Below are 144,179 nucleotides of genomic sequence, written 5' to 3' on the forward strand. Positions count from 1 at the left end.
ATATATAATGTGCTTATGTGTGTGTTAGAGGCATCAAGACCATTTGTTGGAACCTAACCTGTGAAATTCGCCACACCCCCATGATAAACACACATGTGCCCTTCTGCAATTGTATTGGAACCCTACTGGAATCAATGTTTCCAGTCAGTGTTCAGCCAGGGGAATGTAGTAGCTACCAATTTCACAGGGGGGGGAGATGTTCTGCACTGACTAGTCATCCCCCCACCCTGCTGCTGTAAGTCATCTTCCCTGTGTGTCTGGCCATCTGCCACAAAGGGACTCAAGTGAAATGTCCATAAGAATGCATGGGAAGATACACTAGTCAGACTAAATTAGTGCACTGCTGCTCTGTAAAACATTGCTATTGCATAGGACTATTTAAAGGTAGAAACCCAGTTTGATAAGCCCCATTATTTCCCATGCACAAGGACATAATTAATAACAATGAAACCGTGACACTATGGGGCCCATTTACTTAGCTCGAGTGAAGGAATAGAGGAAAAAAACTTCGAATTTCGAATGGTTTTTTTGGCTACTTCGACCATCGAATGGGCTACTTCGACTTCGAATCGAACGATTCAAAGTAAAAATCGTTGGACTATTCGACCATTCGATAGTCGAAGTACTGTCTCTTTAAAAAAAACTTCGACCCCCTACTTCGGCAAGTAAAACCTACCGAGGCCAATGATAGCCTATGGGGAAGGTCCCCATAGGCTTCCAACAATTTTCTGATTGAAGGAAAATCCTTCGATTGATGGATTAAAATCCTTCGAATCGTTCGTTTCGAAGGATTTAATCGGTCGTAGGAAATGCGCTAAATCCTTCGACTTCGATATTCGAAGTCAAAGGATTTCAATTCGGCAGTCGAATATCGAGGGTTAATTAACCCTCGATATTCGACTGCCGAATTGAAATCCTTCAACCATAAGTAAATTTGCCCCTTAGTAATGAATATGGTAAGCAATGCATCAGGACAGCAAAACCACTGGCACCTAGGCTGCACATATTCATTGTTGTGTTAGGACTGGGGAACACATGGTTATTAGCTTTATCTTAAAGAATTGCCTAATGCAACTGCTTAAAAGGTTCCCAATGTGAAATTAAATATGGCTTTTCGACATGATTTGAAAGATATATGAAAATAATGATTTGATGTTTCTTATTTAGCCCTGAGGACTTTAGATCTGTAGATAATAAAGACCATGAAAGAATGTGGCTTTTTTATTTCTTATCCTCAGATTTGCTTTCATCTCCATTACAATTAGCATTAGGATATGATCAGTCTGGGCACTCTAAAGGTGGCTATACACAGGCCAATAAAAGCTGCCGATTCAGTCCTTCTGGATCAATTCAGCAGGTTATTGGCCTGTGTATGGAGCCCTCAAACAAGCCTGTGTGATGGATATGTCAGATCCTTGGGCACTTGGGATCAGCCCTATGTTGCTCATCTCAAGGTGGGTGTATTGGGGAAAGATCCAATCCTTTGTTGACCTCACCAAAAAAGCAGCTGTGAGGCAAGTTGAGAAACTCGACTGCAAGTTACCAGGGGAGGCAAAAAGAGCGAAATACTGATTTTTATATCTATGTACTAGCGATGCTGCCTCCTTAGCCCTGCTCCAACGCTCTAAAAGGTAAGCACTGGATATGGGGGAAGGGATAGGCCTCCTCAGAGCAGCCAGAACCCTGAAATGACCCTGAGCAGATGTTTCAATATCTGACCAGCTTAAGACTAATGGAACATTGGACTGTGCTCAAAAAGCTCCTTTTAGCCTGTCACTGATTCCCAACCCAGTGCTTACAGGGAGACCAAAAACAAGGAGTTAACACTCAACTACAAGTTATGAAGTAGTTGTGCATCTCACAGTGGCCACATTCTGTTGGTAAAAAATGTATGCTCTGTCTATCAGATAGAAAGCACCATATAAAGTTTTTAAATCCTTTATTACTAAAAAAGGATGAAGTATGACGGTAGCAATACTTTAGGTGACCATAGTGTGACTTTGCCAATGCAGAAAACTTGATATGGTGCTGTCTAACCTATAGTAACTCATTAATGAGCAATTTCGTTATATGATGGAAAGTCCCCTTGTCTGGAAAGGCACCGGCCATTCCATATAATAGATTCCATACCTGCAAAACAATAACAATATTCTTTAGATTTATTATATTTAATATGTAAGTGTAGAAGCCATTTTATTGCAGTATTACCTGCCCATGTGTTTTTGGCTCACCCGCCGTACAGTTCTGCTCCTTTGACAATATCAGCAGTGAGATAAGAGTTTTGACAACAGCTGCTAGCATATTTATTTTGTTTTTTTTGTTAAATGGAACTTTGCGGCTATGACCTTGAGTGGGTGTGGTCAAGAGGGAGTGATCAAAAAGTAGTCATGCCCTAAATAAAAATCTGTACAATTAAAATATCCCTGGATTTTACTTCTGGGGCAGGAGGGGAGATGCCCATGTGCCCCCCAATGAAGCACAGTTAAATAGCAGGTGCAGTGCACCAAGTGAGACTCATTTACTCCTTGTCTATGGCAGGTGTGAAGTACAAAGACAAGAGGTCCTCTGCACTCACCCATTATGAATATTCTAAGGACATTAAGGAGGTTATTTATTACAGCTTGAATTTTTTTGGTCGGACTTTTAAAAGGGAAAGCTCACATTTTTCGAGGAAAAACAACTTAAACTTTTCTAGATTTCTTACATCCCGAAGCTGCTAAAAGTCCAAATCCGAAAATACTCCATCTCAAAGCTTTCGAGGTCCTGTAGAAGTCAATAGCAGATGTCCCTTTAACAATTTGAACATGTCGTGGTCTGTGCTGGGTTTTGTATAATTCCAAAAATTTGGGTCTTTCAGGCGATAACTAAAAAATCAAGCGAATCCCAATAATTCATACTATTCAAGGTTTTTTTCACAATTTTATCGAGACTTTTCCCAAACTGAATAAAAAAGATAAAATCGCAGACGGGAGTTTGGTCAGTTTGCTTTTGTTAAAATTATGAGAAAAATTAGATTTTTAGTAAATAACTCCCTAAATGTCATAAGTATTGCATCTTTGTACAGGTATGGGATCTGTTTTTCAGAAAGCACCAAATTATGGAAAGGCCATCTCCAATAGACACCATTTTATCCAAACAATCCAACTTTTTCAAATGTATTTATTTTTTCTCTGTAATAATAAAACAGTACCTGTACTTGATCCAAATATAATTAAGATATAATGAATCCTTTTTAGAAACAAAACCAGCCTATTGGGTTTATTTAATGTATCCATGATTTTCTAGATGAAGATCCAAACTACATTAAGATCCCTTATCTGGAAAACCCCAGGTCCAGGTCCCCAGCAATATGCATAGCAGGCAAACTAAAATACATTTTTGTAAATAAGATCTAGTATACAGGATCTAGTATTCCGTAATTTGGATCTCCATACCTTCAGCTATCCCATTGAACTCCATTGTTATATACCGTGAGACGAGTCAGAAATGGTGAAAATGGCCACAGCATTTATTAACATTTCATCAAATAAATAGGACCTTTCCAGCCTCACCCCAAGGCAATATTCAAAGCCAGAATTCCATAAGGGGTCGCTACTATGCTCTGCTGCTCCTCACTGGAGATCAGCACTGTGTCATTATATCCACCACTGAGTATTAGGCTGCCTCTTCCCCTGACATCACTTCCCTGTCTTTCTCTGCCTCCAGCCTGGCATTTCCCTGTCTTAACTCATTCCTACTCACCCACTCACAGCTACATCTGATATTGCCAGTCTTTAGATATAAACCAGTGTAATTTGGTTGCTGGTCATTCGGATCCCTTGTCATGCGGCCCCTGCGCTTATAGCTCCAGGGATTTCCTTTCTGGATAATGGGTTTCTGGACAATGGATCCCATACCTGTATTATCAAACAAATCATGCTAAATTTATAACTTGGTGACATTTATTTCCCAATTATTTAGGTCTGAGGTTGTTCTGTTTATAAATAAGGATGGGAGAAAAATATTAGCAGGAAGGAAGTTTCATGAAATGTGATATATACACCGGAGCTGCTGTTTCAGTGTCAGTTGTAGGACCTGGAAGATACTATTGGTGATACAATAAAAGGGGTAAGCTCCCAACTGCAAAAATTGAGTGTGTGCAGATACTTGAATATTTTGCTATTGCTAAGGAATCTAGCCAGGTCAACGGAGGGCCAGCATCACCAGTGAATTGCAGGGGTGAGTTGGATAAATGACATAAACTTTTTTTTATTCAAAACAGGAGGGTTGATTTACCAATTAATGTTACTAATGTAAGTACAGGTATCGGACCTGTTATCCAAAATGCTCAGGGCCTGGCATTTTCGCATAAAGGATCTTTCCATAATTTGGATCTTTATACCTTAAGTCCACTAGAAAATCATATAAACATTACATAAACCCAATAGGCTGGATTATTGTTATCTTATTTGGAATCAAGTACAAGCTACTGTTTTATTATTATAGAGAAAAGGGGAAATGATTTTTAAAATTTGGATTATTTGGATAAAAGTAGAGTCTATGGGAGATGGCCTTTTCGTAATACAGAAATTTCTGGATAACGGGTTTCCGGATAACGGATCCCATACCTGTAGTAACATCTGATTTGCTTCCCTGGTCTAGCTTCTTCAATGAATGCACTTGCCCAGGATACATTCTTCTAAGCAGAGAGTCACCTTCTCTTTCCACTTTCCCAGCATTCCCTGTAGTGCCCTACGCAAGCACATGCTCATTAATGAATGTCTCTGCCAATTTCTGTTCTGTGAATGCATTCAGCTTCATTAGATGCAGGGAGTGCCTGGGAACAGCAATTAAGATGGTACTCAGATGACACTACCTCTGGATGGTGGAGTGCTCAGGGATGCAGATTAAAGATTATAGTCCCTAGGGGGTACCTAACAGATTGGCACCCCCTCCAGTGATTTTATCTTTACTTCTCCTTGAAGGAAATTGGGTCCTCATAATGACATGGGCGTGATTTCTTAAATAATATCAATATATTTATTATTAACTGCTTTAACGTTAACTTTGAGTTAACTTTTAGGGGCATATTTATTAAGGGTCGAAGTGAAAATTCAAATTTAAAATTTTGAAATTCGAATTTTCGAGGTTTTTTTTGTGAAATTCGACTAGGGAATGATTCAAATTCAATTCGAGTTTTCAAAAAAATTTGAATTCGATTTTCGAAATTGTACTGGCACTTTAAGAATTTGAATTTGACTATTCACCACCTTAAACCTGCCGAACTGCTGTTTTAGCCTATGGGGGATGTCCTGGGATCAATTTGGAGTTGTTTGTAGCCTTCCTGAAAATCACAGTTTTTTTTGGAGAAAAAACTCAAAACTAATTCGATTCAAATTCAATTCGAGTTTGCGGGTCTATCCCATTCATCCGAGTTTGAAAAATTCGAATTTGTAAATAAATTGCAGTTGGTTGAATTTTGGTCAAATTTCGAGTTCATGGGAGTTTTAAAAAACAATTTGCCATTAGTTTTAATTTTTTATTATTTGTGGTTTTTGAGTTATTTAGCTTTTTATTCAGAAGCTCTCCAATTTGCATTTTCCGCAATCTGGTTGCTAGGGTCCAGATTACCATAGTAACCATACATCAACTTGAATAAGTGGCTGGAATATGAATCGGAGAGGCCTGAATAGAAAGAGGAGTAATAAAAAGTAGCAATAACAATACATTTGTAGACTTACTGAGCATTTGTTTTTAGATCGAGTTAGTGACCCCTATTTGAAAGCTGGAAAGGGTCAGAAGAATAAGGCAAATAATTAAAAAAAAAATAATGAAGGCTGATTGAAAAGTTGCTTAGAATTAGCTATTCTATTACATACTAAAAGTTAATTTAAAGGTGAACCACCCCTTTAATTTATAAAAAGTCTGTGTCCCATGTAGCTTTCTTTGATAGCTCAAGAACTACAGTAGATGAGAGCAGCAAGTCCACATTTTCTTGTATCTGTTACCTGGCAAAATTCATTTAAACATTAAATAAACCCAATGGGATTGTTTTGCCACCAATATGAAATCATGCAGCTTTGTTATTAAGTACAAGGCTGTTTTATTATTACAGGTATGGGATCCATTACCCGGAAACCCATTATCTAGAATTGCGGCAAAGTCGTCTCCCATACACTCAATTATAATCAAATAATTCAAATTTTGAAAAATGATTTCCCTTTTCTCTGTAATAATAAAACAGTAGCTTGTACTTGATCCAAACTAAGATATAATTAATTCTTATTGGAAGGAAAATCAGCCTATTGGGTTTATTTAATATTTACATGATTTTCTAGTAGATTTAAGGTATGAAGATCCAAATTATAGAAAGATCCATTATCCGGAAAACCCCAGGTCCCAAGCATTCTGGATAACAGGTCCCATACCTGTACAGAGAAAAGTGAACTCTATGGGAAATCAATTATAGAGTACTGGTTTGACTCCATCAACATAAACTTAAAAAATGGAAAAGGACTGCAAAATGACTAAATGTTTACAACACATCAAAAGATAAAGCCCCTGTTTCACAACATAATTCATTGTGAATACACATTTTAGATTCATTTTAGGGGTGTGCAATCCTTTTCTATTTAGGGGGCCCTAAACTAATTCAGCTGTGAGGCCCAGCAACTTAGTTATGCCACTGTTTGCAGCTGGTGTAATGAATAAGTTCACTTCCACATTTCTGAATTTTAAGTGTCTTAGTAGATTTATTGAGTGCTGCTGCTAGCTATTGGTAAATTAACCCAAATGTCTAGTAACAACTAGGCTATATATATATATATATATATATATATATATATATATATATATATATATATATAGTGAATAAAGCACCCTTTGTTAAAAGATGTAGGCTATGACCCTATAAAAGCACGAGGCCTCATTTTTACACAAGGTAGTGCTTTTTTATTATAATACACAAGCTTAAGTGAGTAACATGACAATTACATTTACAGCTCGCTAAAAAAATGTGCTGCAGAAATGTTTTTATATATGTCCATTTACCATCAACTTTGTATGTTTTTTTTTTTCATTAGGTTCAGTTCCATGTGACAATAGGACATTCAGCTTGATCGCTGTACATTGATTGTCCATTTCCCAAGTGGATGCATTGGGCTCTAATTGTATATGCCATCACTTTTATTATTCTTTTTGCTAACTTCTACTATCGGACATACAATTGCTCCTAAAGCAGCAGCTAAAAGTGGAAAATCACTCATAGATGGAAAGACCTCTGTTAATGGCAAGTGCTCCGTGTTTGGAAAGTCCCAAATGAATGGAAAAGTGTTAATGAACAGATCAGTAAATGGAGCTGTAAGCAAGCATGAGAATGAGGTTGGGCAAGAAAATGGGCATAAAGGAGAAAAGGAAGAGCCCAGCGAGAATAGGAAGACGAAAGCCTTAAACCTGCTACTTGGAACCTCAGATCTAGGGGTGGCACTGATTAGCTAAACAGGCATACAGTTATTTCTGATTATGTAGATCAGGTCTGACCCAGCATTTTATAACCTATTTAGGTGCAATTGTTTGCTGACGTTATTTCTCATGTATTATTTGTGACGCTGACACTGCCCCATACCCAGCGTATTAAGCTCTAATTAGTAATATTACAATTTATATCAATTCTCTGAACAAGAATATGGATTTGAACAGAAGTCCCTTTTTGGCTTTCAAGCAGTCATGGAGATACTGGTGAATAATCTATAGCGGAAGCATTTCTGGAACCAGCAATTTGGAGGATTAAGTGGGAGGCAGAAATCACTGGAAGCAAAGTCTCCTAATCTTTTATTATGCTAAAATATCATGGCACATTTGCCTCATTTAGCCATACTGAAAGTTGCAATTATGTCTAACTGCCGTAATTATACAGAAACAAGAAGGTGGTATTTTACCCTATAGAGTCTAGTAGTGTCAGGCAGCACAGCTCACATTAGTATTGGCAAACCTATTGACCCCATGGTGTCTAGTTGTTTTAACACCCTGTACGAATTGTTGCGTGGCCTGTCTGTTCTAGCACCCTACAACCTACCAGGTTTTAGCTCAATACATATAGCAGCCATTAGCAAATCAGTCCAGAATTTTTAAGGGATACTGAACTTAAAATACTTGTTGCTCTTTTAGGAGAAACTACTGCTGCGGCATACAGAGGTGTATGTTTATATGAATCAATACGTTGATATAGAACTGTATATAAAGTTGCTGGTGTATTTTTTTCCTCTGGTTGGGTAATTTCCTGCTTCACTATAGTTACTTTTAGTACGACGTAAGAAAAAAATGAATAATAAAACCTACTTACACAGAAAACCAGGCCCCTACCAGTATATCTTTTCTTTCAACTACATGTTGCTTTGTTAACATGACATACTTACTGACTGGCTCCCATTTACTAACTGCTTCTTGTCACTAGAACAGGCACCACACATTGGATATAATTGTGAATGATTACATATGTATCAAACCTGCATTCTTTTGACTTTGTACATAGTGTAAAATAATTGAATAACCCCCTACAGCTTTTCATTTGTTTCCAAATTAATCAGCTTTTCCAATAGAATATGCATGATTATATGTATTCTATGGAACTATACACAACGGGAGAGGTAAGTATTGTCATGTTTAGTAACATGCCCAGATAACAGTAATCTGGAACAATCAGTGATCTATATACATGGAATGCAATGCAGTTTACAGCATTGTATGAAGGGGAGCCTTTCTTGCAACTTAGTAACTTCTTATTAAAACTTAAAGCTAGACAACCCAGTTGACAACTGATTATTTGATTTCAATGTATTGAATAAAATCATGGCATGCACGAAAAATCTATGCCTGCCAGCAGAGGTGTATCTTCACAGCCCTGAGTCCCCATGCAAGAAAACCTTCAACTTTGTACACATCCTGGGAGTGTTCAGCCCACAGTCCCCTGCTTGATCCACCCACCCTGCCAGTAATGTCCAAACAAACCCCCTCAATTATTATCCCACTGCCAACCAGCAAAGGTATTTCCATTTGCATGCGTCAAAACCTTATCATATGTAGTACCTACTCTTTTAGGGTTCTTGTGTTCTTTAATGGCTGAAAACACTGGATTAGATTGAAAAAACAGTGAAGTTCTAGCGCCATCTTTTAATTTGAGATATTGTTTTAGAGTAATTGCACACATTGTTATAGGTCAAAACAGGGCCAAGGTATTTTGGCACCCTAGGCAAGGACTTCAATCAGTGCCCCCACCCAGTCCTGCATTACCATTTCCCACATTCATATTGCCCCCTGTGCCAGCACCTATCATATTGCTCCATTTGTACTTGTGCCAATCGCAGTCAATCCCTCAGATTGCCCTCAAGGCCCCAATCTGTACCTGTGCCAGCATAATCCAAAACATCTAACGCCCAATCTGTACCTGTGCCAGCATAATCCAAAACATCTATCATATTGTTACCCCTAATCTGTACCTGTGCCAGCAGCAGCCAAACAATCCACAATATTTCCCCCAAATATATACTTGTGCCAACAGGAGCCAAACATCCATCATATTGCCCCCAAATATGTACCTGTGCCAGCAGCTGCCAAGAGGGAGTGCTTCTGCCAGCTGTACGAATCACGGGCAAGAGAGGGTTGGAACAGGTGGTTTATAAAATTTAAAAACTATTAACGGCCAAGCAAACCAGGGTTGAAAAAAAAAAAGAAAAAAAAATCCTCTTAAAAGTGCGCCCCCCATGATTGCACCCTAGGCAGGTGCCTACTCCTAGTTCTGGTCCTGGGTCAAAATGAAGTGTTACATAGTCCCAAGCACTCCCTGGTTATGCTTCCTTTCCAGTACATTTTTGTTGCTCAATGGGCAGAAGACAAATTGCTGAACAGGTAAATTAACTGGTACTGTATGTCCTTTAAACAAGTGCTTGATAGGATGGCTGCACTGTATATTTGGAGAGGAAGTTGGTGGTAAAGCTGAAATTTGGAGAATGAAAGCAACTCATTTGTAATTAAATTCAAGTTCAGGAATTGTTTTTATCATGCTTCCAACCCAGTGTACACCGATATAATAATAGACCCAGAAAAAGAAAAGAAGGATTTCCATGTTGGTGGAACACCAAAGGTATGTTAAAAAATTAGCACGTTAGCGACATATTAGGCACAGGGCTGCTGGCTTTAGTTGCCCTTAGTATAATGAATAGGACAAATGCTGGAGCAGACAGAGCAAGCAGCTTAACTATTTAACTCCTGTCTTGTACAGGGCTGCCCTCCTCCTGGGCAATCATTCTGTTAGTGGCTTTGCACAAAACATCTGTCATATACATATTGAGTTCTGACATAACTATGCAACTTCATCTTTAAGTAGTAGGGGGGCACATCTCTGTGGAAATTGACGTGAACAAATATTCATTTAGAACTAAATATGTATGCATTCTGAACATTAGCAATGTGGGTGTAATTTATTTGTGTTCTTTTGTCTACCTGAATAGTTTATCACAACAATTCTGCAAAAACAAAAACCATACGATCCTGTCATCCCAGATATTCTTAAGCAGTGTAAGAAAGCAAATTGAATTCACATGTTTAAATGGGGTTTATGTTGTATTTTTCGTAAATGAAAATGATTCCTTTCTCACTGTTATTAAGTAGTTTTGCAGATGCTAGCTGGCTTGGCAGAGTACAAGATTCAATGCTGCCCTCCAGTGGGGAAACTCTCATAAATAATGATTTCACCAAAAAAGGATTTTTCGAAGTCAGACAGGCATGGATGTACACTTGTTTAAAAAACATCATAATGTCCTTTTGATCTTATTAATTTTTGTCTTTTAATTAGGGATGCACTGCATCCACTATTTTGGATTTGGCCAAACCCCTGAATCCTCCGTGAAAGATTCGGCCGAATACTGAATCCAAATCCTAATTTGCATAGGGGTGGGAAGGGGAAAACATTTTTTACTTCCTTATTTTGTGACAAAAAGTCACAAGATTTCCCTCCCAGACACTAATTTGCATATGCAAATTTGGATTTGGTTTAGAAAAAGGCCGAATCCCGAACCGAATCCTGGATTTGGTGCATCCCTACTTTTAATACTCGTGTTGAGCTTTTAGCAACGTTTGTGATATTTACCCTCTTTCAATGTATTTACATCTTGACCTGTGCTATAACTTGTATTGTCTTGTATTAACCATTGATCCATTTCTGTTTTTGTTCTAAACACATCATTTTGAATGTCAATGTAACAATGATGTGTTCTCTTCTGGCATGAATGGGGTTAAAGGAAAAGCATGAGCTCATGTGTCCTTACAAAATCAGATCAATAAAGAAATCTGCGACATGTTTGATACTGTCTCTATGTGGAGAGTAGATTTGTCTTAAACATAATCTTCATTTTGACTTGGATTTTACAGATTTAAAAAGGTGTGGACACAAATACACTTTTTAATCTGTCTTTTATAGGAGAATTGCAGCTTCTGTAACTGTTATTTCCTGCACCACTGGCAGACCACCTTAGCGGAGGTCCATTGTGCAGAAATTGCGTTTAAAGGGTTGTTAACCCTGATATTCCCAGACAATTATATTTTTTTGTATTTTTTTAAGTTCTCTTTTTATGCAGCAGCTCTCCGGTTTGCTATTACAGCAATTTAGTTGCTATGGTCCAAATTACCCAGGCAACCATGCCTTGATTTGAATAAGAACAGAAATATGAATAGGAGAGGACCTGAATAGAAATATAAGTAATAAAAAGTATCAATAACTATAAATATTTAGCCTCACAGAACATTCATTTTTTTAGATGGGGTCAGTTACTGAAAGCTGGAAAGAGTTAAAGCAGAATTATTTAAAAATTATAAAATATAAATAATGAAGAAAAGTTGCTTGGAATTGGCCAATCCAGCACTGGACAAAAGTCTAGTACTGGGCTTAGTCCATAAAGTGGACACAATATTTCAGAGATCTTGAGCTAATTCACATCTTTACTAGTGATGGGCGAATTTATTCGCCAGGCGCGAATTCGCGGCGAATTTGCGCGATTCGCGAAACGCCCGCGAAAATTCGCCGAAAAAAATTCGCCGGCGTCAAATTTTTTTTTCAAAAAACGGACGCCGGCGTCAAAAACGGGCGCCGGCGTCGAAAAAAAGGGGGGCCGGCGTCAAAAACGAGACGCCGGCGCCGTTTCGCGAATTTTTCGCTGTTTCGCGAATTTCGCCCATCACTAATCTTTACTTACCGCTGATATCTCTCTGCTAAGGAAAAGAATCTCATATTTAAATGAAAACATGTTCACGTAATAGACAAAATGATTTTAATTCCAAAATTGCCAATTTAAAAATACAAATATTTATTTATTTTATTTTTCAATATATTTTAAAGGAGAAGTAAAGGCGCTTTTTACTTGGGGGTGCCAAAAGTTAGGCATCCCCAAGTGATTGTATTTACTTACCTCCCACTCCTATCAGCAGAAAACTGCACCTGCCCAGGGTTATTACAATGAGGACCACAGAGGGATCGGCCTCTGCCTTCTTCTTGCTTCTTGCGGCTGTGCATGCGCAGTAGAGCGAAATGCCGAACTTGAACAAAAAAAAGCCAGCTATTTGTTCTACTGAGAATACTGCTGCCCTGGGAGAGCACTTAAAAGCAACACTGCTATGATTAGATATTAATTTTTGGACTACAAATCACACAACATGTTTCAGGCCTGACATGCACACTTGAGAAAGGGCACATAAGGCCCGAAACATGTGTGATTTTTAGTCCAGAAATGAAAGTCTAATAAGAGCAATATTGCTTTTGAGTGCTCTCCTTAATCACTATGGGGCAAAAATTACTACGATTCGTAGTTGCGCCAGCGTCCGCTTCGCCACACTTCGCCAGGCAAATTTTCACCAGCGCTACGCAAATTCACTAAAATCCGAAGTTGCGCTCAAGGGAAGCGTAATGTTGCAAAGTTGCGCTAGCGTTAATTCGCCAAGCAAAGCGAAGTTACAATAGTGATCATTAATTTGCATACGGCGCCAAATTGAAGTTACAATGGAGGTATATGTAGCAGCACTACACAAACCTGGGAAACCTTCAAAACAGCAAATAAAACTTTTATTTTGCCCTACACATGTACCCACTGTATAGTTAAGGTGCCATGAGTTAGGAAATGTATGGGGGAAGGAGGGTAGCCCCAAAAAACTTTTTTCGATCTTTTTCAGCCTATCACCCATAAAAAAAGAAAAAACGCCAGTGTTTTTTGGGACTTAGAAAATTTTTAAACTTTTTTTGAAGCAATCCCTATCTGCTCTATTGCACTTTGCCTGGTCTGAGGTGGCAAAGGAAGCCTGGCGTAAAAGGTAGCGTTCCGAAAAATGCGCGCGTCAGTGAATTTGCGTAGTTACGTCTGTTACGCAAATTCGCCAGGCGTAAGGGTGCGAAGTAACACTAGCGAATTTACGCCAGCGTCCGTTAGTGAATCAGCGAATTAACGCTAGCGTTAGGCGCTCCGTCCTTTAGTGAATTTGCCCCCAAATTGGAAGTAAGTATATATATATAATCACTTGGGGGTGCTTAACTTTTGGCACCCCCAATTAAATCTACCTTTTCTTCTCCTTTAAAGCATTTTAAGTATTGCCTTTTAAGATATTATAAAAAAGGGCAATTGTATGTTTCTAATCCTCTTAAAGTATCTCCAATTCCAGGTTTCTCTGAAATGGGAAGACATTGCAGATAAACGACTGGCAAAGTATTCACTGCTTGTTTTGGGGGGGAATCCACAACTTCTGAATCAGTTTTGTTCCATAACACTCCCCAGATATGGATTCCATATATAAATATACCGTCATACGGTGGATCTCTTATCTAAAAACAAAAAGGATAAATAAGCTGTGAGTGTTGGAGGAATGATTGGAAGGTTGGAGGTGAATTAATCGGTATCTTGGAGCGTGCTAATCAAGTAGGATTTTCAGTATAATACGTTTGGCAAAGATTTGCTTTGAAAATGTTGTTTCTAGCTATGTGTGTTTATGATTATTGAGGGGCAAGGAGCACATTGAGGTCAACATGAATAAAAAGCTTCCAGGGCTCATTTACTGTTACACCTTAGCAGTTTTGTCGATGTTAGAGTGAAAAAGGTATTGAATGTTTTAGCAAAATCTAAATATGTCCCTTAACACTTGCCTCCTCATAGAGGCTGATCAGACCAGCTTGGCATTAGCAGTAATTCAATCATCTATTCTATCTCATCTAATCTATCTAATCTATTCTGATGCTATGAAATCAGCAGAGTACTATATATTGTTTGTAATTCTGTGTACAATGTGGTACCCTTTAAAAACTGTTCTCACTACAGATATTAGTTACATTTGTCTGTATTTCCGTTATCTTATCCTGTCCACTTTTGAATATTTTTCCTATGTTTACTGACACTGATTAATTCGGAAGTATTAACATAAATACTTAAGTACATGACTGCCAGTTAAGTGCAGGCATATTGCAACATAATGGGAAGATTGTTGTGTTGGATGGTATATATACAGAATTAAGTTACTCTTCTAAAGCTTCATATTATGTCATTAAGTTTACTCACAGACAATGAATTTTAAATATATATACAGACATATATACAAACACGCACTCTAATGTCTCTACATTTTAATCATAGGAAGTTCCAGGGGAGCTGTTTGATATGGCTGAAAGATACCGGCAATTAAAGATAAAGAAGGATAGCGAAAGAGACCTAATACCCCGCAAGGGATGCTGGCGAGAAAACTTTTGATTTCAGAGTATGAATATCACTCTTACTAAAGAAGAGGTTTTTCTAAGCAACTGATTAAACATTTTGAATGGTTTTGAAGTTATTTGTAAATGTTCCTACAATTAAGCTGTCATATAAGCTGTTTTCAGTAGCTATTCCATTTGCAAATACAGTTGAACCTTGATTTTACATTTCCCAGGGTTCCACATCAAAACGGGTAAATTCAGGGAAAATACTAAATCCACAAACTATTTTCTTTCAGTCATCCTTTTTGTCCCTGAGATGCAAATCAGCTGCAGCAGCTTTAGGTACCTCTCATTTCACATTGACCTCATTCCCAAATGAAGCTCCAATCTGACACCATTGTATTTGCTTGCTAGGTAACACTAGTAATGCACATGGCTCCTGTGTCCAGCCGTAGGATGCAGGCGATTGGTGACCATATCTTTGAAAGCTCTAAATAGAAGTTTGCATTGCAACTTTATATGCTAAGATTATCCAGCTGATTCACACATTATTCCATGTAACGTTAACAATTATACCTGTCTTATTGTTTCATTGTAATGATGTAACTGGATACATTATCTAGTAGAGGGAGTGATGAGTCTAAAGCAACTGGATTTTCTGAGTAATCTTGAAAGCATTTCACCTCTGTTCAACCGAGTGGCTTTTTAAATCCTTATGGTTAATAAGAGTCACCACCATCCAATCTCAGTGGTTCCAGTGAAATTATTCAGGAAGGTATAAACTAAAACGGAGAGTTGGGAAAGTGTGATCCAGTCACAATTGGGCAATGAATCTCATTGAATCAGGAGTTTTTCAAATTATTTGAATGAATGTGTGAAATGTGAAACAGCCGGGGTAAGGGTGTTAAAGCAGCATTGTATGTTGCTAACAAGGGTCTGATAAGAAATGGTTGTCCCGGTTTGTGACATAAATGGCCTCTTTCACTTCACTTTCAAACCTTGTGTCTCTTCAGTCTAAAATATGTGCATTTCCCTTTTCTTTTAGATATAGATAGACTGCTTGTCCTGATATGTTAGCTTAACTGAGTGGTGGACCTTTTGGATGTAAGACTCATTTTGGCAGTTTCTTCTCTCCTACAGAAGCATGCAGTTTGCATCAAACTCTCAGACCCAAATGTATACAGGTCTGGACTGGGAGCCAAAATAGGCCCTGGTATTTCAAGTAAACAGAGTAGGTATGCCCGCTGGTGCTGTGGAATATCCACTGTTTGATTGCTGCTACTTGTGACAGTGATAAAATATCTAATAGCCTTTCCAGACTATTTCCCATTTGACTTGGGGTAGACTGGCACCTGCTGCTAGCTTTTGGAAACCGTCTGTTCTTATTTATGTGAATAGTAGTGGTGTTCTGCTTGTTGCTATCTATTGTAAGAATAAATTCAGTGTTATACTAATATAAACTTACACTCAGCTTAGGTGATTCAAAAATATTTCTGAATATGTCAACTGCATTGTATTGTAGTATAAAACACTTATAGAAAGATTTCTTCTTAATAAAGTCTTACATAAAAGTTGATACCCCCCTTATCCTATTAAAGTACAGTTATACATAACTGTGTTAAAGTTTTAAAGGGAAATTGACTTTGTTCTTTTATTTGAGTTACCAATCAGTAACTTTAATTTGCAATATTGTTACTTTCTGTAATTGCTGCGTAGAGTAAAATGTCACAGTGATTTTAGCTGGAAGAGTCAGAATTGTTCTTGCACGTTGCCTATTAAAAGTTATGTATCAGAACCCGGTTATAAAGCTCTTTTTTTGGGGGAATATGTTAGATATATATCTTTCATAAATGTCTCAGAATATTAAATGAAGATATTTATCAAAACTGAACTTCTGTATTTGTACCTGCAATAACTGAAAAGTTAAACAGTAATTTGCACATTTTTTAAAGTAATTTTGGCCATGCTATGCATACATTTGTGTCTCATTCTGTCTTGTCTTTGTGGCAGAGAAATTGGATCAGAAAACATTTGACTGATTGGACTGGGATTCTATTAGAGAATTGTAGTCTTTTGGGCACCTCCACATTTGGTACAAAGTCACCATGTAAGACTCTGCTATGATCAGTAGCAAGTTACCAGATAAACTTCATAGGATATTACATATATTCCAAGCAGGTCCACAGGCTGGACTGTAACCTTGTTGGTACCATCAGTCTCAGCATGGCACCATTAAGTAATGACTATGTTCTCCCAGTGAAATATGTTGCTGGTAAATATATGCACACGCATTCCAGAATTGCTCTAAATTACCACACAATATCAAAATAATTTATTGTATAAAGGAACAGTCATCTTTATTAAAGCCGGTAATACACACGATTTAATTGGACAATAAGACACTGATGACTGATATATTATGGTCCTTATGGGACTGTTTCATAAGAATCCGACAGCTCTTCCATCCCATGGTATATTTTATCTCAAAACTAAAGCCCTTTTGGCCATATATCCAAGATTAAGAAAAAAAATTAGATCCTACTTGTTATACAATTTTAAACGAGTATCTCTGTACATTCAATGATGGTCCAAGCAGTGCGGGAGTTTGACTTGCACAAATTTCTCAACACACACAGTCGCTAAAGAAGCTTAGAGCCAAGCAAACCATGCATTGGCACAGGTGTAGCAAAGGACACTTAATGGGCTGATTTTTTATTAATCAAGGGTTCAAGGTGACTGAGAATAGTGCGTAACTGTGCTAAATTGTTACGTAAATGCCCAAAATGGTAACTTTCGTGTAGAGGAGGGAAGCAAAACAGGTGAGTGGGCAACCCCTGTCCTATAAGTCAATATTCCTCAACCCCAATGGGCCATCAGTGACTGTATAGACATTTGGTAAATACATATTTTGTGAATTGAAGATGTCTTAAGTAAAATACATTGTGGGAATAATCATATACAGGTATGGGACCTGTTATCCCAGAATGCTCAGGGCCTGGGGTCTTCCAGCATAATGGATCTTTCCGTAATTTGGATCTTCATACCTGAGGTCTACTAGAAAATCATGTAAACATTAAATAAACCCAATAGGCTGGTTTTGCTTGCAATAAGGATTACTTATATCTTAGTTTGGATCAAGTACAAGACATTATTTTATTATTACAGAAAAAAGGTAAATAATTATTTAAACATTTTGATAAAATGGAGTCCATGGGAGACATCCAATTCCATGGAGCTTTTTGATAACAGGTTTCTGGATCCCATAACTGTACAATCTACAATTGTCACAGACTCACTGAAGGGGAATGCTTCTATGTGTTAGGATTTTGGCTGTTAGATGTCTTGAAATGCCCACAAAGGACCATGTTCTTAGTATCACACGTAGCAGTTAAGATCAGTTACAGCCATCAATTACAGTCCTAGATATGGGTTCTAAAGTGCTTCTTGCTTTTGTTGGCAAATATATGAATGCTATTGTATATACTGGTTTACAAAAAGCAAAGCTTGTTCACAATGGCATTCAAAAATTAGCCACAAGTGGTAAGAGAGGTTTCTAAGATCTTAAAAGTTTCAGAACAGTTCTGGCATTCCTCTTCCATGGTAGCTATAATATTTAAAATTCAATATCTTTATTAACATTCCTTATCTTGACAACTGATGTAAGGCAGGGGCAGAAACAGCAACACCTCTTAAAGACACTTGAGGCAGATTTATGGGCAAATCAAATGCCAAAAAACATGCACCTTTCTGAACTCACATTTTTTGCAATTTATTGCTTTTGCTTGATCCCATACGGTTTCTTTTTTTTATTATAGTAATTCAGTTAAAGATATTCCTTAAATAGGTAGGTACCATCTATACATTTTACAAATGACCCACGTCTAGATTCAGCTCCTGGTATTAAGATGTTTTCCTTGACACTAGTGATGGCCGAATAAATTCATTCGGCCATAGATTCACGGCTTCGCCGTCTGCAAATGTTTTCGCAAAAACCAGCCAAAATTTGCAGGCGAAAAATACACAGCAAAATACAATCGTCGCATGTCAACAATTGTTGATCACTGTTAAATTGTCGCCCCGTCATACCGTATATTACTCTCGTGTAATAAGCCGGACCCGTGTATAAAGCCGAGGTACCTAATTTTACCTAAGCCAAACTGGAAAAATTTAATTGAACACGCTCGTGTATAAGCCTGGGGCTGATATTGAAAATCAATCGTGTACCATGCACCCACTGAATAACAATGAAAGGTAGGCCTGCCCCACAGTTTAAAAAAAAAAACAATTGTTAACGGCAACACCAGTCCACAGTAAAAATAAACTTATAACTCAAACCAGGGGCAGAGAGATGGAGAGATTGCAGCAACTACATCATGAGGCTCCTTCTGGGCGGCGCCCAACAGTGTGCAAGGACACAGGCTAAATGTTTACCAGTCCGCAGCTAAGAGCTTTTGAATTCCCTCTGCTTATTTTGGTCACAACTCTTTGTCTAGAGAATATGGCCTGGATGGGGGAAAGGGGGTCCAATAATCTCCATTATTATAAATAAGCCGTGTTTTAGGCCAGTTGGTGGCTTGTGCCATGCTTGTGTTCTCTGCTAGGGCAGAAGATAATCATTTATCGAATACCGGGGCTAGCAGTGGGTGCTGGGATAATTTAACCCACTCGAGTCTGTTTCGTGTCTGGTTGGGGGTGAGTTCCGTAACACTTTATATACAAAAGGGCCCGGTCCTGCTAACCCCGTCGGTTGTCCACTTGAATATTGGTCAGGGACTCCCTGTGACTGACTGTTCCACGATCAGCCTGCCCGGAGCAGGTCCAGGAGCTCCGGGGGCGCGTCCTCCTGCCTCGGCGTCTGCTTTGCCCGCAAAAATGGCGGCGCCCATAGTGGCCGGCCGACGTGGGTAGCGGCGCAGCTCGGAGCTCCTGACCTGCTCCGGGCCGGCGATCCCGTGACAGTCAGGTCACAGAGTCCCTGATGCGCTATGGAGAGGGCGGTTGTTGGGGCCCGCAGAAGGAGCCCTCCGTATCCGTGAGGCGATTGGCTACAGTATCCGGTGGAAAGGGATTGGCTACAGTATGTGCGTATGACCCGGTATACAAGCGGGTCGAGTTTTTCAGCACATTTTGGGTGCTGAAAAAACTCGGCTTATACGCGAGGTATATAACGTAATTACTTTGACACCTATTGAACTTCAATGAGTTTGCAACAAATTTTTCCGGTGGAAGAACGGACAGATTCGCCCATCACTACTTGATTACACAAAACGTTTAAAGTAATGTTTCAAATGGGTTGGACACCAATATGCTGGTTGCTTTTCCCGAAAAATATTAGTCCTTTCTCCTCTCAACCGCTGGTTTAGCGTAGGGACCTTTGAAAGCTTGTGCCGCTCACTTCCACTTTTGCCAAAGCCAACAATAAGATGTTTCCATTTCATCTAATGTTTAATTCATCGTCAGGTAAATGTGGAATATTATTTCCATACAACCATGAACGTTTGTGGCGTTTGCCGCTCCTTGGTTTCCCGACACTCCATGAAGTTGTCCCACCTGAACAGGCTTGTTCCTCCACCTCTGCAAACAGGAGGAATAGCATTTGCCTGCTAGTACATATTCCACACTCCTTGGCCTTTTCCCTCACAGCCACAGGCTCTTTAGTTTCTGGCCGCAATACTTTCTTTCTTTCAGCAGAGCAGGGTAACTTTTACATTCTCGTCACGTCATCTAATACACTATGTCACCCTAGGCTATCCTCAATTTATGTGAGCAGCAGCCTTTCAAACAGTGACTTTTTTTTCAAGATCCAGGTGGTTTATTAATTGATGACAATAAGTTACTGCTGAAAAGTATCAATTTTAATGGCAGCAGTTCAGAGTCCTGCAACCTGAATCGCTGGAGCACTGCCAAGAACCTGAACCAACACCAACAAGAGAGGAATACTAAAGGTATGTTCCTCTAGTTTGGAGGGGTCACACAATGGTGCCCCCAGTTGCTTCAATGATTCAGGGAGTGATTGGCTGATAGCTGGAGGGACAATTCTAACTACACATGTCAGAGGATAATGGCAAAACCAGAGCATTTTCAACACTTGCTTGCATAAAAGCATGAGGCAGGACCCCTCATTACACAGTGAATATTTTATTTGCCTTTATGAAATGAATTATATTGAAGGCGGCCCTCCTGCTGTTTGTGAAAACATCGTCGTTTCTTTGTTTTTCCCGAACTGAAATAATATAAGACCTTGGTCGTTTACTTACTGCATTTATCATTGGGATTCCTTAATGGCAAAGTGTGCAAAAAAAGAGAAATATTATGGGGAACAATGAAATGTTATATTATGTAACATACATGAAATTACGTTTGGGATCTTGGAGCTATATTGACAAGATCATAGCTGTCAGCTTATTTTGAACAGCTTAAAGTAATATTAGCAGCAGGAGACGCAGGTTAAGGCTTGGGGTGGAGTTTGGGGCTGCCATGCTACAAATTCTGCTGTCTAGACACTTTGTGTGGAAGAGCTAGACATCCGCCCTTCATTAACAGCCAAGGACCACTGACAGGAAAACGAATCTGGTTGCAGCTTCACATATAATGACCACATCTATTAGGTAAAGGGTTTTATTTCATTTTTTCTACACATTTTTTTCTGGAGCACTGTTCAGTTTTTAAGATGGGGGCACAGTATAACTAGAAGATGTAAATGACACAGTATGGCTGCCTTCTAAACTGTAACATTTTAGAAAAACACGTAAAAATGAAAATAGGAAGCAATGGAAAATTTATATCATTATATCTGCTGTCTATCTGAACATTTAAAAAAGTGAAAATATGGTTTGGAAAGTCCATAACCCCTTAAGACTAGATTTGGCTAAAAGATATCAAGCCTGCCACCCGACGTCAAGGTAAGGCCTCACTGAGCAGGTCCCTAACTCACTCTAACACCATCTTATTATTTCGTGATTATACTATCTGCTGTGCTAACCTGACTTCTATGTGACATTATGGTCCAGGGGAAGGCAAAAAAACCCAACGGCAACAAATCCACTAGTTTGTTTCCTGTCCAGGGAAAAAAATTCCTCCTATGTATTTTCCTGGAAACAAAATCCTTTCTATTTATTCTGGAACCGACTTCTGCCTCCATCTAATTATGTCCTTGTATTCACTAATTTTATATTACAATTAATCCTACTGTAAACTCTATATTGTTTATGTTTTATTTGATCATATCTTCATCTTATGGCTTCTTCTAACTTTTATTACTGGCCCTGTTCTTATGGCTTCTTTCTTAAAATCCTTTAATTATTTATTTATTGTTTTCTTTCTTCTAATCATTATTGACATTTTCACATTTAAAAAGTATGGTTCTAGAATCATATCTTACTTTCAACTCCTACTACGTATTTCCTTAGTTATTTGACGAAGTTTATTCTCACCTTGTCCCCTAAATGAAATATTATTATATTCTATATTAAACTTCATCCCTTTTTTTTATTTTTTATACATGCTATCCTTTTCTTATTAATCTTCTACAATTTTTGCTCCTCTTTTCTTTAGTATTTTAATTTTCTAATAACTTGGGGTGTTTCCCTCCTATCGTATACTGTTATTACCATACAATCCTTAAATTATTATGTCATATTCCAATATTTTAATTTTTATTTTTATTTTCGTATGACTTATCAGTTTATTTGCTGTTTGTGATCGTTTTTTTAATTGATCTATTTCCTACTAGCTTCACTTTATTAATTTGCTACTTTTAATATTTTGATATTAATTTTAAATGTATTTCCAACCGCATTGTATGCTACTTATTTTATCTTCTTCTTTTAGCTGTCCCCTGTACTTATATATTCTTGATTATTTTAATGATTGTTTGGTCTCAAATCTATCTGTTCACGATTTTGAATTTATTATTTGCATTTTTCCTTTTTGTTTATCTTACTAATTTTATTTCCATGCCCTATCTTATCTAGCTTATTTTTAAGTATACTATAACTCAAGCACTAAACATTTCTACTATTCAACCTTTAATGTCTAGTGATTTTAATACTATCTGTTTTATAAGAGCCTTTAGTTATACTCATTTAGCCAAAACTAATATTAACCAAAAGGATCCCCCGCTCTTTGAAATATTTTTTAAAATACTTACCCACCATTTAAAAATTACTTACATCAGCTCTTACAATTTTATAATAGGGTTAGAGAGGGTAGCCTCAGTCAGTCCATACAGAGATCAACCTGATGGTAGGCAGGAATCCACTTAGCCAATGTCGTCTTGGCTGCCTTAGAGCCACATCTGGGTCCATGCGGAATAAATAAACAGTGCATCCGTCTTCCGGGACTGTCTGAGTAGCTGCTAAGTAAGACGTGATAGCTCGAACCACATCGAGGTTGTGTAGCTTGCACTCTGCCGGATTCTTGGGAGTTGGACACAAGGAAGGGACCACAATGTCCTGGTTAAGGTGAAATTCAGAAACGACCTTAGGGAGAAAGTCCGGAGTAGGTCTGAGAACCACATTGTCCGCGTGTATGATGGTGAATGGTGACCTGCACGACAAAGCAGCAAGTTCCGAAACCCTCCTGGCGGAAGTGATGGCCAATAGGAAGACCACCTTTTCAGTAAGTGTGGACAAAGGAAGGTTGTCAATAGGTTCGTAAGGATCCTCCTGTAGGATGGAAAGGACGAGGTTAAGGTCCCATGGTGGTACCGGATAACGATACGGAGGATGCAGACGAGTCGCTCCCTGAATGAACGTCTTGATGTTACTCCTCATGGCCAGCTTTTGTTGGAGTAGAACAGACAACGCCGAGACTTGAACCTTCAATGAGCTAACTGCCAGACCCTTAGAAAGGCCATCCTGTAAGAAGGAGAGGACCTCCCTCTCCTTTGCCCTCTGAGGGTCCTTGCCCAAATGTTCGCACCAAGCGATGAATGTCTTCCACACCCTGTGGTATATCTTGGCAGAAACAGGTTTCCGTGCCCTGAGCATGGTGGGCAAGGCCGTCGAAGGAGCGCCCGCTCTTCGGAGGACTAGGGCTTCAAGAGCCACGCCGTTAAAGCCAACTGATGAGAATTCGGGTGAGGAATGGGCCCCTGAGTGAGGAGGTCCTCCCGCTGTGGAAGGTGGAAGGGAGCGTCTGCGGCCAACGCTACTATGTCCGCAAACCAAGCCCTCCTGGGCCAGTATGGTGCTACCAGGATGGTTGGAACTCCTTCCCGTTTGACCTTCTTGACGACCTTTGGCAGAAGCGCCAGTGGAGGAAAGATGTAGGCCAAGGGGAACGGCCACGGGATCACCAGAGCGTCCACTGCGTGTGCGAGTGGATCTAGACTTCGTGCCACGAATCTTTGAACCTTTCTGTTGTTCCGGGACGCCATCAGATCGATTGCAGGTAGGCCCCATTTGGCCACGAGAAGTTGAAAAACGTCCTGGTGAAGGCTCCACTCCCCCTGATCTAGGGTTTCCCTGCTCAGGTAGTCCGCCATCCAGTTGTCTATCCCAGGTATGTGGACCGCCGAGATGGCCGGTACGTTGTTCTCTGCCCACTGGAGGATGCTGTTTGCTTCCCGAAGGGCCGCCAGGCTTCTGGTGCCGCCCTGGTGGTTGATGTACGCCACTGCCGTAATGTTGTCGGACTGGACCCGAACCGCTCGGCCGTGGAGCAGGGACGTCAGATGTTCTAGAGAGTAACGAATCGCTCTCAGTTCCAGGAGATTGATGGGTAGCTGTCTCTCCTCCTGGTCCCAAAGTCCTTGGATTGTGGTTTGTTCTAGGACGCCTCCCCACCCCCTGAGGCTGGCGTCTGTTGTGAGGACTAGCCAGTGGTGGGGAGGGAAGGGTCTGCCTGTGGCGGTGCGGAGAGGCTGCAGCCACCAGCCGAGGGACAGCTTCACCTGGTGTTGGAGGACAATCGGGCGATCGAGATCGTGCCGATCCTTGCGTTGTTGACGCAGGATGGCGTGTTGGAGAGTTCTGGTATGAAACTGAGCATAGGGAATCGCAGGAAAGGATGCCACCATCGTTCCCAGGGTTTGCATAGCCGTCCGAAGGGTCACGGTAGGTGCGTGAAGGAGGGTTCTCACCCTGTGTTGTAGGGTGGTTGACTTGTCTCGCGGGAGAAGGGCTTTCCCGTTCCTGGAGTCTAGTATGAGTCCCAGGTATTCCGTCTTTTGCAGAGGAGATAGATTGGACTTCTTGAAGTTGATCAACCACCCCAAGTCGGTCAATGCCTGCAGCACCAAGGTTGTATGCTGCTGTGCAACGGCTTCGGATGGACCTTTGACGAGAAGATCGTCCAAATAAGGGATGACGGGAATTCCCTGGAGACGTAACTCCTCCAATGCTGCCGCCATCACCTTGGTGAATGTGCGAGGGGCAGACGATAGTCCGAATGGGAGTGCCACAAACTGCCAATGTTGACCGTTGACAAAGAATCTGAGGAACCGGTGGTGGGCTGGGTGAATTGGTATGTGGAGGTAGGCGTCTTTGATGTCGATGACAGACATAAACTCGCCTTCTTCCATGGACGCCAAAACGGATTGAATTGATTCCATCTTGAAGTGGAGCTTTTTTACGAAGGGATTGAGGTCCTTGAGGTCTAGGACCGGCCTGAGAGACCCGTCCTTTTTGGGTACCATAAAAAGGTTGGAATAGTATCCTCTTCCTCTGTCCGCAGGTGGCACTGGTTGAATCGTGCCGGCCTTGGCTAGGTCCTGGAGGACCGAGAGGAACAGAGTTCTGCTGTGAGTGCGAGAGGTGAGACGTGAGATGAAGAATCGGTGGGGGGGGAGTTGGGTAAAGTCTATCAATAGTCCTTGTGAGACGACCCGAAGTACCCATTGGTCCCGTATTTTTCTGTTCCACACCTCCCGAAAGGATTTGAGGCGGCCTCCTAAAGGAATCCCCTCGGGGGTGGGCACCCCTTCATGCAGAATTGGACTTGTCAGGAGTAGGCTTTGTTGGGGCTTTAGAGGATGACCAAGAAGATCTCTGCTTGTTTTGGTAGCGGGAACGAAAGCTGGAGCTGGTTTTATCCGCTTGCGGCTTTGACCGTTGGGTCTGCCGAAAGGGACGAAAAAATGGGCGTCGTTTGAAAGGTGGTCTCTTGGATCTCGTCTGTGGAAGAAGGGTGCTTTTGCCACCCGTTGCCTGGGAGATTATTTTGTCAAGTTCGGCTCCAAAAAGTAGTTTGCCCTGAAAAGGTAGGCTAACTAAGGATCTTTTTGACATAAGGTCGGCGGACCAAGTTTTTAGCCACAGGAACCTCCGGGCGGCCACAGATTGTGCTGAAGCCCGAGCCACCATCTTCGCTGCATCCATTGCTGCATCGCCAATATAAGAGGTTGCGTCCGCGATTTGGGAAAGGAGGTTGTCTGTAGTAGGCTCCTCCGATCCAATAAGCTGAGCTGCTTGTTCCACCCATACCTCCATGGCCTTAGCTACCCAAGCGATAGCGAAGATAGGTCGAAAGGCTGAACCCGATGCAGTGAAGGCTGATTTGCAAAACCCCTCAAGTCGTTTGTCTATAGGGTCTTTGAAAGCAGCAGCGTCCGCCACTGGGATAGTGGTATTTCTGGATAGTCTGGAGACAGGTGGGTCTACTGCCGGGGGTGAGGCCCAGAGTTCGGTGCACTCTTGTGGAAAGGGATAAGTCTGTGAGAATCGCCTTGAAACCTGCACTCTATGGTCCGGGTGTTTCCATTGGGCTTTGATGAGTTCGTCAAGCTGATCGTATGCTGGGAACACATAGGAGCACTTCTTGTGTCTCTTGAAGATATTTTTAGCAGGTTCCACTTCAGTCACGGTATCTTCGATATTAAGAGTACTGAGGACCGCCTGTATGAGACCTTCAACTTCCTTTTGGGTTCTAGGAGTGTCTAGATCTGGATCAATGTGTTCCAGGTCAGAGTCCTCTTCGGAAAGGGCTAGACCTTCCTCGTCAGAGGGGGTAAATTGTTCCTCTGGGGAGTCAGGGGGTGGAGGTGCAAGGCGTTTGGTGCCCGTGGGGCGATCGTCTAACTTGGAAGGTTGAGATAACCGTTCAAGTACCTTGTCTAAAGTCTCAGGGATGCGGGCTAGATGTTGGATGCCTGCAAGTGAGAGGGATAAGGCCTTAACCAATTCAGAATCAGAAGTGCTAGCCAGAGGGGGTGGCGAGGTATCTGATGGTCTACAGGCCACACACACAGAATCAGTCGAGGCCGAACTGAATTTTGTCTTACAATTTGTGCAAGCCAGAAAAGAAACCTGGGTATGTGAACGGGTATGAGCTGAGGACTTGGATGTCCTGGGCTCTTCCGTTTTGTCTGCCATAATGCTCCTTACTGTCGTGAGAATAAAAACTTTTTTTTTTTTTTTTTTTTTTTTTATTTTTATTATTAATTTAAAAGAAGGAGGCAGGGGACCCCCGCCGAAGCAGGGTAGATGGCAGCTGTTGTCTCTGTGGTATGAGAACCTGTAGAGACAAGATAGGCACAAGGAGGTAAGGAAACCTATGTCCTGGCCCATGCACTAAAAAGAACAGGCAGAGATTGAGCGAACGCATTACTTGCCTGACCGCTATGTGTAGTGGAGGTGAGTGCGTTCCGATAGGGAAGATACTCCCCCTGAGAGCAGTAAGCTAGTGAGAGCCGTCTGTGTGCAGCAGGAGCGCGAGGTGGATGAGACAAGGGACCGGAGCCGTCTGCTTCCCCTAGGTAGCGCGGGAATCCCTGCTGCGGAGAGAGGAAGGGCGGATGCGGAAGTGCGTGTCAGCGTGAGACGCAGGTTTGGGCGCGAAGGGAGATCGCGGTTATTTAGGTGCGCATAAGGCGGCGGTAGGGGGGGGAGGCCTAATCCGGTGCGTATGCAGAGAGGGTAGTTGAAGGAACATAGCAGGGAAGCAAGGTTGGAAGGGGGTAAAGGTGATAGTACTCACCATCCGATGCCAGCTAATCCAAGCCCGTTTGTAAATTCTCCCTGTACAAACACAAATAAAAATATATATGAAGGAACCACATATATCTGTATCTGTATTAGAAAATACATCCAGTAGGGTGTATAGCGCTGCTGCAGGCCTCCGAAGAGCGGGAAGCAGCGCAGGGAGAGAGGAGCAAGCCTGCAGACCTCCGTAGAGCGGGAAGGCTGTAGGGCATAGGAAAAAAAAAAGTAGAGCTGGAGAGGCACCTGAAAAGTATCAATGGCCCCTTAGTGTGGCGTGATCTTAACAAGTAGTTGTGATCAGTTGCTCCAGCCACCAAAAGTTATGTCTTCTCCTTCTGAGGACACTAAACGAAACTGGAGTTAGTAGGAGGAGGCAGGGGATGAAGCCCAGAGCAGGAGGAGGAGTCAAAGGTTTAACTGTTTAGTGTCCAATCTCCAGCTGCAGGATCTTCATCCCCATGGTGCCTGTGTCCCCCAATTTAGGCAAGAGAAATTGCCAGTCTTTAGATATAAACCAGTGTAATTTGCTTGCTGGTCATTCGGATCCCTTGTCATGCGGCCCCTGCGCTTATAGCTCCAGGGATTTCCTTTCTGGATAATATGTTTCTGGATAATGGATCCCATACCTGTATTATCAAACAAATCATGCTAAATTTATAACTTGGTGACATTTATTTCCCAATTATTTAGGTCTGAGGTTGTTCTGTTTATAAATAAGGATGGGAGAAAAATATTAGCAGAAAGGAAGTTTTATGAAATGTGATATATACACCGGAGCAGCTGTTTCAGTGTCAGTTGTAGGAACTGGAAGATACTATTGGTGATACAATAAAAGGGGTAAGCTCCCAACTGCAAAAATTGAGTGTGTGCAGATACTTGAATATTTTGCTGTTGCTAAGGAATCTAGCCAGGTCAACGGAGTGCCAGCATCACCAGTGAATTGCAGGGGTGAGTTGGATAAATGACATGAACTTTTTTTTTATTTAAAACAGGAGGGTTGATTTACCAATTAATGTTACTAATGTAAGTACAGGTATCGGACCTGTTATCCAAAATGCTCGGGACCTGGCATTTTCGCATAAAGGATCTTTCCATTATTTAGATCTTCATACCTTAAGTCCACTAGAAAATCATATAAACATTACATAAACCCAATAGGCTGGTTTTGCTTCCAGTAAGGATTATTTTCATCTTATTTGGAATCAAGTATAAGCTACTGTTTTATTATTACAGAGAAAAAAGGAAATTATTTTTTAAAATTTGGATTATTTGGATATACGTGGAGTCTATGGGAGATGGCCTTTCCGTAATACAGAAAATCGGGTTTCCGGATAACGGATCCCATACCTGTAGTAACAGTTGATTTGCTTCCCTGGTCCAGCTTCTTCAATGAATGCACTTGCCCAGGATACATTCTTCTAAGCAGAGAGTCACCTTCTCTTTCCACTTTCCCAGCATTCCCTGTAGTGCCCTACGCAAGCACATGCTCAGTAATGAATGTCTCTGCCAATTTCTGTTCTGTGAATGCATTCAGCTTCATTAGATGCAGGGAGTGCCTGGGAACAGCAATTAAGATGGTACTCAGATGACACTACCTCTGGATGGTGGAGTTCTCAGGGATGCAGATTAAAGATTATAGTCCCTAGGGGGTACCTAACAGATTGGCACCCCTACAGTGATTTACTTTACTTCTCCTTGAAGGAAATTGGGTCCTCATAATTACACGGGCATGATTTCTTAAATAATATCAATATATTTATTATTAACTGCTTTAAAGTTAACTTTGAGTTAACTTTTAGTGGCAGATGTATCAATGGTCGAAAAAAAAATTTGAAATTCGAATTTTCGAGGTTTTTTTGTGAAATTCGACTAGGGAATGATTCAAATTCAATTCGAGTTTTCAAAAAAATTTCTGAAATTATGCTGGCACTTTAAGAATTTGAATTCGACTATTCACCACCTTAAACCTGACGAACTGCTGTTTTAGCCTATGGGGGATGTCCTGGGATCAATTTGGAGTTGTTTGTAGCCTTCCTGAAAATCTATTCAAATTCGATTCGAGTTTCCAGGTCTATCTCATTCATCTGAGTTTGAAAAATTTGAATTTATTAATAAATTGCAGTTGGTCAAATTCTGGTCAAATTTCGAGTTCATGGGAGTTTAAAAAACTCTAAATTCGAACCCTTTATAAATCTGCCATTCTGAGAAAATTTGCCATTAGTTTTAATTTTTTAATATTTGTGGTTTTTGAGTTATTTAGCTTTTTATTCAGAAGCTCTCCAATTTGCATTTTCCGCAATCTGGTTGCTAGGGTCCAGATTACCATAGTAACCATACATCAAAAGAAAGAGGAGTAATAAAAAGTAGCAATAACAATACATTTGTAGACTTACTGAGCATTTGTTTTTAGATCGAGTTAGTGACCCCTATTTGAGTGCTGGAAAGAGTCAGAAGAATAAGGCAAATAAATTTAAAAAAAAAATAATGAAGGCTGATTGAAAAGTTGCTTAGAATTAGCTATTCTATTACATACTAAACGTTAATTTAAAGGTGAACCACCCCTTTAATTTATAAAAAGTCTGTGTCCCATGTAGCTTTCTTTGATAGCTCAAGAACTACAGTAGATGAGAGCAACAAGTCCACATTTTCTTGTATCTGTTACCTGCCAAAAATCATTTAAACATTAAATAAACCCAATGGGATTGTTTTGCCACCAATATGAAATCATGCAGCTTTGTTATTAAGTACAAGGCTGTTTTATTATTACAGGTATGGGATCCATTACCCGGAAACCCATTATCTAGAATTACGGCAAAGTCGTCTCCCATACACTCAATTATAATCAAATAATCCAAATTTTGAAAAATGATTTCCTTTTTCTCTGTAATAATAAAACAGTACCTTGTACTTGATCCAAACTAAGATATAATTAATCCTTATTGGAAGGAAAATCAGCCTATTTGGTTTATTTAATGTTTACATGATTTTCTAGTAGATTTAAGGTATGAAGATTTAAATTATAGAAAGATCCATTATCCGGAAAACCCCAGGTCCCGAGCATTCTGGATAACAGGTCCCATACCTTTACAGAGAAAAGTGAACTCTATGGGAAATCAATTATAGAGTACTGGTTTTACTCCATCAACATAAACTTAAAAAATGGAAAAGGACTTCAAAATGACTATGTCTTAGTAGATTTATTGAGTGCTGCTGCTAGTCATTGGCAAATGAACCCAAATGTCTAGTAACAGCTAGGCCATATATATATATATATATATATATATATATATATATATATATATATATATATAAATATATATATATATATATGTATAAATATATATATATATATATATATATAAATATATATATATATATATATATGTATAAATATATATATATATATATATATGTATATATATATATATATATATATATATATATATATATATATATATATATATATATATATATATATATATAGTGAATAAAGCAACCTTTGTTGAAAGATGTAGGCTATGACCCTATAAAAGCACGAGGCCTCATTTTTACACAAGGTAGTGCTTTTTTATTATAATACACAAGCTTAAGTGAGTAACATGGCAATTACATTTACAGCTCGCTAAAAAAATGTGCTGCAGAAATGTTTTTATATATGTTCATTTACCATCAACTTTGTATGTTTTTTTTTTCATTAGGTTCAGTTCCATGTGACAATAGGACATTCAGCTTGATCGCTGTACATTGATTGTCCATTTCCCAAGTGGATGCATTGGGCTCTAATTGTATATGCCATCACTTTTATTATTCTTTTTGCTAACTTCTACTGTCGGACATACAATGCTCCTAAAGCAGCAGCTAAAAGTGGAAAATCACTCGTAGATGGAAAGACCTCTGTTAATGGCAAGTGCTCCGTGTTTGGAAAGTCCCAAATGAATGGAAAAGTGTTAATGAACAGATCAGTAAATGGAGCTGTAAGCAAGCATGAGAATGAGGTTGGGCAAGAAAATGGGCATAAAGGAGAAAAGGAAGAGCCCAGCGAGAATAGGAAGACGAAAGCCTTAAACCTGCTACTTGGAACCTCAGATCTAGGGGTGGCACTGATTAGCTAAACAGGCATACAGTTATTTCTGATTATGTAGATCAGGTCTGACCCAGCATTTTATAACCTATTTAGGTGCAATTGTTTGCTGACGTTATTTCTCATGTATTATTTGTGACGCTGACACTGCCCCATACCCAGCGTATTGAGCTCTAATTAGTAATATTACAATTTATATCAATTCTCTGAACAAGAATATGGATTTGAACAGAAGTCCCTTTTTGGCTTTCGAGCAGTCATGGAGATACTGGTGAATAATCTATAGCGGAAGTATTTCTGGAACCAGCAATTTGGAGGATTAAGTGGGAGGCAGAAATCACTGGAAGCAAAGTCTCCTAATCTTATTTTACGCTAAAATATTATGGCACATTTACCTCATTTAGTGAAAGTTGCAATTATGTCTAATTGCCGTAATTATACAGAAACAAGAAGGTGGTATTTTACCCTACAGAGTCTAGTAGTGTCAGGCAGCACAGTTCACAATAGTAATGGCAAACCTATTGACCCCATGGTGTCTAGTTGTTTTAACACCCTGTACGAATTGTTGCGTGGCCTGTCTGTTCTAGCACCCTACAACCTACCAGGTTTTAGCTCAATACATATAGCAGCCATTAGCAAATCCGTCCAGAATTTTTAAGGGATACTGAACTTAAAATACTTGTTGCTCTTTTAGGAGAAACTACTGCTGTGGCATACAGAGGTGTATGTTTATATGAATCAATACGTTGATAGAACTGAAGAACTGTATATAAAGTTGCTGGTGTATTTTTTTCCTCTGGTTGGATAATTTCCTGCTTCACTATAGTTACTTTTAGTACGACGTGAGAAAAAAGTGAATAATAAAACCTACTTACACAGAAAACCAGGCCCTACCAGTATATCTTTTCTTTCAACTGCATGTTGCTTTGTTAACATGACATACTTACTGACTGGCTCCCATTTACTAACTGCTTCTTGTCACTAGAACAGGCACCACACATTGGATATAATTGTGAATGATTACATATGTATCAAACCTGCATTCTTTTGACTTTGTACATAGTGTAAAATAATTGAATAACCCCCTACAGCTTTTCATTTGTTTCCAAATTAATCAGCTTTTCCAATAGAATATGCGTGATTATATGTATTCTATGGAACTATACACAACGGGAGAGGTAAGTATTGTCATGTTTAGTAACATGCCCATATAACAGTAATCTGGAACAATCAGTGATCTATATACAGTACATGGAATGCAATGCAGTTTACAGCATTGTATGAAGGGGAGCCTTTCTTGCAACTTAGTAACTTCTTATTAAAACTTAAAGCTAGACAACCCAGTTGACAACTGATTATTTGATTTCAATGTATTGAATAAAATCATGGCATGCACGAAAAATCTATGCCTGCCAGCAGAGGTGTATCTTCACAGCCCTGAGTCCCCATGCAAGAAAACCTTCAACTTTGTACACATCCTGGGAGTGTTCAGCCCACAGTCCCCTGCTTGATCCACCCACCCTGCCAGTAATGTCCAAACAAACCCCCTCAATTTTTATCCCACTGCCAACCAGCAAAGGTATTTCCATTTGCATGCGTCAAAACCTTATGATATGTAGTACCTACTCTTTTAGGGTTCTTGTGTTCTTTAATGGCTGAAAACACTGGATTAGATTGAAAAAACAGTGAAGTGCTAGCGCCATCTTTTAATTTGAGATATTGTTTTAGAGTAATTGCACACATTGTTATAGGTCAAAACAGGGCCGGGCCAAGGTATTTTGGCACCCTAGGCAAGGACTTCAATCAGTGCCCCCACCCAGTCCTGCATTACCATTTTCCACATTCATATTGCCCCCTGTGCCAGCACCTATCATATTGCTCCATTTGTACTTGTGCCAATCGCAGTCAATTCCTCAGATTGCCCTCAAGCCCCCAATCTGTACCTGTGCCAGCATAATCCAAAACATCTATCATATTGTTACCCCCAATCTGTACCTGTGTCAGCAGCAGCCAAACAATCCACAATATTTCCCCCAAATATATACTTGTGCCAACAGGAGACAAAAATCCATCATATTGCCCCCAAATATGAACCTGTGCCAGCAGCTGCCAAGAGGGAGTGCTTCTGCCAGCTGTACGAATCACGGGCAAGAGAGGGTTGGAACAGGTGGTTTATAAAATTTAAAAACTATTAACGGCCAAGCAAACCAGGGTTGAAAAATATAAAAGGAAAAAAAATCCTCTTAAAAGTGCGCCCCCCATGATTGCACCCTAGGCAGGTGCCTACTCTGTCTACTCCTAGTTCTGGTCCTGGGTCAAAATGAAGTGTTACATAGTCCCAAGCACTCCCTGGTTATGCTTCCTTTCCAGTACATTTTTGTTGCTCAATGGGCAGGAGACAAATTGCTGAACAGGTAAATTAACTGGTACTGTATGTCCTTTAAACAAGTGCTTGATAGGATGGCTGCACTGTATATCTTTGGTTTCTGGGTCTCAGGACTGTTGAGTTTCAGAAGATCAGCTGGAGAGGAAGTTGGTGGTAAAGCTGAAATTTGGAGAATGAAAGCAACTCATTTGTAATTAAATTCAAGTTCAGGACTTATTTTTATCATGCTTCCAACCCAGCGTACACCGATATAATAATAGACCCAGAAAAAGAAAAGAAGGATTTCCATGTTGGTGGAACACAGAAAGTGTGTTAAAAAATGAGCACGTTAGCAACATATTAGGCACAGGGCTCCTGGCTTTAGTTGCCCTTAGTATAATGAATAGGACAAATGCTGGAGCAGACAGAGCAAGCAGCTTAACTATTTAACTCCTGTCTTGTACAGGGCTGCCCTCCTCCTGGGCAATCATTCTGTTAGTGGCTTTGCACAAAACATCTGTCATATACATATTGAGTTCTGACATAACTATGCAACTTCATCTTTAAGTAGTAGGGGGGGCACATCTCTGTGGAAATTGAGGTGAACAAATATTAATTTAGAACTAAATATGTATGCATTCCATTACGTCCTACAGGCAGCACATCAAGGGTTAATCTCCTGTGTCTCCTGGTAGGACAGGTAGTAAAATAGTTAACACAGCCTTTAAAACACCAGCAGAGCCCCTCCCACTCCATGTTTTTCCTGTCCTACCTGGGATAGGTAGAGAAGAGGATCAAGAACCAGGTCCTGAGGGACTTGCAGGCCATTCTGAAGCTACCTGAGGGTGAGCGGAGGAGGGATTTTTTATCCTTTGGCAAAGATATGCTGTCCGTTTTGATAGCTGTGGGGACAGCTAGGGGACAAGCATACGCACAGGCAGCTGGGGACTCAGTGGCGCTTAGTCACAGAGCAGCAGTGCAGAGGCCGGAGCGGAGCGGCGAAGCGCAGCTTCACTTCCGGGTTGTGACGTACGATGACGTCACTTCTGGATACACGCGTTTGGATGGCGCGAACACTGGAAGGTGAGTTTGTCTCACATTAGCAATAAGTTATATAATTTACTCTCCCCACAAACATAGCTCAGGCATTTCTTCCTAAAAAAAGGGTGGTAATAAGTTGATATCTTTATTGGCTAACTATGATTTTCTTACCTTTATACCACCTTTTTCTTGTTTCTATATACCCCTGTGATTGGCTAATATGGTACCACTTTACCTGGCTCCTACCTAGAAGCAAAAACCAGTAACTGTGGAGAAGTACCCACCCACTTATTTTAGATCTTTTCATGTTGCAGCAGCTGTTACGCCCTATGATTGGCCATAGACTTAGCGAGTGAGCACTTCGGCTGCGCCCGTAACGAAGGTAACATTTTAGGTTTAGGAAAAATATATATAATGTACTTATGTGTGTGTTAGAGGCATCAAGACCATTTGTTGGAACCTAACCTGTGAAATTCCCCACACCCCCATGATAAACACACATGTGCCCTTCTGCAATTGTATTGGAACCCTACTGGAATCAATGTTTCCAGTCAGTGTTTAGCCAGGGGAATGTAGTAACTACCGATTTCACAGGGGGGGGAGATGTTTTGCACTGACTAGTCATCCCCCCACCCTGCTGCTGTAAGTCATCTTCCCTGTGTGTCTGTCCATCTGCCACAAAGGGACTCAAGTGAAATGTCCATAAGAATGCATGGGAAGATACACTAGTCAGACTAAATGAGTGCACTGCTGCTCTGTAAAACATTGCTATTGCATAGGACTATTTAAAGGTAGAAACCCAGTTTGATAAGCCCCATTATTTCCCATGCACAAGGACATAATTAATAACAATGAAACCGTGACACTATGGGGCCCATTTACTTAGCTCGAGTGAAGGAATAGAGGAAAAAAACTTCGAATTTCGAATGTTTTTTTTGGCTACTTCGACCATCGAATGGGCTACTTCGACTCGAACGATTCGAAGTAAAAATCGTTGGACTATTCGACCATTCGATAGTCGAAGTACTGTCTATTTAAAAAAAACTTCGACCCCCTACTTCGGCAAGTAAAACCTACCGAGGCCAATGATAGCCTATGGGGAAGGTCCCCATAGGCTTCCAACAATTTTCTGATTGAAGGAAAATCCTTCGATTGATGGATTAAAATCCTTCGAATCGTTCGTTTCGAAGGATTTAATCGTTCGATCGAACAATTTTTCCTTCGATCGTACGGTCGTAGGAAATGCGCTAAATCCTTCGACTTCGATATTCGAAGTCGAAGGATTTCAATTCGGCAGTCGAATATCGAGGGTTAATTAACCCTCGATATTCGACTGCCGAATTGAAATCCTTCGACCATAAGTAAATTTGCCCCTTAGTAATGAATATGGTAAGCAATGCATCAGGACAGCAAAACCACTGGCACCTAGGCTGCACATATTCATTGTTGTATTAGGACTGGGGAACACATGGTTATTAGCTTTATCTTAAAGAATTGCCTAATGCAACTGCTTAAAAGGTTCCCAATGTGAAATTAAATATGGCTTTTCGACATGACTTGAAAGATATAAGAAAAGAATGATTTGATGTTTCTTATTTAGCCCTGAGGACTTTAGATCTGTAGCTAATAAAGACCATGAAAGAATGTGGCTTATTTTTATTTTTTTTTATTTCTTATCCTCAGATTTGCTTTCAACTCCATTACAATTAGCATTAGGATATGATCAGTCTGGACACTCTAAAGGTGGCTATACACAGGCCAATAAAAGCTGCCGATTCAGACCTTCTGGATCAAGTCAGCAGGTTATTGGCCTGTGTATGGAGCCCTCAAACAAGCCTGTGTGATGGATATGTCAGATCCTTGGGCACTTGGGATCAGCCCTATGTTGCTCATCTCAAGGTGGGTGTATTGGGGAAAGATCCACTCCTTTGTTGACCTCACCAAAAAAGGAGCCGTGAGGCAAGTTGAGAAACTCAACTGCAAGTTACCAGGGGAGGCAAAAAGAGCGAAATACTGATTTTTATATCTATGTACTAGCGATGCTGCCTCCTTAGCCCTGCTCCAACGCTCTAAAAGGTAAGCACTGGATATGGGGGAAGGGATAGGCCTCCTCAGAGCAGCCAGAACCCTGAAATGACCCTGAGCAGATGTTTCAATATCTGACCAGCTTAAGACTAATGGAACATTGGACTGTGCTCAAAAAGCTCCTTTTAGCCTGTCACTGATTCCCAACCCAGTGCTTACAGGGAGACCAAAAACAAGGAGTTAACACTCAACTACAAGTTATGAAGTAGTTGTGCATCTCACAGTGGCCACATTCTGTTGGTAAAAAATGTATGCTCTGTCTATCAGATAGAAAGCACCATATAAAGTTTTTAAATCCTTTATTACTAAAAAAGGATGAAGTATGACAGTAGCAATACTTTAGGTGACCATAGTGTGACTTTGCCAATGCAGAAAACTTGATATGGTGCTGTCTAACCTATATTAACTCATTAATGAGCAATTTCGTTATATGATGGAAAGTCCCCTTGTCTGGAAAGGCACCGGCCATTCCATATAATAGATTCCATACCTGCATAACAATAACAATTATTCTTTAGATTTATTATATTTAATATGTAAGTGTAGAAGCCATTTTATTGCAGTATTACCTGCCCATGTGTTTTTGGCTCACCCGCCGTACAGTTCTGCTCCTTTGACAATATCAGCAGTGAGATAAGAGTTTTGACAACAGCTGCTAGCATATTTATTTTGTTTTTTTTTTTGTTAAATGGAACTTTGCGGCTATGACCTTGAGTGGGTGTGGTCAAGAGGGAGTGATCAAAAAGTAGTCATGCCCTAAATAAAAATCTGTACAATTAAAATATCCCTGGATTTTACTTCTGGGGCAGGAGGGGAGATGCCCATGTGCCCCCCAATGAAGCACAGTTAAATAGCAGGTGCAGTGCACCAAGTGAGACTCATTTACTCCTTGTCTATGGCAGGTGTGAAGTACAAAGACAAGAGGTCCTCTGCACTCACCCATTATGAATATTCTAAGGACATTAAGGAGGTTATTTATTACAGCTTGAATTTTTTTGGTCGGACTTTTAAATGGGTATGCTCACATTTTTCGAGGAAAAACAACTTAAACTTTTCTAGATTTCTTACATCCCGAAGCTGCTAAAAGTCCAAATCCGAAAATACTCCATCTCAAAGCTTTCGAGGTCCTGTAGAAGTCAATAGCAGATGTCCCTTTAACAATTTGAACATGTCGTGGTCTGTGCTGGGTTTTGTATAATTCCAAAAATTTGGGTCTTTCAGGCGATAACTAAAAAATCAAGCGAATCCCAATAATTCATACTATTCGAGGTTTTTTTCACAATTTTATCGAGACTTTTCCCAAACTGAATAAAAAAGATAAAATCGCAGACGGGAGTTTGGTCAGTTTGCTTTTGTTAAAATTATGAGAAAAATTTGATTTTTAGTAAATAACTCCCTAAATGTCATAAGTATTGCATCTTTGTACAGGTATGGGATCTGTTTTTCAGAAAGCACCAAATTATGGAAAGGCCATCTCCAATAGACACCATTTTATCCAAACAATCCAACTTTTTCAAATGTATTTATTTTTTCTCTGTAATAATAAAACAGTACCTGTACTTGATCCAAATATAATTAAGATATAATGAATCCTTTTTAGAAACAAAACCAGCCTATTGGGTTTATTTAATGTATCCATGATTTTCTAGATGAAGATCCAAACTACATTAAGATCCCTTATCTGGAAAACCCCAGGTCCAGGTCCCCAGCAATATGCATAGCAGGCAAACTAAAATACATTTTTGTAAATAAGATCTAGTATACAGGATCTAGTATTCCGTAATTTGGATCTCCATACCTTCAGCTATCCCATTGAACTCCATTGTTACATACCGTGAGACGAGTCAGAAATGGTGAAAATGGCCACAGCATTTATTACATTTCATCAAATAAATAGGACCTTTCCAGCCTCACCCCAAGGCAATATTCAAAGCCAGAATTCCATAAGGGGTCGCTGCTATGCTCTGCTGCTCCTCACTGGAGATCAGCACTGTGTCATTATATCCACCACTGAGTATTAGGCTGCCTCTTCCCCTGACATCACATCCCTGTCTTTCTCCGCCTCCAGCCTGGCATTTCCCTGTCTTAACTCATTCCTACTCACCCACTCACAGCTACATCTGATATTGCCAGTCTTTAGATATAAACCAGTGTAATTTGCTTGCTGGTCATTCGGATCCCTTGTCATGCGGCCCCTGCGCTTATAGCTCCAGGGATTTCCTTTCTGGATAATGGGTTTCTGGACAATGGATCCCATACCTGTATTATCAAACAAATCATGCTAAATTTATAACTTGGTGACATTTATTTCCCAATTATTTAGGTCTGAGGTTGTTCTGTTTATAAATAAGGATGGGAGAAAAATATTAGCAGGAAGGAAGTTTCATGAAATGTGATATATACACCGGAGCTGCTGTTTCAGTGTCAGTTGTAGGACCTGGAAGATACTATTGGTGATACAATAAAAGGGGTAAGCTCCCAACTGCAAAAATTGAGTGTGTGCAGATACTTGAATATTTTGCTGTTGCTAAGGAATCTAGCCAGGTCAACGGAGGGCCAGCATCACCAGTGAATTGCAGGGGTGAGTTGGATAAATGACATAAACTTTTTTTTATTCAAAACAGGAGGGTTGATTTACCAATTAATGTTACTAATGTAAGTACAGGTATCGGACCTGTTATCCAAAATGCTCAGGGCCTGGCATTTTCGCATAAAGGATCTTTCCATAATTTGGATCTTTATACCTTAGGTCCACTAGAAAATCATATAAACATTACATAAACCCAATAGGCTGGATTATTGTTATCTTATTTGGAATCAAGTACAAGCTACTGTTTTATTATTATAGAGAAAAGGGGAAATGATTTTTAAAATTTGGATTATTTGGATAAAAGTAGAGTCTATGGGAGATGGCCTTTTCGTAATACAGAAATTTCTGGATAACGGGTTTCCGGATAACGGATCCCATACCTGTAGTAACATCTGATTTGCTTCCCTGGTCTAGCTTCTTCAATGAATGCACTTGCCCAGGATACATTCTTCTAAGCAGAGAGTCACCTTCTCTTTCCACTTTCCCAGCATTCCCTGTAGTGCCCTACGCAAGCACATGCTCAGTAATGAATGTCTCTGCCAATTTCTGTTCTGTGAATGCATTCAGCTTCATTAGATGCAGGGAGTGCCTGGGAACAGCAATTAAGATGGTACTCAGATGACACTACCTCTGGATGGTGGAGTGCTCAGGGATGCAGATTAAAGATTATAGTCCCTAGGGGGTACCTAACAGATTGGCACCCCCTCCAGTGATTTTATCTTTACTTCTCCTTGAAGGAAATTGGGTCCTCATAATGACATGGGCGTGATTTCTTAAATAATATCAATATATTTATTATTAACTGCTTTAACGTTAACTTTGAGTTAACTTTTAGGGGCATATTTATTAAGGGTCGAAGTGAAAATTCAAATTTAAAATTTTGAAATTCGAATTTTCGAGGTTTTTTTTTGTGAAATTCGACTAGGGAATGATTCAAATTCAATTCGAGTTTTCAAAAAAATTTGAATTCGATTTTCGAAATTGTACTGGCACTTTAAGAATTTGAATTTGACTATTCACCACCTTAAACCTGCCGAACTGCTGTTTTAGCCTATGGGGGATGTCCTGGGATCAATTTGGAGTTGTTTGTAGCCTTCCTGAAAATCACAGTTTTTTTTGGAGAACAAACTCAAAACTAATTCGATTCAAATTCAATTCGAGTGTGCGGGTCTATCCCATTCATCCGAGTTTGAAAAATTCGAATTTGTAAATAAATTGCAGTTGGTTGAATTTTGGTCAAATTTCGAGTTCATGGGAGTTTTAAAAAACAATTTGCCATTAGTTTTAATTTTTTATTATTTGTGGTTTTTGAGTTATTTAGCTTTTTATTCAGAAGCTCTCCAATTTGCATTTTCCGCAATCTGGTTGCTAGGGTCCAGATTACCATAGTAACCATACATCAACTTGAATAAGTGGCTGGAATATGAATCGGAGAGGCCTGAATAGAAAGAGGAGTAATAAAAAGTAGCAATAACAATACATTTGTAGACTTACTGAGCATTTGTTTTTAGATCGAGTTAGTGACCCCTATTTGAATGCTGGAAAGAGTCAGAAGAATAAGGCAAATAATTAAAAAAAAATAATGAAGGCTGATTGAAAAGTTGCTTAGAATTAGCTATTCTATTACATACTAAAAGTTAATTTAAAGGTGAACCACCCCTTTAATTTATAAAAAGTCTGTGTCCCATATAGCTTTCTTTGATAGCTCAAGAACTACAGTAGATGAGAGCAGCAAGTCCACATTTTCTTGTATCTGTTACCTGGCAAAATTCATTTAAACATTAAATAAACCCAATGGGATTGTTTTGCCACCAATATGAAATCATGCAGCTTTGTTATTAAGTACAAGGCTGTTTTATTATTACAGGTATGGGATCCATTACCCGGAAACCCATTATCTAGAATTACGGCAAAGTCGTCTCCCATACACTCAATTATAATCAAATAATCCAGATTTTGAAAAATGATTTCCTTTTTCTCTGTAATAATAAAACAGTAGCTTGTACTTGATCCAAACTAAGATATAATTAATTCTTATTGGAAGGAAAATCAGCCTATTGGGTTTACTTAATGTTTACATGATTTTCTAGTAGATTTAAGGTATGAATATCCAAATTATAGAAAGATCCATTATCCGGAAAACCCCAGGTCCCGCGCATTCTGGATAACAGGTCCCATACCTTTACAGAGAAAAGTGAACTCTATGGGAAATCAATTATAGAAAAAATGGAAAAGGACTGCAAAATGACTAAATGTTTACAACACATCAAAAAATAAAGCCCTTGTTTCACAACATAATTCATTGTGAATACACATTTTAGATTCATTTTAGGGGTGTGCAAACCTTTTCTATTTATCGGGCCCTAAACTAATTCAGCTGTGAGGCCCAGCAATTTAGTTATGCCACTGTTTGCAGCTGGTGTAATGAATAAGTTCACTTCCACATTTCTGAATTTTAAGTGTCTTAGTAGATTGATTGAGTGCTGCTGCTAGTCATTGGTAAATGAACCCAAATGTCTAGTGTATATATATATATATATATATATATATATATATATATATATATATATATATATATATATATAGTGTGAATAAAGCACCCTCTGTTGAAAGATGTAGGCTATGACCCTATAAAAGCACGAGGCCAAAGACTTATAATATCCTCATTTTTATTATAATACACAAGCTTAAGTGAGTCACATGACAGTGAGTGAGTCACTAAGCACCAGTTATAAATGATAAGCTGAATCCTTCAATATCATTATTAACAAAAAATGGCCGACTAGTGGCACTAAGACTTTTGTGGAAGCTTTGAGTAGCTACTTACTGCATTCGTCTTACACTGGCAAACTTATCCTGGTAGAAGTAATGGAAACATCTTCAGTATTTTTTTTGGACCACCTCCTTTAACATGGAACATTAAATTGTTCAGGATTATAAAGAAAAGTTGTAACAACAAAAAAACTCTAGCAATTAAAACATAAGGGAAAAACTCTTGAAATTTCATGGATCAGCCGTTACATTGAATACATCTCGCTAAAAAAATGTGCGGCAGAAATGTTTTTATATATGTCCCTTTACCATCAACTTTGTATGTTTTGTTTTTTCATTAGGTTCAGTTCCATGTGACAATAGGACATTCAGCTTGATCGCTGTACATTGATTGTCCATTTCCCAAGTGGATGCATTGGGCTCTAATTGTATATGCCATCACTTTTATTATTCTTTTTGCTAACTTCTACTGTCGGACATACAATGCTCCTAAAGCAGCAGCTAAAAGTGGAAAATCACTCGTAGATGGAAAGACCTCTGTTAATGGCAAGTGCTCCGTGTTTGGAAAGTCCCAAATGAATGGAAAAGTGTTAATGAACAGATCAGTAAATGGAGCTGTAAGCAAGCATGAGAATGAGGCTGGGCAAGAAAATGGGCATAAAGGAGAAAAGGAAGAGCCCAGCGAGAATAGGAAGACGAAAGCCTTAAACCTGCTACTTGGAACCTCAGATCTAGGGGTGCCACTGATTAGCTAAACAGGCATACAGTTATTTCTGATTATGTAGATCAGGTCTGACCCAGCATTTTATAACCTATTTAGGTGCAATTGTTTGCTGACGTTATTTCTCATGTATTATTTGTGACGCTGGCACTGCCCCATACCCAGCGTATTGAGCTCTAATTAGTAATATTACAATTTATATCAATTCTCTGAACAAGAATATGGATTTGAACGGAAGTCCCTTTTTGGCTTTCAAGCAGTCATGGAGATACTGGTGAATAATCTATAGCGGAAGTATTTCTGGAACCAGCAATTTGGAGGATTAAGTGGGAGGCAGAAATCACTAGAAGCAAAGTCTCCTAATCTTATTTTACGCTAAAATATCATGGCACATTTACCTCATTTAGCCATACTGAAAGTTGCAATTATGTCTAACTGCCGTAATTATACAGAAACAAGAAGGTGGTATTTTACCCTATAGAGTCTAGTAGTGTCAGGCAGCACAGCTCACATTAGTATTGGCAAACCTATTGACCCCATGGTGTCTAGTTGTTTTAACACCCTGTACGAATTGTTGCGTGGCCTGTCTGTTCTAGCACCCTACAACCTACCAGGTTTTAACTCAATACATATAGTAGCCATTAGCAAATCAGTCCAGAATTTTTAAGGGATACTGAACTTAAAATACTTGTTGCTCTTTTAGGAGAAACTACTGCTGTGGCATACAGAGGTGTATGTTTATATGAATCAATACGTTGATATAGAACTGTATATAAAGTTGCTGGTGTATTTTTTTCCTCTGGTTGGGTAATTTCCTGCTTCACTATAGTTACTTTTAGTACGACGTGAGAAAAAAGTGAATAATAAAACCTACTTACACAGAAAACCAGGCCCCTACCAGTATATCTTTTCTTTCAACTGCATGTTGCTTTGTTAACATGACATACTTACTGACTGGCTCCCATTTACTAACTGCTTCTTGTCACTAGAACAGGCACCACACATTGGATATAATTGTGAATGATTACATATGTATCAAACCTGCATTCTTTTGACTTTGTACATAGTGTAAAATAATTGAATAACCCCCTACAGCTTTTCATTTGTTTCCAAATTAATCAGCTTTTCCAATAGAATATGCATGATTATATGTATTCTATGGAACTATACACAACGGGAGAGGTAAGTATTGTCATGTTTAGTAACATGCCCATATAACAGTAATCTGGAACAATCAGTGATCTATATACATGGAATACAATGCAGTTTACGGCATTGTATGAAGGGGAGCCTTTCTTGCAACTTAGTAACTTCTTATTAAAACTTAAAGCTAGACAACCCAGTTGACAACTGATTATTTGATTTCAATGTATTGAATAAAATCATGGCATGCACGAAAAATCTATGCCTGCCAGCAGAGGTGTATCTTCACAGCCCTGAGTCCCCATGCAAGAAAACCTTCAACTTTGTACACATCCTGGGAGTGTTCAGCCCACAGTCCCCTGCTTGATCCACCCACCCTGCCAGTAATGTCCAAACAAACCCCCTCAATTTTTATCCCACTGCCAACCAGCAAAGGTATTTCCATTTGCATGCGTCAAAACCTTATGATATGTACTACCTACTCTTTTAGGGTTCTTGTGTTCTTTAATGGCTGAAAACACTGTGAAGTGCTTGCGCCATCTTTTAATTTGAGATATTGTTTTAGAGTAATTGCACACATTGTTATAGGTCAAAACAGGGCCGGGCCAAGGTATTTTGGCACCCTAGGCAAGGACTTCAATCAGTGCCCCCACCCAGTCCTGCATTACCATTTCCCACATTCATATTGCCCCCTGTGCCAGCACCTATCATATTGCTCCATTTGTACTTGTGCCAATCGCGGTCAATCCCTCAGATTGCCCTCAAGCCCCCAATCTGTACCTGTGCCAGCATAATCCAAAACATCTATCATATTGTTACCCCCAATCTGTACCTGTGCCAGCATAATCCAAAACATCTATCATATTGTTACCCCCAATCTGTACCTGTGCCAGCAGCAGCCAAACAATCCACAATATTTCCCCCAAATATATACTTGTGCCAACAGGAGCCAAACATCCATCATATTGCCCCCAAATATGTACCTGTGCCAGCAGCTGCCAAGAGGGAGTGCTTCTGCCCGCTGTACAAATCACGGGCAAGAGAGGGTTGGAACAGGTGGTTTATAAAATTTAAAAACTATTAACGGCCAAGCAAACCAGGGTTGAAAAAAAAATCCTCTTAAAAGTGCGCCCCCCATGATTTCACCCTAGGCAGGTGCCTACTCTGTCTACTCCTAGTTCTGGTCCTGGGTCAAAATGAAGTGTTACATAGTCCCAAGCACTCCCTGGTTATGCTTCCTTTCCAGTACATTTTTGTTGCTCAATGGGCAGAAGACAAATTGCTGAACAGGTAAATTAACTGGTACTGTATGTCCTTTAAACAAGTGCTTGATAGGATGGCTGCACTGTATATCTGGAGAGGAAGTTGGTGGTAAAGCTGAAATTTGGAGAATGAAAGCAACTCATTTGTAATTAAATTCAAGTTCAGGAATTGTTTTTATCATGCTTCCAACCCAGTGTACACCGATATAATAATAGACCCAGAAAAAGAAAAGAAGGATTTCCATGTTGGTGGAACACCAAAGGTATGTTAAAAAATTAGCACGTTAGCGACATATTAGGCACAGGGCTGCTGGCTTTAGTTGCCCTTAGTATAATGAATAGGACAAATGCTGGAGCAGACAGAGCAAGCAGCTTAACTATTTAACTCCTGTCTTGTACAGGGCTGCCCTCCTCCTGGGCAATCATTCTGTTAGTGGCTTTGCACAAAACATCTGTCATATACATATTAAGTTCTGACATAACTATGCAACTTCATCTTTAAGTAGTAGGGGGGGCACATCTCTGTGGAAATTGACGTGAACAAATATTCATTTAGAACTAAATATGTATGCATTCTGTTAGTGTGATAAATAACAGGGCCAAGATTTTCTTTACAAAAAAACGGTTGATTTTGTCATGACATAAGTTTTCCCGGTGAGAAGCACAGAAGATCATTAGACAGTGAATGTGAACATTAGCAATGTGGGTAAAATTTATTCTAATGTATTTATCTGTGTTCTTTTGTCTACCTGAATAGTTTATCACAACAATTCTGCAAAAACAAAAACCATACGATCCTGTCATCCCAGATGTTCTTAAGCAGTGTAAGAAAGCAAATTGAATTCACATGTTTAAATGGGGTTTATGTTGTATTTTTCGTAAATGAAAATGATTCCTTTCTCACTGTTATTAAGTCGTTTTGCAGATGCTAGCTGGTTGGCAGAGTACAAGATTCAATGCTGCCCTCCAGTGGGGAAACTCTCATAAATAATGATTTCACCAAAAAAGGATTTTTCGAAGTCAGACAGGCATGGATGTACACTTGTTTAAAAAAACAAAAGTCATAATGACCTTTTGATCTTATTTCTTTTTGTCTTTTAATTAGGGATGCACTGCATCCACTATTTTGGATTTGGCCAAACCCCTGAATCCTCCGTGAAAGATTCGGCCGAATACCGAATCCAAATCCTAATTTGCATAGGGGTGGGAAGGGGAAAACATTTTTTACTTCCTTATTTTGTGACAAAAAGTCACAAGATTTCCCTCCCAGACACTAATTTGCATATGCAAATTTGGATTTGGTTTAGAAAAAGGCCGAATCCCGAACCGAATCCTGGATTTGGTGCATCCCTACTTTTAATACTCATGTTGAGCTTTTAGCAACGTTTGTGATATTTACCCTCTTTCAATGTATTTACATCTTGACCTGTGCTATAACTTGTATTGTCTTGTATTAACCATTGATTCATTTCTGTTTTGTTCTAAACACATCATTTTGAATGTCAATGTAACAATGATGTGTTCTCTTCTGGCATGAATGGGGTTAAAGGAAAAGCATGAGCTCATGTGTCCTTACAAAATCAGATCAATAAAGAAATCTGCGACATGTTTGATACTGTCTCTATGTGGAGAGTAGATTTGTCTTAAACATAATCTTCATTTTGACTTGGATTTTACAGATTTAAAAAGGTGTGGACACAAATACACTTTTTAATCTGTCTTTTATAGGAGAATTGCAGCTTCTGTAACTGTTATTTCCTGCACCACTGGCAGACCACCTTAGCGGAGGTCCATTGTGCAGAAATTGCGTTTAAAGGGTTGTTAACCCTGATATTCCCAGACAATTATATTTTTTTTGTATTTTTTTTAAGTTCTCTTTTTATGCAGCAGCTCTCCAGTTTGCTATTACAGCAATTTAGTTGCTATGGTCCAAATTACCCAGGCAACCATGCCTTGATTTGAATAAGAACAGAAATATGAATAGGAGAGGACCTGAATAGAAATATGAGTAATAAAAAGTAGCAATAACTATAAATATTTAGCCTCACAGAACATTCATTTTTTTAGATGGGGTCAGTTACTTCCATTTGAAAGCTGGAAAGAGTTAAAGCAGAATTATTTAAAAATTATAAAATATAAATAATGAAGAAAAGTTGCTTGGAATTGGCCATTCTAGAACATACTAAAAGTTAACATAAAGGTAAACCACCGCTTTAATGCCTAACTCCCCCACCAAAGCTGCCCCTGACCATATCACTCAATTCGCATAGCTACTGAGACACATGTTATTGTCTGCAGAGTAACTTTTAAAATGGGGTCCAAAGAATTGCATCTGCTATTAGCAGGTGTATACACATATATCCAGCACTGGACAAAAGTCTAGTACTGGGCTTGGTCCATAATGTGGACACAATATTTCAGAGATCCTGAGCTAATTCACAGTGTCAGAGACATCTTTACTTACCGCTGATATCTCTCTGCTAAGGAAAAAGAATCTCATTTTTAAATGAAAACAGGTTCACGTAATAGACAAAAAGATTTTAATTCCAAAATTGCCAATTTAAAAATACAAATATTTATTTTATTTATTTTTCAATGTATTTTAAAGGACAAGTAAAGGTGCTTTTTACTTGGGGGTGCCAAGAGTTAGGCATCCCCAAGTGATTGTATTTACTTACCTCCCACTCCTATCAGCAGAAAACTGCACCTGCCCAGGGTTATTACAATGAGGACCACAGAGGGATCGGCCTCTGCCTTCTTCTTGCTTCTTGCGGCTGTGCATGCGCAGTAGAGCGAAATGCCGAACTTGAACAAAAAAAGCCAGCTACTTGTTCTACTGAGAATACTGCTGCCCTGGGAGAGCACTTAAAAGCAACACTGCTATGATTAGATATTAATTTCTGGACTACAAATCACACAACATGTTTCAGGCCTGACATGCACACTTGAGAAAGGGCACATAAGGCCCGAAACATGTGTGATTTTTAGTCCAGAAATGAAAGTCTAATAAGAGCAATATTGCTTTTGAGTGCTCTCCTTAATCACTATGGGGCAAAAATTACTAAGATTCGTAGTTGCGCCAGCGTCCGCTTCGCCACACTTCGCCAGGCGAATTTTCACCAGCGCTACGCAAATTCACTAAAATCCGAAGTTGCGCTCAGGGGAAGCGTAATGTTGCAAAGTTGCGCTAGCGTTAATTCGCCAAGCAAAGCGAAGTTACACTAGTGATCATTAATTTGCATACAGCGCCAAATTGAAGTTACAATGGAGGTATATGTAGCAGCACTACACAAGCCTGGGAAACCTTCAAAACAGCAAATAAAACTTTTATTTTGCCCTACACATGTACCCACTGTATAGTTAAGGTGCCATGAGTTAGGAAATGTAGGGGGGAAGGAGGGTAGCCCCAAAAAAAATTTTCGATCTTTTTCAGCCCATCACCCATAAAAAAGAAAAAACGCCAGTGTTTTTTGGGACTTAGAAAATTTTTAAACTTTTTTTGAAGCAATCCCTATCTACTCTATTGCACTTTGCCTGGTCTGAGGTGGTGAAGGAAGCCTGGCGTAAAAGGTAGCGCTCCGAAAAATGCGCGCATCAGTGAATTTGCGTAGTTACGTCTGTTACGCAAATTCGCCAGGCGTAAGGGTGCGAAGTAACACTAGCGAATTTACGCCAGCGTCCGTTAGTGAATCAGCGAATTAACGCTAGCGTTAGGCGCTTCGTCCTTTAGTGAATTTGCCCCCAAATTGGAAGTAAGTATATATATATAATCACTTGGGGGTGCTTAACTTTTGGCACCCCCAATTAAATCTACCTTTTCTTCTCCTTTAAAGCATTTTAAGTATTGCCTTTTAAGATATTATAAAAATAATATAACTTTTAAGATGCATAGTTAGTTTACACAAGTTACAGTAAAGTTCATCTTTATTGCGTCTGGGTGATCAAAATGGATGGATAGTTGCTTTCATGCCTCTAAGTGCCCAACGTGAACTAGCTATATTTTCTTTGTGTATATCTACATGGAATATTGGTTCTCTTACATAGGTTGTAGAAGAGTACACAGGGCAATTGTATGTTTCTAATCCTCTTAAAGTATCTCCAATTCCAGGTTTCTCTGAAATGGGAAGACATTGCAGGTAAATGACTGGCAAAGTATTCACTGCTTGTTTTGGGGGGGAATCCACAACTTCTGAATCAGTTTTGTTCCATAACACTCCCCAGATATGGATTCCATATATAAATATACCGTCATGCGGTGGATCTCTTATCTAAAAACAAAAAGGATAAATAAGCTGTGAGTGTTGGAGGAATGATTGGAAGGTTGGAGGTGAATTAATCGGTATCTTGGAGCGTGCTAATCAAGTAGGATTTTCAGTAAAATACGTTTGGCAAAGATTTGCTTTGAAAATGTTGTTTCTAGCTATGTGTGTTTATGATTATTGAGGGGCAAGGAGCACATTGAGGTCAACATGAATAAAAAGCTTCCAGGGCTCATTTACTGTTACACCTTAGCAGTTTTGTCGATGTTAGAGTGAAAAAGGTATTGAATGTTTTAGCAAAATCTAAATATGTCCCTTAACACTTGCCTCCTCATAGAGGCTGATCAGACCAGCTTGGCATTAGCAGTAATTCAATCATCTATTCTATCTCATCTAATCTATCTAATCTATTCTGATGCTATGAAATCAGCAGAGTACTATATATTGTTTGTAATTCTGTGTACAATGTGGTAAACTGTTCTCACTACAGATATTAGTTACATTTGTCTGTATTTCCGTTATCTTATCCTGTCCACTTTTGAATATTTTTCCTATGTTTACTGACACTGATTAATTCGGAAGTATTAACATAAATACTTAAGTACATGACTGCCAGTTAAGTGCAGGCATATTGCAACATAATGGGAAGATTGTTGTGTTGGATGGTATATATACAGAATTAAGTTACTCTTCTAAAGCTTCATATTATGTCATTAAGTTTACTCACAGACAATGAATTTTAAATATATATACAGACATATATACAAACACGCACTCTAATGTATCTACATTTTTATCATAGGAAGTTCCAGGGGAGCTGTTTGATATGGCTGAAAGATACCGGCAATTAAAGATAAAGAAGGATAGCGAAAGAGACCTAATACCCAGCAAGGGATGCTGGCGAGAAAACTTTTGATTTCAGAGTATGAATATCACTCTTACTAAAGAAGAGGTTTTTCTAAGCAACTGATTAAACATTTTGAATGGTTTTGAAGTTATTTGTAAATGTTCCTACAATTAAGCTGTCATATAAGCTGTTTTCAGTAGCTATTCCATTTGCAAATACAGTTGAACCTCGATTTTACATTTCCCAGGGTTCCACATCAAAACGGGTAAATTCAGGGAAAATACTAAATCCACAAACTATTTTCTTTCAGTCATCCTTTTTGTCCCTGAGATGCAAATCAGCTGCAGCAGCTTTAGGTACCTCTCATTTCACATTGACCTCATTCCCAAATGAAGCTCCAATCTGACACCATTGTATTTGCTTGCTAGGTAACACTAGTAATGCACATGGCTCCTGTGTCCAGCCGTAGGATGCAGGCGATTGGTGACCATATCTTTGAAAGCTCTAAATAGAAGTTTGCATTGCAACTTTATATGCTAAGATTATCCAGCTGATTCACACATTATTCCATGTAACGTTAACAATTATACCTGTCTTATTGTTTCATTGTAATGATGTAACTGGATACATTATCTAGTAGAGGGAGTGATAAGTCTAAAGCAACTGGATTTTCTGAGTAATCTTGAAAGCATTTCACCTCTGTTCAACCGAGTGGCTTTTTAAATCCTTATGGTTAATAAGAGTCACCACCATCCAATCTCAGTGGTTCCAGTGAAATTATTCAGGAAGGTGTAAACTAAAACGGAGAGTTGGGAAAGTGTGATCCAGTCACAATTGGGCAATGAATCTCATTGAATCAGGAGTTTTTCAAATTATTTGAATGTGGGTATGAAATGTGAAACAGCCGGGGTAAGGGTGTTAAAGCAGCATTGTATGTTGCTAACAAGGGTCTGATAAGAAATGGTTGTCCCGGTTTGTGACATAAATGGCCTCTTTCACTTTACTTTCAAACCATATGTCTCTGCAGTCTAAAATATATGCATTTCCCTTTTCTTTTAGATATAGATAGACTGCTTGTCCTGATATGTTAGCTTAACTGAGTGGTGGACCTTTTGGGTGTAAGACTCATTTTGGCAGTTCCTTCTCTCCTACAGAAGCATGCAGTTTGCATCAAAATCTCAGACCCAAATACTGTATATACAGGTCTGGACTGGGAGCCAAAATAGGCCCTGGTATTTCAAGTAAACAGAGGCCCAAATAGCCCTTCACTAGCCCACTAAATAGTGACTGTCTATTGGCACCTCTGGCATTTGTCAGAACCCACAGATTGCCTGCATGTATAGGTATGCCCGCTGGTGCTGTGGAATATCCACTGTTTGATTGCTGCTACTTGTGACAGTGATAAAATATCTAATAGCCTTTCAAGACTATTTCCCATTTGACTTGGGGTAGACTGGCACCTGCTGCTAGCTTTTGGAAACCGTCTGTTCTTATTTATGTGAATAGTAGTGGTGTTCTGCTTGTCGCTATCTATTGTAAGAATACATTATCAAAATCCAGTATTATACTAATATAAACTTACACTCAGCTTAGGTGATTCAAAAATATTTCTGAATATGTCAACTGCATTGTATTGTAGTATAAAACACTAAGGGCCGATTCACTAAGCTCGAGTGAAGGTTCTGAATGAAAAAAATTCGAATTTCGAAGTAATTTTTGGGTACTTCGACCATCGAACTGGTTAAATTCGTTCGAATTCGAACGAAATCGAACGAATCGAACGAAAAATCGTTCGACTATTCGACCATTCGATAGTCGAAGTACTTTCCCTTTAAAAAAAACTTCGACCCCCTACTTCGGCAGATAAAACCTACCGAAGTCAATGTTAGCCTATGGGGAAGGTCCCCATAGGCTTGCTAAACTTTTTTTGATCGAAGGATTTTCCTTCGATCGTTGGATTAAAATCCTTCGAATCGATCGAACGAACGTTTAGCGCTAAATCCTTCGACTTCGATATTCGAAGTCAAAGGATTTCAATTCGAGGGTCGAATTTCGAAGTATTTTTAACTTCGAAATTGACCCTTAGTGAATCTGCCCCTTATAGAAAGATTTCTTCTTAATAAAGTCTTACATAAAAGTTGATACCCCCCTTATCCTATTAAAGTACAGTTATACATAACTGTGTTAAAGTTTTAAAGTGAAATTGACTTTGTTCTTTTATTTGAGTTAACTTTAATTTGCAATATTGTTACTTTCTGTAATTGCTGCGTAGAGTAAAATGTCACAGTGATTTTAGCTGGAAGAGTCAGAATTGTTCTTGCACGTTGCCTATTAAAAGTTATGTATCAGAACCCGGTTATAAAGCTCTTTTTTTGGGGGGAATATGTTAGATATATATCTTTTATAAATGTCTCAGAATATTAAATGAAGATATTTATCAAAACTGAACTTCTGTATTTGTACCTGCAATAACTGAAAAGTTAAACAGTAATTTGCACATTTTTTAAAGTAATTTTGGCCATGCTATGCATACATTTGTGTCTCATTCTGTCTTGTCTTTGTGGCAGAGAAATTGGATCAGAAAACATTTGACTGATTGGACTGGGATTCTATTAGAGAATTGTAGTCTTTTGGGCACCTCCACATTTGGTACAAAGTCACCATGTAAGACTCTGCTATGATCAGTAGCAAGTTACCAGATAAACTTCATAGGATATTACATATATTCCAAGCAGGTCCACAGGCTGGACTGTAACCTTGTTGGTACCATCAGTCTCAGCATGGCACCATTAAGTAATGACTATGTTCTCCCAGTGAAATATGTTGCTGGTAAATATATGCACACGCATTCCAGAATTGCTCTAAATTACCACACAATATCAAAAATAATTTATTGTATAAAGGAACAGTCATCTTTATTAAAGCCGGTAATACACACTATTTAATTGGGCAATAAGACACTGATGACTGATATATTATGGTCCTTATGGGACTGTTTCATAAGAATCCGACAGCTCTTCCATCCCATGGTATATTTTATCTTAAAACTAAAGCCCTTTTGGCCATATATCAAAGATTAAGAAAAAAATTAGATCCTACTTGTTATACAATTCTAAACGAGTATCTCTGTACAGTCAATGATGGTCCAAGCAGTGCGGGAGTTTGACTTGCACAAATTTCTCAACACACACAGTCGCTAAAGAAGCTTAGAGCCAAGCAAACCATGCATTGGCACAGGTGTAGCAAAGGACACTTAATGGGCTGATTCTTTATTAATCAAGGGTTCAAGGTGACTGAGAATAGTGCGTAACTGTGCTAAATTGTTACGTAAATGCCCAAAATGGTAACTTTCGTGTAGAGGAGGGAAGCAAAACAGGTGAGTGGGCAACCCCTGTCCTATAAGTCAATATTCCTCAACCCCAATGGGCCATCAGTGACTGTATAGACATTTGGTAAATACATATTTAGTGAAGTGAAGATGTCTTAAGTAAAATACATTGTGGGAAAAATCATATACAGGTATGGGACCTGTTATCCAGAATGCTCAGGACCTGGGGTTTTCCAGCATAATGGATCTTTCCGTAATTTGGATCTTCATACCTTAAGTCTACTAGAAAATCATGTAAACATTAAATAAACCAATAGGCTGGTTTTGCTTGCAATAAGGATTCATTATATCTTAGTTTGGATCAAGTACAAGACATTATTTTATTATTACAGAGAAAAAGGAAATAATTATTTAAAATTTTGCTAAAATGGAGTCTAGGGGAGACATCCATTCCATAATTTAGAGCTTTTTGGATAACAGATTTCTGGATAACGGATCCCATAACTGTACAATCTACAATTGTCACAGACTCACTGAAGGGGAATGCTTCTATGTGTTAGGATTTTGGCTGTTAGATGTCTTGAAATGCCACATAGGACCATGTTCTTAGTATCACACGTAGCAGTTAAGATCAGTTACAGTCATCAATTACAGTCTAGATATGGGTTCTAAAGTGCTTCTTGCTTTTGTTGGCAATATATGAATGCTATTGTATATACTGGTTTACAAAAAGCAGAGCTTGTTCACAATGGCATTCAAAAATTAGCCACAAGTGGTAAGAGAGGTTTCTTAAGATCTTAAAAGTTTCAGAACAGTTCTGGCATTCTCTTCCATGGTAGCTATAATATTTAAAATTCAATATCTTTATTAACATTCCTTATCTTGACAACTGATGTAAGGCAGGGGCAGAACAGCAACACCTCTTAAAGACACTTGAGGCAGATTTATGGGCAAATCAATGCCAAAAAAACATGCACGTTTCTGAACTCACATTTTTTGCAATTTATTGCTTTTGCTTGATCCTCATACGGTTTCTTTTTTATTATAGTAATTCAGTTAAAGATATTCCTTAAATAGGTAGGTACCATCTATACATTTTACAAATGACCCACGTCTAGATTCAGCTCTGGTATTAAGATGTTTTCTTGACACTAGTGATGGCCGAATAAATTCATTAGGCATAGATTCACGGTTTCGCCGTCTGCAAATGTTTTCGCAAAACCAGCCAAAATTTGCAGGCGAAAAATACACAGCAAAATACAATCGTCGCATGTCAAAATTGTTGATCACGTCTAAATTGTCGCACGTCATAATTACTTTGACGCCTATTGACTTCAATGAGTTGCACAAATTTTCCGGTGGAACCGGACAGATTCGCCCATCACTACTTGATACACAAACGTTTTAAGTATCTTTTCATGGAATGGACCCAATATGCAGGTTGCTTTTCCAGAAAAATATTAGTCTTCTCTCTCAACCTGGTTTAGCAAGTAGGGACCTTTGAAAGCTGTGCCGCTCACTTCCACTTGCCAAAGCACAATAAAGATGTTTCCTTTCATCTAATGTTTAATTCATTCAGGTAATGTGGAATATTATTTCCATACACATGACGTTGTGGAGTTGCCTCCTTGGTTTCCCACACTCCAGAGTTGTCCCACCTGACAGGCTGTCCCTCCACCTCTGCAACAGGAGGAATAGCATTTGCCTGCAGTACATATTCCACATCCTGGCCTTCCCTCAACAGGCACAGGCTCTTTAGTTCTGGCCCAAATACTTCTTTCTTCCAGCAGAGCAGGGTAAACTTTTACATTCTCTCACGTCATCTTAAACACTATGTCACCCCATTATGTGAGCAGAGCAGAGCCAAACACTTTTTTTCAGATCAGGTGTTATAATTGATACAATAGTTACTGCTGAGAAATGTATCAATTAATGGAGCAGTTCAGAGTCTGCACCTGAATCGCTGAGCTGCCAGACTGAAACACCAAAGAGAGGAATACTAAAGGTATGTTCCTCTAGTTGGAGGGGTCACACAAATGGTGCACCCAGTTGCTTCCAATGATTCAGGTAGATGATTGGCTGATAGCTGGAGGGACAACTCCTACTACATGCCAGAGGATAATGGCAAAAGAGCATTTACACTTGCTTGCAGCAGGCAGGACCCCTCATTACACAGTGAATATTTTATTTGCCTTTATGAAATGAATATATGAAGGCGGCCCTCCTGCTGTTAGTGAAACATCGTGATTTATTTGTTTTTCCCACAGTAATAATATAGTCCTTGTCGTTTACTGCATTATAATTGGGATTCCTTATGGCAAAGTGTGCAAAAAAGAGAAAATAGACGTTATGGGGAAAATGAAATGTAATATTATGTAACATACATGAAATACGTTTGGATCTTTGGAGCTAATTGACAAGATCAGCTGTCAGCTTATTGAACAGATATAAGTATATTAGCAGCAGTGAGACGCAGGTAAGGACTTGGGTGGAGTTTGGGCTGCTGCTACAAAATTCTGCCTGTCTAGGACCACTTTGTGTGGAAGAGCTAGACATCCAGCCCTCATTACAGCCAGGACACTGAAGGAAAAGAATCTGGCTGCAACTCACATATAATGACACATCTATTAGGTAAAGGGTTTTATTTATTTTTTTAACATTTTTTTCTGGAGCACTGTCAGTTTTTAAGATGGGGGCACAGTATACTAGAAGATGTAAATGACACAGTTTGGCTCCTTTAAACTGTAATTTTAGAAAAACAGTAAATGAAAATAGGAAGCAATGGAAAATTATCATTATATCTGCTGTACTATCTGAACACTTTAAAAGTGAAAGAATGGTTTGGAAAGTCAATAACCCCTTAGACTAGATTTGGCTAAAAGATATCAAGCCTGCCACCACGTCAAGGTAGGCTCACTGAGCAGGTCCCTAACTACTCTAACCATCTTATTATTTCCTATTATACTATCTGCTGTGCTAACCTGACTTCTAGTAACATATGGTCCAGGGGAAGGCAAAAAACCCAACGGAAACAACTCAATAGTTTGTTTCTGTCAGGGAAAAAATCCTTCCTATTATTCCTGGAACAAAATCCTTCCTATTATTCCTGGAACAGACTTTGCTCCATCTATATGTCCTATGTATTCCACTAATTTATATTAAACAATTAATCCTACTGTAAACTCTATCATTTTATGTTTATTTGATCATATTATCTTATGGCTTCTTCTAACATTTTATTACTGGCCCTGTCTTATGGCTTCTTCTAAAATCTTTTTATTATTTATTATTGTTTTCTTTCTTTATCATATGACATTTTACATAAAAAGTATGGTTCTAGGAATAATATCTTATCTTTAAACTCTACTACGTATTCTTATATTTGACAGTTTATTCTACCTTGTCCTAAATGCAAATATTATTAAATTCTATATTTAAACTTCATCCTTTTTATTTTATCATGCTATCCTTTCTTATTAAATATTCTACCATTTGCTCCTCTTTTCTTGTATTTTAATTTCTAATATCTTGGTGTTTATCCTATCGTATAATGTGTTACCATAATACCTTATATAATGTATGTCATACCAATATTTTATTTTATATTGTGAACTGTCCTACTTAATGGTCTAATATCCCATCAAATATCGTATGACATTATCAGTTTATGCTGTTTGATCTTATTTTTAATTAATCTATTTCCTACTAGCTCACTTTATATTTGCTACTTTTATAATTGATATTATTTTAAATATATTTCCAACCCATTGTATCCTAGCTTATTTTAATCTTCTTCTTTTAGCTGTCCTCTGTACTTATATTTCTTGATTATTTTATGTTGTTTGGTCTCAATCTATCTGTTCACTTAATTTATATTTGCATCTTTTATACTTTTTGTTATCTTATATTTATTTCCATCCTATCTTATCCTAGCTTATTTTTAACCTTACTATACTCAGCACTAACATTTCTACTATTACCTTAATTCTAGTTTGATTTTATACTATCTGTTTTATAAGAGCCCTTTAGTTATATCATTTAGCCAAAACATATATAACCAAAGGATCCCAGCTCTTTGAATATTTTTAAAATACTTACCACCATTTAAAAATACTTACATCAGCTCTTACACATTTATATGAGGGTTAGAGAGGGTAGCTCAGTAAGTCCATACAGAGATACAACTGATGGTAGGCCAGACCCAATGTTTTCACCTGAAGAGCCAGTAATCCGTTGAAGGGACAGTCGAAGCTGATGGTAGTTCTGGTGATTTCACAGATGGAGATGGAAGTATAAGTGATGAAGTAGCTTTGATGGAAATGCAAGATGGACTTGATGGTAGTTCCAGAGATGGATTTGATGGTGGGACTGATGACTTTGAGTTGGCTGCTGAGCTTTATGTAGCAACGATGCATCAGGTGAAGCCGATGGTAGAGCTATAGATGGAACTGTGAATTCATACAGCAGACTGGTGGGATTATGCTGTTTCCTAGTTTGGATCTTGGACTTGGTGTATCCTCTGACACAGTTGTAGTGAGTGGGCTTATGCCTGCCAGCTGGGACTCAGATATGTGAAGTCCTGAAGATGATAGCTGTAAGGTGAGGTGCTGTCACTCTTCAAGACCTCCAAGGCACTGACTTGAATGTTCACATCAGAATTCTAGAAAAAAAAAATGAAACCGTTAATATGATCAATGATTAACTTCAATCAATAAGACCTGTGAGTGTGATGTGTTTTATTTTGTATGTGTATGTATATATATATATATATATATATATATATATATATATATATAGATAGATAGATATATATATATATATATATATATATATATATATATATATATATATATATATAGTTTTTTTTTTGTTATTTTGAATTTTAGAAAATAAAGGTGCACTCCAATCTCTGTGTTTCTCTTCTCTGTGTTTAATGTACAGAAACACTGATTCGTTGAGGGGTACTTAATATATTTATGGTTTTTGTCCAGGCCCTCTCTGAAAAATAAAGCACCAGTTTCTATAGAAACACCATGCCACCATCTTAATTGTATTTCCCCGGATCTCTAGTACAGGCTTAGCCTTTCATATGTGCAATGTAAGAAAATCGAAAAGGTGCCTTGAGAAACTTCACTATATATGTGTTGTGTACGTGAGACAAATTTTATCTCCCATTCTGACTATTTAAGTAAAACGGGTACACAGTTTTTTTTACACATTATTAACTAAGTGGCCACTGCTTTTTACTCCTTGCTTTGCAGTCAGATATAATCAATATAAAACTTTATAAATAGTCCTGGAATTTAGATAGTGATATGTGGTATTAAAAGCATTTTTTGTATAGCTTGATAAATAGGTCCAAAATAGTTAACTGTGTTTGTAGTCTTTATCATACAAAAGGTACAATAGGTAGTTCACGTCTAGAGCTCTTCCTGTTATATAGGTGCATAAAGACAGACATATTGCTGGATATCTAGTGTGCTGAACTGTTAGATAAACTAAAGAGTGTAGCTTGTAATCCATGGTTTCACAATATTTATTCAGTCATATACTTACAGGTTCTGGCTGGAAAGGTGGTTTAAGCTTTTGACTTTCTGCTTCAATCCAGTTAATGGATTTGAAAAAGGGGTGTCTCCTTATATCCCCCTTGAACCCAAGCCGCTTGTATGGCTTCTTCTTTAGGAGCTAAGGGAACAAAAACAAGTGACTTACTGCTACTAATAGAAACCAAAACTACAGTCCATATATATGCCATATATATCCTAATCAGATGCACTGGCACCCACCTTTTCCAGAAGATCTTGCAGTTCTGTACTGAGCTGTTCTGAATAGCTGGGCTGGCAATTGAGGATAAAATGGATGCATTTCTCTGCTTTACGGCCTTCATAAAAAGGTGATCTTCCAGTGGCCATTTTGCATAAGACAATCCCAAAAGCCCACCAGTCTACTGCTGAATTGTAGATGTGACACTGGACCATCTGAAATACAAAGAACAGTTAAAAAAGGTTTAAAAACTAATGTCCACAAAGATCTGTGCAGGCATAAAATTTGATGTAGTTAAAGTAGATAATGACAACAGTGTTGTATGTGTAATAATCTCTCACAATTCCTGCAGAACCCTTAAACCTTGGGGTTGCATCACTGGGCCCACTATGTCTGTATGCAAATAGTCCACAGATCTGATTTTGCTCTGCATTCCTATTCCCTAACTAGCAGAAACCCACAACCCAAAATACAGAAGCTAACATTCAGTGCTGACATTCTGAAGCAGAGAGAGGAACCCAGGATGCTGAAAGTCAAGAATATGCCTTTAGGTAGATAACAGCTGTATATATATAGAATAAATAATTGGCTTCTTCAATCTGTCAACATCAGGTTAAGATGCAGATTATTGAGCCACTGATAAACACATGGAGTGTGCACTCATTGAAATTATTGTGATATTCTGTGCATTACATATATCAGTAATAAGTCTCTCACCTCTGGGGCCATGTTGTGCAATGTCCCAATTGATCCTGAGATGGTTTTGTTGCCAAATACGTTTTCAGCAGCCAATCCAAAGTCAGCAATCTTGATGTGTCCCTTGTTGCTGAACAGAATGTTTTCTGGTTTGAAGTCTCTGTAAGGTAAAGTACAGGTGTCACTTCATAATTCTGTTTGTATGGCAGAACTTGTGTGGGTTTCACTTCTACATAGGAAACACTTTATGGACATTTTGAGGGCAAAAGAACGGCCAATTTGAGTTTTTCCAAAGGGTGTTCATAATCTATGGAATGTCTTATTGGTCAGATAGATTGCTGCTCTGTTATGGGAGGGGAGATCAATGTTACCACCTGTCTATCTGTTAAATGTCTTTTGACATTTGTACAATATTGTAATTTTAAAACATTTAAAATGCATTGCCTTTCCCTACCATATCCTATATATTACATGGGTAAATGAAAAGGTAATTTCAATTATAAGGGGTTATTCAAATTGACCTTGGACACATGTGCAACAGTACTAAGCACCACCACTAGGAATTAGGCAGCCCTGTCCTTTCCATCTTCCATAGGTGCTCCATCCAGTGGCAGGATGCAAAGTGCACCCAGTGCACCTATTTTTTTGCACATTGACCCCTGCAATGCACTTGCAATACAACAATGCCAAAAATATCAATCATTAAACATAAGATCACATTTTAAAAAGAAAACTGTTCTTACCGATGGATAATTCCTTCAGAGTGCAGAAATTGCAGGCCGCACACCATCTCAGCTGCGTAGTACCTTTGAAAAAAATGAGTAAAAAATGAGTAAAAAATGCACATAGTGGATATATATTCTTTACCTTATACCTTTAATGGACAAGAAAGACTTAATTATCGGGGGTACTAATTTTTTGCCAGGTGCTGGTAAACTGATTGTGTTGCTGCTACAATCTAGCTAAATTTTGTTGCCATACTGCACATCGTATGGCTGCTACATGAAGAAAAACCCCAGGCTGTATGTCACTTACAGTACGGAGTCCATGTCCAGATAGCCTCTGTTGTTGAGAAGATCTTGTAGGCTTCCTCCACTTGCATATTCCATCACGATAAAGGCATGCAGCTGGATAGAATGACAAAATAAAAGCATCAGTACCGGTACAGGTTGCACAACCATCTTAAAGGAAAACTAAACTCAATTAGTGACTATACACTCCCTCCATAGGCCCCTCTCCCGAACTAAAGCAACCATACTTCTGAAAGTGACCTTGCACCATGGTTAGTTACTTTAAAATACTTCTGCTTCAATTCTACACTGATCACCAACTAGAAACATGTGCCCTGGAAGCCAGGACCAGATTTGCCACCAACCCTGCTATGTAGCTCAGCTGTAATAAGACAGGTACAGAGTAGCAGAGTCATTCTCAGGAGCATGATTGCAGTGGGTTTGGAGGGGCCCTGTGTGGGGGGCCATATGGTCAATAACTGGGATTATATGCAGTAAAGAAAAAACTCACAAGGAAACTTCGGACGACTTCGGAAATAAAAAGCCATGAGGCATTACCGCAGGCGTTTTTTCATATAAGGGGAAGGCAGTTCGGGAAGATTGTCGTCCCAAAGAAGAGGCGATTAGTCGCTAGGTGACTAAATCTCCCCAAATCTGCCTTTGTGCTTCAACCCTAAGACTAAAAACATTCTCTTTGGAACCAAAAGTTGCACCCCAACATGCAAAGATTTTAAAAGGAAAGCTCAAGATTTTTTATCAAAATAAACGTACTTACAACTAACCGTTTGAAAACAACCATGTGTGCTGAGTGATGCATTATGCAAATAAAGTTCACATAAATAAGAGGGATCTTTTATCCAGAATGCTCAAAACCTGGGATTTTTGGGAATCTTTCCGTAATTTGGCTCACCATACTTTAACGCTACTAAAAAATATATGGATTGATGCAGGTTAGTTAGGATCAAGTACAATGTACTGTTTTATTATTAAAGAGAAAAAAATGATATCATTTATAAATATGTTCATTGATCCTATATCTGTACTTTGCTATATCTCCTAGTGGCTATGTGTAGGTGCCACAAGTATTAGGAATACAACAACAATAATAATGGGTAAATACAATGCCAAGATGAACTATAGAATATTTTATGGTCAGAAACATTTTTAGCTTTTTTTCATGTATTCATGTATAATGTAAGACATCCTTGGCAGTAACTAGGCCTCCTCTTCATTTGAATTCAGGTATCAATTTACTGGGCCCTGTCAGACTCACATAGGGATACTCCCTTCCCTCTAATTAAAATGTATGTCCTTTTGGGAAGAGGCCACTACATCAACACACCTCACTGCAATATGACACTTAATTGTACCTGTGTTTGGAATGCTGCATGGATGTTGCACAGGAAAGGGCATTTCCAAGCCAGCTTCATCACCTTCACTTCAGTCTCATATCTGTCTTTAAGCGCGATGTTCTCTTTCTTAAGGATTTTAATTGCCACTGGATTCTTTCTGTCGGGCAATGATGCTAACATAACCTAAAAAAGAGAAGGGATAAATTATACAAAACCACCACAATGTGCACATTTTTATATATAGACCCAGGACCACCGTGAAGGGCTAGAAATTAATCCATTCAGGAGAGGTGCCCAAAATCACAGACTACAAGAGAGGAAGGGCTTACCCAACAATGGATGGACAAGGGGCTTGTTTCACGGAATTGGAAGTAACTTATTAAGATGGATTTTTTTTACAACACGGGTCATTGTTCTACTTGGAAAGCCCATATACAAGGGTCCCAGTCACACAGAGGGCCAAGAACTCAAGCTACTTTTCCTAGATCCCTGGCATAATCAGGTTTTGCTTTGTGAAAGCCACACAATAATTATTTGATAGCTAGCAAATACACTGATTGGGATGTGCCCTACATAATTACACCTGTATAATGATAATTATCATGATATATTACTAACTGAAAGTCATGTGATCTTGTTCCCAAACCCCATCACCTTTTCTTCTGTCTGTACCTTTTAACCCCACCCGTTGAGAAAACTGTTCAATAATAATCTATAAAATTAATAAAACATTTTTTAAAAAAGGTAGTGGCAGTATGATAGTTCTAACCCCAGGGCCCTTGTTTTTAACTATTAACTGTATGGGCTATGTTTAATGGCAGATAAGTAAAACATGCATGTATTGCTCACATTGCCAAATGATCCATTGCCCAGCTCGTGATGGAAATTGTAGCTGGAAATGTCCAGTGGATCACATCTTTCTTCATCCATGTGTGGTCTCTTCCAGGCACTTTCTCCTTCTGTTAGAAAATAAATTACGTTAATAGTTTATATTGCAAATATATAATACAAATCTTATGGGTATAACATTGAGGATCTCTATATAAGAAAACAAAATTGAAAGAACAAGTGCAAATACCTCTTTTTCCCTGACTGAGGAACAGGTTGCTGTGGTATATACTATTAAAGGTCATAGTCATAACTTATTTTTTTTAATTTTTTTTATCATGATCGAAATTATGGAAAAATAAAATTAATCCTGACAACAGTTCATCCCAAGTATTCCACTTAATAGATCCCAGACAGCATTATAGACTAAGCAATTACAAATCATGCAACAAGTATGAAGGGAGACAGGCCAGAACATCCTGCCCACAAGAGCTTACAATCTAGAGGTTAGAGTACAAATTATAGAAGAGGCATGGGTTTGAGGCAGTGTTGCACACTACAAATGATTCGCTAGATACATTGCTAAACATTAGAAGGGCTGACATGGGCATTGCATTTTTTTAAGGAACAACACAGTAGTGAGACTTTGGAGGGATCAGGATTTGTTGACTACAGTGACTAAGAGGGGATAGATAGATATATAGATAGATAGATAGATCAGATCCACCCTTTAGCCTTTGAAGAAGCACCCTTTAGCCAAGTCCCCCTTAGCTCATGAAATCTCACCCAACTGACCTACAAGCTGAGTCAGTTATGGACCAGTGACAGCTTTCCCTTAGAGTGATTGTGCTCCAATGTCACTGTATCTAATACATTAAATACCATGTTACAGTCAGGCTGGGAATTTGCCTTTGCCAATGAGGTCAAAATATGATGTCCTGTGGCTAATAGCCATGGGTATAGGTAACAAGCTTGAAGAGACAGTTAGAGACAGTTACACTATGTTATGGGATAGTCTGATCCTTTTTACCTTCTGCTTCATCCCTGTCGCTGCTTCTTGGTCTTTTCCACCTTTGCTCTTCCTTCTTCTCATACAAGAGCCTCTGTCTCCTCCTCTCCCTCTTCCTCCTTCTCCTCTCCCTTGCTCGCTCTGTCTTTTGGTGGGGTCTTTTGTTGTTTGTCTCTGGGCTTTGCTCCCTCTTTCTCTTAACCCTCTCATGTGTTTCCATCCTGCTGTCCTCCTCAAGCTGAGATCTTATTTGCTTGATCATATTGATTGTAGAGTCCATCCTGGATAAGTTCTTTTCTTCTCACTGTAAAAAAAATCGCTTTGGAAGACGCTAAAATCTCCAAAATCTCTAAATGCTGGTGCAGCACCAAAGACAACCAGGCTCGTTGCAACCAACTGTTACTTTGCAAGGGATCATGGGTATATAACAGGAAGTGCGCATACCATGTGACCAACTGCCATGCTGCTGCACCTGAATGTTACAGCACATGTACACTGCAGGACGGATTTAGGGCACATAGTATTAACTATAACAAGAAAACATATTGCTTGAGAAAATGTTTATTATTTAGATATACCGTATACTGTTGGATTTGCGTTGTGGCAGTTTTACTTTAGGCGAATGGCACGTGAACACATTTGTAGCAGTTTTTGTAGCCCCATGGTATTGTCACTCAGTGTTAGGGGGACAAAATTCTAGGAATCCCCCAATAAAATGTGAAAGTGAATTACTGTAAGGAAAATTGGGAAACACTGTTTAGCCTACAAAGAGACAGACTATTTAGGAAGTTGTCGGACACATCATCTCCTGTTCTATTATAATATAGGAAAAACATTGGAAGACACCTCCTACTACTAGTATGAGACAAGGCACGTTCCCAAAGGGCTACCATCGGGGGAGGCAGTTGTAGAAGGGTCAGGTCCTGGGGCCCTATGCCTAAAACTCAGTATGTATAAAGGAGAAGGAAAGGTCTTTTTACTTGGGGGTGCCTTAAGTAAGGCACCCCCAAGTACATGAAATCCCAGGCTGGTGCACCTGATGCATCAGGAGGAAACCACACCAGTTCTGGACTCTTCCAGTGAGCACTATGGAGTGATCATTTTCCTGCTTCTTCATTTTTCAAATGTCCTGGGGCAAGCACATGCGCAGTAGAACAAAATAGCCAAATAGCCACGGCTGGTGCACCTATCAGGAGAAAACCACACCTGTTCTGGACTCTTCCAGCAAGCACTATGGAGCGATCATTTTCCTGCTTCCTCATTCTTAAAATTTCCCAGGGCAGACGCATGCGCAGTAGAACGAAATAGCCAACTTTTTCATTAAACATTTTGCTCTACTGCGTATGCGCAGCGCGAGAAGAAAGAAGAAGCCAGAAGATGATCGATCCGTGGTGCTCACTGGAAGAATCCCGGCCCAGTTTTTTCCTGATAGGAGCACCTGCCTGGGGGTTTCAGGTAAGCAAATGCGATCACTTGGGGGTGCCTAACCTTTGGCACTCCCAAGTAAAACAGGGATTTCCTTCTCCTATAAGGGCACCTATCACATAAAAATAGTTTCCCCAACTTTGCACATTTTTAGCAGACGCACTACTAAAAGTGATGGGTGAATATGTCCATTTTGCTTCGCCAAATAATTTGCGAAACATCGAAAATTAGCGAAATGCATTGAAGTCAATGGGCGACAATTTTTGACACAAGTGTCAATTTTTATACACGCGACTATTTTGTCCATATACATTAAAGTCAATGGGAGTTGATTTTTGCATGCACCAATTTTTGTTATGGTGAATTTTCCGTGGGCAAATTTTCCGTGGGTGAATTCATTCGCAAAAACGTGGGCGGCAATAAGTGGAAATTTGCAGCGAATCCATGCCTGGCAAATTTATTCGCACGAAGGATAGAGATGCATCTTTTCTGGTCCAGTCCCGGACTGCTAATGGTGGGACAGGCAGTAGTCTATGCCAAACAAAGAGGTCTGGATATGGCAGAGTTTCCTGCTAAATGTTCACAGTAAGACCCCAAGTGCTCAGGCTCCAGTGTCTCAACTGTATAAGCATTATTCTCAAGCACAGGGTCGGACTGGGCCGGCGGGTCATCGAAGAAAAACAGTATGCGCGACTGCACACATGGGCGGGGGGCCCCCAGTCCAACCCTGCTCAAGCACAAATCAGTCGGCACTCTGTATAAAGCAGGTATATTGCATCAGGCTGCTAAGTAAACAGGTCTGTTTGATTAGCAGAATGCTGCAATAAACCTGTTTAATATAGAGTGCCGACTGATTTGTGCTAAATGGGCTAAATGCCAACACTTTGACTTGGAAATTTCTGGAATTTGCAGTGTATATAATAAGGCAGCTTGTAAGCCTGGAGTGGCAATCTGTGGGTTCTGGCAAATGCCAGAGGGGCTGCTGTAATGTCCCATAGACAGTCACTATTTATTGGGCTGGTGGGAGGCTCTTGGGGACTCTGTATACTTGGAATACCAGGGCCTATTTTTTCGGCTGCGCCCGTAACCAAGGTAACATTTTAGGTTTAGGAAAAATATATATAATGTGCTTATGTGTGTGTTAGAGGCATCAAGACCATTTGTTGGAACCTAACCTGTGAAATTCCCCACACCCCCATGATAAACACACATGTGCCCTTCTGCAATTGTATTGGAACCCTACTGGAATCAATGTTTCCAGTCAGCGTTTAGCCAGGGGAATGTAGTAGCTACCAATTTCACAGGGGGGGGGAGATGTTCTGCACTGACTAGTCATCCCCCCACCCTGCTGCTGTAAGTCATCTTCCCTGTGTGTCTGTCCATCTGCCACAAAGGGACTCAAGTGAAATGTCCATAAGAATGCATGGGAAGATACACTAGTCAGACTAAATTAGTGCACTGCTGCTCTGTAAAACATTGCTATTGCATAGGACTATTTAAAGGTAGAAACCCAGTTTGATAAGCCCCATTATTTCCCATGCACAAGGACATAATTAATAACAATGAAACCGTGACACTATGGGGCCCATTTACGTAGCTCGAGTGAAGGAATAGAGGAAAAAAACTTCGAATTTCGAATGTTTTTTTTGGCTACTTTGACCATCGAATGGGCTACTTCAAATCGAACGATTCGAAGTAAAAATCGTTGGACTATTCGACCATTCGATAGTCAAAGTACTGTCTCTTTAAAAAAAACTTCAACCCCCTACTTCGGCAAGTAAAACCTACCGAAGCCAATGTTAGCCTATGGGGAAGGTCAATTTTCTGATTGAAGGAAAATCCTTGAATTGATGGATTAAAATCCTTCGAATCGTTCATTTCGAAGGATTTAATCGTTCGATCAAACAATTTTCTTTCGATCGTACGGTCGTAGGAAATGCGCTAAATCCTTCAACTTCGATATTCGAAGTTGAAGGATTTCAATTCGGCAGTCGAATATCGAGGGTTAATTAACCCTCGATATCCGACCATAAGTAAATTTGCCCCTTAGTAATGAATATGGTAAGCAATGCATCAGGACAGCAAAACCACTGGCACCTAGGCTGCACATATTCATTGTTGTATTAGGACTGGGGAACACATGGTTATTAGCTTTATCTTAAAGAATTGCCTAATGCAACTGCTTAAAAGGTTCCCAATGTGAAATTAAATATGGCTTTTCGACATGACTTGAAAGATATATGAAAATAATGATTTGATGTTTCTTATTTAGCCTTGAGGACTTAAGATCTGTAGATAATAAAGACCATGAAAGAATGTGGCTTTTTTTTTTTTTATTTCTTATCCTCAGATTTGCTTTCAACTCCATTACAATTAGCATTAGGATATGATCAGTCTGGGCACTCTAAAGGTGGCTATACACAGGCCAATAAAAGCTGCCGATTCAGTCCTTCTGGATCAAGTCAGCAGGTTATTGGCCTGTGTATGGAGCCCTCAAACAAGCCTGTGTGATGGATATGTCAGATCCTTGGGCACTTGGGATCAGCCCTATGTTGCTCATCTCAAGGTGGGTGTATTGGGGAAAGATCCACTCCTTTGTTGACCTCACCAAAAAAGGAGCTGTGAGGCAAGTTGAGAAACTCGACTGCAAGTTACCAGGGGAGGCAAAAAGAGCGAAATACTGATTTTTATATCTATGTACTAGCGATGCTGCCTCCTTAGCCCTGCTCCAACGCTCTAAAAGGTAAGCACTGGATATGGGGGAAGGGATAGGCCTCCTCAGAGCAGCCAGAACCCTGAAATGACCCTGAGCAGATGTTTCAATATCTGACCAGCTTAAGACTAATGGAACATTGGACTGTGCTCAAAAAGCTCCTTTTAGCCTGTCACTGATTCCCAACCCAGTGCTTACAGGGAGACCAAAAACAAGGAGTTAACACTCAACTACAAGTTATGAAGTAGTTGTGCATCTCACAGTGGCCACATTCTGTTGGTAAAAAATGTATGCTCTGTCTATCAGATAGAAAGCACCATATAAAGTTTTTAAATCCTTTATTACTAAAACAGGATGAAGTATGACGGTAGCAATACTTTAGGTGACCATAGTGTGACTTTGCCAATGCAGAAAACTTGATATGGTGCTGTCTAACCTATATTAACTCATTAATGAGCAATTTCGTTATATGATGGAAAGTCCCCTTGTCTGGAAAGGCACCGGCCATTCCATATAATAGATTCCATACCTGCATAACAATAACAATATTCTTTAGATTTATTATATTTAATATGTAAGTGTAGAAGCCATTTTATTGCAGTATTACCTGTCCATGTTTTTTGGCTCACCCGCCGTACAGTTCTGCTCCTTTGACAATATCAGCAGTGAGATAAGAGTTTTGACAACAGCTGCTAGCATATTTATTTTGTTTTTTTTGTTAAATGGAACGTTGCGGCTATGACCTTGAGTGGGTGTGGTCAAGAGGGAGTGATCAAAAAGTAGTCATGCCCTAAATAAAAATTTGTACAATTAAAATATCCCTGGATTTTACTTCTGGGGCAGGAGGGGAGATGCCCATGTGCCCCCCAATGAAGCACAGTTAAATAGCAGGTGCAGTGCACCAAGTGAGACTCATTTACTCCTTGTCTATGGCAGGTGTGAAGTACAAAGACAAGAGGTCATCTGCACTCACCCATTATGAATATTCTAAGGACATTAAAGAGGTTATTTATTACAGCTTGAATTTTTTTGGTCGGGCTTTTATTTTTTTTCAAAATAAATTTTTTTATTGGTTTCTCACAATCCACAGTACAGAATAAAAGGCATAATGCACACAATAGGTCACGGCAATGAAAAAGATACCATAGTAGCGTGTCTACAAACAGACCAGGTACCAGATGGACACAGTAATGTCTAGGACAATCGAAAGTTCTACAATCAGCCCTTCAAGCGAAAGACATGTGGTCAATATCAAATAAGTACCGATAAGACAGTGTAGGCAGAAAGCAGTGGAGTGGAAACCAAGGAGTATTTTTGCAAATCAAAAGCTATTGTAACAACAAAAGGAATAACAAATAGAATAGAAAGGAGAGGAAAAGATAAGAAAAGAGGAAAAGATCAAGAGGAAAGAGAGTGAAATGGAAAAGGAGAAGAAGAACTGTCCAGGATTATTCAACCGAAAAATAAGTAAACGTCCCTGTGCAAAACCAAAACCATTACCTGAGTCAGCACGGCCGAAGCCCGGGGGAAGGAGCTAGTAGGAGATACTGCATAAAAATAAAAAGAAACAATTGACAGCACAAAAAGCCACCCTAGCCCAATCTAACTTTAGGTCTGGAGAAGCCGCAGGTATCGGTCAGAATGCACGTATTGGGTCCAATAGAACCATTTTTTAGTGAAATTCCTCGTTTCCCTTTCCGAGGTGGGTCTCAGCTGCTCAAACCTATAGACTTCCATCACCTTATTACACCAGTCTTTTAGAGTTGGAGGGTCGGTTTGTTTCCAGTGTAGTGGGATTAGTGCCTTGGCGGAATCTAATAATATAGGTGTCAAAGATTTTTTGTAAGTAGACCAGGGAAGATGTGTATTGTGTACTAAAGCTACTAGGGGGTCATTTTCAATGTCAGTCCCGGTAATCTCTAAAATGATATTCCTTACGGCGATCCAGAATGGCTTCAGGACAGGGCAACTCCAGAATACATGCAACAAAGAGCCCTGATGGACCTTGCATCTCCAACAGAGAGGCGAGGCCGTCTTATAAATCAAAGCTAACTTAGTGGGGTATTTGTACCATTTTGTGTAAATTTTATAATTAAGTTCCTGCATCTTCGTACAAGTGGAGGACGTGTGCAAAAGCTGAGTAATTTTATCCCACGAGTCCATAGGTATTTCGATGGCCAGGTCATGTTCCCATTTAGCTTTAAAGTAAAGAGCTGGGCGCCGGGATAGGTCAGACATAGTCCGGTAGAGAAAGGAAATCGCTTTCGGAGGGGCCTTGTCCGTCCCCCAAGCGAGTTCTATCGCGGTAGGCTCAGGACGCGGAATGTGTGAGGGAAATATCGAAGTGATAAAGTGCCTGATCTGGCGATATTTGAACCTATCCAAATCAGAAATATCTTGAGTAGGAATGAGTTCTTCTATATGTTTCAACCGATTCCCAATATAAAAAAAGCTGGCCCCCGAGTGCAGTTGTCGCTTCCAACCCTTGTAATAATCCAGGTCTAAACCAGGTGTGAATGCTGAATTGCCAAAAACTGGGGTATGTAAAGGGGGGGTATTAATCCATTTACCAGTCTTGACCAGACCGTCCCAGGTGTCCAGAGTGTACCTAAGCTTTAGATCAGTTTTATCTCTGAATACTCTTTGGGAGTGCGGCATCCATAAGCTGGCCCACAAGGGTGTGACCATGGAATCTTGCTCAATTCTAGTCCACAATTTGGACTGTCTATGAAAGGACCAGTCCAGACATCTGGTTAAGACAGCAGCCTTATGATAGTTAATCCAATTGGGAAGACCCAATCCCCCCTGTGCTTTGCTAGCTGAGAGCTTTTGACGGGCGATCCTCGGGTTTTTGTTCGCCCAGACAAATTTACTAGTGATGTTATTTAAATTCCGAAACATCAATTTGGGGGGGGGTATGGAATCATTTGGGAAAGGTACAAAAAGCGAGGAAGAACATTCATCTTCAGTACGTTTATTCTACCTATCCAAGAGAAAAGCGGCTTAGACCAGTTGTGAAGGTCACGAGAGATAGCTTGCAGCAAGTCCTTATAGTTGTGTTCGGTAGTTTGCTTGGGGTCTGAAAATATTTTAAGGCCTAAATAGACAAAGTGAGAATAAGTAGGTTTTATCGGGAAGTTTTGTAAAATAGCCGCGAAGTCAGCAGGAGGATGGGAAATATTAAAAGCCACTGATTTTGACAGGTTTATCTTAAAATTGCTAAATTTGTTGTAGGTTTGAAGCTCTATCAGTAAATTAGGCAAGGAAATACGTGGTGTTTTGACAAAAAATAAAAGATCATCAGCGTAAGCTGCTATTTTATGCTCCCGAGAGCCAATTCGAACCCCATTTATATCTGGGTTGGCCCGTACTCTATTAAGAAAGCTTTCTAAGGCGAGAATAAAGAGCAAGGGGGCGAAAGCGGGCAACCCTGGCGTGTGCCGTTCCTAATAGTGAAAGGTTCCGACAAATCACCGTTAATCTTCAATTTGGCCGTCGGGAGAGTGTAGAGATCGGAGATCCATTTTATCATGTTAGGGCCTAGGTTAAATTCCAATAGTGTAGCACGAAGGAAATCCCAATCAACCCTATCAAACGCCTTTTCAGCGTCAGTGGATAGCAGCATTAAAGGGTGGCCAACAGTCCTAGAGTGATGCAAGACACTAAACAATTTGTTGGTGTTGTCTCTGGCCTCACGACCAGGGACAAAACCAACCTGTTCTGGGTGAATCAAAAGGGAAAGAATTTGGTTGAGCCTCATAGCGAATACTTTGGCATACAGCTTGATGTCGGTGTTGAGTAGGGAAATAGGACGAAAGTTGCCTGGGTCTAAGGGATCCTTGCCTTTTTTGTGTATCAGTGTGATGTGAGCCTCAAGGGCTTCTTTTGGAATGGTGGATTCAGTGGGTACAGAGTTGAACGCAGAGAGTAAGTAGGGAGTCAGGTAGCTTTCCATTTCCTTGTAATAAGAGATGGTAAAGCCGTCGGGACCCGGGGCTTTGCCAGATTTAGTGGTTTTCAGGGCTAAGGCAATTTCCTCCTTAGAGATCGGAGAATCTAAGAACTCACGGGTCTCATTGTCTATCACAAAAATATTAGAGCCGCGTATGTAATCCCTGCATGCTAGTAACCGTGCAGTAGGAGCAGAGCCAGGTGTTTGGGTTTGAGGTAATTGATACAGGTTTATATAGAATTGTCGAAACACTTCAGCTATATCAGCCGTAGTGGTAGCTAAGCGGCCCTGCGGGGATCTAATCTGTGTGATGTGATTGCGAAGCTGCTTTTTCTTGAGCATAGCCGCTAGCAACCTACCGCATTTATTACCATGCTCAAAGAAAAATTTTTTGTTAAACTCAATGGCTTTATTGGAATAAAGGGAGTAGTTGTCCCGGAGGTCTTTCCTCGCTAGGGTGAGGGCGTCGAAAATGTGGGCAAGTTTGGATTGCTTATGTTGCGCTTCGAGGGCATGAACTCTGGTTATTAAGTTTGTGAGTGCAGCACGACGCTCGGCCTTTTTCCTAGCACCAATTTTAATTAGCTCCCCCCTGATCACACATTTGTGCGCCATCCATAAAGTCCAGGGACTAACCCCTTCAGTGTTGTTTTCAGCGAAATAGAGTTTCAGGGATTGGCCAATATCAGTTTTGGTCTGTGGATCGCGTAAGAGGGTGTCGTTGAGTCGCCAAGTAGAGGATTTACGTGTATGTGACGAGTGCAGGAGAGTGCAAGTAATCGGGGCGTGGTCGGACCAGGAGATAACATCTATTGTAGCATCTTTAAGGAGCGGGACGTCAGAGTGACGTATGAAAATATGATCTAGCCTAGAGTAAACATTATGCACCGGGGAATAAAATGAATAATCCCTAGCAGTAGGATTGATAAGGCGCCATGTGTCTATTAATGTATGGGCTCTGAGTTGTTTTTTAAAGATTTCAATTCTTTTATGGGAGATGCAGGAACGTCCTGAGGAAGTATCCACAAGCGGTTCCATGGCCACATTAAAGTCCCCCCCGAATACAAGAGTACCCTGCTCAAATTCTGTAAGGGCCTGCAATATGTCTGCCAGAGCTTTGTGTTGTTCTGTAGGTGGAAGGTAGGCTGAAGCGAAAGTGTAAGTAACATTATTAATCACCCCTTTTACCATATTAAATCTACCCAAAGGGTCGGCTCTTGTGTCCGTAAGGGAAAAATGTAAGGAATCAGCAAGTAATATCATGGTTCCCCTAGACTTGGATGTATATGGGGAACTGGTGAAAACAGTCGAGAAGCCTCTAAATTTAAGAGCTGGGACCTGAGATTTTTTAAAATGAGTTTCTTGTACAAACATGACCTGTACCTGAAGCCTCCGCATGTCCCTCAGCAGATTATGGCGTTTGAAAGGTGAGTTTAATCCCTTAGCGTTGAGGGATCCAATACGGATTTCATCCATCATCAGCCAAGTAACGTATGGAACGCCGCGTCCCCCGGGCTCCGACCACTCTGAGACCTGCAAGGGAGGTAAAGAGTAAATTATACAGAGTAAAACAATCCTGGACAGAGGAGAGAAAAAGAGAGAAAGAAGAAAAGGATTTCTTGTAACATCCAAAAAGAGAAAACATCAACCATGCTGCAGACGTGTTGCTCCCCATTGTCACGTCTGAGATAAACCCTATGGTATACCCTCGGGGGGGCATGAGTGTGGTTGCCAGAGGTACAGGAAGTCCTGACTCCGACCCAAGCCGTATGTAACTTAAAAAAAAAAGAAATTACAGGGCCCAACTCAAAGTGGGTCTTAGTAGCAAAACTAAACATCAAAACATCAGAAGAACTCAAAACCGGAAGTGATATCAGGAAAGTTGCCCAGAGGTGTCCCTGTGGAACCTCTACTCAATGATTTGCGAGCTTTCAAAAGGGAGGAAAGAGAAGAAAAAAAAAAAAAAAAAAAAGGGGGAGAGAGAAAAGGGGGAAGGAGCAGAGACAGAAACTAATCGTCATACAATAAACAGAAAACATGAAGAAACAATGCATTAAACGGCAGGTCAAAACAAGTTGAATGGACAAAGGCAATAGTGCAGCAAAAAAAAAAAAAAAACCCCCCCCAGCATGAACATAGGCAGGCTGCCAGCCTGCCCGCCATCCCAAGTGTAAAACCAAGATATGTCAATCAGAAGTAGCATAGTCTCACACATATAAGTCCAGGGGATGAGGAAAATAAGCACGGAACCCAGGGCTTCAGAAAGATGTTACCATACGAAGAGAGGAGCGAAGGGTTCATAGTAGCCGAGGTGAGTGGTAATGATGTTCCATCATCGAAAAGCAGTTCCACGTTGAGATGAGCAGTAGAAGTACGTAACATCAAAGGGATCATTGCAGCAGCCTCCCTAAAAGGGGGGAAAGAGAGAAAAAAAAAAAAAAAAAAAAAGGGGGGGGGGAAAGGAAAGCTGGAAATCAGCAGCAGTGGCTCCAGAAAGGACAAGTATCCTCCGAATCTTCTCAACTGGTGACTAATGTGTTATAGGTGAGGCCCCAACTCCGAAGAGGAGTATCTTCGGACTGGAAAGTGACCCAAGTATAGACAGGGGATCAGTCGAAGCCCAAGTGGATGGGCAAGGCTCAGTCAGTTTTATCCGGAGTGCTCGCAGGGGTATGCCTCTGGCGCTTAGCAGATTTCTGCCAGTGAGCCAAATCCAATAGATCCAAGGGATCCCCGCTGTAAGCCAGGTCCCTCCATTCCTTAAGATCCAGCAATGGCAGGCCAATACGTTCACAGAAAGCCTCCAAATCATCAGGTTCTTTAAGGCTAAAAACCCTCTCATTCTTTCTTACAATCAAGGCAAAGGGAAAACCCCATCTGTAGACAATACCCTTGTTGCGTAGGGCTGCAGTAAGGGGTCGGAGTGCCCTTCTCTGCTGGATGGTGAGCCACGCTAAGTCCTGAAATATGGAGACGTCATAATCTTGAAATTTGAAGCTTTCAGTATTGCGCGTTTTGCGCACAATGTCCTCCTTCAGTGTGAATTTGTGAATACAGCAGATCACATCTCGGGGTTGTTCAGCTCCCAGCCTAGGGGTGCCCAGGGATCGATGTACCCGGTCTAGCTCAATAGGGGTAGCTATGTCCCTGCCCAGAATAGCATTAAAGAGCGAACATACCATTTGGCCCAGCTCAGCATTGGTTACAGTTTCTGGGATGCCGCGTATTCTCAGATTGTTGCGGCGTCCGCGATTGTCTAAGTCCTCCATGTGTTTGCGAAGCATGTAAATAAATTTTTGGTGGTCATTCACCCTTTTTGTCGTGCTGTTATGGGCCTGTTCCACCACTTCCAGCCTAGCCTCCATTTTACCAGTCGCCTCACCTATGGCCCGCAGTTCAGTTTTAAGATCCGCCATATCTGCCCTTTGCGATTCCCGCAGCGTCTTCGCCATGGCGCGCAGGTCTTCCTTAGTTGGAAGGGAGGATAAGATTGTCCGCAGGTCAGAGGGGGCCGAGGACGAGCTAAACCCGGAGCAGGCCGAGCCGGCAGGACTGGGCTTCTGGTAGGTGCACGCGCCATCTTGGGATCACGTGTTCCTGTACGGGCGCTAGATCTCCTGCCCAGAAAGGGAGACATTGTGCTTTGAGCGCTATGCGTACTGGTTTGGGAAGATTGCTCACCCTTCTTATGGTGTTTCCCCATATTTCCAGGAGTGTCCGGTAGAGAAAAAGGGCTCTGTAGTAGGCTTTGAGAAGGCTTGGGTCGGGAGCTCAGACAAAGTGCGTCCTCTCAGCACGCCATTACGCCACGCCCCTGGTCGGGCTTTTAAAAGGGAAAGCTCACATTTTTCGAGGAAAAACAACTTAAACTTTTCTAGATTTCTTACATCCCGAAGCTGCTAAAAGTCCAAATCCGAAAATACTCCATCTCAAACCTTTCGAGGTCCTGTAGAAGTCAATAGCAGATGTCCCTTTAAAAAATTTGAACATGTCGTGGTCTGTGCTGGGTTTTGTATAATTCCAAAAATTTGGGTCTTTCAGGCGATAACTAAAAAATCAAGCGAATCCCAATAATTCATACTATTCGAGGTTTTTTTCACAATTTTATCGAGACTTTTCCCAAACTGAATAAAAAAGATAAAATCGCGGACGGGAGTTTGGTCAGTTTGCTTTGTTAAAATTATGAGAAAAATTTGATTTTTAGTAAATAACTCCCTAAATGTCATAAGTATTGCATCTTTGTACAGGTATGGGATCTGTTTTTCAGAAAGCACCAAATTACGGAAAGGCCATCTCCAATAGACACCATTTTATCCAAACAATCCAACTTTTTCAAATGTATTTATTTTTTCTCTGTAATAATAAAACAGTACCTGTACTTGATCCAAATATAATTAAGATATAATGAATCCTTTTTAGAAACAAAACCAGCCTATTGGGTTTATTTAATGTATCCATGATTTTCTAGATGAAGATCCAAACTACATTAAGATCCCTTATCTGGAAAACCCCAGGTCCAGGTCCCCAGCAATATGTATAGCAGGCAAACTAAAATACATTTTTGTAAATAAGATCTAGTATACAGGATCTAGTATTCCGTAATTTGGATCTCCATACCTTCAGCTATCCCATTGAACTCCATTGTTACATACCGTGAGACGAGTCAGAAATGGCGAAAATGGCCACAGCATTTATTAACATTTCATCAAATAAATAGGACCTTTCCAGCCTCACCCCAAGGCAATATTCAAAGCCAGAATTCCATAAGGGGTCGCTGCTATGCTCTGCTGCTCCTCACTGGAGATCAGCACTGTGTCATTATATCCACCACTGAGTATTAGGCTGCCTCTTCCCCTGACATCACATCCCTGTCTTTCTCCGCCTCCAGCCTGGCATTTCCCTGCCTTAACTCATTCCTACTCACCCACTCACAGCTACATCTGATATCGCCAGTCTTTAGATATAAACCAGTGTAATTTGCTTGCTGGTCATTCGGATCCCTTGTCATGCGGCCCCTGCGCTTATAGCTCCAGGGATTTCCTTTCTGGATAATGGCTTTCTGGATAATGGATCCCATACCTGTATTATCAAACAAATCATGCTAAGTGTATAACTTGGTGACATTTATTTCCCAATTATTTAGGTCTGAGGTTGTTCTGTTTATAAATAAGGATGGGAGAAAAATATTAGCAGGAAAGAAGTTTCATGAAATGTGATATATACACCGGAGCAGCTGTTTCAGTGTCAGTTGTAGGAACTGGAAGATACTATTGGTGATACAATAAAAGGGGTAAGCTCCCAACTGCAAAAATTGAGTGTGTGCAGATACTTGAATATTTTGCTGTTGCTAAGGAATCTAGCCAGGTCAACGGAGGGCCAGCATCACCAGTGAATTGCAGGGGTGAGTTGGATAAATGACATAAACTTTTTTTATTCAAAACAGGAGGGTTGATTTACCAATTAATGTTACTAATGTAAGTACAGGTATCGGACCTGTTATCCAAAATGCTCAGGGCCTGGCATTTTCGCATAAAGGATCTTTCCATAATTTGGATCTTTATACCTTAAGTCCACTAGAAAATCATATAAACATTACATAAACCCAATAGGCTGGATTATTTTCATCTTATTTGGAATCAAGTACAAGCTACTGTTTTATTATTACAGAGAAAAGGGGAAATGATTTTTAAAATTTGGATTATTTGGATAAAAGTAGAGTCTATGGGAGATGGCCTTTTCGTAATACAGAAATTTCTGGATAACGGGTTTCCGGATAACGGATCCCATACCTGTAGTAACATCTGATTTGCTTCCCTGGTCCAGCTTCTTCAATGAATGCACTTGCCCAGGATACATTCTTCTAAGCAGAGAGTCACCTTCTCTTTCCACTTTCCCAGCATTCCCTGTAGTGCCCTACGCAAGCACATGCTCATTAATGAATGTCTCTGCCAATTTCTGTTCTGTGAATGCATTCAGCTTCATTAGATGCAGGGAGTGCCTGGGAACAGCAATTAAGATGGTACTCAGATGACACTACCTCTGGATGGTGGAGTGCTCAGGGATGCAGATTAAAGATTATAGTCCCTAGGGGGTACCTAACAGATTGGCACCCCCTCCAGTGATTTACTTTACTTCTCCTTGAAGGAAATTGGGTCCTCATAATGACACGGGCGTGATTTCTTAAATAATATCAATATATTTATTATTAACTGCTTTAAAGTTAACTTTGAGTTAACTTTTAGGGGCAGATTTATTAAGGGTCGAAGTGAAAATTCAAATTTAAAATTTTGAAATTTGAATTTTCTAGGTTCTTTTTGTGAAATTCGACTAGGGAATGATTCAAATTCAATTCGAGTTTTCAAAACAATTTGAATTCGATTTTGGAAATTGTACTGGCACTTTAAGAATTTGAATTCGACTATTCGCCACCTTAAACCTGCCAAACTGCTGTTTTAGCCTATGGGGGATGTCCTGGGATCAATTTGGAGTTGTTTGTAGCCTTCCTGAAAATCACATTTTTTTTTGGAGAAAAAACTCAAAACGAATTTGATTTGAATTCGATTCAAATTCAATTCGAGTTTGCGGGTCTATCCCATTCATCTGAGTTTGAAAAAATTCTAATTTGTAAATAAATTGCAGTTGGTCGAATTTTGGTCAAATTTCGAGTTCATGGGAGTTTTAAAAAACAATTTGCCATTAGTTTTAATTTTTTATTATTTGTGGTTTTTGAGTTATTTAGCTTTTTATTCAGAAGCTCTCCAATTTGCATTTTCCGCAATCTGGTTGCTAGGGTCCAGATTACCATAGTAACCATACATCAATTTGAATAAATGGCTGGAATATGAATAGGAGAGGCCTGAATAGAAAGAGGAGTTATAAAAAGTAACAATAACAATACATTTGTAGCCTTACTGAGCATTTGTTTTTAGATTGAGTTAGTGACCCCTATTTGAATGCTGGAAAGAGTCAGAAGAATAAGGCAAATAATTAAAAAAAAAATAATGAAGGCTGATTGAAAAGTTGCTTAGAATTAGCTATTCTATTACATACTAAAAGTTAATTTAAAGGTGAACCACCCCTTTAATTTATAAAAAGTCTGTGTCCCATGTAGCTTTCTTTGATAGCTCAAGAACTACAGTAGATGAGAGCAGCAAGTCCACATTTTCTTGTATCTGTTACCTGCCAAAAATCATTTAAACATTAAATAAATCAAATGGGATTGTTTTGCCACCAATATAAAATCATGCAGCTTTGTTATTAAGTACAAGGCTGTTTTATTATTACAGGTATGGGATCCATTACCCGGAAACCCATTATCTAGAATTACGGCAAAAAAGTCGTCTCCCATACACTCAATTATAATCAAATAATCCAAATTTTGAAAAATGATTTCCTTTTTCTCTGTAATAATAAAACAGTACCTTGTACTTGTTTCAAACTAAGATATAATTAATTCTCATTTGAAGGAAAATCAGCCTATTGGGTTTACTTAATGTTTACATGATTTTTTAGTAGATTTAAGGTATGAAGATCCAAATTATAGAAAGATCCGTTATCCAGAAAACCCCAGGTCCCGAGCATTCTGGATAACAGGTCCCATACCTTTACAGAGAAAAGTAAACTCTATGGGAAATCAATTATAGAAAAAATGGAAAAGGACTTTAAAATGACTAAATGTTTCCAACACATCAAAAAATAAAGCCCTTGTTTCACAACATAATTCATTGTGAATACACATTTTAGATTCATTTTAGGGGTGTGCAATCCTTTTCTATTTAGGGGGCCCTAAACTAATTCAGCTGTGAGGCCCAGCAACTTAGTTATGCCACTGTTTGCAGCTGGTGTAATGAATAAGTTCACTTCCACATTTCTGAATTTTAAGTGTCTTAGTAGATTTATTGAGTGCTGCTGCTAGTCATTGGTAAATGAACCCAAATGTCTAGTATATCTATATATATATATATATATATATATATATATATATATATATATATATATATATATATATATATCTATATCTATATCTATATCTATATCTATATCTATATCTATATATATATATATATATATATATATATATATATATATAGTGAATAAAGCACCCTCTGTTGAAAGATGTAGGCTATGACCCTATAAAAGCACGAGGCCAAAGACTTATAATATCCTCATTTTTATTATAATACACAAGCTTAAGTGAGTCACATGACAATTACACCACTAAGCACCAATTATAACTAAGCTGAATCCTGCAATATCATTATTAACAAAAAATGGCCGACTAGTGGCACTAAGACTTCTGTGGAAGCTTTGAGTAGCTACTTACTGCATTCGTCTTACACTGGCAAACTTACCCTGATAGAAGTAATGGAAACATCTTCAGTATTTTTTGGACCACCTCCTTTAACATGGAACATTAAATTGTCCAGGATTATAAAGAAAAGTTGTAACAACAAAAAAACTCTAGCAATTAAAACATAAGGGAAAAACTCTTGAAATTTCATGGATCAGCCGTTACATTGAATACAGCTCGCTAAAAAAATGTGCGGCAGAAATGTTGGGCAAGAAAATGGGCATAAAGGAGAAAAGGAAGAGCCCAGTGAGAATAGGAAGCCGAAAGCCTTAAACCTGCTACTTGGAACCTCAGATCTAGGGGTGGCACTGATTAGCTAAATAGGCATACAGTTATTTCTGATTATGTAGATCAGGTCTGACCCAGCATTTTATAACCTATTTAGGCGCAACTGTTTGCTGACGTTATTTCTCATGTATTATTTGTGACGCTGACACTGCCCCATACCCAGCGTATTGAGCTCTAATTAGTAATATTACAATTTATATCAATTCTCTGAACAAGAATATGGATTTGAACAGAAGTCCCTTTTTGGCTTTCAAGCAGTCATGGAGATACTGGTGAATAATCTATAGCGGAAGCATTTCTGGAACCAGCAATTTGGAGGATTAAGTGGGAGGCAGAAATCACTGGAAGCAAAGTCTCCTAATCTTTTATTATGCTAAAATATTATGGCACATTTACCTCATTTAGCCATAGTGAAAGTTGCAATTATGTCTAACTGCTGTAATTATCCAGAAACAAGAAGGTGGTATTTTACCCTACAGAGTCTAGTAGTGTCAGGCAGCACAGTTCACAATAGTAATGGCCAACCTATTGACCCCATGGTGTCTAGTTGTTTTAACACCCTGTACGAATTGTTGCGTGGCCTGTCTGTTCTAGCACCCTACAACCTACCAGGTTTTAGCTCAATACATATAGCAGCCATTAGCAAATCAGTCCAGAATTTTTAAGGGATACTGAACTTAAAATACTTGTTGCTCTTTTAGGAGAAACTACTGCTGTGGCATACAGAGGTGTATGTTTATATGAATCAATACGTTGATAGAACTGAAGAACTGTATATAAAGTTGCTGGTGTATTTTTTTCCTCTGGTTGGGTAATTTCCTGCTTCACTATAGTTACTTTTAGTACGACGTGAGAAAAAAGTGAATAATAAAACCTACTTACACAGAAAACCAGGCCCCTACCAGTATATCTTTTCTTTTAACTGCATATTGCTTTGTTAACATGACATACTTACTGACTGGCTCCCATTTACTAACTGCTTCTTGCCACTAGAACAGGCACCACACATTGGATATAATTGTGAATGATTACATATGTATCAAACCTGCATTCTTTTGACTTTGTACATAGTGTAAAATAATTGAATAACCCCCTACAGCTTTTCATTTGTTTCCAAATTAATCAGCTTTTCCAATAGAATATGCATGATTATATGTATTCTATGGAACTATACACAACAGGAAAGGTAAGTATTGTCATGTTTAGTAACATGCCCATATAACAGTAATCTGGAACAATCAGTGATCTATATACATGGAATGCAATGCAGTTTACAGCATTGTATAGAGGGGAGCCTTTCTTGAAACTTAGTAGCTTCTTATTCAAACTTAAAGCTAGACAACCCAGTTGACAACTGATTATTTGATTTCAATGTATTGAATAAAATCATGGCATGTACCAAAAATCTATGCCTGCCAGCAGAAGTGTATCTTCACAGCCCTGAGTCCTCATGCAAGAAAACCTTCAACTTTGTACACATCCTGGGAGTGTTCAGCCCACAGTCCCCTGCTTGATCCACCCACCCTGCCAGTAATGTCCAAACAAACCCCCTCAATTATTATTCCACTGCCAACCAGCAAAGGTATTTCCATTTGCATGCGTCAAAACCTTATGATATGTAGTACCTACTCTTTTAGGGTTCTTGTGTTCTTTAATGGCTAAAAACACTGGATTAGATTGAAAAAACAGTGAAGTGCTAGTGCCATCTTTTAATTTGAGATATTGTTTTAGAGTAATTGCACACATTGTTATAGGTCAAAAAAGGGCCGGGCCAAGGTATTTTGGCACCCTAGGCAAGGGCTTCAATCAGTGCCCCCACCCAGTCCTGCATTACCATTTCCCACATTCATATTGCCCCCTGTGCCAGCACCTATCATATTGCTCCATTTGTACTTGTGCCAATCACAGTCAATTCCTCAGATTGCCCTCAAGCCCCCAATCTGTACCTGTGCCAGCATAATCCAAAACATCTATCATATTGTTACCCCCAATTTGTACCTATGCCAGCAGCAGCCAAACAATCCACAATATTTCCCCCAAATATATACTTGTGCCAACAGGAGCCAAAAATCCATCATATTGCCCCCAAATATGTACCTGTGCCAGCAGCTGCCAAGAGGGAGTGCTTCTGCACGCTGTACGAATCACAGGCAAGAGAGGGTTGGAACAGGTGGTTTATAAAATTTAAAAACTATTAACGGCCAAGCAAACCAGGGTTGAAAAAAAAAAAGAAAAAAAATCCTCTTAAAAGTGCGCCCCCCATGATTGCACCCTAGGCAGGTGCCTACTCTGTCTACTCCTAGTTCTGTTCCTGGGTCAAAATGCAGTGTTACATAGTTCCAAGCACTCCCTGGTTATGCTTCCTTTCCAGTACATTTTTGTTGCTCAATGGGCAGAAGACAAATCGCTGAACAGGTAAATTAACTGGTACTGTATGTCCTTTAAACAAGTGCTTGATAGGATGGCTGCACTGTATATCTTTGGTTTCTGGGTCTCAGGACTGTTGAGCTTCAGAAGATCAGCTGGAGAGGAAGTTGGTGGTAAAGCTGAAATTTGGAGAATGAAAGCAACTCATTTGTAATTAAATTCAAGTTCAGGAATTGTTTTTATCATGCTTCCAACCCAGTGTACACCGATATAATAATAGACCCAGAAAAAGAAAAGAAGGATTTCCATGTTGGTGGAACACCGAAGGTATGTTAAAAAATGAGCACGTTAGCAACATATTAGGCACAGGGCTGCTGGCTTTAGTTGCCCTTAGTATAATGAATAGGACAAATGCTGGAGCAGACAGAGCAAGCAGCTTAACTATTTAACTCCTGTCTTGTACAGGGCTGCCCTCCTCCTGGGCAATCATTCTGTTAGTGGCTTTGCACAAAACATCTGTCATATACATATTGAGTTCTGACATAACTATGCAACTTCATCTTTAAGTAGTAGGGGGGGCACATCTCTGTGGAAATTGAGGTGAACAAATATTCATTTAGAACTAAATATGTATGCATTCTGTTAGTGTGATAAATAACAGGGCCAAGATTTTCTTTACAAAAAAACGGTTGATTTTGTCATGACATAAGTTTTCCCGGTGAGAAGCACAGAAGATCATTAGACAGTGAATGTGAACATTAGCAATGTGGGTAAAATTTATTCTAATGTATTTATCTGTGTTCTTTTGTCTACCTAAATAGTTTATCACAACAATTCTGCAAAAGCAAAAACCACACGATCCTGTCATCCCAGATGTTCTTAAGCAGTGTAAGAAAGCAAATTGAATTCACATGTTTAAATGGAGTTTATGTTGTATTTTTCGTAAATGAAAATGATTCCTTTCTCACTATTATTAAGTCGTTTTGCAGATGCTAGCTGGCTTGGCAGAGTACAAGATTCAATGCTGCCCTCCAGTGGGAAAACTCTCATAAATAATGATTTCACCAAAAAATGATTTTTTGAAGTCAGACAGGCATGGATGTACACTTGTTTAAAAGAACAAAATCATAATGTCCTTTTAATGTTATTTATTTTTGTCTTTTAATTAGGGATGCACTGCATCCACTATTTTGGATTTGTCCGAACCCCTGAATCCTCCGTGAAAGATTCAGCCGAATACCGAATCCAAATCCTAATTTGTATATGCAAATTAGGGGTGGGAAGGGGAAAACTTTTTTTATTCCCTTGTTTTGTGACAAAAAGTCACAAGATTTCCCTCCCAGACACGAATTTGCATATGCAAATTTGGATTTGGTTCAGAAAAAGGCCGAATCCTGGCCGAATCCCGAACCGAATCCTGGATTTGGTGCATCCCTACTTTTAATACTCATGTTGAGCTTTTAGCAACGTTTGTGATATTTACCCTCTTTCAATGTATTTACATCTTGACCTGTGCCATAACTTGTATTGTCTTGTATTAACCATTGATTCATTTCTGTTTTTGTTCTAAACACATCATTTTGAATGTCAATGTAACAATGATGTGTTCTCTTCTGGCATGAATGGGGTTAAAGGAAAAGCATGAGCTCATGTGTCCTTACAAAATCAGATCAATAAAGAAATCTGCGACATGTTTGATACTGTCTCTATGTGGAGAGTAGATTTGTCTTAAACATAATCTTCATTTTGACTTGGATTTTACAGATTTAAAAAGGTGTGGACACAAATACACTTTTTAATCTGTCTTTTATAGGAGAATTGCAGCTTCTGTAACTGTTATTTCCTGCACCACTGGCAGACCACCTTAGCGGAGGTCCATTGTGCAGAAATTGCGTTTAAAGGGTTGTTAACCCTGATATTCCCAGACAATTATATTTTTTTTGTATTTTTTTAAGTTCTCTTTTTATGCAGCAGCTCTCCAGTTTGCTATTACAGCAATTTAGTTGCTATGGTCCAAATTACCCAGGCAACCATGCCTTGATTTGAATAAGAACAGAAATATGAATAGGAGAGGACCTGAATAGAAATATGAGTAATAAAAAGTAGCAATAACTATAAATATTTAGCCTCACAGAACATTCATTTTTTTAGATGGGGTCAGTTACTTCCATTTGAAAGCTGGAAAGAGTTAAAGCAGAATTATTTAAAAATTATAAAATATAAATAATGAAGAAAAGTTGCTTGGAATTGGCCATTCTAGAACATACTAAAAGTTAACATAAAGGTAAACCACCGCTTTAATGCCTAACTCCCCCACCAAAGCTGCCCCTGACCATATCACTCAATTCCCATAGCTACTGAGACACATGTTATTGTCTGCAGAGTAACTTTTAAAATGGGGTCCAAAGAATTGCATCTGCTATTAGCAGGTGTATACACATATATCCAGCACTGGACAAAAGTCTAGTACTGGGCTTGGTCCATAATGTGGACACAATATTTCAGAGATCCTGAGCTAATTCACAGTGTCAGAGACATCTTTACTTACCGCTGATATCTCTCTGCTAAGGAAAAAGAATCTCATTTTTAAATGAAAACAGGTTCACGTAATAGACAAAAAGATTTTAATTCCAAAATTGCCAATTTAAAAATACAAATATTTATTTTATTTATTTTTCAATGTATTTTAAAGGACAAGTAAAGGTGCTTTTTACTTGGGGGTGCCAAGAGTTAGGCATCCCCAAGTGATTGTATTTACTTACCTCCCACTCCTATCAGCAGAAAACTGCACCTGCCCAGGGTTATTACAATGAGGACCACAGAGGGATCGGCCTCTGCCTTCTTCTTGCTTCTTGCGGCTGTGCATGCGCAGTAGAGCGAAATGCCGAACTTGAACAAAAAAAGCCAGCTACTTGTTCTACTGAGAATACTGCTGCCCTGGGAGAGCACTTAAAAGCAACACTGCTATGATTAGATATTAATTTCTGGACTACAAATCACACAACATGTTTCAGGCCTGACATGCACACTTGAGAAAGGGCACATAAGGCCCGAAACATGTGTGATTTTTAGTCCAGAAATGAAAGTCTAATAAGAGCAATATTGCTTTTGAGTGCTCTCCTTAATCACTATGGGGCAAAAATTACTAAGATTCGTAGTTGCGCCAGCGTCCGCTTCGCCAGGCGAATTTTCACCAGCGCTACGCAAATTCACTAAAATCCGAAGTTGCGCTCAGGGGAAGCGTAATGTTGCAAAGTTGCGCTAGCGTTAATTCGCCAAGCAAAGCGAAGTTACACTAGTGATCATTAATTTGCATACAGCGCCAAATTGAAGTTACAATGGAGGTATATGTAGCAGCACTACACAAGCCTGGGAAACCTTCAAAACAGCAAATAAAACTTTTATTTTGCCCTACACATGTACCCACTGTATAGTTAAGGTGCCATGAGTTAGGAAATGTAGGGGGGAAGGAGGGTAGCCCCAAAAAATTTTTTCGATCTTTTTCAACCCATCACCCATAAAAAAAGAAAAAACGCCAGTGTTTTTTTGGACTTAGAAAATTTTTAAACTTTTTTTGAAGCAATCCCTATCTACTCTATTGCACTTTGCCTGGTCTGAGGTGGCGAAGGAAGCCTGGCGTAAAAGGTAGCGCTCCGAAAAATGCGCGCATCAGTGAATTTGCGTAGTTACGTCTGTTACGCAAATTCGCCAGGCGTAAGGGTGCGAAGTAACACTAGCGAATTTACGCCAGCGTCCGTTAGTGAATCAGCGAATTAACGCTAGCGTTAGGCGCTTCGTCCTTTAGTGAATTTGCCCCCAAATTGGAAGTAAGTATATATATATAATCACTTGGGGGTGCTTAACTTTTGGCACCCCCAATTAAATCTACCTTTTCTTCTCCTTTAAAGCATTTTAAGTATTGCCTTTTAAGATATTATAAAAATAATATAAATTTTAAGATGCATAGTTAGTTTACACAAGTTACAGTAAAGTTCATCTTTATTGCGTCTGGGTGATCAAAATGGATGGATAGTTGCTTTCATGCCTCTAAGTGCCCAACGTGAACTAGCTATATTTTCTTTGTGTATATCTACATGGAATATCGGTTCTCTTACATAGGTTGTAGAAGAGTACACAGGGCAATTGTATGTTTCTAATCCTCTTAAAGTATCTCCAATTCCAGGTTTCTCTGAAATGGGAAGACATTGCAGGTAAATGACTGGCAAAGTATTCACTGCTTGTTTTGGGGGGGAATCCACAACTTCTGAATCAGTTTTGTTCCATAACACTCCCCAGATATGGATTCCATATATAAATATACCGTCATGCGGTGGATCTCTTATCTAAAAACAAAAAGGATAAATAAGCTGTGAGTGTTGGAGGAATGATTGGAAGGTTGGAGGTGAATTAATCGGTATCTTGGAGCATGCTAATCAAGTAGGATTTCCAGTAAAATACGTTTGGCAAAGATTTGCTTTGAAAATGTTGTTTCTAGCTATGTGTGTTTATGATTATTGAGGGGCAAGGAGCACATTGAGGTCAACATGAATAAAAAGCTTCCAGGGCTCATTTACTGTTACACCTTAGCAGTTTTGTCGATGTTAGAGTGAAAAAGGTATTGAATGTTTTAGCAAAATCTAAATATGTCCCTTAACACTTGCCTCCTCATAGAGGCTGATCAGACCAGCTTGGCATTAGCAGTAATTCAATCATCTATTCTATCTCATCTAATCTATCTAATCTATTCTGATGCTATGAAATCAGCAGAGTACTATATATTGTTTGTAATCCTGTGTACAATGTGGTAAACTGTTCTCACTACAGATATTAGTTACATTTGTCTGTATTTCCGTTATCTTATCCTGTCCACTTTTGAATATTTTTCCTATGTTTACTGACACTGATTAATTCGGAAGTATTAACATAAATACTTAAGTACATGACTGCCAGTTAAGTGCAGGCATATTGCAACATAATGGGAAGATTGTTGTGTTGGATGGTATATATACAGAATTAAGTTACTCTTCTAAAGCTTCATATTATGTCATTAAGTTTACTCACAGACAATGAATTTTAAATATATATACAGACATATATACAAACACGCACTCTAATGTATCTACATTTTTATCATAGGAAGTTCCAGGGGAGCTGTTTGATATGGCTGAAAGATACCGGCAATTAAAGATAAAGAAGGATAGCGAAAGAGACCTAATACCCCGCAAGGGATGCTGGCGAGAAAACTTTTGATTTCAGAGTATGAATATCACTCTTACTAAAGAAGAGGTTTTTCTAAGCAACTGATTAAACATTTTGAATGGTTTTGAAGTTATTTGTAAATGTTCCTACAATTAAGCTGTCATATAAGCTGTTTTCAGTAGCTATTCCATTTGCAAATACAGTTGAACCTCGATTTTACATTTCCCAGGGTTCGACATCAAAACGGGTAAATTCAGGGAAAATACTAAATCCACAAACTATTTTCTTTCAGTCATCCTTTTTGTCCCTGACATGCAAATCAGCTGCAGCAGCTTTAGGTACCTCTCATTTCACATTGACCTCATTCCCAAATGAAGCTCCAATCTGACACCATTGTATTTGCTTGCTAGGTAACACTAGTAATGCACACGGCTCCTGTGTCCAGCCGTAGGATGCAGGCGATTGGTGACCATATCTTTGAAAGCTCTAAATAGAAGTTTGCATTGCAACTTTATATGCTAAGATTATCCAGCTGATTCATACATTATTCCATGTAACGTTAACAATTATACCTGTCTTATTGTTTCATTGTAATGATGTAACTGGATACATTATCTAGTAGAGGGAGTGATAAGTCTAAAGCAACTGGATTTTCTGAGTAATCTTGAAAGCATTTCACCTCTGTTCAACCGAGTGGCTTTTTAAATCCTTATGGTTAATAAGAGTCACCACCATCCAATCTCAGTGGTTCCAGTGAAATTATTCAGGAAGGTGTAAACTAAAACGGAGAGTTGGGAAAGTGTGATCCAGTCACAATTGGGCAATGAATCTCATTGAATCAGGAGTTTTTCAAATTATTTGAATGTGGGTATGAAATGTGAAACAGCCGGGGTAAGGGTGTTAAAGCAACATTGTATGTTGCTAACAAGGGTCTGATAAGAAATGGTTGTCCCGGTTTGTGACATAAATGGCCTCTTTCACTTTACTTTCAAACCATATGTCTCTGCAGTCTAAAATATATGCATTTCCCTTTTCTTTTAGATATAGATAGACTGCTTGTCCTGATATGTTAGCTTAACTGAGTGGTGGACCTTTTGGGTGTAAGACTCATTTTGGCAGTTCCTTCTCTCCTACAGAAGCATGCAGTTTGCATCAAACTCTCAGACCCAAATACTGTATATACAGGTCTGGACTGGGAGCCAAAATAGGCCCTGGTATTTCAAGTAAACAGAGGCCCAAATAGCCCTTCACTAGCCCACTAAATAGTGACTGTCTATTGGCACCTCTGGCATTTGTCAGAACCCACAGATTGCCTGCATGTATAGGTATGCCCGCTGGTGCTGTGGAATATCCACTGTTGGATTGATGCTACTTGTGACAGTGATAAAATATCTAATAGCCTTTCAAGACTATTTCCCATTTGACTTGGGGTAGACTGGCACCTGCTGCTAGCTTTTGGAAACCGTCTGTTCTTATTTATGTGAATAGTAGTGGTGTTCTGCTTGTCGCTATCTATTGTAAGAATAAATTATCAAAATCCAGTATTATACTAATATAAACTTACACTCAGCTTAGGTGATTCAAAAATATTTCTGAATATGTCAACTGCATTGTATTGTAGTATAAAACACTAAGGGCCGATTCACTAAGCTCGAGTGAAGGTTCTGAATGAAAAAAATTCGAATTTCGAAGTAATTTTTGGGTACTTCGACCATCGAACTGGTTAAATTCGTTCGAATTCGAACGAATCGAACGAAAAATCGTTCGACTATTCGACCATTCGATAGTCGAAGTACTTTCCCTTTAAAAAAAACTTCGACCCCCTACTTCGGCAGATAAAACCTACCGAAGTCAATGTTAGCCTATGGGGAAGGTCCCCATAGGCTTGCTAAACTTTTTTTGATCGAAGGATTTTCCTTCGATCGTTGGATTAAAATCCTTCGAATCGATCGAACGAACGTTTAGCGCTAAATCCTTCGACTTCGATATTCGAAGTCAAAGGATTTCAATTCGAGGGTCGAATTTCGAAGTATTTTTAACTTCGAAATTGACCCTTAGTGAATCTGCCCCTTATAGAAAGATTTCTTCTTAATAAAGTCTTACATAAAAGTTGATACCCCCCTTATCCTATTAAAGTACAGTTATACATAACTGTGTTAAAGTTTTAAAGTGAAATTGACTTTGTTCTTTTATTTGAGTTAACTTTAATTTGCAATATTGTTACTTTCTGTAATTGCTGCGTAGAGTAAAATGTCACAGTGATTTTAGCTGGAAGAGTCAGAATTGTTCTTGCACGTTGCCTATTAAAAGTTATGTATCAGAACCCGGTTATAAAGCTCTTTTTTTGGGGGGAATATGTTAGATATATATCTTTCATAAATGTCTCAGAATATTAAATGAAGATATTTATCAAAACTGAACTTCTGTATTTGTACCTGCAATAACTGAAAAGTTAAACAGTAATTTGCACATTTTTTAAAGTAATTTTGGCCATGCTATGCATACATTTGTGTCTCATTCTGTCTTGTCTTTGTGGCAGAGAAATTGGATCAGAAAACATTTGACTGATTGGACTGGGATTCTATTAGAGAATTGTAGTCTTTTGGGCACCTCCACATTTGGTACAAAGTCACCATGTAAGACTCTGCTATGATCAGTAGCAAGTTACCAGATAAACTTCATAGGATATTACATATATTCCAAGCAGGTCCACAGGCTGGACTGTAACCTTGTTGGTACCATCAGTCTCAGCATGGCACCATTAAGTAATGACTATGTTCTCCCAGTGAAATATGTTGCTGGTAAATATATGCACACGCATTCCAGAATTGCTCTAAATTACCACACAATATCAAAAATTATTTATTGTATAAAGGAACAGTCATCTTTATTAATGCCGGTAATACACACGATTTAATTGGACAATAAGACACTGATGACTGATATATTATGGTCCTTATGGGACTGTTTCATAAGAATCCGACAGCTCTTCCATCCCATGGTATATTTTATCTCAAAACTAAAGCCCTTTTGGCCATATATCCAAGATTAAGAAAAAAATTAGATCCTACTTGTTATACAATTTTAAACGAGTATCTCTGTATAGTCAATGATGGTCCAAGCAGTGCGGGAGTTTGACTTGCACAAATTTCTCAACACACACAGTCGCTAAAGAAGCTTAGAGCCAAGCAAACCATGCATTGGCACAGGTGTAGCAAAGGACACTTAATGGGCTGATGTTTTATTAATCAAGGGTTCAAGGTGACTGAGAATAGTGCGTAACTGTGCTAAATTGTTACGTAAATGCCCAAAATGGTAACTTGCGTGTAGAGGAGGGAAGCAAAACAGGTGAGTGGGCAACCCCTGTCCTATAAGTCAATATTCCTCAACCCCAATGGGCCATCAGTGACTGTATAGACATTTGGTAAATACATATTTAGTGAATTGAAGATGTCTTAAGTAAAATACATTGTGGGAATAATCATATACAGGTATGGGACCTGTTATCCAGAATGCTCAGGGCCTGGGGTCTTCCAGCATAATGGATCTTTCCGTAATTTGGATCTTCATACCTGAGGTCTACTAGAAAATCATGTAAACATTAAATAAACCCAATAGGCTGGTTTTGCTTGCAATAAGGATTACTTATATCTTAGTTTGGATCAAGTACAAGACATTATTTTATTATTACAGAGAAAAAGGTAAATAATTATTTAAAAATTTTGATAAAATGGAGTCTAGGGGAGACATCCATTCCATGGAGCTTTTTGGATAACAGGTTTCTGGATCCCATAACTGTACAATCTACAATTGTCACAGACTCACTGAAGGGGAATGCTTCTATGTGTTAGGATTTTGGCTGTTAGATGTCTTGAAATGCCACAAAGGACCATGTTCTTAGTATCACACGTAGCAGTTAAGATCAGTTACAGTCATCAATTACAGTCTAGATATGGGTTCTAAAGTGCTTCTTGCTTTTGTTGGCAATATATGAATGCTATTGTATATACTGGTTTACAAAAAGCAGAGCTTGTTCACAATGGCATTCAAAAATTAGCCACAAGTGGTAAGAGAGGTTTCTTAAGATCTTAAAAGTTTCAGAACAGTTCTGGCATTCTCTTCCATGGTAGCTATAATATTTAAAATTCAATATCTTTATTAACATTCCTTATCTTGACAACTGATGTAAGGCAGGGGCAGAACAGCAACACCTCTTAAAGACACTTGAGGCAGATTTATGGGCAAATCAATGCCAAAAAAACATGCACGTTTCTGAACTCACATTTTTTGCAATTTATTGCTTTTGCTTGATCCCCATACGGTTTCTTTTTTTATTATAGTAATTCAGTTAAAGATATTCCTTAAATAGGTAGGTACCATCTATACATTTTACAAATGACCCACGTCTAGATTCAGCTCTGGTATTAAGATGTTTTCTTGACACTAGTGATGGGCGAATAAATTCATTAGGCATAGATTCACGGTTTCGCCGTCTGCAAATGTTTTCGCAAAACCAGCCAAAATTTGCAGGCGAAAAATACACAGCAAAATACAATCGTCGCATGTCAAAATTGTTGATCACGTCTAAATTGTCGCACGTCATAATTACTTTGACGCCTATTGACTTCAATGAGTTGCACAAATTTTCCGGTGGAACCGGACAGATTCGCCCATCACTACTTGATACACAAACGTTTTAAGTATGTTTTCATGGAATGGACCCAATATGCAGGTTGCTTTTCCAGAAAAATATTAGTCTTCTCTCTCAACCTGGTTTAGCAAGTAGGGACCTTTGAAAGCTGTGCCGCTCACTTCCACTTGCCAAAGCACAATAAAGATGTTTCCTTTCATCTAATGTTTAATTCATTCAGGTAATGTGGAATATTATTTCCATACACATGACGTTGTGGAGTTGCCTCCTTGGTTTCCCACACTCCAGAGTTGTCCCACCTGACAGGCTGTCCCTCCACCTCTGCAACAGGAGGAATAGCATTTGCCTGCAGTACATATTCCACATCCTGGCCTTCCCTCAACAGGCACAGGCTCTTTAGTTCTGGCCCAAATACTTCTTTCTTCCAGCAGAGCAGGGTAAACTTTTACATTCTCTCACGTCATCTTAAACACTATGTCACCCCATTATGTGAGCAGAGCCTTTCAAACACTTTTTTTCAGATCAGGTGTTATAATTGATACAATAGTTACTGCTGAGAAATGTATCAATTAATGGAGCAGTTCAGAGTCTGCACCTGAATCGCTGAGCTGCCAGACTGAAACACCAAAGAGAGGAATACTAGAGGTATGTTCCTCTAGTTGGAGGGGTCACACAAATGGTGCACCCAGTTGCTTCCAATGATTCAGGTAGATGATTGGCTGATAGCTGGAGGGACAACTCCTACTACATGCCAGAGGATAATGGCAAAAGAGCATTTACACTTGCTTGCAGCAGGCAGGACCCCTCATTACACAGTGAATATTTTATTTGCCTTTATGAAATGAATATATGAAGGCGGCCCTCCTGCGATGTGAAACATCGTGATTTATTTGTTTTTCCCACAGAAATAATATAAGACCTTGTCGTTTACTGCATTATAATTGGGATTCCTTATGGCAAAGTGTGCAAAAAAGAGAAATATTATGGGGAAAATGAAATGTAATATTATGTTACATACATGAAATACGTTTGGATCTTTGGAGCTAGTGACAAGATCAGCTGTCAGCTTATTGAACAGATATAAGTATATTAGCAGCAGTGAGACGCAAGTAAGGACTTGGGTGGAGTTTGGGCTGCTGCTACAAAATTCTGCCTGTCTAGGACCACTTTGTGTGGAAGAGCTAGACATCCAGCCCTCATTACAGCCAGGACACTGAAGGAAAAGAATCTGGCTGCAGCTCACATATAATGACACATCTATTAGGTAAAGGGTTTTATTTATTTTTTTAACATTTTTTTCTGGAGCACTGTCAGTTTTTAAGATGGGGGCACAGTATACTAGAAGATGTAAATGACACAGTATGGCTCCTTTAAACTGTAATTTTAGAAAAACAGTAAATGAAAATAGGAAGCAATGGAAAATTATCATTATATCTGCTGTACTATCTGAACACTTTAAAAGTGAAAGAATGGTTTGGAAAGTCAATAACCCCTTAGACTAGATTTGGCTAAAAGATATCAAGCCTGCCACCACGTCAAGGTAGGCTCACTGAGCAGGTCCCTAACTACTCTAACCATCTTATTATTTCCTATTATACTATCTGCTGTGCTAACCTGACTTCTAGTAACATATGGTCCAGGGGAAGGCAAAAAACCCAACGGAAACAACTCAATAGTTTGTTTCTGTCAGGGAAAAAATCCTTCCTATTATTCCTGGAACAAAATCCTTCCTATTATTCCTGGAACAGACTTTGCTCCATCTATATGTCCTATGTATTCCACTAATTTATATTAAACAATTAATCCTACTGTAAACTCTATCATTTTATGTTTATTTGATCATATTATCTTATGGCTTCTTCTAACATTTTATTACTGGCCCTGTCTTATGGCTTCTTCTAAAATCTTTTTATTATTTATTATTGTTTTCTTTCTTTATCATATGACATTTTACATAAAAAGTATGGTTCTAGGAATAATATCTTATCTTTAAACTCTACTACGTATTCTTATATTTGACAGTTTATTCTACCTTGTCCTAAATGCAAATATTATTATATTCTATATTTAAACTTCATCCTTTTTATTTTATCATGCTATCCTTTCTTATTAAATATTCTACAATTTGCTCCTCTTTTCTTGTATTTTAATTTCTAATAACTTGGTGTTTATCCTATCGTATAATGTGTTACCATAATACCTTAAATTATGTATGTCATACCAATATTTTATTCGTATGACATTATCAGTTTATGCTGTTTGATCTTATTTTTAATTGATCTATTTCCTACTAGCTCACTTTATATTTGCTACTTTTATATTTGATATTATTTTAAATATATTTCCAACCCATTGTATCCTAGCTTATTTTAATCTTCTTCTTTTAGCTGTCCTCTGTACTTATATTTCTTGATTATTTTATGTTGTTTGGTCTCAATCTATCTGTTCACTAAATTTATATTTGCATCTTTTATACTTTTTGTTATCTTATATTTATTTTCATCCTATCTTATCCTAGCTTATTTTTAAGTATACTATACTCAGCACTAACATTTCTACTATTACCTTAATTCTAGTTTGATTTTATACTATCTGTTTTATAAGAGCCCTTTAGTTATATCATTTAGCCAAAACTTATATAACCAAAGGATCCCAGCTCTTTGAATATGTTTAAAATACTTACCACCATTTAAAAATACTTACATCAGCTCTTACACATTTATATGAGGGTTAGAGAGGGTAGCTCAGTAAGTCCATACAGAGATACAACTGATGGTAGGCCAGACCCAATGTTTTCACCTGAAGAAGTAGAGCCAGTAATCCGTTGAAGGGACAGTCGAAGCTGATGGTAGTTCTGGTGATTTCACAGATGGAGATGGAAGTAAAGGTGATGAAGTAGCTTTGATGGAAATGCAAGATGGACTTGATGGTAGTTCCAGAGATGGATTTGATGGTGGGACTGATGACTTTGAGTTGGCTGCTGAGCTTTATGTAGCAACAATGCATTAGGTGAAGCCGATGGTAGAGCTATAGATGGAACTGTGAATTCATACAGCAGACTGGTGGGATTATGCTGTTTCCTAGTTTGGATCTTGGACTTGGTGTATCCTCTCCCACAGTTGTAGTGAGTGGGCTTATGCCTGCCAGCTGGGGCTCAGATATGTGAAGTCCTGAAGATGATAGCTGTAAGGTGAGGTGCTGTCACTCTTCAAGACCTCCAAGGCACTGACTTGAATGTTCACATCAGAATTCTAGAGAAAACATGAAACCGTTAATTGCCTTATATGATCAATGATTAACTTAAATCAATAAGACCTGTGAGTGTGGTGTGTTATATTTTGTATGTGTGTGTATATATATATATATATATATATATATATATATATATATATATATATATATAGGTTTTTTTTTGTTTTTTTGAACTTTAGAAAATAAAGGTGCACTCCAATCTCTGTGTTTCTCTTCTCTGTGTTTAATGTAAAGAAACACTGATTCGTTGAGGGGTACCTCATATATTTATGGTTTTTGTTTAGGCCCTCTCTGAAAAATAAAGCACCAGTTTCTATAGAAACACCATGCCACCATCTTAATTATATTTCCCCCGGATCTCTAGTACAGGCTTAGCCTTTCATATGTGCAATGTAAGAAAATCAGAAAAGGTGCCTTGAGAAGCTTCACTATATATGTGTTGTGTACGTGAGACAAATTATATCTCCCATTCTGACTATTTAAGTAAAACGGGTACACGTTTTTTTTTTTACACATTATTAACTAAGTGGCCACTGCTTTTTATTCCTTGCTTTGCAGTCAGATAAAATCAATATAAAACTTTATAAGTACTCCTGGAATTTAAATAGTTATATGTGGTATTAAAGGCATTTTTTGTATAGCTTGATAAATAGGTCCAAAATAGTAAACTGTGTTTGTAGTCTTTATCATACAAAAGGTACAATAGGTAGTTCACGTCTAGAGCTCTTCCTGTTATATAGGTGCATAAAGACAGACATATTGCTGGATATCTAGTGTGCTGAACTGTTAGATAAACTAAAGAGTGTAGCTTCGAATCCATGGTTTCACAATATTTCAGTCATATACTTACAGGTTCTGGCTGGAAAGGTGGTTTAAGCTTTTGACTTTCTGCTTCGATCCAGTTAATGGATTTGAAAAAGGGGTGTCTCCTTATATCCCCCTTGAACCCAAGCCGCTGGTATGGCTTCTTCTTTAGGAGCTAAGGGAACAAAAACAAGTGACTTACTGCTTCTAATAGAAACCAAAACTACAGTCCATATATATGCCATATATATCCTAATCAGATGCACTGGCACCCACCTTTTCCAGAAGATCTTGCAGTTCTGTACTGAGCTGTTCTGAATAGCTGGGCTGGCAATTGAGGATAAAATGGATGCATTTCTCTGCTTTACGGCCTTCATAAAAAGGTGATCTTCCGGTGGCCATTTTGCACAAGACAATCCCAAAAGCCCACCAGTCTACTGCTGAATTATAGATGTGACACTGGACCATCTGAAATACAAAGAACAGTTAAAAAAAGGTTTAAAAACAAATGTCCACAAAGATCTGTGCAGGCAAAATATTTGATGTAGTTAAAGTAGATAATGACAACAGTGTTGTACGTGTAATAATCTCTCACAATTCCTGCAGAACCCGTAAAACCTTGGGGTTGCATCACTGGGCCCACTATGTCTGTATGCAAATAGTCCACAGATCTGATTTTGCTCTGCATTCCTATTCCCTAACTAGCAGAAACCCACAACCCAAAATACAGAAGCTAACATTCAGTGCTGACATTCTGAAGCAGAGAGAGGAACCCAGGATGCTGAAAGTCAAGAATATGCCTTTAGGTAGATAACAGCTGTATATATAGAATAAATAATTGGCTTCTTCAATCTGTCAACATCAGGTTAAGATGCAGATTATTGAGCCACTGATAAACATTATATGGAGTGTGCACTCATTGAAATTGTTGTGGTATTCTGTGCATTACATATATCAGTAATAAGTCTCTCACCTCTGGGGCCATGTTGTGCAATGTCCCAATTGATCCTGAGATGGTTTTGTTGCCAAATACGTTCTCAGCAGCCAATCCAAAGTCAGCAATCTTGATGTGTCCCTTGTTGCTGAACAGAATGTTTTCCGGTTTGAAGTCTCTGTAAGGTAAAGTACAGGTGTTACTTCATAATTCTGTTTGTATGGCAGAACATGTGTGGGTTTCACTTCTACATAGGAAACACTTTATGGACATTTTGAGGGCAAAAGAATGGCCAATTTGAGTTTTTCCAAAGGGTGTTCATAATCTATGGAATGTCTTATTGGTCAGATAGATTGCTGCTCTGTTATGGGAGGGGAGATCAATGTTACCACCTGTCTATCTGTTAAATGTCTTTTGACATTTGTACAATATTGTCATTTTAAAACATTTAAAATGCATTGCCTTTCCCTACCATAACCTATATATTACTTGGGTAAATGAAAAGGTAATTTCAATTATAAGGGGTTATTCAAATTGACCTTGGACACATGTGCAACAGTACTAAGCACCACCACTAGGAATTAGGCAGCCCTGTCCTTTCCATCTTCCATAGGTGCTCCATCCTGTGGCAGGATGCAAAGTGCACCCAGTGCACCTATTTTTTTGCACATTGACCCCTGCAATGCACTTGCAATACAACAATGCCAAAAATATCAATCATTAAACATAAGATCACATTTTAAAAAGAAAACTGTTCTTACCGATGGATAATTCCTTCAGAGTGCAGAAACTGCAGGCCGCACACCATCTCAGCTGCGTAGAACCTTTGAAAAAAATGAGTAAAAAATGCACATAGTGGATATATATTCTTTACCTTATACCTTTAAAGGACAAGAAAGACTTAATTATCGGGGGTACTAATTTTTTGCCAGGTGCTGGTAAAGTGATTGTGTTGCTGCTACAATCTAGCTAAATTTTGTTGCCATACTGCACATCGTATGGCTGCTACATGAAGAAAAACCCCAGGCTGTATGTCACTTACAGTACGTAGTCCATGTCCAGATAGCCTCTGTTGTTGAGAAGATCTTGTAGGCTTCCTCCACTTGCATATTCCATCACGATAAAGGCATGCAGCTGGATAGAATGACAAAATAAAAGCATCAGTACCGGTACAGGTTGCACAACCATCTTAAAGGAAAACTAAACTCAATTAGTGACTATACACTCCCTCCATAGGCCCCTCTCCCGAACTAAAGCAACCATACTTCTGAAAGTGACCTTGCACCATGGTTATTTACTGTAAAATACTTCTGCTTCAATTCTACACTGATCACCAACTAGAAACATGTGCCCTGGAAGCCAGGACCAGATTTGCCACCAACCCTGCTATGTAGCTCAGCTGTAATAAGACAGGTACAGAGTAGCAGAGTCATTCTCAGGAACATGATTGCAGTGGGTTTGGAGGGGCCCTGTGTGGGGGGCCATATGGTCAATAACTGGGATTATATGCAGTAAAGCAAAAACTCACAAGGAAACTTCGGACGACTTCGGAAATCGAAAGCCATGAGGCATTACCGCAGGCGTTTTTTCATTTTAGCAGGCTTAAGGAAAGGGGAAGGCAGTTCGGGAAGATTGTCGTCCCAAAGAAGAGGCGATTAGTCGCTAGGTGACTAAATCTCCCCAAATCTGACCGTGTGCTTAAACCCTAAGACTAAAAACATTCTCTTTGGAACCAAAAGTTGCACCCCAACATGCAAAGATTTTAAAAGGAAAGCTCAAGATTTTTTATCAAAATAGACGTACTTACAACTAACCCTTTAAAAAAAAACATGTGTGCTGAGTGATGCATTATGCAAATAAAGTTCACAGAAATAAGAGGGATCTATTATCCAGAATGCTCAAAACCTGGGATTTTTGGGAATCTTTCCGTAATTTGGCTCACCATACTTTAACGTTATAAAAAATATATGGATTGATGCAGGTTAGTTAGGATCAAGTACAATGTACTGTTTTATCATTACAGAGAAAAAATGAAATCATTTATAAATTTGTTCATTGATCCTATATCTGTACTTTGCTATATCTCCTCGTGGCTATGTGTAGGTGCCACAAGTATTAGGAATACAACAACAATAATAATGGGTAAATACAATGCCAAGATGAACTATAGAATATTTTATGGTCAGCAACATTTTTAGCTTTTTTTTTCATGTATTCATGTATAATGTAAGAAATCCTTGGCAGTAACTAGGCCTCCTCTTCATTTGAATTCAGGTATCAATTTGCTGGGCCCTTTCAGACTCACATAGGGATATTCCCTTCCCTCTAATTAAAATGTATGTCCTTTTAGGAAGAGGCCACTACATCAACACACCTCACTGCAACATGACACTTAATTGTACCTGTGTTTGGAATGCTGCATGGATGTTGCACAGGAAAGGACATTTCCAAGCCAGCTTCATCACCTTCACTTCGGTCTCATATCTTTCTTTAAGCTTGATGTTTTCTTTCTTAAGGATTTTAATTGCCACTGGTTTCTTTCTGTCGGGCAATGATGCTAACATAACCTAAAAAAGAGAAGGAATAAATGATACAAAACCACCACAATGTGCACATTTTTATATATAGACCCAGGACAAATTAATCCATTCAGGAGAGGTGCCAAAATCACAGACCACAAGAGAGGAAGGGCTTACCCAACAATGGATGGACAAGGGGCTTGTTTCACGGAATTGGAAGTAACTTATTAAGATGGATTTTTTTTTACAACACGGGTCATTGTTCTACTTGGAAAGCCCATATACAAGGGTCCCAGTCACACAGAGGGCCAAAAACTCAAGCTATTTTTCCTAGATCCCTGGCATAATCAGGTTTTGCTTTATGAAAGCCACACAATAATTATTTGATAGCTAGCAAATACACTGATTGGGATGTGCCCTACATAATTGACCCTGTATAATGATAATTATCATGATATATTACTAACTGGAAGTCATGTGATCTTGTTCCCAAACCCCATCACCTTTTCTTCTGTCTGTACCTTTTAACCCCACCCATTGAGAAAATTGTTCAATAATAATCTATAAAATTAATAAAACATTTTTTAAAAAAGGTAGTGGCAGTATGATAATTCTAACCCCAGGGCCCTTGTTTTTAACTGTTAACTGTATGGGCTATGTTTAATGGCAGATAAGTAAAACATGCATGTATTGCTCACATTGCCAAATGATCCATTGCCCAGCTCCTGATGGAAATTGTAGCTGGAAATGTCCAGTGGATCACATCGTTCTTCATCCATGTGTGGTCTCTTCCAGGCACTTTCTCCTTCTGTTAGAAAATAAATTATGTTAATAGTTTATATTGCAAATATATAATACAAATCTTATGGGTATAACACTGAGAATCTCTATATAAGAAAACAAAATTGAAAGAACAAGCTCAAATACCTATTTTTCCCTGACTGAGGAACAGGTTGCTGTGGTATTTACTATTAAAGGTCATGGTCATAACTTATTTTTTTTTGTAGATTTAAGGTATCATGATCGAAATTATGGAAAAATAAAATTAATCCTGAAAACAGTTCATCCCAAGTATTCCACTTAATAGATCCCAGACAGCATTATAGACAAAGCAATGGCAAATTATGCAACAAGTATAAAGGGAGACAGGCCAGAACATCCTGCCCATAAGAGCTTACAATCTAGAGGTTAGAGTACAAATTTTAGAAGAGGCATGGGTTTGAGACAGTGTTGCACACTACATATGATTCTGCTAGATATATTGCTAAACATTAGAAGGGCTGACATGGGCATTGCAGCTCTTTAGGGAACAACACAGTAGTGAGACTTTGGAGGGATCAGGATTTGTTGACTAGAGTGACTAAGAAGGGATAGATGATAAATAGATAGATAGATAGATAGATAGATCCACCCTTTAGTCTTTGAAGAAGCACCCTTTAGCCAAGTCCCCCTTAGCTCATGAAATCTCACCCAACTGACCTACAAGCTGAGTCAGTTATGGACCAGTGACAGCTTTCCCTTAGAGTGATTGTGCTCCAATGTCACTGTATCTAATACATTAAATACCATGTTACAGTCAGGCTGGGAATTTGCCTTTGCCAATGAGGTCAAAATATGATGTCCTGTGGCTAATAACCATGGGTATAGGTAACAAGCTTGAAGAGACAGTTAGAGACAGTTACACTATGTTATGGGATAGTCTGATCCTTTTTACCTTCTGCTTCATCCCTGTCGCTGCTTCTTGGTCTTTTCCACCTTTGCTCTTCCTTCTTCTCATACAAGAGCCTCTGTCTCCTCCTCTCCCTCTTCCTCCTTCTCCTCTCCCTTGCTCGCTCTGTCTTTTGGTGGGGTCTTTTGTTGTTTGTCTCTGGGCTTTGCTCCCTCTTTCTCTTAACCCTCTCATGTGTTTCCATCCTGCTGTCCTCCTCAAGATGAGATCTTATTTGCTTGATCATATTGATTGTAGAGTCCATCCTGGATAAGTTCTTTTCTTCTCACTGTAAAAAAAATCGCTTTGAAAGCCGCTCAAATCTCTAAAATCTCCAAATGCTGGTGCAGCACCAAAGACAACCAGGGTCGTTGCAACCAACTGTTACTTTGCAAGGGATCATGGGTATATAACAGGAAGTGTACCATGTGACCAACTGCCATGCTGCTGCAGGTCATGGGGCCCTATGCCTAAAGCTTAGTATGTAAAAAAGGAGAAGGAAAGGTGTTTTTATGTGGGGGGTGCCAAAAGTTAGGCACCCCAAGTGGTTGCATTTACTAATATAGCAAATAGCTGACTTTTTTATTAAAGATTTTGCTCTACTGTGCATGCGCAACCACGAGAATAAAAAAGAACCCGGAAGACGATCGATCATTGGTGCTCGCTGGAAGAATCCCGGGCCAGTGCAGTTTTTTCCTGATAGGAAGTACATGCGATCACTTGTGGGTTCCTAACTTTTGGCACCCCCAAGTATAACAGGGCTTTCCTTCTCCTGTAACTGTAAGGGCACCTATCACTTCAAAATAGTTTCCCCCACCTTTGCACATTTTTAGAAGGCGCACTACTAACAGTGATGGGCCAATCTGTCCCATTTTGCTTCGCCGAATAATTTGCAAAACGCCGAATAAATTAGCAAAACGGCAAAATTTTTTATAACTAATTGAAGTCAATGGGCGACAATTTTTAACATGAGCGTCAATTTTTATACACGATTTTGTCCATATGCATTAAAGTCAATGGGTGTCTGAATCATTTTGACGGAGTCAATTTTTATGCATGCGCCAATATTTGTCATGGTGAATTTTCCGTGGGAGAATTTCCCGTGGGCAAATTCATTTGCAAAAACATTTGTGGGCATTGAAAAAGTGCAAATCCCCAATATGCCCACCTTGAGGTGTATTAAAGATGAAATTGTTTTTTCATTGCAAGCCCCATTCATGCAACTATATAAGATTTGAATGTTAACTTTAAAAGAAAGCCCTTTAAGTGCCTTTGGCACTAAAGTCCCTTAAAGCCACTACTGTAACATCTGCAATTCTCTGCATTAATTCAAAAACGCCTGCTGACTTTGTTTTGGGCTCTTAAACTGAGGGTTATTAAATAATTGTTGCTTTATGAGACTTTGCAACTATTTGCAACTATTTTAAGTGCGCTGTTGACATTTGCAGGCATCTAACAAAAAACAAAATAAAGTTCCTTGTCTGAATACTGATAAATCTGTCTCACTTTATCCTAAGATGGCAGTTTAATTGATGCTGAAGATACAATAACTGTGAATTTTGTGTTTTGTGTAATATTTATCTTGTTCTTTGTTTACTTTGCTTTTAGTGCCACATGGCCTGATGGAGTACATCTTGCTAAACCATATTTAAAAGATCCTATGATGGTTTATGTCGACTTAGCTGTGAGTGTCTAAACATCTTAAAAAAGGGGGGGGTCATTTTTCTGTTAAAAATTATTTAACCGATTCCATCTAATTACTAAATGAACCTCAATGTGCTGGCTAGAACAGTGATGCATGGGTGGGCTGGAAAATGCTGAATAGCCAAGAACGATGAGTGTACAAATCAGATTTTATCTGTCAGTGACAGTGCTGGCACAGGGTGGATTTTAACCTGAAAACATGCAAATGTGAAACTACACCATGTAGGGCTAATATGTGCTCAGTTTTAAATGGCTGTACCAAGTAGGCTTGGAAATTATCTGGAAGTCCTTTCTGCAGTTTACATAAATCTACAGCTAAGAGAAAACCAATCAAGGTACAAGCCAAGCTAAATATTATGGAACAGTGGACTTGCTGAGTAACACTGAGGACCTTTCGTATATTCTATTCATGCTTTCAGCAGAGAACTGGGACATTTTTCAGGCCTGTGAAAATTCACTGTAGGTTTTAGCAAGCTACCCCTATGGGTAAGAGCCAAAACCAATACAATAATAAAAATAAGCCAGGTCAATTGCAGGAACAGAAAGAAAGGGAGAACGTATAGGTAAAGCTGAGCAAAATGTAATATAATGGAGTATAGAAGAGTAATGGAGTATAGAAGAGCAGTTTGGGAAGCAAACGAAAAACAACTTGGAGATATAAAAATTGGAATAACAGTAGTGTAGGACAGAATAGCAAAAAAAGCAGGGAGTGAGAGATAAGGGAAGAACAGGAGGTAGAGGAAAAAGAGCAGAATTGGAAGACCATTGTTAAACAAAGTTCATATAACTTGTCCATATGTTTTGGTTTCCCAGTTTTACATTACAAATGCCTTGTGAGAAGTGTGATTATATAGTTCAGATCCATTTACAGGTATAGAACCTGTTAACAGTATGCTTGGGAGTTAGGACCTGTGATTTTCAAGATAACAGATCTTTCTGGAATTTGGATCTTCATACCTTACATCTACTAGAAAATCATGTAAACATTAAATAAACCCAATAGGCTGGTTTTGCTTCCAATACGGATTAATTTTATCTTAGTTTGGATCAAGTACAAGGTACTGTTTTATTATTACAGAGAAAAAGGAAATCATTTTTAAAATTTGGATGATTTGGATAAAATGGAGTCTATGGGAGACGGCCTTTCCATAATTTGTAGCTTTCTGCATAACGGGTTTCTGGATAATGGATCCCATACCTGTAATAGGATATTGCTATAAATTTCAGGGTAGTCGGGGGTAGTAGCTTTGCTCAGGGCTCACCATTACTTTAAACCACTGAGATTGCAATAGTTTTATTTACTTACATATATGTGGTGCTAATTTTGGATTCTCCAACCCAGGCTTAAAACAAAATCCACTTTGGCAGTTTAACAATTCATAATTAAAGATCTGCATGCCTGTAGTAATATTGAACAGTGAATCCAGAATACCGGTACTGTTTGTTTTTATCTTTAAATAGTATTAACTCCATACCTTTAGTTGATCCATATGTATTTGAATGTTTTTCAGTAACACAGCAAGTATTGGTTATTCCAGAAGAAGAACAAAGAGCTTTGGTATTGCACTTCATTGACTCTTTAAAACCTCAAGATAAAGTCATTGTATTTGTATAACTGATATTGTGATTAAAAAAGCGATTCACAAAGGGTCGAATATCGAGGGTTAATTAACCCTCTATATTCCACTGGGAATTAAAATCCTTCGACTTCGAATATCGAAGTCGAAGGATTTTAGCGCAAATAGTGCGATTGAACGTTCGAAGGACTATTCCTTCGATCGAACGATAAAATCCTTCGAATCGAACGATTCGAAGGATTTTAATCCAACGATCGAAGGAATATCCTTCGATCAAAAAAACTTAGGAAAGCCTATGGGGACCTTCCCCATAGGCTAACATTGAGTTCGGTAGCTTTTAGATGACGAACTAGGGGGTTGAAGTTTTTTCTTAAAGAGACAGTACTTCGACTATCGAATGGTCGAATAGTCGAACGATTTTTAGTTTAAATAGTTCGATTCAAAGTCGTAGTCGTAGTCGAAGGTCGTAGTAGCCCATTCGATGGTCAAAGTAGCCCAAAAAACACTTCGAAATTCAAAGTTTTTTACTTCAAATCCTTCACTCGAAGTTAGTGAATCGGCCCCTAAATGTTTAAATTAATTTCTAGTAGACTTAAGGCATGAAGACCCAAATTATGGAAAGATCCGTTATCCGGAAAACCCCAGGTACCGAGCATTCTGGATAACAGGTCCCATACCTGTATTGCAGAAGACATGTAATGATACGCATTGGACATTGAAAAAAGCATGCCTCTTGATGTAAACACTTTACATCTAGCATTTAAAAATGCATTGCTTAGCAATCCTGACACTGTATAAACTAATGTAAAAAAAAATGATTGAGAGAAAGTGCAGAAATGTATTTTCTCAATTGTGTTTAACCACACAATCCTTAAAATAAATCTAAAAGCTGTTTTAGAGGATAAAAAAAACATCCAGATGCATTCTATACAGCATCCCATAGTGGCCTCAAAGCAAGTGCACACTTTTAAATTTCTATAGTGACATAAAATCACACGGTTACTGAAAAACAATGTGCCCACTTCTCTGCCCCATAGCAGTGCACCTTCTTTGCCTATATTGTTTTTTATCCTATACAACTTCCTGACTGCCACTGTCCCTTCACTTCTTTGTGAGTGAGTTCATCCCTCTTACCACTTAGCCAAGTACTCTACCCCCTTTGCCTCTGCATACTCTGTCCTTCTTTTTATCTATGCTCTCTATTTTTCCCAAGACTTTTTATCCCTTTCCCAAACAGTGCATTATCTACAGCTGAACCTGCCCAGTATTGCAGATGCAGTCCCCTTCCACCACTAGTGCACTGTTTTCTCCATTACCTCAACTAGTGCACCCTCAGGTCCACCTTCAAACTTTATATAAGACATCCTGTTTTGCTATCAAAAGCTCAGTATCTTCTCCTATAAGAATCTTAATCCAATTTCACTTCTCACTTGAAAACGCTAAAGGGTAAGGTATGAAGCAAGGAATCTCCCCATTTGCCTTTGCCCTTAAATTCATGTTTTGTTTTAGTGCAGATGACTTATCAAGTGACTTTAGCTTGCAAGGAATTCCAGTTCAGTCTCTGCATGGCAACAGAGAGCAATGTGATCGAGAGCAAGAACTGGATGACTTCAAAAAGGATAAAATGTTTGGAAAAGGCTTTTCGCTGGGGCTTAACACAGGAGAAAAATGGGACATCTTTAAAATGTTTCTTGTATTCCCCTTGTAAGCAAGGAATGTAGTCGCAACACAAAATCTTTGTGGTTCGACAAGTGTTGGTGTTGGGTAAGAAAAGACATACTTTTAAGGCATTCAAGTTAGCTGAAATATTTATCAGGTAAAAGGAAGCCAAAAAATCATGCAAAGAAAGCTATTGGACAAGCCAAAATTGGAAAAAAGGGTATTGCAGCGAGGAGTAAAATAATTCAACATTTTTTTTACCTATTTAAATAGTAGAAAAAAGTAGGAAGGGATGGGACCCTTAATATCAGAGGGGGGTCAGTTGGTTGATGAGAACAGAGAAAAAGCAGAGTTTTGGCTGTCTACACAAATGAAGAATTAATGAAGGTTTCCTTCTTAATGGTCCCAGTTCTAGTAATACAACTACTGATGCATGGTTCATGCAAGAGGAAATTCAAAAGAGGCTAGAACATGTAAATATAAACAAAGGTCCGGGACTGGATGGTATTCATTCCAGAGTACTTATCGAGCTTAGCTCAGTGATCAGGGCCAGATTACATAGCGGGCACCCCAAGACCTGCTGTCGTTCATCGCCCCCCATTCCCCCCCCCTTTATTTGTGCAAATTTTCAGAGCAACGAGCGCACAGGAAGTTTCAAAAAACTATTGTATCACATGTGCATCCCCAGTGTTTCTAAACCAATGTGGGTGTGGTTGGGCAGCATGCGCCCTGGGCCTTGGTGGTCTTACCACAATTCCGGGCCTGTACATGATTGCCAAACCTCTTTACTTAATTTTTCAGTATTCATTGAGGTCTGGCATAAACGATTTGCGAATTGCTAATGTGGTGCTTCTATTCAAAAAGGAATTCTGTTCTCAGCCTCAAAACCATAGGCCAGTTTGTCTGATGTCAGTGATATGAAAGCTTTTCAAAGTGGTATTAAGGAATAAGATACTTGGCTTCATTGCAAATCACAATAATATTCCAGCAGGGTTTTTTGTGCGATAGATCTTGCCAGACTAATTTAATTACCTTGTATGAGGAGGCAAGCAGGAACCTCAACTCTGGGATGGCAATGGATGTGATCTACTTGGACTTTGCTACAGCATTTGATAAAGCACCACACAGAAGGTTACTGATTAATTAAGGAATGGTGGCTTAGAACATAGTATTTGTACTTGGATAGAGAACTGGCTGAAGGATAGATTACAAAGTGGTGGTAAATGGAACATTTACTAGTTGGACCAGTATTGTTAGTGGAGTACCACAGGGGTCTGTACTCTATTTTTTTGGAAATTGCCTCACGAGGAAACTTCGGGCAACTTCAAAAACAAAGTGCTACAAGTGCCATCCCGTCGGCTAGAATCTAAATCATGGGCGGGATGTCACTCGGAGCACTTCTCGGAAGACTTTTCAGGGAGATTAGTCACCCAAAGAAGAGGCGTTTTGACACTGGGCGACTAAATCTCCCTGAATCTTCGCGTGTGTCTCTGCCATAAATTGTGCAGAACTAAATAAGTTCTATGCAGGATGCTGCCACTTTGCAAAGTGATTTGAATACATTTAAAACTTTACAACAAACTGGAAATGAGGTCCAATGTTGATAAATGTAAGGTTATACACTTTGGTAGAAATAATATAATTGATGGTGTGTTGGGAGTATCCTTAATTGAGATGGATCTGGGAATTTTAGTAAATAAGAAGTTGACTTGCATAGAAATGGGCATCAATTCAAGGGATGAAAACCTAATTTTGCCTCTTTATAGGCAGTTTTAGGCTCCAGTCCTTAACAGGGATATAAATGAGCTGGAGAGAGTGCAGAGAGGCAGAGACATGCGGCTAAACTGGGTTAGAGAGATGGAAAAATTATTATAAGACTGTCAAGGCTGGGGTGGTTTTCTCTGGAAAAAAAGGGACATGATTACACTTTGCAAGCTTCCATTAGAGGGAATTATAGACAGGAATCAAGCTCTTAATATAGTCAGAGCTTAAATAGATGGGGTACAGAAAAGCCTGAACTAGCAGAGGCTTGGCATTAACTGTATGAAATTGATCTGGTAAAAACCTGAGGGCAAGACTTGGGAAACAAAATAGAAGTGAAAAGCAGGCAGTGACCAAGGTTGGTTGAGAAACCATCTGCAGTCAGATATCAGGAGATTGGCTCCAAGAAGGCATAAGATGCAAACTAGACTTCAATGAGGGACAGAGAAAACAGCATAAATTTCACAAATTGTTATACTAGGTAATTGGTTAATATTTGGTTTTGGTTTTATAGGCGAGGCCTAATAGTTAAGGAAGAATATGAATATATATCCCCTGTTGCTTGTTTCTGTGCACTAGGCAGAAAAATGGGAGCATCAGAATCTGAGTGTAGTGTAATGAAAGGATGGCAAATGAACAGCCTGTATGCTGCCTGCAAAAAGTATGGAGTTCAATACCTTTGGAGCACAAAATATACATCTCTACTAATTATAAATATACAACTACTATGCTGCTCTCCTTTATTTGATGTTATGTTACAGGATTCCCAACAAGGTAAATTTATTTTCAGGTTATATGGGGCATTAGGGCACCCATCCTCAGCTCTAATCAAGATGACTTTAATAAAATTGCGGGTCGTAAAATTACCTCTTATAAATTTATGAGCAGGAATCCTGAAGATGTATGCCTGTGCTGAGTAGACCAGGGAGCGTCTTTTCTATATGTGATCTGAAGCTGCCCACAAATGAGATTACTGGGTTGGGCTAGTTCATTATGTGGCTGAGAATCTTACCTTCCCTATTACCTGCTTCTCTGAAGTATGCTTCTTGGGGTTGGTCAACGAAATACAGTATTGTAAATTTTTCAATACAAGATGTCCTATGTTCTATGTCAAAAAAGTTGTTTGTATTTGAAATGGATTTGACAGGATTGGATTGATTGGCCCTGGTTAATGAAGTCCTAGTAATGTATACAATTGTGTTGACAAATCTGATAAAATATGGGCCCCATACTTTGAAAACTCCTGAAGTTGGGAACTTGAACATGTGGATTACAACTTTAGTCCCGGGGCGCTTGCCTTCCTTAAGCTGGCCATAGACGCAAAGATCTGATCATTGGAGGATTCGACTTCCCCATCTCCCGACCTGTCACTAACCATTCCGATCCCATAAAGCAGTAAAAGAACAGATCAGCCAATGTTCTGCCCCTGACAGCAATCGTACGAAAGTTATGTCTGACCAAAGTTGGTGACCGTCTCCAACTGAAAATCGTCCAATCAGCAATACATGCAGAGAAATTATCGGCAGCCGACAGAAATCTTTTAACCTGTCCGATCGACCAAACAACCGATCTCCGTGGGACGAAAAATGTTGGGACTCTCCACACACGGTCCCAAAATCGTACGAAACGAGGATTCGTACGATTGAATCTTTGCGTCTATGGCCAGCTTAAATGTATACAATGTAATCGTGTAATATTAATGTCTTTTATACACCGCCTATTCTGTTTCCCATTCTACTAGTATTTAGATCAGAAATAGGCTTGGTGATAACATTTATTCACTGCACTTGAATGCAGCCCATACTAGTATATCCGTACAGTATTGTATATACATATTCGGATGCTGGTACAGAGTAGAAACCTTGTTCAGTGCAGATTAATTGCTTTTTATCATGTATTAATACAGTGTTGATTGTTATGAAAAGTAAGGTTTCTACATTTGTAAATGGCATGATAAGCTCTAAAGTTGAAAGCAACTTGATCTTGGTTATACTTTCACTCTAACATCGACAAAACTGCTAAGGTGTAACAGTAAATGAGCCCTGGAAGCTTTTTATTCATGTTGACCTCCAATGTGCTCCATTCCTCTCAATAATCATAAACCACATAGCTAGAAACAACATTTTCAAAGCAAATCTTGCCAAACGTATTTTACTGAAAATCTTACTCGATTAGCACGCTCCAAGATATCGATTAATTCACCTCCACCTCCAATCATTCCTGGTTACCAGAGTTATTGATTCCCCTGTGCGACTGAAATAGAACATTGAAATAAATATTCATGATATCGATACCTTTCAAAGATATAAATCATTTTTGTTTTCTTCTCCTTAGGGAACGTCACATACTAATGCTACAGATCTGGCCTCATGAAGGACTTGATGTTGCAGGACATTACACATGTTTTAAGTTTTAATTTTCCCTTCGAACATGAGGGTATGTTCACGAGTTGGAACGCACAGGAAGTGCAGGGTAAGATAGAAATAAGGCTTTTTTTCCCCTTTTGCGTTTATTTTCTTTGTGCTCAGTGTCAGCAATGCTTGTCACTTGTAAATGAATATTTATTTCAATGTCTATTTCAGTCGCACAGGGGAATCAATAACTCTGGTAACCAGAATGATTGGAAGGTTGGAGGTGAATTAATCGGTATCTTGGAGCGTGCTAATCAAGTAAGATTTTCAGTAAAATACGTTTGGGCAAAGATTTGCTTTTGAAAATTTTGTTTCTAGCTATGTGTGTTTATGATTATTGAGAGGAATGGAGCACATTGAGGTCAACATGAATAAAAAGCTTCCAGGGCTCATTTACTATTACACCTTAGCAGTTTTGTCGATGTTAGAGTGAAAGTATAACCAAGATCAAGTTGCTTTCAACTTTAGAGCTTATCATGCCATTTACAAATGTAGAAACCTTACTTTCATAACAATCAACACTGTATTAATACATGATAAAAAAGGACTATTTCCAGCTCTATGCCCTGTTGCTGTCCTTGTTTGACCCCATTTAATATCTCCTATTTAAACAACTCTAATATTTGTGACTTTTTTTGTTTTCTGCCCAAGTACCTTTTCCCATTACCCAAGTGCCTTAATGTTTTTCCCCAGTCATACATGTTAAAAAAAAAAGGTATTGAATGTTTTAGCAAAATCTAAATATGTCCCTTAACACTTGCCTCCTCATAGAGGCTGATCAGACCAGCTTGGCATTAGCAGTAATTCAATCATCTATCTATTCTATCTAATCTATCTAATCTATTTCTGATGCCTATGAAGTCAGCAGAGTAACTATATATTGTTTGTAATTCTGTGTGCATGTGGACCTTTAAAAATGTTCTCGACTACAGTATTATTTTACATTTGGTCTGTATTTCCGTTATCTTATCTGTCCACTTTTGGAATATTTTTCCTATGTTTACTGACACTGATTAATTCGGAAGTATTAACATAAATACTTAAGTACATGGTACTGCAGTTAAGTGCAGGCATATTGCAACATATGGGAAGATTTGTTTGTGTTGATGGTATATATACAGAATTAGGTTACTCTCTAAGCTTCCATATTATGTCATTAAAGTTTTAGCTCACAGACAATGAAATTTTAAATATATTTACAGACATATGTAAAACACGCACTCTAATGTATCTACATTTTTATATAGGAAGTTCCTAGGGAGCTGTTTTGTATGGCTGAAAGATACCGGAATTCAAGATAAAGCAGGATAGCGAAAGATGACCTAGAACCAGCAAAGGACCTGGTGAGAAACTTTTTTGATTTCAGAGTATTGATATCACTCTTACTTAAAGAGAGATGGTTATTCTAAGCAACTGATCTAAACATTTTGAATGTTTTGAAGTTATTTGTAAATGTTCCTAACATTAAGCTTGTCATAAAGCTGTTTTCAGTAGCTGCTTCATTTACAAGATATATGTTGAACCTCGATTTTCATTTCCCAGGAGTTCGACATCAAAACGGGTAATTCAGGAAATACTAAATCCTATTCAAACTATTTTCTTTCAGTCATCCTTTTTGTCGCCTGAGATGCAAATCCGCTGCAGAGCTTTAGTACTCTCATTTCACATTGACCTCAGTGTCGCAAGATGAAGCTCCGAATGCTGACATCCATTTGTATTTGCTTGCTAGGTAACTAACTAGTCATGCACATGGCTCCTTTGTCCCAGCCGTAGGATGCAGGCGATTGGTGACCAATATTTTAACAGCTCTAATAGCGTTTCATTGGCAGCTTTTATTATGCTAAGATTATCCAGCTGATTCAGCACATTATTCCATGTAACGTTAACATTATACTGTCTTATTGTTTCATTGTAGAAATGATTGTAACTGGATACATTATCTAGTTAAGAAGGGGAGTGATAAGTCTAACGCAACTGGATTTTTTCTTGAAAGCATTTACCTCTGTTCAATCCGTGTGGCCTTTTTAAATCTATGGGTAATAAGAGTCACCACCATGCCAATCTCAGTGGTTCCGTGAAATTAATTACAAGGAAGGTTAAACTCAAAGGAGAGTTGGGAAAGTGTTGATCCGTCCACATTGGGCATGAATCCATTGAAATCAGTTGAGTTTTTCAAATTATTTGAATTGTGGGTATGAAATGTGAAACAGCCGGGGTAAGGTGTTAAAGCAACATTGTATGTTTGCTAACAAGGGTCTGAAAAAGAAATGTTGTCCCGGTTTGTGACAGTAAAGGCCTTTTTCACTTTAAACTTTCAAACCATATGTCTGCTGCAGTCTCAACTATGTGCATTTCCCTTTTCTTTTTAGATATAGAAGTACTGCTTGTCCTGATATGTTAGCTTTAAGTGAGTGGTGCCTTTGGGTATAAGACTCATTTTGGCAGTTTCTTCTGCTTCCTACAGGAAGCATCAGTTTTGCGATCAAACTCTCAACCATAATACTGTCATATACAGGTCTGGACTGGAGCCAAACATAGGCCCTGCTATCAAGGTAAACGAGGCCCAAATACCCTTCACTTAGCCCCTAATAGTGACTGTCTATTGGCACCCTCTGGCATTTTCAAACCCACAGATTGCCTGCATGTAGGTAGCCCTGCCTGGTGCTGTGGAAATACACTGTTCTGATTGCTGCTACTTGTGACAGTGAGTAAAATAGTTCTAACTAGCCTTTCAGACTATTTCCCCATTTGACTGGGGTAGACTGGCACCTGCTGCTGAGTTTTGGAAACAGTCTGTTCTTATTTTGTGAATAGTATTTGTGGTGTTCTGTTGCCGCTATTATTGTAAGATAATGAATTATAAATCCAGTGTTATACAATATAAACTTACGACTCAATTAGGTGAGATTCTAAAAATTTTCTGAAATATTCAACTGATTGTAATTGTAGTATAAACCCACTTATAGAAAGATTTTCTTCTTAATAAAGTCTACAATAAAGTGTCCCTCCTTGCCCTTCTCCTAATTAAAGTAAGTTATACATAACTGTTGTAAAGTTTTAAAGTGAAATTGACTTTGGTCTTCTTTAAATTGAAAGAACAAGCTCAAATACCTCTTTTTCCCTGCTGAGGAAAGGTTGCTGTGGTATTTACTATTAAAGGTCATGGTCATAACTTTATTTTTTTTTGTAGATTTTAAGGTATCATGATCGAAATTATGGAAAAAAAAATTAATCCTGAAAAAGTTCATACCCAAGTATTCACTTAATAGATCCGCAGACAGCATTAATAGACAAAGCAATGGCAAATTATGCAAGCAAGTTATAAAGGGAGACAGGCCAGAAACATCCTGCCCATAAGAGCTTACAATCTAGAGGTTAGAGTACAAATTTTAGAAGAGGCATGGTTTTGAAGACAGTGTTGCACACTACATATGATTCTGCTAAGATATATTGGCTAACATTAGAAGGGCTGAATGGGCATTGCAGGCTCTTTAGGGGAACAACACCAGTTAAGTTGAGACTTTGGAGGGAATCGAGAGGATTTGTTTGCCTAGAGTGACTAAGAAGGGATAGGATGATGAAATAGATAAGATAGATAGATAGGTAACAAGCTTGAGAAGACAGTTAGAGACAGTTACACTATGTTATGGGATAGTCTGATCCTTTTAACCTTCTGCTTCATCCCTGTCTGCTTCTTGGTCTTTCCACCTTTTGCTCTCCTTCTTCTCATACAAGAGCCTCTGTCTCCTCCTCTCCTCTTCTCCTTCTCCTCTCCCTTGCTCGCTCTGTCTTTTGTGGGGTCTTTTGTGTTTGTCTCTGGGCTTTGCTCCTTCTTTCTCTTAACCCCTCTCATGTGTTCCATCCTGCTGTCCTCCTCAAGATGAGATCTTATTGCTTGATCATATTGATTGTAGAGTCCATGCCTGGATAAGTTCTTTTCTTCTCACTGTAAAAAAATCGCTTTGAAAGCCGCTCAAATCTCTAAAATCTTCCAAATGCTGGTGCAGCACCAAAGACAACCAGGGTCGTTGCAACCAACTGTTACTTTGCAAGGATCATGGGTATATAACAGGAAGTGCGCATACATCGCATTGCAACTGCCATGCTGCTGCAGGTCATGGGGCCCTATGCCTAAAGCTTAGTATGTAAAAAGGAGAAGGAAAGGTGTTTTTATGTGGGGGGTGCCAAAAGTTAGGCACCCCAAGTGGTTGCATTTACTAATATAGCAAATAGCTGACTTTTTTATTAAAGATTTTGCTCTAACTGTGCATGCGCAACACGAAATAAAAAGAACCCGGAGACGATCGATCATTGTTGCTCGCTGGAAGAAATCCCGGGCCAGGTGCAGTTTTTTCCTGATAGGAGTAAAGCGATCACTTGTTGGGTTCCTAACTTTTGGCACCCCCAGTATAAACAGGGCTTTCCTTCTCCTGTAAGCTGTAAGGGCACTTCTATCTCTTCAAAAATAGTTTCCCCCACCTTGCACATTTTAGAGGCGCCACTACTAACAGTGTGGGCCAATCTGTCCCATTTTGCTTCGCCGAATAATTTGCAAACGCCGAATAAATTAGAAACAGCAAAATTTTTTATAACTAATTGAAGTCATGGGCGACAATTTTTAACATGAGCTGTCAATTTTTATACACGATTTTGTCCATATGCATTAAAGTCAATGGGTGTCTGAATCATTTTGACGGAGTCAATTTTTATGCATGCGCCAATATTTGTCTGGTGAATTTTCCGTGGGCAGAATTTCCTCGTGGGCAAATTCATTTGCAAAAACATTTGTGGCATTGAAAAAGTGGAAATCCCAAATAGCCCACCTTGGAGGTGTATTAAAGATGAAATTGTTTTTTCATTGGCAAGCCCCATTCATGCAAACTATATAAGATTTGAATGTTAACTTTAAAAGAAAAGCCCTTTAAGTGCCTTTGGCACTAAAGTCCTTAAAGCCAGTGCTGTAACATCTTGCAATTCTCTGCATTAATTCAAAAACACCTGCTGACTTTGTTTTGGGCTCTTAAACTGAGGGTTATTAAATAATGTTGCTTTATGAGACTTTGCAACTATTTGCAACTATTTTAAGTGCGCTGTTGCATTTGCAGGCATCTACAAAAAAACAAAATAAGTTCCTTGTCTGAATACTGATAAATCTGTCTCACTTTATCCTAAGATGGAAGTTTAATTGATGCTGAAGATACAATATAACTGTGAATTTTGTGTTTTGTGTAATATTATATCTTGTTCTTTGTTTTACTTTGCTTTTGTGCCACATGGCCTGATGGAGTACATCTTGCCTAAACCATATTTAAAAGATCCTATGATGGTTTATGTCGACTTAGCTGTGAGTGTCTAAACATCTTAAAAAAGGGGGGGGTCTTTTTCTGTTAAAAATTATTTAACCGATTCCATCTAATTACTAAATGAACCTCAATGTGCTGGCTAGAACAGTGATGCATGGGTGGGCTGGAAAATTGCTAGAATAGCCAAGAACGATGAGTGTACAAATCAGATTTTATCTGATCAGGGAAGTGCTGGCACAGGGTGGATTTTAATACTGAAAAACATGCAAATGTGAAACTACACCATGTAGGGCTAATATGTGCTCAGTTTTAAAGGCTGTACCAAGTAGGCTTTGGAAATTATCTGGAAGTCCTTCTTGCAGTTTACATAAATCTAACGCTAAGAGAAACCAATCAAGGTACAAGCAAGCTAAATATTATGGAACAGTGGCCTTGCTGAGTAACCACTGAGGACCTTTTCGTATATTCTATTCATGCTTTAGCAGAGAACTGGGACATTTTTCAGGCCTGTGAAAATTCACTGTAGTTTGGCAAGCTACCCCTATGGGTAAGAACTAAACAATACAAATAATAATAAGCCAGGTCAATTGCAGGAACAGAAAGAAGGAGAAGCGTATAGGTAAAGCTGTGCAAAATGTAATATAATGGAGTATAGAAGAGTAATGGAGTATAGAAGAGCAGTTTGGGAAGCAAACGAAAAACAACTTGGAGATATAAAATTGGAATAACAGTAGTGTAGGACGAATAGCAAAAAAAGCAGGGAGTGAGAGATAAGGGAAGAACAGGAGGTAGAGGAAAAGAGCAGAATTGGAAAGACCATTGTTAACACAGTTCATATAACTTGTCCATCAGTTTTTGGTTTCCCCGTTTTACATTACAATGCCTTGTGAGAAGTGTGATTATATAGTTCAGATCCATTTACGTATAGAACTGTTAACAGTATGCTTGGGAGTTAGGAACCTGTGATTTTCAAGATAACAGATCTTTCTGGAATTTGGATCTTCATACCTTACATCTACTAGAAAATCATGTTAAACATAAATAAACCCATAGGCTGCTTTTGCTTCCAATACGGATTAATTTAATCTAGTTTGGATCAAGTACAAGGTACTGTTTTATTATTACCGAGAAAAAGGAATCATTTTAAAATTTGGATGATTTGGATAAAATGGAGTCTATGGGAGACGGGCTTTCCATAATTTGTACGGCTTCTGTATAACAGGTTTCTGATAATGGATCCCATACCTGTAAAAGGATATTGCTATACATTTCAGGGTAGTGACGGGGGTAGTAGCTTTGCTCAGGGGCTCACCATTACTTTAAATCACTGAGATTGCAATAGTTTTACTTACATATTATGTGTGCTAATTTTGGATTCTCCAACCAGGCTTAAGGCTTACAAAATCCACTTTGGCAGTTTAAACAATTCATAATTAAAGATCTGCATTCCTGTAGTTATATTGAACAGTGAATCCAGAATACCGGTACTAGTTTGTTTTTATCTTTAAATAGTATTAACTCCATACCTTTAGTTGATCCATATGTATTTGAATGTTTTTCAGTAACACAGCAAGTATTGGGTTATTCCAGAAAAGAACAAAGAGCTTTGGTTATTGCACTTCAATTGACTCTTTAAAACTTCAAGATAAAGTCATTGTATTTGTATAACTGATATTGTGATTAAAAAACGATTCACAAAGGGTCGAATATCGAGGGTTAATTAACCTCTATATTCCACTGGAATTAAATCCTTCGACTTCGAATATAGAAGTCGAAGGATTTAAGCGCAAATAGTGCGATTGAACGTTCGAAGGACTATTCCTCGATGAACACGATAAAATCCTTCGAATCGAACGATTCGAAGGATTTAAATCCAACGATCGAAGGAATATCCTTCGATCAAAAAACTTAGGAAAGCCTATGGGACCTTCCCCATAGGCTACATGAGTTCGGTAGCTTTTAGATGGCGACTAGGGGGTTGAAGTTTTTCTTAAAGAGACAGTACTTCGACTATGCGAATGGTCGAATAGTCGAACGATTTTAGTTGTTGAATAGTTCGATTCGAAGTCGTAGTCGTAGTCGAAGTCGTAGTAGCCCATTCGATGGTCAAAGTAGCCCAAAAAACACTTCGAAATCAAAGTTTTTTACTTCAAATCCTTCACTCGAAGTTAGTGAATCGCCCCTAAATGTTTAAATTAATTTTAGTAGACTTAAGGCATGAAGACCGAAATTATGGAAAGATGCCGTTATCCGAAAACCCCAGGTACCGAGCATTCTGGATAACAGGTCCCATACCTGTATTGCAGAAGACATGTAATGATACGCATTGGACATTGAAAAAAGCATGCCTCTTGATGTAAACACTGTTACATCTAGCATTTAAATGCATTGCTTAGAATCCTGACACTGTATAAACTAATGTAAAAAAATGATTGAGAGAAAGTGCAGAAATGTATTTTCTCAATTGTGTTTCACACAATCCTTAAAATAAATCTAAAAAGCTGTTTTAGAGATAAAAAAAACATCCAGGGCATTCTAATAGCATGATCCATAGTGGGCCTCAAGCAAGTGCACACTTTTAAATTTCTAAGTGCCATAAAATCACACGGTTACTGAAAAAAATGTGCCCACTTTCTCTGCCCATAGCGTGCACCTTCTTGCCTATATTGTTTTTTATCCTATACACTTCCTGACTGCCACTGTCCTTCATTTCTTTGTGAGTGAGTTCCTCCTCTTACCACTTAGCAAGTTACTCTACCCTCTTTGCCTGTGCATACTCTGTCCTTCTTTTATCTATGCTCTCTATTTTCCCCAAGACTTTTATCCCTTTCCCAAACAGTGCATTCTACAGCTGAACCTGCCCAGTATTGCAGATGCAGTCCCCTTCACCACTAGTGCGACTGTTTTCTCCATTACCTCAACTAGTGCATCCTCAGGTCACCTTCAAACTTTTATATAAGACATCCTGTTTTGCTATCAAAGCTCAGTATCTTCTCCTATAGGAATCTTAATCCAATTTCACTTCTCACTTGAAAACGCTAAAGGGTAAGGTAATGAAGCAAGGAATCTCCGCATTTGCCTTTGCCCTTAAATTCATGTTTTGTTTTAGTGCAGATGACTTATCAAGTGACTTTAGCTTGCAAGGAATTCCAGTTCAGTCTCTGCATGGCAACAGAGAGCAATGTGATTCGAGAGCAAGAACTGATGATTCAAAAAGGATAAAATGTTTGGGAAAGGCTTTTCGCTGGGGCTTAACACAGGAGAAAATGGGAATCTTTAAAATGTTTCTTGTATTCCCTTTGTAAGCAAGGAATGTAGTCGGCAACACAAAATCTTTGTGGTTCGACAAGTGTTGGTGTTGGGTAAAGAAAAGACATACTTTTAGGCATTCAAGTTAGCTGAATATTTTTATCAGGTAAAGAGGAAGCCAAAAAATCATGCAAAGAAAGCTATTGGACAAGCCAAAATTGGAAAAAAAGGGTATTGCAGCGAGGAGTAAAATAATTCAACATTTTTTTTAACCTATTTAAATAGTAGAAAAAAGTAGGAAGGGATGGGACCTTAATATCAGAGGGGGGTCAGTTGGTTGATGAGAACAGAGAAAAAGCAGAGTTTTGGCTGTCTACACAAATGAAGAATTAATGAAGGTTTCCTTCTTAATGGTCCAGTTCTAGTAATACAACTATCTGATGCATGGTTCATGCAAGAGGAAATTCAAAAGAGGCTAGAACATGTAAATATAAACAAAGGTCCGGGACTGGATGGTATTCATTCCAGAGTACTTATCGAGCTTAGCTCAGTGATCAGGGCCGAATTTACATAGCGGGCACTCCAAGACCTGCTGTCGTCATCCGCCCCCCATTCCCCCCCCCTTTATTTGTGCAAATTTTCAGAGCAACGAGCGCACGGAAGTTTCAAACTATTGTATATCACATGTGCATCCGCCAGTGTTTCTAAACCAATGTGGGTGTGGTTGGGCAGCATGCACCCTGGGCCTTGGTGGTCGTACCACAATTCCGGCCTGTACATGATTGCCAAACCTCTTTACTTAATTTTTCAGTATTCATTGAGGTCTGGCAAAACGTTTGCGAATTGCAATGTGGTGCTTCTTTCAAAAAGGAATTCTGTTTCAGCCTCAAACCCTAGGCCAGTTTGTCTGATGTCAGTGATATGAAAGCTTTCAAAGTGGTATTAAGGAATAAGATACTTGGCTTCATTGCAAATCCCAATAATATTCCAGCAGGGTTTTTGTGCGATAGATATTGCCAGACTAATTTTAATTACCTTGTATGAGGAGGCAAGCAGGAACCTCACTCTCTGGATGGCAATGGATGGTGATCTAACTTGGACCTTTGCTACAGCATTTGATAAAGCAACCAACCACACAGAAGGTACTGATTAATTAAGGAATGGTGGCTTAGAACATGCGTATTTGTTACTTGGATAGAGAACTGGCTGAAGGATAGATTACAAAGTGGTGGTAAATGGAACATTTCTTTAGTTTGGACCAGTATTGTTAGTGGAGTACAGGGGTCTGTACTCTATTTTTTTTGGAAATTGCCTCACGAGGAAACTTCGGGCAACTTCAAAAACAAAGTGCTACAAGTGCCATCCCGTCGGCTAGAATCTAAATCATGGCGGGATGTCACTCGGTAGCACTCTCGGAAGACTTTTCAGGGAGATTAGTCACCAAGAAGAGGCGTTTTGACACTGGGCGACTAAATCTCCCTTGAATCTTCACGTGTGTCTCTGCATAAATTGTGCAGAACTAAATAAGTTCTATGCAGGATGCGGCCATTTTGCAAGTGATTTGAATACATTTAAAACTTTACAACAACTGGAAATGAGGTCCAATGTTGATAAATGTAAGTTATACACTTTGGTTAGATTATATAATAATTGATGGTGTGTTGGGAGTATCCTTAATTGAGATGGATCTGGGAATTTTAGTAAATAAGAAGTTGACTTGCATAGAAATGGGCATCAATTCAAGGGATGGAAAAACCTAATTTTGCCTCTTTATAGGCAGTTTTTAGGCTCCAGTCCTTAACAGGGATATAAATGAGCTGGAGAGGTGCAGAGACTGCGGCTACTGGGTTTAAGAGATGAAAAAATTATTATAAGACTGTCAAGGCTGGGGGTGGTTTTCTCTGGAAAAAAAGGGGACATGATTCACTTTGCAAGCTTCCATTAGAGGGAATTATAGACAGGAATCAAGCTCTTAATATAGTCAGAGCTTAAATAGATGGGGTACAGAAAAGCCTGAACTAGCAGAGGCTTGGGCATTAACTGTATGAAATTGATCTGGTAAAAACCTGAGGGCAAGACTTGGGAAACAAAATAGAAAGTGAAAAGCAGGCAGTGACCAAGGTGGTTGAGAAAGCCATCTGCAGTCAGATATCAGGAGATTGGCTCCAAGAAGGCATAAGATGCAAACTAGACTTCAATGAGGGACAGAGAAAACAGCATAAATTTCACAAATTGTTATAGCTAGGTAATTGGTTAATATTTGTTTTGGTTTTATAGGCGAGGCTAAGTAGTTAAGGAAGAATATGAATATATATCCCCTGTTGCTTGTTTCTGTGCACTAGGCAGAAAAATGGAGCATCAGAATCTGAGTGTAGTGTAATGAAAGGATGGCAAATGAACAGCCTGTATGCTGCCTGCAAAAAGTATGGAGTTCATACCTTTGAGCACAAAATATACATCTCTACTAATTATAAATAATGCAACTCCTATATGCTGCTCTCCTTTATTTGATGTTATGTTACAGGATTCCCAACAAGATAAATTTATTTTCAGGTTATATGGGGCATTAGGGCAACCCATCCTCAGCTCTAATCAAGATGACTTTTAATAACATTGGGGTCGTAAATTACCTCTTAATAATTTATGGCAGGAATCCTGTAGATGTATGCCTGTGCTGAGTAGACCAGGGAGCGTCTTTTCTATATTGTGATCTGAAGCTGCCCCAAAGAGATACTGGTTTGGGCTAGTTCATTATGTGGCTGAGAATCTTACCTTCCCTATTACCTGCTTCTCTAAGTATGCTTCTCTTGGGGTTGGGTAAACGAAATACAGTATTGTAATTTTCAATACAGATGTCCTATGTTCTAGTCAAAAAGTTGTTTGTATTTGAAATGGATTTGACAGGATTGGATTGATTGGCCCTGGTTAATGAAGTCCTAGTAAATGTATACAATTTGTTGACAAATCTGTAAAATATGGGCCCCATACTTTGAAAACTCCTGAAGTTGGAAACTTGAACATGTGGATTACAACTTTAGTCCCGGGGCGCTTGCCTTCCTTAAACTGGCCATAGACGCAAGATCTGATCATTGGAGATTCGACTTCCCCATCTCCCGACCTGTCACTAACCATTCGATCCCATAAAGCAGTAAAAGAACAGATCAGCCAATGTTCTGCCCCTGACAGCAATCGTACGAAAGTATTATCTGACAAAGTTGGTGACCGTCTCCAATGAAAATCGTCCATCAGCATACATGCAGAGAATTATGCGCAGCCGACAAAATCTTTTAACCTGTCTCGAGTCGACCAAACAACCGATCTCCGAGGGACGAAAATGTTGGGACTCTCCACACACGGTCCCAAATCGTACGAAACGAGGATTCGTACGATTGAATCTTTGCGTCTATGGCCAGCTTAAATGTATATCAATGTAATCGTGTAATATTAAATGTCTTTTATACACCGCTTATTCTGTTTCCGCATTCTACTAGTATTTAGATCAGAAATAGGCTTGGTGATCAACATTTATTACTGCACTTGAATGCAGCGTACTAGTATATCCGTACAGTATTGTATATATCGCGATGCTGATCAGAGTATAAGAAAACCTTGTTCAGTGCAATTAATTGCTTTCATGTATTAATACAGTGTTGATTGTTATGAAAAGTAAGGTTTCTACATTTGTAAATGGCATGATAAGCTCTAAAGTTGAAAAGCAACTTGTGATCTTGGTTATACTTTCACTCTAACATCGACAAACCTGCTATAGGTAAAATGAGCCCTGGAGTTTTTATTCATGTTGACCTCAATGTGCTCATTCTCTTCAATAATCATAAACACATAGCTAGAAACAGACATTTTCAAAGCAATATTTTGCCAAACGTATTTTACTGAAAATCTTACTCGATTAGCACGCTCCAAGATATCGATTAATTCACCTCCACCTTCCAATCATTCCTGGTTACCAGAGTTATTGATTCCCCTGTGCGACTGAAATAGACATTGAAATAAATATTCATGATATCATCCTTTCAAAATATAAATCATTTTGTTTTCTTCTCTTAGGGAACGTCCACATACTAATAGCTACAGATCTGGCCTCATGAGGACTTGATGTTCAGGACATTACACATGTTTTAAGTTTTAATTTCCCTCGAACATAGAGGAGTATGTTCACAGAGTTGGAACGCACAGGAAGTGCAGGGTAAGATAGAAATAAGGTCTTTTTTCACCCTTTTGCGTTTATTTTCTTTGTGCTCAGTGGTCAGCAATGCTTGTCATTTGTAAATGAAATATTTATTTCAATGTCTATTTCAGTCGCACAGGGGAATCAATAACTCTGGTAACCAGAGATGATTGAAGGTTGGAGGTGAATTAATCGGTATCTTGGAGCGTGCTAATCAAGTAAGATTTTCAGTAAAATACGTTTGGCAAAGATTTGCTTTGAAATTTTGTTTCTAGCTATGTGTGTTTATGATTATTGAGAGGCATGGAGCACATTGAGGTAACATGAATAAAAACTTCCAGGGCTCATTTACTATTACACCTTAGCAGTTTTGTCGATGTTAGAGTGAAAGTATAACCAAGATCAAGTTGCTTTCAACTTTAGAGCTTATATGCATTTACAAATGTAGACCTTACTTTCATAAAATCAACACTGTATAATACATGATAAAAAAGGACTATTTCCAGCTCTATGCCCTGCTGCTGTCCTTGTTTGACCCCATTTTAATATCTCTAAGTGATTGTGTTGCTGCTTACAATCTAGCTAAATTTTGTTGGGCCATACTGCACATCGTATGGCTGCTACATGAAAGAAAAACCCAGCTCTATGTCACTTACAGTACGGATCCTGTCCAGATAAGCCTCTGTTGTGAGAAGATCTGTAGGCTTCCTCCACTTGCATATTCCAATCAACGATATACAGCATGCAGCTGGATAGAATGACAAAAAAGCATCAGTACGTCAGGTTTGCAAACATTTAAAGGAAAACTAAACTCAATTAGTGATAATAATCCTCATAGGCCCCATCTCCCGACTAAAGCAACATACTTCTGAAGTGAACTTGCACCATGGTTTTTACTGTAAAATCACTTCTGCTTCAAATTCTACACTGATACCACTAGAGAACATGTGCCCTGGAAGCCAGGACCAGATTTGCCACCAAACCCTGCTAAGTAGCTCAGCGTAATACGACAGGTACAGAGTAGCGAGTCATTCTCAGGAGCATGATTGCAGCTGGGTTTTGGGAGCGGGTCCTGTGTGGGGGCCATATCGTCAATAACTGGGATTTATATGCAGTAAAGCAAAAACTCCCAAGGAAACTCGACGACTTCGGAATCGAAAGCCATGAGGCATTACCGGAGCGTTTTTTTCCATTTGGCAGGCTTAAGGAAAGGGAAGGCAGTTCGGGAAGATTGTCGTCCCAAAAAACCGAAAGAAGAGGCGATTAGTCACTAGGTGACATAAATCTCCCCAAATCTGACCGTGTGCTTACACCCTAAGACTAAACATTCTCTTTGGAACAAAAGTTGCACCACAACATGCAGATTTTTAAAAGGAAAGCTCAAGATTATTTTATCCACAAATAGACGTACTTACAACTAACCCTTAAAAAAAAACATGTGTGCTGAGTGATGCATTATGCAAATAAAGTTACAGAAATAAGAGGGATCTAATTATCCAGAATGCTCAAACCTGGCATTTTTGGGAAATCTTCCGTAATTTGACTCACGCAACTTTAACGTTATAAACATATATGGATTGATGCAGTTAGTTAGGATCAGTACAATGTCACTGTTTTATCACCTTAATGAGAAAAAAATGAAATCATTTATAAATATGTTCATTTGATTCCTATATCTGTACTTTGTATATCTCTCGTGGCTATGTGTAGGTGCCACAAGTATTAGGAATACAACAACAATAATAATGGGTAAATACAATGCCAAGATGAACTATAGAATATTTTATGGTCAGCAACATTTTAGCTTTTTTTTCATGTATTCATGTATAATGTAAGACATCCTTGGCAGTAACATAGGCCTCCTCTTCATTTGAATTCAAGGTATCAATTGCTGGGCCCTTTCAGACTCACATAGGGATATTCCCTTCCCTCTAATTAAAATGTATGTCCTTTTAGGAAGAGGCCACTACATCAACACACCTCACTGCAATATGACACTTAATTGTACCTGTGTTTGGAATGCTGCATGGATGTTGCACAGGAAAGGACATTTCCAAGCCAGCTTCATCACCTTCACTTCGGTCTCATATCTTTCTTTAAGGCTTGATGTTTTCTTCTTAAAGGATTTTAATTGCCACTGGTTCTTTCTGTCGGGCAATGATGCTAACATAACCTAAAAAGAGAAGGAATAAATGAAACAAAACCACCACAATGTGCACATTTTTATATATAGACCCAGGACCACCGTGAAGGGGTAGAAATTAATCCATTCAGGAGAGGTGCCCAAAATCACAGACCACAAGAGAGGAAGGGCTTACCCAACAATGGATGGGCAATTGGCTTGTTTCACGGAATTGGAAGTAACTTATTAAGATGGATTTTTTTTACAACACAGGTCATTGTTCTACTTGGAAAGCCCATATACAAGGGTCCCAGTCACACAGAGGGCCAAGAACTCAAGCTACTTTTCCTAGATCCCTGGCATAATCAGGTTTTGCTTTATGAAAGCCACACAATAATTATTTGATAGCTAGCAAATACACTGATTGGGATGTGCCCTACATAATTGACCCTGTATAATGATAATTATCATGATATATTACTAACTGGAAGTCATGTGATCTTGTTCCCAAACCCCATCACCTTTTCTTCTGTCTGTACCTTTTAACCCCACCCATTGAGAAAATTGTTCAATAATAATCTATAAAATTAATAAACATTTTTTAAAAAGGTAGTGGCAGTATGATAATTCTAACCCCAGGGCCCTTGTTTTTAACTGTTAACTGTATGGGCTATGTTTAATGGCAGATAAGTAAAACATGCATGTATTGCTCACATTGCCAAATGATCCATTGCCCCAGCTCCTGATGGAATTATAGCTGGAAATGTCCAGTGGATCACATCGTTCTTCATCCATGTGTGGTCTCTTCCAGGCACTTCCTCCTTCTGTTAGAAAATAAATTATGTTAATAGTTTATATTGCAAATATATAATACAAATCTTATGGGTATAACACTGAGAATCTCTATATAAGAAAACAAAATTGAAAGAACAAGCTCAAATACCTCTTTTTCCCTGACTGAGGAACAGGTTGCTGTGGTATTTACTATTAAAGGTCATGGTCATAACTTATTTTTTTTTGTAGATTTAAGGTATCATGATCGAAATTATGGAAAAATAAAATTAATCCTGAAAACAGTTCATCCCAAGTATTCCACTTAATAGATCCCAGACAGCATTATAGACAAAGCAATGCAAATTATGCAACAAGTATAAAGGGAGACAGGCCAGAACATCCTGCCCATAAGAGCTTACAATCTAGAGGTTAGAGTACAAATTTTAGAAGAGGCATGGGTTTGAGACAGTGTTTGCACACTACATATGATTCTCTAGATATATTGCTAAACATTAGAAGGGCTGACATGGGCATTGCAGCTCTTTAGGGAACAACACAGTAGTGAGACTTTGGAGGGATCAGGATTTGTTGACTAGAGTGACTAAGAAGGGATAGATGATAAATAGATAGATAGATAGATAGGTAACAAGCTTGAAGAGACAGTTAGAGACAGTTACAACTATGTTATGGGATAGTCTGATCCTTTTTACCTTCTGCTTCATCCCTGTCGCTGCTTCTTGGTCTTTTCCACCTTTGCTCTTCCTTCTTCTCATACAAGAGCCTCTGTCTCCTCCTCTCCTCTTCCTCCTTCTCCTCTCCTTGCTCGCTCTGTCTTTTGGTGGGGTCTTTTGTTGTTTGTCTCTGGGCTTTGCTCCCTCTTTCTCTTAACCCTCTCATGTGTTTCCATCCTGCTGTCCTCCTCAAGATGAGATCTTATTTGCTTGATCATATTGATTGTAGAGTCCATCCTGGATAAGTTCTTTTCTTCTCACTGTAAAAAAAATCGCTTTGAAAGCCGCTCAAATCTCTAAAATCTCCAAATGCTGGTGCAGCACCAAAGACAACCAGGGTCGTTGCCAACCAACTGTTACTTTGCAAGGGATCATGGGTATATAACAGGAAGTGCGCATACCATGTGACCAACTGCCATGCTGCTGCAGGTCATGGGGCCCTATGCCTAAAGCTTAGTATGTAAAAAAGGAGAAGGAAAGGTGTTTTTATGTGGGGGTGCCAAAAGTTAGGCACCCCAAGTGGTTGCATTTACTAATATAGCAAATAGCTGACTTTTTTATTAAAGATTTTGCTCTACTGTGCATGCGCAACACGAGAATAAAAAAGAACCCGGAAGACGATCGATCATTGGTGCTCGCTGGAAGAATCCCGGGCCAGTGCAGTTTTTTCCTGATAGGAAGTAAATGCGATCACTTGTGGGTTCCTAACTTTGGCACCCCCAAGTATAACAGGGCTTTCCTTCTCCTGTAACTGTAAGGGCACCTATCTCTTCAAAATAGTTTCCCCCACCTTTGCACATTTTTAGAAGGCGCACTACTAACAGTGATGGGCCAATCTGTCCCATTTTGCTTCGCCGAATAATTTGCAAAACGCCGAATAAATTAGCAAAACGGCAAAATTTTTATAACTAATTGAAGTCAATGGGCGACAATTTTTAAACATGAGCGTCAATTTTTATACACGATTTTGTCCATATGCATTAAAGTCAATGGGTGTCTGAATCATTTTGACGGAGTCAATTTTTATGCATGCGCCAATATTTGTCATGGTGAATTTTCCGTGGGAGAATTTCCCGTGGGCAAATTCATTTGCAAAAACATTTGTGGGCATTGAAAAAGTGGCAAATCCCCAATATGCCCACCTTGAGGTGTATTAAAGATGAAATTGTTTTTTCATTGCAAGCCCCATTCATGCAACTATATAAGATTTGAATGTTAACTTTAAAAGAAAGCCCTTTAAGTGCCTTTGGCACTAAAGTCCCTTAAAGCCACTACTGTAACATCTGCAATTCTCTGCATTAATTCAAAAACGCCTGCTGACTTTGTTTTGGGCTCTTAAACTGAGGGTTATTAAATAATTGTTGCTTTATGAGACTTTGCAACTATTTGCAACTATTTTAAGTGCGCTGTTGACATTTGCAGGCATCTAACAAAAAACAAAATAAAGTTCCTTGTCTGAATACTGATAAATCTGTCTCACTTTATCCTAAGATGGCAGTTTAATTGATGCTGAAGATACAATAACTGTGAATTTTGTGTTTTGTGTAATATTTATCTTGTTCTTTGTTTACTTTGCTTTTAGTGCCACATGGCCTGATGGAGTACATCTTGCTAAACCATATTTAAAAGATCCTATGATGGTTTATGTCGACTTAGCTGTGAGTGTCTAAACATCTTAAAAAAGGGGGGGGGTCATTTTTCTGTTAAAAATTATTTAACCGATTCCATCTAATTACTAAATGAACCTCAATGTGCTGGCTAGAACAGTGATGCATGGGTGGGCTGGAAAATGCTGAATAGCCAAGAACGATGAGTGTACAAATCAGATTTTATCTGTCAGTGACAGTGCTGGCACAGGGTGGATTTTAACCTGAAAACATGCAAATGTGAAACTACACCATGTAGGGCTAATATGTGCTCAGTTTTAAAAGGCTGTACCAAGTAGGCTTGGAAATTATCTGGAAGTCCTTTCTGCAGTTTACATAAATCTACAGCTAAGAGAAAACCAATCAAGGTACAAGCCAAGCTAAATATTATGGAACAGTGGACTTGCTGAGTAACACTGAGGACCTTTCGTATATTCTATTCATGCTTTCAGCAGAGAACTGGGACATTTTTCAGGCCTGTGAAAATTCACTGTAGGTTTTAGCAAGCTACCCCTATGGGTAAGAGCCAAAACCAATACAATAATAAAAATAAGCCAGGTCAATTGCAGGAACAGAAAGAAAGGGAGAACGTATAGGTAAAGCTGAGCAAAATGTAATATAATGGAGTATAGAAGAGTAATGGAGTATAGAAGAGCAGTTTGGGAAGCAAACGAAAAACAACTTGGAGATATAAAAATTGGAATAACAGTAGTGTAGGACAGAATAGCAAAAAAAGCAGGGAGTGAGAGATAAGGGAAGAACAGGAGGTAGAGGAAAAAGAGCAGAATTGGAAGACCATTGTTAAACAAAGTTCATATAACTTGTCCATATGTTTTGGTTTCCCAGTTTTACATTACAAATGCCTTGTGAGAAGTGTGATTATATAGTTCAGATCCATTTACAGGTATAGAACCTGTTAACAGTATGCTTGGGAGTTAGGACCTGTGATTTTCAAGATAACAGATCTTTCTGGAATTTGGATCTTCATACCTTACATCTACTAGAAAATCATGTAAACATTAAATAAACCCAATAGGCTGGTTTTGCTTCCAATACGGATTAATTTTATCTTAGTTTGGATCAAGTACAAGGTACTGTTTTATTATTACAGAGAAAAAGGAAATCATTTTTAAAATTTGGATGATTTGGATAAAATGGAGTCTATGGGAGACGGGCTTTCCATAATTTGTAGCTTTCTGCATAACGGGTTTCTGGATAATGGATCCCATACCTGTAATAGGATATTGCTATAAATTTCAGGGTAGTCGGGGGTAGTAGCTTTGCTCAGGGCTCACCATTACTTTAAACCACTGAGATTGCAATAGTTTATTACTTACATATATGTGGTGCTAATTTTGGATTCTCCAACCCAGGCTTAAAACAAAATCCACTTTGGCAGTTTAACAATTCATAATTAAAGATCTGCATGCCTGTAGTATATTGAACAGTGAATCCAGAATACCGGTACTGTTTGTTTTTATCTTTAAATAGTATTAACTCCATACCTTTAGTTGATCCATATGTATTTGAATGTTTTTCAGTAACACAGCAAGTATTGGTTATTCCAGAAGAAGAACAAAGAGCTTTGGTATTGCACTTCATTGACTCTTTAAAACCTCAAGATAAAGTCATTGTATTTGTATAACTGATATTGTGATTAAAAAAGCGATTCACAAAGGGTCGAATATCGAGGGTTAATTAACCCTCTATATTCCACTGGGAATTAAAATCCTTCGACTTCGAATATCGAAGTCGAAGGATTTTAGCGCAAATAGTGCGATTGAACGTTCGAAGGACTATTCCTTCGATCGAACGATAAAATCCTTCGAATCGAACGATTCGAAGGATTTTAATCCAACGATCGAAGGAATATCCTTCGATCAAAAAAACTTAGGAAAGCCTATGGGGACCTTCCCCATAGGCTAACATTGAGTTCGGTAGCTTTTAGATGACGAACTAGGGGGTTGAAGTTTTTTCTTAAAGAGACAGTACTTCGACTATCGAATGGTCGAATAGTCGAACGATTTTTAGTTTAAATAGTTCGATTCAAAGTCGTAGTCGTAGTCGAAGGTCGTAGTAGCCCATTCGATGGTCAAAGTAGCCCAAAAAACACTTCGAAATTCAAAGTTTTTTACTTCAAATCCTTCACTCGAAGTTAGTGAATCGGCCCCTAAATGTTTAAATTAATTTCTAGTAGACTTAAGGCATGAAGACCCAAATTATGGAAAGATCCGTTATCCGGAAAACCCCAGGTACCGAGCATTCTGGATAACAGGTCCCATACCTGTATTGCAGAAGACATGTAATGATACGCATTGGACATTGAAAAAAGCATGCCTCTTGATGTAAACACTTTACATCTAGCATTTAAAAATGCATTGCTTAGCAATCCTGACACTGTATAAACTAATGTAAAAAAAAATGATTGAGAGAAAGTGCAGAAATGTATTTTCTCAATTGTGTTTAACCACACAATCCTTAAAATAAATCTAAAAGCTGTTTTAGAGGATAAAAAAAAACATCCAGATGCATTCTATACAGCATCCCATAGTGGCCTCAAAGCAAGTGCACACTTTTAAATTTCTATAGTGACATAAAATCACACGGTTACTGAAAAACAATGTGCCCACTTCTCTGCCCCATAGCAGTGCACCTTCTTTGCCTATATTGTTTTTTATCCTATACAACTTCCTGACTGCCACTGTCCCTTCACTTCTTTGTGAGTGAGTTCATCCCTCTTACCACTTAGCCAAGTACTCTACCCCCTTTGCCTCTGCATACTCTGTCCTTCTTTTTATCTATGCTCTCTATTTTTCCCAAGACTTTTTATCCCTTTCCCAAACAGTGCATCTCTACAGCTGAACCTGCCCAGTATTGCAGATGCAGTCCCCTTCCACCACTAGTGCACTGTTTTCTCCATTACCTCAACTAGTGCATCCTCAGGTCCACCTTCAAACTTTATATAAGACATCCTGTTTTGCTATCAAAAGCTCAGTATCTTCTCCTATAAGAATCTTAATCCAATTTCACTTCTCACTTGAAAACGCTAAAGGGTAAGGTATGAAGCAAGGAATCTCCCCATTTGCCTTTGCCCTTAAATTCATGTTTTGTTTTAGTGCAGATGACTTATCAAGTGACTTTAGCTTGCAAGGAATTCCAGTTCAGTCTCTGCATGGCAACAGAGAGCAATGTGATCGAGAGCAAGAACTGGATGACTTCAAAAAGGATAAAATGTTTGGAAAAGGCTTTTCGCTGGGGCTTAACACAGGAGAAAAATGGGACATCTTTAAAATGTTTCTTGTATTCCCCTTGTAAGCAAGGAATGTAGTCGCAACACAAAATCTTTGTGGTTCGACAAGTGTTGGTGTTGGGTAAGAAAAGACATACTTTTAAGGCATTCAAGTTAGCTGAAATATTTATCAGGTAAAAGGAAGCCAAAAAATCATGCAAAGAAAGCTATTGGACAAGCCAAAATTGGAAAAAAGGGTATTGCAGCGAGGAGTAAAATAATTCAACATTTTTTTTACCTATTTAAATAGTAGAAAAAAGTAGGAAGGGATGGGACCCTTAATATCAGAGGGGGGTCAGTTGGTTGATGAGAACAGAGAAAAAGCAGAGTTTTGGCTGTCTACACAAATGAAGAATTAATGAAGGTTTCCTTCTTAATGGTCCCAGTTCTAGTAATACAACTACTGATGCATGGTTCATGCAAGAGGAAATTCAAAAGAGGCTAGAACATGTAAATATAAACAAAGGTCCGGGACTGGATGGTATTCATTCCAGAGTACTTATCGAGCTTAGCTCAGTGATCAGGGCCAGATTTACATAGCGGGCACTCCAAGACCTGCTGTCGTTCATCGCCCCCCATTCCCCCCCCTTTATTTGTGCAAATTTTCAGAGCAACGAGCGCACAGGAAGTTTCAAAAACTATTGTATCACATGTGCATCCCCAGTGTTTCTAAACCAATGTGGGTGTGGTTGGGCAGCATGCACCCTGGGCCTTGGTGGTCGTACCACAATTCCGGGCCTGTACATGATTGCCAAACCTCTTTACTTAATTTTTCAGTATTCATTGAGGTCTGGCATAAACGATTTGCGAATTGCTAATGTGGTGCTTCTATTCAAAAAGGAATTCTGTTCTCAGCCTCAAAACCATAGGCCAGTTTGTCTGATGTCAGTGATATGAAAGCTTTTCAAAGTGGTATTAAGGAATAAGATACTTGGCTTCATTGCAAATCCCAATAATATTCCAGCAGGGTTTTTTGTGCGATAGATCTTGCCAGACTAATTTAATTACCTTGTATGAGGAGGCAAGCAGGAACCTCAACTCTGGGATGGCAATGGATGTGATCTACTTGGACTTTGCTACAGCATTTGATAAAGCACCACACAGAAGGTTACTGATTAATTAAGGAATGGTGGCTTAGAACATAGTATTTGTACTTGGATAGAGAACTGGCTGAAGGATAGATTACAAAGTGGTGGTAAATGGAACATTTACTAGTTGGACCAGTATTGTTAGTGGAGTACCACAGGGGTCTGTACTCTATTTTTTTGGAAATTGCCTCACGAGGAAACTTCGGGCAACTTCAAAAACAAAGTGCTACAAGTGCCATCCCGTCGGCTAGAATCTAAATCATGGGCGGGATGTCACTCGGAGCACTTCTCGGAAGACTTTTCAGGGAGATTAGTCACCCAAAGAAGAGGCGTTTTGACACTGGGCGACTAAATCTCCCTTGAATCTTCGCGTGTGTCTCTGCCATAAATTGTGCAGAACTAAATAAGTTCTATGCAGGATGCTGCCACTTTGCAAAGTGATTTGAATACATTTAAAACTTTACAACAAACTGGAAATGAGGTCCAATGTTGATAAATGTAAGGTTATACACTTTGGTAGAAATAATATAATTGATGGTGTGTTGGGAGTATCCTTAATTGAGATGGATCTGGGAATTTTAGTAAATAAGAAGTTGACTTGCATAGAAATGGGCATCAATTCAAGGGATGAAAACCTAATTTTGCCTCTTTATAGGCAGTTTTAGGCTCCAGTCCTTAACAGGGATATAAATGAGCTGGAGAGAGTGCAGAGACATGCGGCTAAACTGGGTTAGAGAGATGAAAAAATTATTATAAGACTGTCAAGGCTGGGGTGGTTTTCTCTGGAAAAAAAAGGGGACATGATTACACTTTGCAAGCTTCCATTAGAGGGAATTATAGACAGGAATCAAGCTCTTAATATAGTCAGAGCTTAAATAGATGGGGTACAGAAAAGCCTGAACTAGCAGAGGCTTGGCATTAACTGTATGAAATTGATCTGGTAAAAACCTGAGGGCAAGACTTGGGAAACAAAATAGAAGTGAAAAGCAGGCAGTGACCAAGGTTGGTTGAGAAACCATCTGCAGTCAGATATCAGGAGATTGGCTCCAAGAAGGCATAAGATGCAAACTAGACTTCAATGAGGGACAGAGAAAACAGCATAAATTTCACAAATTGTTATACTAGGTAATTGGTTAATATTTGGTTTTGGTTTTATAGGCGAGGCCTAATAGTTAAGGAAGAATATGAATATATATCCCCTGTTGCTTGTTTCTGTGCACTAGGCAGAAAAATGGGAGCATCAGAATCTGAGTGTAGTGTAATGAAAGGATGGCAAATGAACAGCCTGTATGCTGCCTGCAAAAAGTATGGAGTTCAATACCTTTGGAGCACAAAATATACATCTCTACTAATTATAAATATACAACTACTATGCTGCTCTCCTTTATTTGATGTTATGTTACAGGATTCCCAACAAGGTAAATTTATTTTCAGGTTATATGGGGCATTAGGGCACCCATCCTCAGCTCTAATCAAGATGACTTTTAATAAAATTGCGGTCGTAAAATTACCTCTTATAAATTTATGAGCAGGAATCCTGAAGATGTATGCCTGTGCTGAGTAGACCAGGGAGCGTCTTTTCTATATGTGATCTGAAGCTGCCCACAAATGAGATTACTGGGTTGGGCTAGTTCATTATGTGGCTGAGAATCTTACCTTCCCTATTACCTGCTTCTCTGAAGTATGCTTCTTGGGGTTGGTCAACGAAATACAGTATTGTAAATTTTTCAATACAAGATGTCCTATGTTCTATGTCAAAAAAGTTGTTTGTATTTGAAATGGATTTGACAGGATTGGATTGATTGGCCCTGGTTAATGAAGTCCTAGTAATGTATACAATTGTGTTGACAAATCTGATAAAATATGGGCCCCATACTTTGAAAACTCCTGAAGTTGGGAACTTGAACATGTGGATTACAACTTTAGTCCCGGGGCGCTTGCCTTCCTTAAGCTGGCCATAGACGCAAAGATCTGATCATTGGAGGATTCGACTTCCCCATCTCCCGACCTGTCACTAACCATTCCGATCCCATAAAGCAGTAAAAGAACAGATCAGCCAATGTTCTGCCCCTGACAGCAATCGTACGAAAGTTATGTCTGACCAAAGTTGGTGACCGTCTCCAACTGAAAATCGTCCAATCAGCAATACATGCAGAGAAATTATCGGCAGCCGACAGAAATCTTTTAACCTGTCCGATCGACCAAACAACCGATCTCCGTGGGACGAAAAATGTTGGGACTCTCCACACACGGTCCCAAAATCGTACGAAACGAGGATTCGTACGATTGAATCTTTGCGTCTATGGCCAGCTTAAATGTATACAATGTAATCGTGTAATATTAAATGTCTTTTATACACCGCCTATTCTGTTTCCCATTCTACTAGTATTTAGATCAGAAATAGGCTTGGTGATAACATTTATTCACTGCACTTGAATGCAGCCCATACTAGTATATCCGTACAGTATTGTATATACATATTGCGATGCTGTACAGAGTAGAAAACCTTGTTCAGTGCAGATTAATTGCTTTTTTATCATGTATTAATACAGTGTTGATTGTTATGAAAGTAAGGTTTCTACATTTGTAAATGGCATGATAAGCTCTAAAGTTGAAAGCAACTTGATCTTGGTTATACTTTCACTCTAACATCGACAAAACTGCTAAGGTGTAACAGTAAATGAGCCCTGGAAGCTTTTTATTCATGTTGACCTCAATGTGCTCCATTCCTCTCAATAATCATAAACACACATAGCTAGAAACAACATTTTCAAAGCAAATCTTTGCCAAACGTATTTTACTGAAAATCTTACTCGATTAGCACGCTCCAAGATATCGATTAATTCACCTCCAACCTTCCAATCATTCCTGGTTACCAGAGTTATTGATTCCCCTGTGCGACTGAAATAGACATTGAAATAAATATTCATGATATCATCCCTTTCAAATATAAAATCATTTTGTTTTCTTCTCTTAAGGGAACGTCCACATACTAATAGCTACAGATCTGGCCTCATGAGGACTTGATGTTCAGGACATTACACATGTTTTAAGTTTTAATTTCCCTCGAAACATAGAGGAGTATGTTCACAGAGTTGGACGCACAGGAAGTGCAGGGTAAGATAGAAATAAAGGCTTTTTTTCCCCTTTTGCGTTTATTTTCTTTGTGCTCAGTGTCAGCAATGCTTGTCACTTGTAAATGAATATTTATTTCAATGTCTATTTCAGTCGCACAGGGGAATCAATAACTCTGGTAACCAGGAATGATTGGAAGGTTGGAGGTGAATTAATCGGTATCTTGGAGCGTGCTAATCAAGTAAGATTTTCAGTAAAATACGTTTGGCAAAGATTTGCTTTGAAAATTTTGTTTCTAGCTATGTGTTTATGATTATTGAGAGGAATGGAGCACATTGAGGTCAACATGAATAAAAAGCTTCCAGGGCTCATTTACTATTACACCTTAGCAGTTTTGTCGATGTTAGAGTGAAAGTATAACCAAGATCAAGTTGCTTTCAACTTTAGAGCTTATCATGCCATTTACAAATGTAGAAACCTTACTTTCATAACAATCAACACTGTATTAATACATGATAAAAAAGGACTATTTCCAGCTCTATGCCCTGCTGCTGTCCTTGTTTGACCCCATTTAATATCTCCTATTTAAACAACTCTAATATTTGTGACTTTTTTTGTTTTCTGCCCAAGTACCTTTTCCCATTACCCAAGTGCCTTAATGTTTTTCCCCAGTCATACATGTTAAAAAAAAAAGGTATTGAATGTTTTAGCAAAATCTAAATATGTCCCCTTAACACTTGCCTCCTCATAGAGGCTGATCAGACCAGCTTGGCATTAGCAGTAATTCAATCATCTATTCTATCTCATCTAATCTATCTAATCTATTCTGATGCTATGAAATCAGCAGAGTACTATATATTGTTTGTAATTCTGTGTACAATGTGGTACCCTTTAAAAACTGTTCTCACTACAGATATTAGTTACATTTGTCTGTATTTCCGTTATCTTATCCTGTCCACTTTTGAATATTTTTCCTATGTTTACTGACACTGATTAATTCGGAAGTATTAACATAAATACTTAAGTACATGACTGCCAGTTAAGTGCAGGCATATTGCAACATAATGGGAAGATTGTTGTGTTGGATGGTATATATACAGAATTAAGTTACTCTTCTAAAGCTTCATATTATGTCATTAAGTTTACTCACAGACAATGAATTTTAAATATATTTACAGACATATGTACAAACACGCACTCTAATGTATCTACATTTTTATCATAGGAAGTTCCAGGGGAGCTGTTTGATATGGCTGAAAGATACCGGCAATTAAAGATAAAGAAGGATAGCGAAAGAGACCTAATACCCAGCAAAGGACCCTGGTGAGAAAACTTTTGATTTCAGAGTATGAATATCACTCTTACTAAAGAAGAGGTTATTCTAAGCAACTGATTAAACATTTTGAATGGTTTTGAAGTTATTTGTAAATGTTCCTACAATTAAGCTGTCATATAAGCTGTTTTCAGTAGCTGCTTCATTTACAAATATAGTTGAACCTCGATTTTACATTTCCCAGGGTTCGACATCAAAACGGGTAAATTCAAGGAAAATACTAAATCCACAAACTATTTTCTTTCAGTCATCCTTTTTGTCCCTGAGATGCAAATCAGCTGCAGCAGCTTTAGGTACCTCTCATTTCACATTGACCTCATTCCCAAATGAAGCTCCAATCTGACACCATTGTATTTGCTTGCTAGGTAACACTAGTAATGCACATGGCTCCTGTGTCCAGCCGTAGGATGCAGGCGATTGGTGACCATATCTTTAAAAGCTCTAAATAGAAGTTTGCATTGCAGCTTTATATGCTAAGATTATCCAGCTGATTCACACATTATTCCATGTAACGTTAACAATTATACCTGTCTTATTGTTTCATTGTAATGATGTAACTGGATACATTATCTAGTAGAGGGAGTGATAAGTCTAAAGCAACTGGATTTTTCTTGAAAGCATTTCACCTCTGTTCAACCGTGTGGCTTTTTAAATCCTTATGGGTAATAAGAGTCACCACCATCCAATCTCAGTGGTTCCAGTGAAATTATTCAGGAAGGTGTAAACTAAAACGGAGAGTTGGGAAAGTGTGATCCAGTCACAATTGGGCAATGAATCCCATTGAATCAGGAGTTTTTCAAATTATTTGAATGTGGGTATGAAATGTGAAACAGCCGGGGTAAGGGTGTTAAAGCAACATTGTATGTTGCTAACAAGGGTCTGATAAGAAATGGTTGTCCCGGTTTGTGACATAAATGGCCTCTTTCACTTTACTTTCAAACCATATGTCTCTGCAGTCTAAAATATGTGCATTTCCCTTTTCTTTTAGATATAGATAGACTGCTTGTCCTGATATGTTAGCTTAACTGAGTGGTGGACCTTTTGGGTATAAGACTCATTTTGGCAGTTTCTTCTCTCCTACAGAAGCATGCAGTTTGCATCAAACTCTCAGACCATAATACTGTATATACAGGTCTGGACTGGGAGCCAAAATAGGCCCTGGTATTCCAAGTAAACAGAGGCCCAAATAGCCCTTCACTAGCCCACTAAATAGTGACTGTCTATTGGCACCTCTGGCATTTGTCAGAACCCACAGATTGCCTGCATGTATAGGTATGCCCGCTGGTGCTGTGGAATATACACTGTTTGATTGCTGCTACTTGTGACAGTGATAAAATATCTAATAGCCTTTCCAGACTATTTCCCATTTGACTTGGGGTAGACTGGCACCTGCTGCTAGGTTTTGGAAACCGTCTGTTCTTATTTATGTGAATAGTAGTGGTGTTCTGCTTGCCGCTATCTATTGTAAGAATAAATTATCAAAATCCAGTGTTATACTAATATAAACTTACACTCAGCTTAGGTGATTCAAAAATATTTCTGAATATGTCAACTGCATTGTATTGTAGTATAAAACACTTATAGAAAGATTTCTTCTTAATAAAGTCTTACATAAAAGTTGATACCCCCCTTATCCTATTAAAGTACAGTTATACATAACTGTGTTAAAGTTTTAAAGTGAAATTGACTTTGTTCTTTTATTTGAGTTAACTTTAATTTGCAATATTGTTACTTTCTGTAATTGCTGCGTAGAGTAAAATGTCACAGTGATTTTAGCTGGAAGAGTCAGAATTGTTCTTGCACGTTGCCTATTAAAAGTTATGTATCAGAACCCGGTTATAAAGCTCTTTTTTTGGGGGAATATGTTAGATATATATCTTTCATAAATGTCTCAGAATATTAAATGGAGATATTTATCAAAACTGAACTTCTGTATTTGTACCTGCAATAACTGAAAAGTTAAACAGTAATTTGCACATTTTTTAAAGTAATTTTGGCCATGCTATGCATACATTTGTGTCTCATTCTGTCTTGTCTTTGTGGCAGAGAAATTGGATCAGAAAACATTTGACTGATTGGACTGGGATTCTATTAGAGAATTGTAGTCTTTTGGGCACCTCCACATTTGGTACAAAGTCACCATGTAAGACTCTGCTATGATCAGTAGCAAGTTACCAGATAAACTTCATAGGATATTACATATATTCCAAGCAGGTCCACAGGCTGGACTGTAACCTTGTTGGTACCATCAGTCTCAGCATGGCACCATTAAGTAATGACTATGTTCTCCCAGTGAAATATGTTGCTGGTAAATATATGCACACGCATTCCAGAATTGCTCTAAATTACCACACAATATTAAAAATAATTTATTGTATTGAAAAATATCTGTAATCTTAAAATAAAGGAACAGTCATCTTTATTAAAGCCGGTAATACACACGATTTAATTGGACAATAAGACACTGATGACTGATATATTATGGTCCTTATGGGACTGTTTCATAAGAATCCGACAGCTCTTCTTCCATCCCATGGTATATTTTATCTCAAAACTAAAGCCCTTTTGGCCATATATCCAAGATTAAGAAAAAAATTAGATCCTACTTGTTATACAATTCTAAACTAGTATCTCTGTACAGTCAATGATGGTCCAAGCAGTGCGGGAGTTTGACTTGCACAAATTTCTCAACACACACAGTCGCTAAAGAAGCTTAGAGCCAAGCAAACCATGCATTGGCACAGGTGTAGCAAAGGACACTTAATGGGCTGATTTCTTATTAATCAAGGGTTCAAGGTGACTGAGAATAGTGCGTAACTGTGCTAAATTGTTACGTAAATGCCCAAAATGGTAACTTTCGTGTAGAGGAGGGAAGCAAAACAGGTGAGTGGGCAACCCCTGTCCTATAAGTCAATATTCCTCAACCCCAATGGGCCATCAGTGACTGTATAGACATTTGGTAAATACATATTTAGTGAAGTGACGATGTCCTAAGTAAAATACATTGTGGGAATAATCATATACAGGTATGGGACCTGTTATCCAGAATGCTCAGGGCCTGGGGTCTTCCAGCATAATGGATCTTTCCGTAATTTGGATCTTCATACCTGAGGTCTACTAGAAAATCATGTAAACATTAAATAAACCCAATAGGCTGGTTTTGCTTGCAATAAGGATTACTTATATCTTAGTTTGGATCAAGTACAAGACATTATTTTATTATTACAGAGAAAAAGGTAAATAATTATTTAAAAATGTTGATAAAATGGAGTCTATGGGAGACATCCATTCCATGGAGCTTTTTGGATAACAGGTTTCTGGATCCCATAACTGTACAATCTACAATTGTCACAGACTCACTGAAGGGGAATGCTTCTATGTGTTAGGATTTTGGCTGTTAGATGTCTTGAAATGCCACAAAGGACCATGTTCTTAGTATCACACGTAGCAGTTAAGATCAGTTACAGTCATCAATTACAGTCTAGATATGGGTTCTAAAGTGCTTCTTGCTTTTGTTGGCAATATATGAATGCTATTGTATATACTGGTTTACAAAAAGCAGAGCTTGTTCACAATGGCATTCAAAAATTAGCCACAAGTGGTAAGAGAGGTTTCTTAAGATCTTAAAAGTTTCAGAACAGTTCTGGCATTCTCTTCCATGGTAGCTATAATATTTAAAATTCAATATCTTTATTAACATTCCTTATCTTGACAACTGATGTAAGGCAGGGGCAGAACAGCAACACCTCTTAAAGACACTTGAGGCAGATTTATGGGCAAATCAATGCCAAAAAACATGCACGTTTCTGAACTCACATTTTTTGCAATTTATTGCTTTTGCTTGATCCTCATACGGTTTCTTTTTTTATTATAGTAATTCAGTTAAAGATATTCCTTAAATAGGTAGGTACCATCTATACATTTTACAAATGACCCACGTCTAGATTCAGCTCTGGTATTAAGATGTTTTCTTGACACTAGTGATGGCCGAATAAATTCATTCGGCATAGATTCACGGCTTCGCCGTCTGCAAATGTTTTCGCAAAACCAGCCAAAATTTGCAGGCGAAAAATACACAGCAAAATACAATCGTCGCATGTCAAAATTGTTGATCACGTCTAAATTGTCGCACGTCATAATTACTTTGACGCCTATTGACTTCAATGAGTTTCACAAATTTTCCGGTGGAACCGGACAGATTCGCCCATCACTACTTGATACACAAACGTTTTAAGTATGTTTTCATGGGATGGACCCAATATGCTGGTTGCTTTTCCAGAAAAATATTAGTCTTCTCTCTCAACCTGGTTTAGCAAGTAGGGACCTTTGAAAGCTGTGCCGCTCACTTCCACTTGCCAAAGCACAATAAAGATGTTTCCTTTCATCTAATGTTTAATTCATTCAGGTAATGTGGAATATTATTTCCATACACATGACGTTGTGGAGTTGCCTCCTTGGTTTCCCACACTCCAGAGTTGTCCCACCTGACAGGCTGTCCCTCCACCTCTGCAACAGGAGGAATAGCATTTGCCTGCAGTACATATTCCACATCCTGGCCTTCCCTCAACAGGCACAGGCTCTTTAGTTCTGGCCCAAATACTTCTTTCTTCCAGCAGAGCAGGGTAAACTTTTACATTCTCTCACGTCATCTTAAACACTATGTCACCCCATTATGTGAGCAGAGCCTTTCAAACACTTTTTTTCAGATCAGGTGTTATAATTGATACAATAGTTACTGCTGAGAAATGTATCAATTAATGGAGCAGTTCAGAGTCTGCACCTGAATCGCTGAGCTGCCAGACTGAAACACCAAAGAGAGGAATACTAAAGGTATGTTCCTCTAGTTGGAGGGGTCACACAAATGGTGCACCCAGTTGCTTCCAATGATTCAGGTAGATGATTGGCTGATAGCTGGAGGGACAACTCCTACTACATGCCAGAGGATAATGGCAAAAGAGCATTTACACTTGCTTGCAGCAGGCAGGACCCCTCATTACACAGTGAATATTTTATTTGCCTTTATGAAATGAATATATGAAGGCGGCCCTCCTGCTGTTTGTGAAACATCGTGATTTATTTGTTTTTCCCACAGAAATAATATAAGACCTTGTCGTTTACTGCATTATAATTGGGATTCCTTATGGCAAAGTGTGCAAAAAAGAGAAATATTATGGGGAAAATGAAATGTAATATTATGTTACATACATGAAATACGTTTGGATCTTTGGAGCTAGTGACAAGATCAGCTGTCAGCTTATTGAACAGATATAAGTATATTAGCAGCAGTGAGACGCAAGTAAGGACTTGGGTGGAGTTTGGGCTGCTGCTACAAAATT

The 144,179-nt window shown here is 38.8% G+C and overlaps 2 protein-coding genes and 4 long non-coding RNA genes across 6 annotated transcripts; 3 read left to right on the plus strand and 3 right to left on the minus strand.

Moving 5' to 3' along the window:
* Positions 1-13,881: 13,881 nt before the first annotated feature.
* On the plus strand, positions 13,882-14,825 carry LOC121393541. Its single transcript, XR_005961145.1, has 2 exons — positions 13,882-13,931; positions 14,640-14,825. It is a non-coding gene; the product is annotated as an uncharacterized LOC121393541 (long non-coding RNA).
* A 12,244-nt stretch (positions 14,826-27,069) lies between these two features.
* LOC121393542 lies at positions 27,070-28,064 on the minus strand. The gene is made up of 2 exons (XR_005961146.1): positions 27,617-28,064; positions 27,070-27,154 (listed from the first exon to the last, which is right to left on the minus strand). It is a non-coding gene; the product is annotated as an uncharacterized LOC121393542 (long non-coding RNA).
* A 6,776-nt stretch (positions 28,065-34,840) lies between these two features.
* LOC121393746 lies at positions 34,841-50,928 on the plus strand. Its single transcript, XR_005961307.1, has 3 exons — positions 34,841-35,150; positions 35,423-35,490; positions 50,743-50,928. It is a non-coding gene; the product is annotated as an uncharacterized LOC121393746 (long non-coding RNA).
* Positions 50,929-63,728: 12,800 nt separating this feature from the next.
* LOC121393919 (vicilin-like seed storage protein At2g18540) lies at positions 63,729-65,094 on the minus strand. Its single transcript, XM_041563766.1, has 2 exons — positions 64,795-65,094; positions 63,729-63,895 (listed from the first exon to the last, which is right to left on the minus strand). The coding sequence occupies exons 1-2, from the start codon at positions 65,051-65,053 to the stop codon at positions 63,729-63,731; spliced, it is 426 nt and encodes a 141-aa protein (XP_041419700.1). The 5' UTR covers positions 65,054-65,094.
* Positions 65,095-97,620: 32,526 nt separating this feature from the next.
* LOC121393543 (protein kinase C theta type-like) lies at positions 97,621-98,262 on the minus strand. The gene is made up of 2 exons (XM_041562371.1): positions 98,051-98,262; positions 97,621-97,949 (listed from the first exon to the last, which is right to left on the minus strand). Exons 1-2 carry the CDS (start codon positions 98,240-98,242, stop codon positions 97,809-97,811), a joined length of 333 nt encoding a protein of 110 aa, XP_041418305.1. The 5' UTR covers positions 98,243-98,262; the 3' UTR covers positions 97,621-97,808.
* A 39,156-nt stretch (positions 98,263-137,418) lies between these two features.
* On the plus strand, positions 137,419-138,819 carry LOC121393747. The gene is made up of 3 exons (XR_005961308.1): positions 137,419-137,552; positions 137,664-137,751; positions 138,736-138,819. It is a non-coding gene; the product is annotated as an uncharacterized LOC121393747 (long non-coding RNA).
* The last annotated feature ends 5,360 nt before the right edge of the window (positions 138,820-144,179 follow it).

The sequence above is a fragment of the Xenopus laevis genome, chromosome 5L (assembly GCF_017654675.1).
Source record: "Xenopus laevis strain J_2021 chromosome 5L, Xenopus_laevis_v10.1, whole genome shotgun sequence".
NCBI lineage: Eukaryota > Metazoa > Chordata > Amphibia > Anura > Pipidae > Xenopus > Xenopus laevis.

Coding starts and splice junctions, on each gene's coding strand:
- LOC121393543 (XM_041562371.1), bottom strand. CDS start 98,242: ATGGTCCAGTGTCACATCTATAATTCAGCAGTAGACTGGTGGGCTTTT. Junction 97,950..98,050: donor TGCAAGATCTTCTGGAAAAG/GTGGGTGCCAGT, acceptor TTGTTCCCTTAG/CTCCTAAAGAAGAAGCCATA.
- LOC121393919 (XM_041563766.1), bottom strand. CDS start 65,053: ATGGACTCTACAATCAATATGATCAAGCAAATAAGATCTCAGCTTGAG. Junction 63,896..64,794: donor CGACAGGGATGAAGCAGAAG/GTAAAAAGGATC, acceptor ATTTTCTAACAG/AAGGAGAAAGTGCCTGGAAG.